This window comes from Geotrypetes seraphini, chromosome 2 (genome assembly GCF_902459505.1).
Source record: "Geotrypetes seraphini chromosome 2, aGeoSer1.1, whole genome shotgun sequence".
Lineage (NCBI taxonomy): Eukaryota > Metazoa > Chordata > Amphibia > Gymnophiona > Dermophiidae > Geotrypetes > Geotrypetes seraphini.
The window spans coordinates 190496505-190640683 of record NC_047085.1 but is presented as its reverse complement, the minus strand read 5'-3'; the positions used below and the strand labels follow the sequence as shown (position 1 = coordinate 190640683).

The 144179-nt window shown below is 41.7% G+C and overlaps 1 protein-coding gene across 1 annotated transcript; it reads left to right on the top strand.

The window, feature by feature from the left end:
- The first annotated feature begins 53284 nt into the window (after nucleotides 1-53284).
- On the top strand, nucleotides 53285-125963 carry LOC117354845. Its single transcript, XM_033932812.1, has 5 exons — nucleotides 53285-53383; nucleotides 54097-54376; nucleotides 57860-58266; nucleotides 85560-85628; nucleotides 125877-125963. Exons 1-5 carry the CDS (start codon nucleotides 53285-53287, stop codon nucleotides 125961-125963), a joined length of 942 nt encoding a protein of 313 aa, XP_033788703.1.
- The last annotated feature ends 18216 nt before the right edge of the window (nucleotides 125964-144179 follow it).

The window sequence follows — 144179 nt, the reverse complement described above, 5'->3', positions numbered from 1 at the left end:
TCTCCATTCCTCCCTTTCCCCTCTCTCCCTTCCTTCCCGATGGTCTGTCATCTCAGTCTCCTTCCCTTCCCTCCCCATGGTCTAGCATCTCTTTTTTCTCCTCTCCCTTCCCTGGTCTACTTTCTCCTTCCCTCTCTCTCCCTAATTGGGTACAGCATTTCTCTCCCTCCCTCCTTCTCTCTCTCCCTCTTTGTCACTCCCCAGTCAGAAGTGCAGCATTCACAACTCGCTGCTCTTGCCAGCATCGGGACTTCTTATCTGCCAGGTTCTGCCTACTTCATGTTTTTGCGAAGGCAGGACCCGGTAGAGAGGAAGGCCTGACACCGGCAAAGCAGTGAATTCTGAATGCTCCCAGAAGAAGTTCCCAGACTTGGACCATGATACCGGCCCTCGCTCGGAGCAGCCTCTTATGGACTGCACCTGAGGCAAACTGCCACCGGGGGGGGGGCCCTTGGTATGCCACCGGTTTGCAGTTATGCACCAAATTTTAGGTACAACCACTTACACCAGGGTTGTCCAACGTCGGTCCTCGAGGGCTGCAATCCAGTAGGGTTTTCAGGATTTCCTCAGTGAATTTGCATGAGATCTATTTGCATGCACTGCTTCCTTTGTATGCAAATAGATCTCATGAATATTCATTTGGGAAATCCTGGTAAGGGCTGAAGTTGGTCATCGCTAACTTATGCCATATCTATGACATTGCATGAATGCCGGTGTCTAAAATAAGCAGTTGGGCGTGCACAGGAATGGTCGAAATACCCCTTACATGCCCATGATACTGCCATGTTATCACCTCCTTTGCAGTGTGGGTGAGAGAAATTAGGTGCTCAGTTTACAAAATAAGGGTTAGAGTTTGAGCCCACCGGGACAAATAGGGACATATGATAAAGTACCTGAATGTAAACCACTTAGGATATAAGTGGTATATAAGTAATTAAATAAATAAAAACAATTATGCACACAACTGTTAATTGGTGCCAATTATTGCTTGTTGATGCCAATTATTGATACTTATCTCCAATTAAGTGCCAATTTAAGGTCAATTAACTAATTAGGCCTATTCTATAACTAATCACCTGATCAGGAGTAGTTAGTTCTGAAGAAAGACTAGGTGCAGAAGAGACAAAGAGTGAAGAGCGGAGCATGAGAATCTTATAAGCGAAGAAAGTAGACAGTTGAAAATGGATACCGTGATAAATAATAGTGAGGTGGTTGTGAAGTTTGTAAAATCTTTGATGAACTAGTATTTTTTTCTATCAAAGACAGTAGAGTAATAAGATTCTTGTAGCCGTGACAATGTTCAGTCTACAGTCCGTTCTTGTTATTCATGTATTTCATGTTATTTCATGTATCCGCAGTTGCATGCATTGTGACTATTTGCCGTTCGTGATGCTGTTGGCATAGTCACGGACCTGCAAACTTAAAAATCAGCTTTCTCCACTTTCACTTCGTGGTTTTGGTGTTTGCTTCCAGACATGGCCACCAAGTGTCAAGAGAGTGACTTACAAGCATCTGGTACCTGTCCTCCAAAAAGAAAGAAGCCATGTCATGTGCCTGAGTGACAAAATATGTGTTTTTCAACAGGCTTTATTCTGGCAAGTCTGTTTCTGCTATCAGCTGTGAGTTTAGTGTAAATGAATCAACAATCTGGCAAAAAGAAGAAGATATTTGTTGGTCTGTTTGCAAAGCAGTTTGCAACATTTTAAATGTTCTACTATGGTTTTTGTCAAGTGCTGTAGGAGAAAAATAGTGACCAGACCAGGGAACAGGAATTATACAAATAGACTAGACTAGCAACATGGATAGTGGAGTGGAGTGGAAGAGTTGAATAAGGTCAGCATCTTGCAGTTAGGATAGAAACTCCTGGCTACTGGATCATGAGGATCTGTAATATGAGTAATAAAGTGACTCATGATTAGAGAAACAAGGTGAGCCAAGAAATCATACCGTAAAGAACTTGCATTGAAGAAAGAGAAACAGGTGATGAGAAATTGTTATGAACATGGTCAGTTTAAGATAATAGTCCAAAGATTAATAATTATCCAGCTGAACTATTCTAATTTGTCCAACATTTCCTCATAACTTTACATCAAGAGCAGGTGGAGGGGTATAATCAAAAGTGTGCCTAAGTCTGAAGTTGGACGTTTTGTGCAAGACATCCACAAACCCAGAAGGAAAAATGCCAATTTTCAAAGCTGTCAAACGTCTAGCGTTTATTTTTGAAAATGAGCTAGGTATAAGTTTTGATCTTTAGGACGTCTACCTTTTTTGCCCATTTTCAAAAATAAAAATGTTCATGTGAAAAACGTACAAAAGCAAGTTTTGTAGATGTACCTTGTCTGATGGTGGCAGAAGGAATCCCCATCAGCTGAGCCAGTTTCGGAGATTCCTGGCAGCTCAGCTGATTGGGATTCACCCTGCCAGGATCAATTGAGCCGTGGAGCCCTACACCCCTCCTTGACATGCCCCTGACATCTCCCACATCTCCCTGACATCCCCTACCTCCCCCGTTAACTCCTGATATCTCCCTGACATCTCTGCCCCCCACATCCCCCCATTATTCCTGCACACCTTCCCACATCCCCAGAACCCCCCCCCCCCGCTCACCATACCTTTGGTAGAGCAAATAGCAGGAGGGAAGCTCACGCCCTCCTGTCTACAGGGCTGCATGCTGCAAATGATTGAGCTTCCCCCTCCAAATGCATATTGGGATGCAGTGGGAGGGGCCGAAGGCCCTGAATGGTTCAAAATGGTGAGGTAACAACAGAAAAATCACTTAGTAACTATTCTGGACTCGTTTCAAGTAGGATTAACTGCACCTAATGTCCCTCTGATTCTATATAATTGCTGCTTTATTTAAAAGAAGGTTGACAGAGTGAAATTATAAATTATTTTATTAGATATCAAAAATACATAGACATCTGCCAAGCAAGTTATAAAAATAGTTACAAATTCTTCTAAGGATTATTCACAAATATATTTCTGAAATACTAAAGTAAATACAAGAATATGTACAAAACCTAACTTTATATGATGATTTAGAAAAATGTATTGATAAGAACTATAAAACAGCCACTATCTCTTGAGCTAAATTAATACTTGTCCCAGAATTAACCAACCCTTAGTAAAGAAAATATCTGTGACTAACTAATCCCAGAATTGAAGGAGATTTCACATCCTCACCCTTTCTCCAGCTGTTTAGGCAATGTTATGTGGGTAAAAATCTTCAGGCTTCAAACTTGATTGTGAGCCAACTCTGAGCCTAGATCAAGCCAGGTTATTTCAGTGCACACAGCAGGTCTCTTGTCTGGTAACAGTCCAAAAGATATTCAGCTGCAGAGTTCTTCCTTACTTTGGCTTAGTATATAAATCAGTCCTTCAGCATAACTTATAAATTAGTCCTTTTTTTCAGAGATGTGCTAGCTATCCAGGAAATCTTTTCCTTCCTTCTCTTTCCTTCGTCTTCAGCCCCCAATTCCTTCTTCTTAATTTCTGACTCTGATCCACATCCCTCCCATGCTCAGGTGACCACATGGCCAATCAGGAGGTATCCCGATCAGAGATGGAACCCAAGGAGGGTGAATAGGCTTCTTCATATACTTTCTGCCAAGGTTAATATACTATGTCTAGCCAAGATGATAAAGAAGCAGGGCAGACATCATTACCATGCTTATAACTTGCTTCTACATACTTTTTCAACCTGAACTCTGTAGCACAGCAAAATCTATAGTCTCTGTTCAAAAGAGCTGATTCATCATAGCTCCTTGTGGCTCAGCAAAGATGGATTCAATAAAATATTATCAGGCCTATCCATGCCTTAAGCCTTTGAAAGGACAATGATGGAGTACTCCTACAAGATACATGTCTTTTAGACCAGGCACATGTGTTATAGTAATGCAACTTGGTCAATGCCATGGCCTGAACTACCATCCAAAAATCAAGTCTAGAATAAAAATAGACTTCAATTTACTTAACTGGTGGAGCTTAAAATAAGAATTTTTAACAATTGGGATTTAAACTTCAACAAAGAGCCCAAAGTGGCCCTTAGATTTTGTACTTGGCAAGAAATCACCACATCACCAGAGTGTACAAGTTGTAATGGAACAGCTATGTTGGCATCATGACTTACCAATGTGTCTGATTTCAAGAAAATCTGGGATAGGCACATGGGATCTCTTAGAAAGAGGAAGAGATAATGGTTACTGCGGATGGGCAGACTGGATGGGCCATTTGGCCTTTATCTGCCATCATGTTTCTATGTTTCTAAATATTCAGAGTAAGTTTATTGTCACTCAATCAGCCTGAAATAATGTTTGCAAAAATATAGTGACTAATGAAGCTGAAGAATCCAAAGGAAGAAGAAATTGCAAGTCATCTGCTAATACTTAGTAAACAACCCCAAGATCCTTTGACAACTGACATAATGGTATCAGATACAAATTAAATAGAATAGCTTACAAGGCAGAGCCTCATGGCACATCAGTTTTCAGTGGCCAAAGATTAGAAAGCAGGGTTCCAACATGGAGCTCTTGTCTATGGTCCTCTGGGAACAACTAGAACCATTGTAAAATGTTCTCTGCAGTCCCAAAGGCAGTGAAGGGCTCCACCAAACTATATCAAAGGCTAAGTGAGATCCAACAATACAAGAAAACAACTTTCCTTGATCTAAACCACACCTCAACATATCTAACATAGCTAATACAGGAAAAGAAGACATCAAGTGAAAACTAGTCCAAGCATTTGAATCTAGAACACTAACTGGGAACCTCCAACATTCCTCCCTCTTGCATTCCTTTCAATCTGTCCCACTGTTTCTTCTCCACCACCATATCCAACATTTCTCCCTTTCATCTTTCTCTTTCCCATGTGTCTGTACCTCATTCCTCTCCTTCCCTATGCCTCCAAATTCTCCTCTTTCTTCCATTTCCCGTGTGCTCCATTTCTCTTTCACTCTCACACACTCTCACACACTCATGCCCAACAATTCTCCCTATTTCTACCCCCATTTCAGCATCTTTCCCTCCTTCCCTCTGTCCTATAACCAAGTTTGTGCCCCCTTCCTCTCGCCCTTTTTTGTCTGAAGCTCATGCCCCCTCCTTTCTTTCTGTGTCCCAAGTTTGTGTCCCCCTCCCTCCTTCCAGCCTTTGTCCCGAGTTCGTGCTCCTCCCATGTCCCAATGTGCACCCTTCTCTATCTCAAGTTTGTGACCCCTCTCTCTCCTTTCCTTGGTCCAATGCGTGTGAGCGTTCTGTGACCCAACTACTTCAGTACCCTCCTCCCGCAAGACTGTATCAGAGCCATCCAGGTCAGCTGGCTCCTTCCTGTCTTCCAGACGCACTTCTTCATAGGACCACAGGCCCTGCACGCTGCATGTGGCTGACCCAAAAGCTTTCTCTCTGATGTTAGCTCTGACGTCAGAGGGAAGGCTTCCAGGTTAGCTATGGACGGTATGCTTGACGCACTGCACGCTGCTTGGTGGAGGGGCGAATGTGGCTGGAGGGCAGGAAAAGGAGACACACAGGTATTGGAGCTCCTTGAGGTGACTCCACCCCTGCTGGCTCCTACCTTCTCTGAGATTCTCAGAGGGGGCAGGAGCCGTCAGGCCTTGAGCATGGCCCTGCATTGGCACAGGCTCAAGGCCCTGCATTGGCCCAGGCAGAGCATTGATATTGGTGGAGAGATGCCTTAGCTGAACAGCTACTAGAGGTCTTTATTCAGCATTGGAGCTGGTAAGGAGAAAGCTGTGATGGCAGCAGGGTAGAATGGAGGATATTGCAGCAGCGCCGGTCATTGGGAAGCATACAGAAGGAGATTGCAGGAGAGCAGCTCCAGTCACTGGGGGGTATGCAGAAGAACAGCGCCAGTCATTATAAAGGGAGTACAAAAGCATCAGCTTTCTGGTGGATTTGAATATAAACCGAATCCCCCATTTTTGGCCCAAAAATCTCAGTTTATATTCAAGTATATAAGGTAAACGTCTTGGGGAACTTTACAGTATAGAAAATTGTTGCAATCTATGTTTTATCTAAAAAGTGATGTAATAAACTGAGTACCAATATAAGTAATGGTAATATGTATAAAAGAAACTTAAGTGACAATTCAAAGTAGTGGTAAACTATAAATTATTTCCTCTCAGGTGAGTAGTGAAAAAATAGAAGACAGGGATCTACAACTGCTCAGGTAGCAAAGATTCAGAGCAGACCACACAAACCAGATAGAAGAGTAATGAACAATTTATTGGAGCAGAAAGTCTTAAATAAACAATGCCCTTGCAACTATTATAATGTACAATATTTTATTTATATCTGTGGTCTGCTCTATATTGTTGTTAACCGTAAATTCATGTCACTCATGCTCAGCCAATGTAAAAATTGAACAAATCTCTGATCGATATAGAGTTTCCAGACCAAAACATCCACTGCATAAATCAAGGTGTACAGGAAAGGACTTGAACAGCAACAAACAAAATGTGATCTACCTCATTTCTATTTTATTAATTTCACCGGAGATGTGTCCACATTATGAAATATCTACTATGTTAAGGCATGCATGGCTAACATGATCTGCTTTTCACAGATAGCAAATTAAATTATCTACAAAAAAATATAGAGTTGGTTGCCAAATGCTTAAATACCATCTGCCAAAGATACTCTTGGCAAGATTCAGCAGAAAAATCTTCCATCGACATCATAATAGCATTTTCATTGACATTATAAAGAAGTGTAAGTGTACAGTCTCTAAGGTGCTTGTTGGCATTGTATCAGCTCTTCATACTATTATACACTGTGTTAAATACCCTTCACTGACACTGCATTAGTTTATTACACATCTTCATTCTGTAGAAGACCTTTTCTCAAGAGTGCTTGAGTGAGTTTTGACATCGTTCAATGAATGATGACATTATGATGCATGTGATTCTAATGCAGCATCCAAATCAAGAAGAGCTTTGTTTACACATGTCATTCTTGAGGTGAAAGGATCCATCTGAGCCACTACAGTGGATGTTGTTAAAAAGTAATAAATGGCATCTGATCAATTGATAGGAAAGTTGCAATATGTGTGGGTGAATTCACTATGAAGGTTGATACAACGGAGGAGAAGTTTTTAGAGATTTGGATTATAGTGTAAGTCACTTTCACAAATCAGCCCACAGATGTCTCCCATCATGTTCTCATTATATTGGATTGGACTGGATTTATTACATTTGCTATACTGTTAGTACGTGAGTATTAAGCGATTTACAATACTACTACAATAGAAGAGGAGGTTTAAAAAAAAACAAAACAAAAACAAACCATCAGAGGGTAGAAGAAAGGCAATAGGATTGATAGAGGGCATGAAAGCATAGGAGATGAGAAAGTGGGCAGGGTTAATGAAGATACGAGAATCAGAGACACAAAAATCAGTAAGAATTGAAGTAATGATTGCAAATGCTAATCGCTCATACGCAATCGCATAGGGTTCCATAGTGTTGGTAGAACAGAGTTGATTTCAATTGTTTACATAAGGAAAGGTAGGGGATTTCTTCAATGAATCCTTGAAGTATGGAATTCCATAGATTAGGACCAGCATATGAAAAGGCTCTCTTTCTAGCTGATTGTACAGTAGTTTTATGTCTCTCAGGCCTTGGGTTCTAAATCAGTCATGTTGAGATGATCTTAGAGCTCTATTAGGTTGATATCTGGCCAGTTTCTTGTACAGATATTCTGGAAGATTAAGATGCCAAGCTTTGAAGGCTAGACAAAGCAGCTTAAATTCAATTTGTTTGGTTATCGGTAGCTAGTGCGATGTTCGAAGTCCAGTATGTCCTGATGGAAGTGCTCACCTTGAACCTTTGAGTATGCCCCCATGTTCTCTTTGAATGTCTCAAGATGAGTATTAAGCACATGGACTTTGAGAGATATCCTACAATCTATTTACTATAATTCTTCACCAAATTATCAAACAACTCCACATATTTTTTGGCCTTGTGATTACCCAGGAAGCCTTGAACAAAGGTATTCTAATCTGCTTTCTCCTTCCTATTTAGCTTCTTGAGAAATTCTTTGCACTCCAGGATCTTCTTTATCTGTGGTCCGACAAAGACACCAACTTTAACCTTTGCCTCAATCAGATTAGAGAAGATGTCTTGAAGATACTTGAAGGCTGCCAACTCCTTATCTAGAGTTCTGACAAATTGTTTCATTAAGACCAATTTGATGTACAGTGGTGGCATCAACACTTTCTGTGGGTCCACCAGTGGTTCCCATTTGACATTGTTTCTCCCCACAAAGAACTCAGTCCACTGTGGCCAGTCCTGCTTTTGGTAGTGCGCCTTTGTGTACTTGCTGTACCAAAGGCAGAGATAGCAGGGAAACTTGATAAAACCACCTTGAAGATCTATTAGGAATGCCTAAGCTACTGATGACCTCCGAGCTGTACTCATCATACTTCGCTCAGTAAGGTCTTGATGTTGTAATCCTCTATGAGGTGCACTGAGTGAGTCAGTAGAAGAGATGGAAACTTATTCCCATTATGGAGCAGCATGGCTTTGCTCCTGGATACCACCAGGAAATCAATTTTCTCCATAATTGCTCCAACGCAATGGAACAACATGCCATCACATCTCCACAAAGATTCCTCTGTTTCTAAATTTACATCTTACTTAAAAACATTTTTGTTTAAGGACGCTTTTGAATTGTTAATCTCACTAGAAAGGTCTCTAATTCCTTCCCTCTTGTGTTTCCCTTTTTAAGTCTTACTTTCCTATCTAATATTATATTTCATTCCTCTCCTCTCCTGTGTGTCCACGTAATTGTGATATCCCAAGTAATTTTATACTTTTTTTTTGTTAAACTTTTTAACTATGTACACCGCTTAGAAATTTATATAAGTGGTATATAAAATTTTAATATACTTGAAACTTGGGGCTCCTTTTACTAAGGTGCGCTAGCGTTTTTAGCGTGTGCTGCATTGCTCCACGCGCTAACCCTGCGCCACTTGGCAAGAACTAATGCCGGCTCAATGCTGGTATTAGCGTCTAGCGCACGCGGCAATGCAGCACACGCTAAGCACGCACTAAAACCGCTAGCACAGCTTAGTAAAAGGAGCCCTTGATGAGCTGTCAATGAAGAGACGCTACTCTTTTGGGTTACAGGTGATTCCAATTGCCTCAAACAGACTTATCACACTGGCAGAAGCAAAGCCCACCTTGATGTATGAAGGTGGAAGAAGCTTGGTGATGTTTCCTCTGATCTGTGATTTGCTCACTTTCATCCAGCAAGTTCCACTGCATCAAAAGCTTGGCATTGCTCTTGGTGACACCAAGATCTTTAATCAAGTTGTTGAGGTCTTTTTTGGTTTGGATAGTATGGGTTTCTCTCATCAGCTGCACCACTGAAATTGTAAACTGGATTTACAACATTATTTATTTATTCAATTTTCTGTACTGTTCTCTCAGGGGAACTCAGAATGGTTTACATGAATTTATTCAGGTACTCAAGCATTTTTCCCTGTCTGTCCTGGTGGGCTCACAATCTATCTAATGTACCTGGGGCAATGGGGAGATTAAGTGACTTGTTCAGGGTCACAAGGAGCACAACCTCAGGGTGCTGAAGCTGTAGCTTTAATCACACATCTCCTTTGCTCTCTGATTTGCTGCTCACTTCTTAAGACAGCTACTCTTTCTCTGGGGGAGTGGTTATGGGGAGCTCAGGGCAATGTGGCACCGGGGAGATGGGTGAAGGAATGTCCGGATATGTGATTGCAGATGCATGCTTGCTAGTTTTATATTTGGAAGGGTCTACCATGCAGAAGTAACAGTTGATTAAGTGGTCTGTGAGTTCCCACCAAATTCTTGGAACAGAAAACTTCATGGCTCTCTTTTTCCTTCTATACCATCCAGTAGAAAAACAAAATGAAATTGTGGTAATGAAAACAATACATTTATTTCACCTATGATTAATGTGTATGAGATTCTTGCAACATATTTCATATATGATATATTTTCAAATAAACATTAAGGGGCTCATAATCAAAACAAAAAAATGTCTAAAAAGTGGCCTAAATCGGTACTTGGACGATCAAAAAGCCAGATTGTCCAAGTACCGATAATCAAAGCTGGTTTTAGATGTATCTAAAACCAGCTTAGGCCTTTCCTCTGCCTCTAAACGCATAGAGCGAAAAGAGGCGTTTTTAGAGGAGGGGAAAGGGCGAGAGGTGGACGGGAGGTGGGCCAACCTAGACATAGTCGTACAGCAGATATAACCAAAAGTTTAAACAGATTGCCTAGTTGGCACTTATACATTTTGGACTTAGACCAAGTCAAAACAGGTATAAGTGCCAAAAAAGGGATCGCAGATCTGATCGTGGCTGCTGCAATCAGCTCAGCGGCCCCGGCAACCTGCCCACCCCCCACCGCAACGATCAAGGCAGGAGAGATGGATCATCTCCCCTGCCACGATGGCGATTGCTCAACCCCCCCCCCCTCCGAACCACAGCACTTCGGGGTGAGGATCGTGGCAGGGGAGATGAGGGCAGGAGAGATCTCAGACCCTCTTGTTAGAAAATGGATACACCTATTTACCCCATCCTTTACTGAAACCTGCATATGCAAAGCCAGCACCTACCATTGATCATTTCCTGGTCGGAATCTGATGACCACTGGATAGATTTTTTTCAAATATACAGTACAAAGCGTCCTACGCTATCTACCAGTTTAATGCAATCATTTTATTTTTCAATAAAGCGTATTGGACTAGCAGACTGCAGATTGCATAGGGCTCATCTAACGGATTCTAATGTATGTTGGCATTGTAATGGCAACTTAAGTGACCTTAAACATATGATTTATGATTGTCCAATTGTTCATCTATTTTGGAGATCTGTCTGGAATATTATATGTACCATACTTCCTATTTCCTTTCAACTATCTTTTGATGTTATTCTCTTTTGATCTCTTGCTTTGCCTGATACTCTAGATAAATGGCATTCCAAGTTATTTGACGTTCTAACAGCTATAATTTTACAAATTATTTTATCACACTGGAAATCTGCCCAACTATTAAATACATCTTTTTGGTGGGCTACGGTCCTGATGATTCATAATTATGAATGCAAAGCTAATTCCCTCATTAATAAGAGCTTTAAAACTAATAAAATATGGTCACCAATAACAAATGTTTCTTCTCAGGCCTGAATTTTGGATACATTTCAACTGGTTTATACATTGGTACAATATTGAACTCTAATGTTTTTCATATTGTTAGATTAGTTATACCTTAATATCTTGGTCTCCATAGGAATTGTTTTTATAAGGCTTCAATTTTATATTAGATTAGTTTACATGGATGCTTGTTTATCCTTTATGCATCTGTGTTTAATATGTATGTATTATCTGTACTGTAAAATATCCTTTCTATTATATTTATTTAATTAATGTTATATTTCATATCTTAAAATTCCAATATAAAAAATTTAAAAATGAAAATGCATATGCAATGTTTGACATCCACATTTATTTTCTTCCATTTTGGAAGAGGAACATGTGGAAAATTAATATTTAGGGGGCACAGTCCCTGCCACTTCCATGTGCCTTCCTGCACTGCCTTAGGGTATGGCACAGCAAGACATGCAGAGCTGGGATGATGTGTTTCTGGTCCTGCAGAATACAATGGTCTCAGTAGGAGGACCTGGTCAGAAAGCATCAATATGGCTGCCAGGAGGGAGCTCAAAACTGGACAGACTCCTATACCTTCCTGGCTACAGTGTGGTCAGGTCTTCGACCACAGGACTGAAAGAGATTAGCTTTATGTTTTAGCATTTGCTCCTGGAGTGTGGCAGGTTGTATAGCGGGATATCAGAAAAGCTATGCTCATTTTACTCTAAGCATTGCAAAAGGAATGAAAGGCTTTTCTATTGTGATAGGTCCGCTCCCTTCCTTGGATAGGCCTGATGAACACATGTGCAGTCTATGCCCCCATTGTATAAAGATGGATCATTCTTTGCTATTTGTTCCGTGCTCTATAAGAAAAGACTATATACTCAGGTGTGTGGGTGATAAAAGACCTGAGGAATTTTGTGATGCACTGTGAGGTGGCAGATTAGCTAAGGCCTACTATGACAGCCAGTACAGACTGAAAGCTGCTAGTGGCAAAAAAAAAAAAAAAAAAAGGCAAAGTTATGATTACTTTTAGGTGGACTGGCATGGGTTGCATCTTCTGTGTGGTAGATTGGAGGAGATAAGATTTATAAGCATAACTTTTATGCTCTTCAATTAAGATAAATTTCAGCTGAAAATAGGGCATAGGTCTATGAGCTCATCTTTTTCTAAATATTTAGGTGAGGCTGGTCTCGGTTAGGGCCGCCGCGTGAGCGGACTGTTGGGTGCGATGGACAACTGGTCTGACCCAGCAGCGGCAATTCTTATGATATTTTTGAGCCCATGGGTTTTTAAATAGTCTGGTCCGCAGACACACCTGTAAAAAGGCTTATCAGGTTTGGAAGGTATGTTTAAGAAGCAGCTTTTCGAACTTCGTCCTTAAAGTCCACAAAGCTGTTCTGGTTTCAGAATGTCCTTGGTGACTGTACAGGGAAGATTTGCACACTGTTGTATCTAACAGTATTGCAGACCTGTTCAGCATGAATATCATGGCAAACCAGTCCTGGGTGAATCATGCAAGGTCTAGGATGAGGATACTTACTGTACCTAAAGAGTGAAGGACATAAGAAGCTAATGGAGCATCTGTTTATAAGATCAACTAATGAGCTGTATATTATGTATACTGGTATTAGATCCCTAGTATGTGTTGAGTTAGGATAAACAAATATGAAAAATATAATCATGAAAGAAGATGCTCATAGCACCACCCCCTGCCAGCCTACAGTTCAAAATAAAATATAATAAAAAAGGAACTTATCTCAAACTGATGTTCCGGAGACGATCTTCAATCAAGGTGCAGCTGAGGGTAATGACCCCACCCTTACCATGTTCTTCAATCCCCACACTCAATCCAGTGTTGTGATCCCAAAAACTAAGGGCTAGATTCACTAAGGGCACGGATCTGATCTGATCCATGAGGGATCCTATCCGATCCATGTCCAGGGGGCTGATTTACGAATCGCCCTCATGCAAATGAGGGCGATCGGAATCACGCCCCCAACAGACTGAATCGGATCTCTGAACAGTGATCCTTGAGCATACGCAGACCATCTGTAGATGATCTGTGCATGCGCTGGCCCTCTGTACTCAGCAGAGCAAGAAATTTTTTTTTTTTCTTCCCAAGCCCGTGGTTTTAACCCGCTTTAAGCCCACGGGTTAAAACCATGGGCTTTCACTACGGGGCAGACAGGAGATTGGGGTTGCAGGAATTCAGGGCAGGTAGGAGATCGGGGCGGCAGGAGATTGGGGCAGGCAGGAGATCGGGGCGGCAGGAGTTCAGGGCGGCAGGAGATCAGGGGCTGCAGGAGTTCAGGGCAGGCAGGAGATCGGGGCTAAGAGCAGGAGTTCGGGGCTAAGAGCAGGAGTTCAGGGCAGAGAGCTGAAAAACAGGACAGAGAGCAGGGCAGCAGAAGGCAGGGCAGTCGGAAAGGACCTGAGTGACTGGTCCTCACTCAGCAGTCACTTGTTTGTGATCGGCCAGCCCAGTCGGTATTGCAGGTTTTTTGTTAGTGAATCGCTGCCTGTCTGCCTGCCTGCCGTTCCCCCTCATTTGCATGCATGGATCAGAGGATGATTGGGACACAGGTTAGTGAATTGGGTTGGAGGGAAATCAGGTTGCAAAGGGGTTGCAAACCGCTCGGTACATGATCGGTTTGCTTAGTGAATCTAGCCCCAAGTGTCCAAAAAACTTAATCCAAAATAAATATAGAAACACAAAATCCAAGGAATAAAAAGCCCATCTTCCTCAACACAAAATCGTGTTTCACAGGCGCTTCTTCAGGAGGAAGAAAAAATATCCCAGCAATAAAATTGATGGACAGCTGCAGGGTTCTCATGGCTGGCTGCTCCTCATAGAGATTTTACTGCTGGGATAGCAAGTGGGATGGTCAGGGGCAGGTCAAGCGACAGTCCTGTTGAGGGGTCATGGCTTATGTGACTTCCAGTGATGTTCAGCTGGGGCCCACATAAGATGAGTGGGTGAATTTAGAACAGCTCATTTTATGCAGACCCTGTATGAATATTGGACTGGGATCTGCATAAATATTTTTTCTTTAAAAATAAAAAAAGAAGCCTACTGTGGCCTCTCTTGCCTCTCTTACCCGACAATACCTCTTCTCTAGTCCCTCCCCCTCCTCCTGCCTGTGTTAACGACCCTCCTCCTGCCCACCCCCTTCTAATCGTAGGGAGGCCCCCGGGATGTCCAGCCCCCCTCCCTTGCTCATTTCAATAGAATCTATTGGTCATCCCTTTCATGCAATATATCAAGACACTATGCCCTATTGTATTTTCTCAGTGGCTGGACCTACCCAACGGAATGCTCTCTCCTCCACCAGGAAAATTCTCAGAATTGATTTAAGGAAGCTTTGAAAACTATTCTTTTCCATGATGCTTTAAAAATGAACTCAGTGGCATACCAAGGGGGGGTGGTGGTGGTGGACCGGAACATCTTGCCCTACTGTGCAACAGGACCTGCACCTCAGCGCAGCTGCCGGTGCACCCCCTCCGATGTACTTGCTCTGGAGCAGAGTTGGCAGCTGCACTGAGGTGCAGGAAGGTCCCGCAATGACTACATCTGCCGGCTCTGCTCCGGAAGAAGTATGTTATGCTGGAGGGGTGGACCTGGCAGACACAGTCATAGCGGAACCTTGCTGCAACTCCCTAGGTCTGCCAGGTCCACCCCATCCAACGTAACTTACTTATTCTGGAGCAGAGATAGCAGACGTAGTCATCATGGGACCTTCCTGTACTTCAGTGCGGCTGCCAACTCTGCTCCTGAGCAAGTGCGTCAGAGTGGGGTGGACCGTCAGCTACAGTTATCGTGGGATCTTGCTGCATGAAGGGAGAGAAGGGAGCAGGACTGCTGGTATGGAAAAGTGGTAGAGAAAAAGGGGGCAAGGTGGTATAGAAGGATAGTACTGACGGAATTGGTATGCAGGGAAAGGGAAGAGAGACATAAGGGGGAAGGATACTGGAGGGAATTGGATTGGAGGGAAAGAAAAGGGGCAGATGCTGATGGAAGTGGGGGAAGAGAGAGACAAGGGGTAGATGCTAATTGAAGAGAGGTGGATGGAGAAAGAAAGGGCAGACATTGAATGGTAGTGGGGAGGGTAGAGGGGAGGAGCCTCTGCTGGATGGAAGTGTGGATGGGAGAGATAAGGGAGCAGATATAGGAAGGAAATGGGGAGGAGAGAAAGAGGGGAGTAGATGCTGAATGGAAGTGGACAGAGAGAGGAGAAGGTACTAGATGGAAGGAGTAGAGAAAGAGGGCACATAATGGAAGGAGGGGATAAATAAAAGGAGGGCAGATGGTGGGGGGAAAAGGATTGAAATACTGGAGGGTGTGAGGGAAAGAGATGGCAAGCTGCAAGTAGACAGTAAAATAGGAAATAATGACAGGGTAGTAAGAATGTAATCTAGATGGATGCAGAAAATAAACTGAAAAGGAAAATGAGGGGAAAAAGAGAAATGGATTTCAGAGGAGAGATGTGGGAGAGGGAAGGAGAGGCGAGAGATGCCAGACCAATGGGGGTGAAAGGAGAGATGGAAGGGGGAGGCATACAGTTTTTGGAAGGAGCATAGAAGGAGAGAAGATGCCATATAGTGGCAGAGCAACAGCAGACAGTGGATGGAAGGAAGAGAGTAACAAGAAGATGAGGAAAGCAGAAATCAGAGAAGACAAAGGTAGAAAAAAAATGTATATTTATTTATTTATTGCTTTAGGAGACATGTGTCAGCTTCTGTGGTGTTGCATTGTATGCAGAGTCCAGCTTCTTGCTGGTTCAGTTTAACCTTTGTCTATGTATTTCAATTTTATCCCCCCTTTTACAAAACTGTGGAGCGTATTTTAGCACCAGCCGTGGTGGTAGCAGCTCTGATGCTCAGAATTCTTTGAGCATTAGAGCTGTTACCACCATGGCTAAAAAACACACTATAGTTTTATAAAAGGGGGAGGGGTTAGTTTGTGATTACATATTCCACACTAGGCAAAGGTGTTTTCTGTGTGTTCGAAAGACACGGTTTTCTGTTAGGATTGACTGTGTAGGATTGATCTGTACTAGTCTGGCTTGGTTAGTTTTACAATGGGTGTATTGATGTTGTATTGCTCACTGCAGTATTTAAGATGCTGCCTTTTCCTAGGTACACTCTTGTGTGACATGTGTGGATTGTTACTAAAAATCATGTTTTTCATACAGATGTGGGGGGATGTCAAAAAATGATGGGCCCTGGGTGTCACATATGCTAGGTACGCCACTGAATGAACTTCCTCTGATCTGCTAAGATGTTACGCCCCCTTTCTTCTCCCTTTCATTCACTCTGAAACACTTGCATAAGTTGCCTGCAAGTATAGTGTTTGTATTTTGTTCCCTCAGCCCCTCTCTTATAAATTGCATTTTTCTTCTCCTGTTCCTTTTCTTTTACCCTTACCTATTTCGAGTTCTTTCTCTTTCTCTCCCCATTATTCAATTTATTGTACGCTGCTAAGATGTACTTCAATAGTATGAAGAGATTGCATTGGTTGCCCATAACATTTTGTATTAAATTTAAAGTTTTGAAACTCATACACCAGGGTGTTTATGATTTTCTGCCATATTATCTGGAAAAATGTTTGATGTTGTACATTTCACCACGGAAGTTGAGATCTGAGAATCATAGGTTGCTGGATACAAAGACAGAAAACAATACTCGCTATGTACGAACGAAGAGTTCTTGTTTCTCTATAGCCGGAACATTGATGTGGAATGCCTTGGCCGGAATGTTATGCCATTGTAGAAATCTCCAGCAATTCAGGAAGTTGCTTAAAATCCATCTGTTTGCTCAATCCTTCTTTAAGTGAATATAAAACATCTTTTAAGTTATGTTTTTATTGAAAAACGATGTACTAAATTGAAGAATGGTGATTACTTGGTAATTAGTTTGGATGAAGTCTTGTTGAGGACACAATGATAGAATATTGTGACTTTGTATTTTCCTCTAATTGATGTATGTCTCCTTTTAAAATGTTTATTTTATTAAGGAAAGGAAGTTTGTGAGCCACCTTGGATAAAGGCGGATTAAAAATGTTTTGGTTTTTTTTTTAATTCTTTATTGATTTCCTAAACTTCAAAAGTGCAATACACAAATATATATCATATAATAAGTTAATAAAAGCACATTCAACTTACAAATATGCATAACCATAACTTAAAACATGTTCTGAACTTCGTACTTAGGGGCTCTTTTCGGAACGTGTAGTAAGCAGTTTGCAAACACTGCTTGTGAATTAGTGCATAGTAACCTAGGGCTCCTTTTACTAAGCTGCGTTAGGGCTTTAACGCACGGAATAGCGCGTGCTTCAATGCCGCACGCGCTAGACACTAATGCCAGCAGATGTTAGTTCTAGCCGTGTAGCGCGGGGATAGCATGCACTAATCTGCTGCGTGCACTATAAACGCTAGCGTACCTTAGTAAAAGGAGCCCTTAGTGCATGGCCATGGTAACCATCCCTGCCCTAGAATGATGGTGTGTGCTAATTTGCACTCTAACTCAGTGTGTCACAAAACTTAAGTGGCACACTAATCTTGGGGCTGTGGCTGGAAGACATCCGAAATTGCGCTGACGTCGATGTAATGACATCATGCATTACTTCGACATCCAAGCATGCGTGGATGTCCTCCAGCCATAGTCCTGAGCCTCCTATTACCGCCAGTGGGGGATGCTGCAGAAGGAGAGGTGAGGAGAAGGAACAGAGGTGCCAGTGAAGAGGAGAGGCGCAGGTGCTGGCTGACTGATTACAGGACGTGCCTCTTGCTGCAAGAGTAACGTCCTGTAAGCAGTCAGCCGGCTCTGGTACCTGTCCTCCTCGCTGGCATCTCATGACACACCTGGAAATGGATAGTGAATGGGTGTGAACAGCAAGTTACAGGTAGCACACAATTTCTTACGATGCACTAACTTTATCAGTGAAGAACAGTGGTTCCCAAACCTGTCCTGGAGGACCTCCAGGCCAGTCGGGTTTTCAAGTTAGCCCTAATGAATATGCATGACAGAGATTTGCATATAATGGAGATGCCAGGAATGCAGATCTGCTCCATGCATATTCATTAGGGCTATCTTGAAAACCCGACTGGCCTGGGGGTCCTTCAGGACAGATTTGGGAACCACTGGTGTAGAAGCACAGATGCACTTACTGCAGGGGTGTCCAATGTCGGTCCTCGAGGGCCGCAGTCCAGTCGGATTTTCAGGATTTCCCCAATGAATATACATGAGGTCTATTTGCATGCACTGCTTTCATTGTATGCTAATAGATCTCATGCATATTCATTGGGGAAATCCTGAAAACCCGACTGGATTGCGGCCCTTGAGGACCGACATTGGACACCCCTGACTTACTGCTTTCTATCTGTAACTGCATTTACTGTGATAAATGGATGGGAAGTTTCAAGTTTCAAGAACTTAAGAATAGCCTTACTGGGTCAGACCAAAGGTGCATCAAGCCTAGCAGCCCGTTCTCACGGTGGCCAATCCAGGTCCCTAGTACCTGGCCAAAACCCAAGGAGTAGCAACATTCCATGTTACCAATCCAGGGTGAGCAGTGGCTTCCCCCATGTCCCTCTCAATAACAGATTATGGACTTTTTCTCCAGGAAATTGTCCAAATCTTTCTTAAAACCAGCTATGCTATACGCTCTTACCACAATCTCTGGCAATGCGATCCAGAGCTTAACTGTGCCCCCCACAGTTCCCACACAGGCTCTGCACATATTAAGTCCCTGCCCCCACCCCAGGATTTGAGCTCTGGAAGAGCTGTTCCATTCAAGCGATGTGTTATAGCATCAACCACTTCTGAACCCAATGAATCTTGCTCTCTAAGAAAAACACCAGTTACAGGTGAACAATGCTTTTGCGAATATGTGTGTGTACGTGTGTTTGTGTGCCTGCATGAATTTTCACATGCATTTTGCTATCTCAATTTTCCTTCTATTCATGAGCTTCAATACTTGTCAAACACCTAAAAGAGTATTAGTCCACATTTCAGCTTTCATTGCCAGCTTAGTGAAGAAAAAAAAATTGAAAATCCTCCATCTTCGAACCCCAAAGGCCTTATGATTTGTTAGGTTTAGTAGCTGAGAGGATTAGTTAAAGAAAAAATATTAGTTAAAACTAGCAAGTGTATTCACTGAAGCACAGCTAATGAGTTCCTGGGCTAAAGAAGAAAGTGTATACCACCTGAGTAAATCTTATTTATTCTGGTTCCTTTCATCTGAAAAACAGAAGTAATGATTTCAAGATATTTTTTTTATTTGCTATGCTAGTCACATTTTTCTAAACCTTCCATAGAAGGCTGTTCTGCATATGAATGGGCTGTAATTGAACTGTCACATTCATAAAGGTCAGTAACCTTTTATTAGCAAGAATGTGTCTCATTTGATAAATTGGAAAGTCCCTGTGGATTTTGAAAGCATAAAAAAGTATTCTCTCAAATATAACTTAAATATCTAACCCTGCTTTTATTTTGTCCCTTTTCATCTTGCTCAGACAAAGCCTTTTCTCCTGTGTCTTTTTGTCATAGGCAGGTTTACGCTAAATATTCATTCCCATACTTTACTAGTGACCTTATAAAAAGAAAATGCAGGTCAACAGCCCTTTCACTTTGATTTTCAAGTAGTCACATGCCTGGGCTTCTTTTATTGTTTTTATATTATTGTTGTTAGATACCACCATGTCTTGTAGGTAAAATGCTCAAATTGTAAGGTGGCAATTTTTTTATTAATAGTCAGGTATGGTAAAACCCTCACTCTAGTTTATTATCATACCATTAAATATTAAATTAAAAAAATCTACTGAACAAAAGAGCACCAAAGGGTCTTTGTATTGATTTCAGTAATTTTCCCACAAGGGGATTTGTCTATTAGAGACCATGAAAATGCTGGTAAAGGAACAAACTAGAGAGCTGCATGGGAATGGGGACAACAGGAATCCCGCGGGGTCACGGGGATCCCGTGGGGATGCCACCTCATGGTCTCAGTGATCCTGCAGGATTGGAGGCAGCTTGAGCTGAAAGGCTCATCTTCTTTTCCAGAGCCGACGTCGGAGGGAAGGCTTTGCATCAGACATGTGCTTGAGCTAACTCCAACCCCTGCTGTTATCTGGAGTCAATAATTGAACTGGAGCAGTGGAATCAGTGTGAAGGAAGAGGAGCCACATAAAAAGAAGTAGGGTGCCAAAGGGGACTCAAGACAAAAGCTAAACCTTAGCCACAGTGAAGGGAGAAGCAATGTGCAAATGAGAACCTAATTCCCATCAGCACAGGATAAAGAGCTGAGCTGTGACTGTAGCAAAGGGAGGAGTACAGATGATAGCGAAGAGAAAGATGAGAGGGAGAAATGTGATGGAAAGGGAACAGTGGGACAGATTGAAAGTGTTGAAGGGAATGTAGGGACAGATGTGGCATGGTGCTGGAGAGGGGTGATAGAAGGAGAAATGTTGGGCATGGGGTTGGTGGGCAGGGGCGAAAGATTTTGCAAATGGTCCAGGGGATGAGAGAGGGATAAATGCTGGATCATGGTAGGAGGAACCAATGGACAGCAACAGAAGAATTTACAGAAGACGGGAAAGCGAAAAAAGAAACTGATGGAAAAATAAGTCCACACAACAGATAAAAAACAGAATTTATTGACTAAAATATGTTAGCTTTGGGAAATGTATATAGCCGGTGTCTTTGTATTATGTTCAAAAGAAAAGGTAGGAGAAGAATATATCCTCTATAACCTCTCCCTTAGTCTCACACTTATCAACAAAGTAATAATAAGGTGTTTCAATGCTAACTGACCCTCAGAGGTACCACCATGATACTTAAAATACTTTCACTGTATCAGGCTTCACGTACCAAATCTTCACTGGGCCATAATAAATTAGCATTCTTAGTTTTTAAACTTTATCATGAGAATTATTTTATAATACTTAAAAGTACTTAGCTTTGTGTTAATTAAGTGGTCAAACTTGTAGGGACATTCGTGCCGACATGTTTCACCCAGTGGGTGTTTTCAAGGCTCATATCCCTAAATTATTATTACTTTGTTGATAAGTGTGAGACTAAGGGAGAGGTTATAGAGGATATATTCTTCTCCTACCTTTATATGTTCAACTCTTCTCTCACAAAAGACTACAGTACAAATTGATAGTACAGTTTACCAATTGATTTCTGTGTAAGGAGGCATCCAAAGTGAGGTCATATATAAAAGACTCTTCACATTCTCTACGCAAGCTGCACAGTTTTAAAGGAGATTTAGAACAAATATGGCTGGTTACACTAGATGTCACTTCACTTAACACCCTGATTCCCCAATCAAAGGCATTAGAAATAATATCTGAAGTACTCCAATTTAGAAGCCCTCCCCAATGTATTTCAACTGAATTTCTACTCCAACTTGCTAAATTGGTTATCCAATTCAATTATTTTGAGTCAGTGGCGTACCAAGGGGGGGGGGGGGGGGGGGGGGGGGGCGGTGCGCCCCGGGTGCCAGCCCTAAGGGGGTGTTCCCGGCCTTGCCGTTCAGTCCCCCGCCACCCCCGAAGGACCGCTCGCCCCACTGACCTTCCTGCACCACCTGTGAAGCAGCCCGCAGCAGGATCGCGAAGTCAGCGTCAGCGATCCCTGCGCTGCTTCCTGCGCCGCGATCCCGCCCCTCCTCTGACGTCAGAGGAGGGGCGGGACCGTGACGCAGGAAGCAGCGCAGGGATCGCTGACGCTGACTTCGCGATCCTGCTGCGGCTGCTTCATAGGTGGTGCGGGGAGGCTAGGGGGGCGAGCGGTGCTTCGGGGTGGGTCGGGGCATCAGGCCTTCAGGGTGGGGCGGGCGGGCAGGCAAGCAGGCTTTCAAGGGGGAGGGGGTGACAGGCAGGCAGGCAGGACTTCAAGGGGGGACAGGCCTTCGGTGGGGGGGTGCAGACCTTCAAGGGGTGCAGGCCTTCAAGGGGGGCAGGCAGGCCTTCAGGGGGGGTGCAGGCCTTCGGGGGGGGTGCAGGCCTTCGGGGGGGGTGTAGGCCTTTGAGGGGGGGGGTGCAGACCTTCAAGGGGGTGCAGGCCTTCAAGGGGGGAACAGGCCTTCAAGGGGGGGACAGGCCTTCAAGGGGGGGACAGGCCTACAAGGGGGTGGGACAGGCCTTCAAGGGGGGGTGCAGGCCTTCAAGGGGGGGTGCAGGCATTCAAGGGGGAGACAGGCCTTAAAGGACAGGCCTTAAAGGGGGGGAAAGGCAGGCAGGCAGGCCTTAAAGGGGGGACAGGCCTACAAGGGGGGGACAGGCCTACAAGGGGGTGGGACAGGCCTTCAAGGGGGGGACAGGCCTTCGGGGGGGGGGGTGCAGACCTTCAAGGGAGTGCAGGCCTTCGGGGGGGGTGCAGGCCTTCAAGGGGGTGCAGGCCTTCAAGGGGGGGAAAGGCAGGCAGGCAGGCAGGCCTTCAAGGGGGGGACAGGCCTACAAGGGGGGGTGCAGGCCTTCAAGGGGGGGTGCAGGCCTTCAAGGGGGAGACAGGCCTTAAAGGGGGGGAAAGGCAGGCAGGCAGGCCTTAAAGGGGGGACAGGCCTTCAAGTGGGGGACAGGCCTTCGGGGGGGTGCAGGCCTTCGGGGGGTGCAGACCTTCAAGGGGGGGACAGGCAGGCAGGCCTTCAACGGGGGGACAGGCCTACAAGGGGATGGGACAGGCCTTCAAGGGGGGTACAGGCCTTCAAAGGGGACAGGCAGACTTTTAAGGGGGGACAGGCCTTTGGGGGGGACCATGATTTAGAAGTACACGGAGGGAAGGGGGTGTTCAAAGAGACGTGCATATGCCAAACTTGGGGGGGGGGAAGAAATAATGGGTCTGAAAATAGAGGAGAGGGAGAGAGATGATGGACCATGGGATTTAGGGAGGGAAGGAACAGAAAGGGAGAGAAATTGGACACAAGGGATGGTGTGGAGGAGGGATATAGATACTGGATAGGAGGGTAATTAGGAAAAGAAAGGGAGAGATGGTGGACTCTGGGATGGTGGGGAAGGAGGGAGAGATGCCGGATGAAAGGGTATTTAAGAAAAGATGGATCTGTGGAGGGAGATGAAAAAAAGGAAAGATATCAGACTTCCTGGGAAGGGAAGGGAAATGGAAAGGGAGAACAGAGTTGGCAGATGGATGGTTAGCATGCAGAAAGGAGACCCTGGCAAGCAAGTTATCAGAAGAAAACCAGAGCCTTGGACCAACAAGATTTGAAATATAACCAGACAACAAAAGGTAGAAAAATTAATTTTATTTTCTGTTTTGTGAGTATAATATGTCAGATTTGAAATGTGTATCCTGCCAGAGCTGGTGTTGGACTGCAAACGTGAGCTAGGATTTAACAGAGAGAGGAAAAGTCCTTTTTGTTTCTTTATTTTATTTACACCACAGCGCCAGTGTGGTTAGGAGAAGCCAAAGGGGGTGAAAAAGCTATAAAACCCACCATGAGTTTTGAAAAAAATCACCCAACTGGGCAGGAAAATCGAATTGAAAAACCAATTCAATAGGGCTGAATCGAATCAAAAATTTTTTTCCTGTATCTGGCAGCATTAGTTTGCGCTACTGTCTTAGACTTTAGGACCTGGGATTGGGGAGAGATGGCATCCTCAGTACTTTATAATGCAAGTGAAACGAGGATTTGGTCAGACTTTTGAAGGGTCTGCAGAAAAAAAATATTGTATAGGCCGGGGACATGAGACAGCAGGAAATGGGAACTTTTCTTCCTTCTATTTTTGTGAATGGAAAGGCTGAGGATGTCAGAGAGTTCAGTTAAAATATGTGCTTTATAAGAAAATATAATAATGTGTTTTATAAAGTTTATAGCATAGCTGGCCTACCCAGTGAGGTGTTCCTAGTGGTGATGGTGGCAGCGTGTCAATGTGTTGAGAGGAAGAAGTGGTCTGGGAAATTCTGCTGAGCAAACTCCGGGCCCATTTCCACCCCCCAGTTAGTCCACTCCACTCAACTGGTTCACACACTGAGTGGGTCTTTGGATGTTGTTTTGGGATCTCTTCCAGTGGTTTATCTCCTTCTGGTCCAAGGAAGGAAACTTTGTTATCCTTAGCATTGACCTACAGAATATGTTTGTAACAGCACTGCTTGTGTGGCATTAGGCTATGTAGTGATCGAAAGAAAAAAACAGACCTTTGCACATTTTTGCACTATATGGTGGGTGTATGAGGAGATTCACATTTCCTGCACAGCTAAGTCCATGTGAAGTTACCTTGTGCTGTATTTGACATCTAGCAAGGTCTCTGTTTGAAAGGAAAGATCTAAACTTAAAAATGAAGTGGCCAGAAGTTATGGTAAAAGCAGATAGTGTAGCTGGTTTTAAGAAAGATTTGGACAAATTCCTTGAGGAAAAGTCCATAATCTGTTATTAAGACATGGGGGAAGTGTCTGCTTGCCCTGGATCGGTAGCATGGAATGTTGCTACTCTTTGGGTTTTGACCAGGTATTAGTGTCCTGGATTGGCTACCATGAGAATGGGCTACTGGGCATGATGGACCATTGGTCTGACCCAGTTAGGCTATTCTTATGTTATGTTCTCATCTGTAGGGGGCCTTTGTTTTCACTTCTTATTTTAATGTATTTTTTTTCTGGGAACTTATCAGTGTTTTTTATAATGGGAACAAAAATGGAAGAGAATTAATGTGTGTGGGATGAGGGGGTAACTAATTTCTTCAGCTAAATAATTCAATCCACCTCAACCAGACATAGGAGAACTCACGCACCATTCACACACCCTCCAACCAAAAACGTCAAAAGAAAAAAACTGTTCGACAACCTCCTAGCCATTCGAGCTGCAACACTCGACCCCCAACTCTACAACCAATTGACATCGACCACAGACTGCAAAACCTTCAAAAAGAAATAAAAACCCTTCTATTCAAAAAACACATAAAACCGAACTAACACAATCAGAACTGTCCCAAGCATCACCTGCAACTACTCCATATGTACTTCTGATGTCATGACAATTCAGACATAATTTATGTTATGTTTGGAATATAAGAAAATTTTCACTGCCTGTTTCTATTCTGACCATTTATTCCGTTTCATGGTCATTACAAAAAATATTTTTTTACATGGGGGGGGGGTGTCAAAAAATGATGGGCCCCGGGTGCCACATACCCTAGGTACGCCACTGTTTTGAGTATAAAGGGGATGTTTATAAAAAGATTAAAGGGGTAGATATGGGGGCAACCTGGGCTCCCTTGGTAGCCACCCTGTACATAGCAAGATTCAAAGAGCTTTTTGTATATGAAGTCCCCCAATTTATCAACATACAATTTTACAATCAGTTTTTGGAAGTCGATATGGGGACAGATTAATGTAATACTTCAGTCATCATTTCCGTTAACATATAAGATAGTCATATATGGTACATTATTACATAGTAAACCCCCATAGCTCGTTATAAATGTCTTTTCATAATTATGACTGGGATAGCAATGCAGATGATAACACATAATTGGAAGAATTATGATCGTCTTAACTTCTCTTTTTGGTGGGCAAATTTATGCTCCACACATAAGAATGAGAAAATAAATGTGGATATATTAGGGCATAGTAATATATTTAAATTGGTTTGGGGCCCGTTGACATCTTATATTTCATCAGGATAGATATTTTTGGTCTTTAATTTGGTTAGTTCTATGCACATTCAGGGTGGGTTAAAGTGTTTATTATTTATAATGATTATGATTATTTATTGGAAGGGGGGTGGGATAAAATGATTTTGGATGGATACTTGTAAGTTATATGTGCTTTCATGCTTTGTCTGTTTATTATTATGTACATTGCACTGTTAATATTTTGAAACTTAATAAAATATATATATATTTTTTTAAAACATACAATTTTGGACCCGTTTCTTGGATGACATTTTTTTCTTGTGGCTTAGACCACATGAGGAACTTGAAGGTTTTGTCCAGTATCTGAATTCAGTGGATCAACAGATAAAATTTACGATGTCCTGCCATCAGACACAGAATTTTTGGATTTGTATATACAGGTACAAAATGGGAATTTCACCACCACACTATTTAGAAAACTGGCGTAATAATTTTCTCCATTTTCCAAGTTACCACCCCTACAAACTAAAATTTAATTTGCCCATTAGCTAGGTCTTAAAAGTACAGCATATCTGCTCATCTTTGGAAGATTATAAATGCCAAGCAAAATTATTAGAACAGCGGTTTAAATCTAATAGATGCTGGCACTGTCATTTAGACATTGGGACACTGGATAATCTGTTGTTCTATTGTCCTTTGATACTTAACTTCTGGAAGTCAATATGGGGACAGATTAACCTCATACTGGAATCAATAAAGATGATACTTAAAAAAAAACAACAACAATCCCTTTGACGTATGAGGCAATTATATGTGGAACATTACTGCATATTAAGCCTCCCATGGATCACTACAAATGCAGGATTTTCCTAATTATGACAGGGATAGCTATGCAAATGATAACCTGCAATTGCAAAAATTGCGACCGCCTCAACTTTCCTTTTCGGTGGGCCAATTTAGGTTATAAATATGAAAAGATGAATGCTGATATATTGGGGCATAGCAATTTTTAAAATTTGGTTTGGGGCCCGTTGACATCTTTTGTTACTTCAACATAGTTGCCTTTTATTTTATTTTTGTTTATTTTTATACATATCTAGGACGGGGTGAGGGGGGATATCTTTTTGGTTTATTGCTTGATTACATTGTTGGATGGGAGGGGAGGGATATTTTTTTTCTGTATTGTTATTGATGGAATTTAAGTGCTTACATTGATTATTAATGTCTGTATAATTCCTGGCACTTTGTATTAGTTTTGAAAATTAATAAAGATAAAAAAAAAAAAAGAACAGCGATTTAAAGCAAGAGGATATTCTAAGAAATCCATTAGACAGGCCTTCTTGAGAACAAAATTTGCCAATAGAGAGCTTTTGCTAGAGGAAAAATCTGAATCTACTTACAAACAAGAGGATAGTAGTTTAGCATGTGTTCTTCCATATTCCCAAGCGACCAATAAATTGGTGGATATTATGAAGGGTTTATGGTACATCCTTAGATTGCATCCTCCCCTTCAACAGTATAACCATAGGAGAAAAATTTAATTTTCAGAAGTTTGGAGTTAAAGAAAAAATAGAGCTGGGGTACCATGGAAAATGTGGTAGGTGTCAATGATGTGAAAAATCTCTAGTAGGGGTGGATTGAATGGTTCCCAAGAAAAATTTGGTTTTACGGGCAAAAGGGAAGATTGATTGTAATAGTAGTCTAGTCATTTATGCGAATGTATGCCCATGTGATCTAGTATATATTGGGTGTACAGGTATGTCAATAAAAGTGAGATTAATGGAGCATAAATCCCGTATTATTACTCAAAAGCTACAAGCCTTGATGGTACGGCACTTTATTCAGATGAATCATTCAATGGAGGACTTACGATGGCACATCATAGATCAACTTAAACAAGGGAGGGCGAGAGGAAATTTAGAGAAGATTCTTAATTTTAAAGAACAACAATAGATCCACCATTTAGATACAGTAGAACCACTGGGACTAATTGCAGAGGTGGAATAGTTCTTGCTAATCTGACTGCTCGCCCAATGGGAGTGTAGGGACTCAGCTGTTTCCTAAACATGACATATTTAAATTAAACATTAGAATGCCACCACCATCTTACTCTAAGAAAATTAGTGATAAGTCTGATGCTGGCAGCTCTGGTAAAAAAGTTAATTGTTTCTACATATTTCAGCACAGTTTCTATAAGATTTAGATGGCGAGAGTATAATTAAAACAAATATATTACTGTATAATATTTCCTGCAGGGAGACCCTTGAGACAGTGTAAGCGAAATGTGTCAGGTCTAATGGTTCCCAAGCTGAGCTGAATGAGAGTGAAAAAATCAGATAAGTAAAGATTTATCATTATTGAAATTTCACCATATTTTGAAAAAGTTAAATAAGCTATTGAAGAATAAATTATTAGAAAAATTGGAATAAGTTACTATTGAGCCGATGGCGATTAGGCACGTAAATCTTGCCGTAATGAAAGCCTATTGAGTGGTGGAGCGGTGGCGATGAGGCTTTGAAGACTACATTTCATAAGGTGATACAAACCATTAGTGTTGTTGATTTATAAATTATTTGGAGACTCAACTATACTGGTATTACTGTAATATCTCTAAATCAAATTATTTAAGATATCCATCTATGATCGACCATTTTGAGGAGTGGCAGCCAGGACTGGTTTCATTTTGTGACTGAATTTTACCTTTCATCTCCTCCAGGATTTCTACCCTTCTAAGCTGAGCAGGTGTCCTCCAGCTGCATTGCTACCACTAGGGGGTGGAATATTTTCAGTCGCTAAGGACAGGTATGTTCCCTGGAGTCCTGCAGAACTTGCCTGTCCCTCACAATTGAAAAATGTGACAGTAAAACAGCACCCTCTATTGGTGAGACTGTGGGTGGAGGACTCCTGCTCAGCTTAGAGGGAACAGAAGTTTTCACTTCCTTGCTTCATGCTAGTATATTTTAGAGCAATAGACGCAGTACAGAGAACCTCAGTTGGAAATAGATTTTTGAGGGCAAAATCAAACTACCAAATACATTACTCTTTCTGCCAATTCAGGAAATGTAATCTCAGCAGATCACACATTTGGCCAACAGTTTTAAAAACTTAGTTGTCAGAATGAGCTTTTTTGTTTGGCTTCCTTTTGCTGACAGCACTTTTCACTATGACTTGTTTGCATCTGTACTACACATGAGAGCGATGAAAGAAGGTTGGCTTCGGTACAGAAATTCTGGCTTTCAAATAAATCTGTTCCCTGCAGTAAGCCACTTAGCTCCTTTTTTCATTCACAGGAGCAACTGAAACAATTTAGCTGCTTCTCATGGCTAGCATGACCTTTTCTCTTTCTTGTAAAATCAATTCAAGGTCAACGCCCTGGCTTCTCAAAATAAGAAAAAGGAAAAAAAAGTTTTAAGTCCTACAGTGGTGGAAGCAACAGAACTGAAATGGCATCCTTTAGTTCCTTCTGCTTTCCCTAGACTTGACAGGGGAAAATCCCTACCTCCCAGCTCACTTTTCTGATTAACTATGGACCAGATGGCTAGTTCCAGATCTCCCAGCGTGATTTTGACTGATGGAAGCCTTTGATAAACCTCAGAAGAATGAAGTCATCTCCAGGTCGCCTCCTCTGCCTTGCCTTTAACATCCCACACATCCCACCATTATCCACAGATTAAAAGACAAAGAAAATTAGCTCGCATTGCCTATCCTGCCCAGTATTCTCATGCTGTTTTAAACAAGGAAGCAATAAAAAGCCCTTTACTCTGAAGGGTATAAATGTCAGCTGAAAAATACAAACAAGAGAGTTTTCCTACATTACTAAAGGATACCAATCTAAGGAGGTGAAGTTTATAACTGCATTTAAAACAGAACTGAACATCTATTTAACATTTTTTTATAAGAGATGCATGTCTAGTACTTGCTTTAGAAAATCGATTTTTCAAATGGAGGCAAAAATTTGCTTTACATACAATCACATTTTCCTTGTCTATGATAGCATGAGTTTAACATGAAGCTGCTTTAGAAGTCTTTAGATGGCTAGATATTGAAAAAGGTTTAAGCAGACAGGAGATGCTCTTGCTACTTAAACCCCACTTAGCAGGCCATTCTTGAATATTCAGTGGCACTTGACTAGGGTTACCATATGGCTCCAGAAAAAGGAGGATAGATTGAGACACCTTGGTTTTACTTCCATTGAACGCTATGGAGTTAAAACCCAGATGTCTCAATCTGTCCTCCTTTTTCTGGAGCCATGTGGTAACCCTACACTTGACTGGGCAATGCAACTGAATATTCCCTCTGACCACCGCAGCACTGTTGGGGAGTTACTGTTGGGGAGGATCTGGTATTTTTGCGGGCATCAGCAATATTCAGTGTCAGTGCTCACGTCACTATCTGGGGCATTTCCCATCTCACTTCTTTCCCAGCCTCCTATTTCCTTCTATCTACTCCCTATTACCACATCTCTCCTCTTCTCTCCCCATGGTCCAAAATTTTGCTCCTTCTCTTTTCTATTATTCTTCTTCCCTCCCCCTTGATGCTGAACAATGAAATGGAAGGAAAAAAAGAGATGCTGCATCTCTCTCTCCCTTCCACCCCCAAGCCTACCATTTCTCCCTGCCTTCCATCCCCAGATCCAATTTCTCTCCATTTCTCTTCCCAACTGCCCCCATCCCATCTCTCCCCCTGCCTGCCCGCCTTCCTGCTTCCCCCCAGATCCACCATTTCTCCCTTTCTCTTCACAATAGTTTTCCCCATAAGCTCTCCCCCCCACACCCAATCTGGCACTGGGATATATTAATGCAAGATCGATTAGAAATAAGGTGGATATTATTTATGATTTGATAATTGAAGAAGGTTATGGAATTTTATGTGTGTCTGAATCATGGTTGTTGAAGACTGATATAGTGGTAGTGAGGCAGTGTTTCCCCCCGGGATATGAATGGTATTGGGCATGTCGTGAAAGGAAACAGGGTGGTGGTATTTTATAAGAAAGAATTAGATCTTAGAGAAATAGAGGGGAATAAACGAAAGGAACGTCTAAGTCCGTTTTTGTCTAAGTTGCAAGTCATCCAAGTCGCAAGTCATCCAAAGTAAAAAAACAGCCTAGGACACATTTTCAAAAAGTACGTCCAAAATTTTTTTTCTTTTGAAAATCGTCTAATTATACGTCCTGCCAACCTGATCGTCCAAGTCACGAAATTGTCTATCTTTATACCACATTTTCGTCCAACTTTTCGTCCAAGTCAAAAACGCCTAGAACAAGCCCTGTTGGGCGTAGGAGGGGTCTGCAAAGTGATGGACTGAACACCCAGACATGGCACCTAAATAGTGGGGTACCTTACAGGGCACTGCTGTGAACTTCACAAAAAGGGTGCCATGTCTTCTCCTCACTACAGCTCCCTTATAGGTTGTGATGAGCCTCCTAAACCACCTTCAGAATCCCCTAGACCCACTTACCTACCACCCTAATAGCCCTTATGGCTGCAGGAGCCACTTATATGCCAGTAAAAAAGGGTTTTGGGGTGAATAGGGGAGTGCACGTTTAAGTATCAATGCAGTGATTACAGGGGCTTATGGGCATGGGTCCTCCTCTCCATGAGTCCCTAACCCACCCCCAAGATGGCTTAAGCCGCCTCTGTGCTGGACGACTAGGCTTTCCTATGCCAGGCTGCAAGGTGATGGTGGTCTGGAGGCTGAATTTTAAAGGTATGATTACAATTTTGATGGGGTTGGGGGGGGGGCGGTGATCACTAGGGTAGTGTGTGGGGGTCTGTATTATGTGTTTGCAGTGCTTATTTGGTGACTTTAGGTGGGTTTTTGTGACTTAGACCATGTTTTAAATGGTCACAACGTCCATGCTGTACGTCCATGCTATGCGAATGGTCTAAGTCACAACGTACATGCTGTGCGACTAAGTCTAAGCCAGCCTACATTCCGTCCAACTCCCGCCCTCGACACTCCTCCTGAAAAGCCCCATTTAGCTTTGGTCGTTCAGCAGCACTATGAAGGCCTAGGTCATTTAGAAATACGTTCAAAACCCGTTTTTATTATCGGCACTTGGACTTATTTGGACAATGTTTGTCCAAGTGCCAACTTAGGCCAGTTTTTGGATGTTTTTCTCTTTCGATTATGAGCCCCATAGGGTCTATGGTATGTGAGTTGGGTGAATGTTTGGTGTTCAGAAATGTATGGATGGTGTTGTATGTGGTTTACTTGTCACCTGGTGTTGCAAGTTCCGATGGCTTTCCTTTTTTAGAATTTTTATTAGAGTTAAAAGTGAATTTGGAACATTTGTGTTTGGTTGGAGATTTTACTGTGCCTTTTCCCCCGGAGGAGATAAAAGATGATAACGTGAATAGCGATCTCTTCGACATAATGGGAGGTTTAGGTTTAATCAAAGTAAGAGACCTCAGAAATAGTCCATGACTAATGCAATAAATGGAGAGGAAAAGATCTCAGAAACCCTGCAATAACTCCGTTCAGGATAAATTTAGTCTGCATGTAGTTGGGTTTCAGTCTCTTTCATCGATCTAAAAACCTCTCCTTCTTACCACAACTTTCATACTTTTTTTCTTTTTAAGTATTCGTGGTCTTATATAAATAAACCAAATTTTTGTTATGGTCAAAAAATCAGACTTATCTTTAAACTCGCCAGTTTATAACTCCTGCAATTCAGTGAACCTGTTAACTTTTCACTGTATCGCCTACGGGACCCGTTTCGTCACTCAGAAGGACTTTGTCAAGGGTCTAATTGTCGTCGCAGGGAGTATCTATAAAACAACAATTCAAACAAACATTATTAACAGGCAGCAAAATTCAAATAAGCACCAATAAGCACACTGATTATGCGTTAGTTTAAGACTTACTATCTGTGAAAACCATCTACAGAACGCTGGTATACGCTCTCACAATAGAGGACTCAAAGTTTAAAAAGACGCCGGCGCATGCGTGAGCCAGACAGCCAGCACAGGAATCACTCTGGTAACTGCTGACTCTTTAGTGTAAACAAATGCATGAGTGTAGAAACCGTTCACAATGTCAGCTGTGAGAAAAGTTGTCAAAAAAGCAGGATCATCGAAAGCCTGAAGTCATAATGCTGTTGTACAGGGCCATGGTGAGACCTCATCTGGAGTACTGTGTGCAATTCTGGAGGCCACATTACAGTAAAGATGTGCGCAGAATTGAATCGGTTCAGCGGACGGCCACCAGGATGTTCTCGGGGCTCAAGGGTCTCTCGTACGAAGAGAGACTGAACAAATTGCAGCTCTATACTCTCGAGGAACGTAGGGAGAGGGGAGACATGATCGAAACATTTAAGTACCTCACGGGACGTGTCGAAGTGGAAGATGATATTTTCTTTCTCAAGGGACCCTCGGCCACAAGAGGGCACCCGCTCAAACTCAGGGGCGGAAAATTTCATGGCAACACCAGAAAGTATTTCTTCACAGAGAGAGTGGTTGATCATTGGAACAAGCTTCCAGTGCAGATGATCGAGGCAGACAGCGTGCCAGACTTTAAGAATAAATGGGATACCCATGTGGGATCCCTATGAGGGTCAAGATAAGAAAATTGGGTCATTAGGGCATAGACAGGAGGTGGGTAAGCAGTGTGGGCAGACTTGATGGGCTGTAGCCCTTTTCTGCCGTCATCTTCTATGTTTCTATGTTTCTATCGCCGACACTGCTGTTTATAACGCACACGCGTGCAATGGATGTAGGTAACAGCAATGAAAAAAAAAAATTGCTGGGAACAATAAAGAAAATTATGAGAAAAACAGGCATTTACAAGAGCCAATATTGTACAAAAGCCAATTTCAGAAAAAGCCAATTTTAGAAAAACACACTCCAGTTCATAGAATGATTTTTTTAAACCATTTGGATAAAGAGAACCAAGTCTGAAGATCCATCGTGCCTTTCTCTGCAGCAAACGTTTCTCCCGGTTACCCCCTCTTGTATTGCAGGGTTCTGTATCAATGAGAAACCAGAGGTTTCGATACTTTGTACAATTTGCACAATTGTCTTTAGTTTATAATCTTTTGTAAACCGCGTAGAACTTATGGTTATGCGGTTAAGAAGTACGATGTTATGTTATGTCTGTGATTAGATTTGTGCTCTGTCATTCCTTGTACATAGACACTTAGTGGACTTCCCAACATATAATTTGGGACATGGACACTGGACCACGTAGATAATGAAGGTGGTCTTGCAGTTTGTGAACTGACGTAATGCATAGTCTTTATCCCCAGATGAGATAAAAGATGATAATGTGAATAGCGACCTCTTTGACATAATGGGAGGTTTAGGTTTAACCCAATTTGTGGTTGATAGCACTCATAAAGCAGGTAATGTTTTAGATCTAGTGTTTTTGTCACATAATATGGCTGAAAAATTAGAAGGGACAGTGAGGGGTATTAGAAATAACAGTCTGATCACTGTTTGCTTACTTTCTTCTTCTGTTTTGTTTCTCAAATGAAAAAGGAAGATAAGAGAAGGGTAGTAAGACCAAGATTTGATGTAAATGATTTAGCAGAAATATGGAAAGAGAGTTTGGTAATAGATTTAGACAAATCTATGGATGAGGATTTGAACTTTGGTGCTCTTCTCTTTCTACTGCATTTGATGTAGTGGCACCTGAAAAATTGATTATTGAACTTAAAAACTTTGTTCCGTTTCCTTGGAGATCTGAGGTGATTGTTGGGGTAAGGAGGGAGGTTCGGATGGCCGAAAGGAAATGGAGAAAATCTGATGTTTTGGATGATAAAGAAAGATTTTCAATCAGATTGTTGGAATATAGGGCATTGTGTGATAACGAGAAGATTAGATATTTTCAGAAACATATTAAGGGTGCTCAGAGTAGTCCACGGGAATTATTTCAAATGGTTAAATATTTTTTGGATGGAAAGAGTGGAGTTAAGGATGATGAATTACCAGATGTTAGTAGATATGCAAATTTTTTAGCAGATTAAGCTTGGAGAGGTTGTCTAAGGTAAATTTGAGGAATTAGATTTTGTAAGGAGTGATACAGATTCTCAAGTGGTAGAGTGGAGATCTTTTCAGAGTGCAAGAGAGGAGGATGTGGGTAAAATTATCAGACATATGACACCAACCCATGTGGAGTTGAATCCTTGTAATATAATTCAAAAGATACCTCAGATAGTGAATGCTTTTGTGATGACAATTATGAATAAATCTTTGAATGAGGGAAAATTTTCATCAGGATGTAAGGAGTCTACAGTTACCCCAATCTTAAATAAAAAAGGATTGGATGTAGGAGATATGAAAAACTTTTGGCCGATTTCTATTGTCCCTTTTTTGGGTAAGGTGATTAAAAAAGTGGTATTGACATAATTGAATAAATATATATCTCAAAATGAGTGTCTTGATTCATTTCAATTTGGGTTCCGTCATGCCCTTAGTGTGGAGCTGTTGCTGTTATCAGTGATGGAGGAATTATGGAGTAGTATTGATGAAAGGAAGAAATATCTCTTGATATCGCTTGATGTATCGGGTGCTTTCAACATGGTGAATTTGGTTATTCTATTGTTGAAATTGAAGAAATTGGAAATAATCGATGAGGAATTGCAATGGCTTGCTTACTATCTAAGGGGTAGATCTCTGAGAGTTAGAAATGGGGTAAATGTTTCAAGTGTGGTTGAGGTTAAGAGGGGTGTTCCTCAAGGCTCAGCACTTTCAGCAATCCTTTTTAATATATACATGTCTGCTTTGGGGGCAATGTTTCAAGAGTTAGGGGTACAGAATCGTCTTTATGCTGATGATATTTCATTTTTTCCCCCAATTTGTGATGTTCAAAGTGCTGAGAGATGTTTGCAAGTATATATGGAGAGGATTGTGAAGTGGATGGATGATCATGATTTGAAATTAAATGTGAATAAGTCACAGGTGATGGTGAAAAATTGATGGGACAATTTTAAGATAGATAGTGTTTTTGTAATGGGAGAACGACTGGAGGTTAAAAAAAAAAAAGAGATGACCGATCTAGGAGTGTGTTTGTCTATGAAGAAACAAGTATTGAAAACAATACAGGTAGGATATATGCAGTTAAAGATGTTGTATAGATTGAAGCCTTTGTTGCCAAATTATGATTTTCGAACTGTGGTGCAGGCGTTGATCTTGAGCAGAGTGGATTATTGTGACTCACTATATCTGGGAGCTGCAAAAGTGAAAATGAGGGCATTGCAGATGTTGATTAACTCTGCAGCTAGATTGATCACAGGTACTTCTAGAATGACTTGTATAACACCAGTATTGAAGCAGTTGCACTGGTTACCAATACAACAAAGAGTCCAATTCAAAATTCTTTCCATAATTCATCAAACTTTGTACCAAGTATCTCCTGCAGTTTTTCAAGAGGTTTTTTTAAAAAATCTATCAGCCTAAAAGAAGTCTGAGATCAGAAAACAGTATGAAACTATGTTTGCAGGTAAGATGTTAATCTCCCACATTAAGATTGGTGCGACTATGTTGTCTGTAGCGAGTGTAAAGCTGTGGAATACCCTGCCAGGAATTTTGTGTACTGATAGACTGAATTTTAAGAAAATGTTAAAAACCCAACTGTGTGTGAATGCTTTTTTTGAGTTGAAATTTTATATTCAAACTGGATTTGAAGATTTCTGATGTTTATTGAACATTTTTAAGAGTGTTGATTTTTTAACAACTGAACTACGTATGTTTGTTTAACATTTTATGCTTGTTACTATGGAAACTGTATAGGTAATATAGAGAAGACAATTTTTTTTAAATAAATAAATAAATACCCTCCCCCTTCGCACTTTAAAAAACCCCAAAACAGTTAGTCCAGGAGGCTTCCTCGGCCCAGCATATCCTCCCCCTTCTCTCCGCGCCAGTCCGATGTCATCCTCACCTTCTCTCACACTGAAAAATCTGCTGACTTCGGCAGAAAAGTTGAGAACCCAGTATAATCTGGACTGTGCTGCAGTTTTCTGGTGGATATATGTTCTGAGCTCTCCTGGGAGAACAGTATAGAAAAATGAATGAATGAATATGTGTACTGACACTGTACTTTCAGCAGGTTAAAAGTACACACAATCAATCATGAGTACCTGCTTTTTCTGTGGGTAGAATTTTGTTGTAAAACTATGTTTGAAAACACCATTTACCAGTACATTCATAGCTTTTGTTTTCCTGACATTAACACCATTTCTCAATAAATCTTAAAGTACACACTTTGTAGATCAATGCATGAACTTTTAACCGCATAAGAACATAAGAACTGCAATCTCCGGATCAGACCTTCGGTCCATCAAGTCCGGCGATCCACAGACGCGGAGGCCCAGCAGGTGTACACCTGGCGTAATTTTAGTCACCCATATCCCTCTATGCCTCTCGTAAGGAGATGTGCATCTAGTTTGCTTTTAAATCCTAGAATGGTGGATTTCGCAATAACCTCCTCTGGGAGAGCATTCCAGGTGTCCACCACTCGTTGCGTGAAGCAGAACTTCCTGATATTTGTCCTGGACTTGTCCCCCCTTAGCTTCAGTCTATGTCCTCTTGTCCGTGTCACATTGGACATTGTAAATAATTTTTTTTTCTGCTCTATTTTGTCGATTCCTTTCAGTATTTTGAAAGTCTCAATCATGTCCCCTCGCAGTCTCCTCTTCTCAAGGGAGAACAGTCCCAGTCTCTTAAGTCGTTCCTCGTATTCCAAGTTCTCCATACCTTTTATTAGCTTCATTGCTCGTCTCTGCACCCTCTCCAGCAGTTTTATATCCTTCTTTAGGTAGGGGGACCAATGTTGGACACAGTATTCCAAGTGTGGTCTGACCATTGCCCTATAAAGCGGCATTATAACTTTCTCCGATCTACTCGTGATTCATTTCTTTATCATGCCTAACATTCTATTTGCTTTCTTTCATGGTATCCTTTTCTGCTCCTGCGTTGTCTCCCTTATTTGCTTTGTGGTTGTCCTCTCCCGTGTCTGAGTAGTTGTCCGTAGTTTCTTCTTCGGGGCATCCTGTCGCCCGGGCCATCGACTGGTGGTCGACTGTCGGCTTTCCCCTGTCCTTTAGTTTAAAGCCTTCTTGATGGCCCTCTTCATGTTGCCTGCCAATATTCTTGCTCCTTCCTTGTTGAGGTGCAGTCTGTCCTTTCTGTAGTACTTACTTTTTCCCCAGAACGACGTCCAGTTGCGCACGAAGTCAAAGCCTTCCTCTTTATATCATTGTCTTATCCAGGTGTTGATTGCTTGCAATTCCCCTTGTCTCTTTCCATCTACTCTTGGTACCGAGAGGATCTCGGAGAAAGCCACCTTTACCTCCCTGATCTTCAGTTTTCTTCTGAGTGAGCGGAGCTGGCCTTTCATTCTTCCCTGTCATACTTCCGTCCGCTCACATCGTTGGTTCCCATGTGGATAAGCACAGCAGTGTCCTCTCCCCCTGCGCTGTCTATGATCCTGGAGATTCTGTTGGCCACATCCTTCACTCTTGCTCCAGGCAGGCAGGTGATGATTCTATCCTCTCTCCCTCCTGCAGTGTGGCTGTCTACTTGACATATAATGGAGTCTCCTACGATGATCCCCATCTTCTTTATTCGGAGGTTCCGTGGGGGTCGTAAATCCACGCCCATGGTGTAGGGCCAATCTTCTTCCTCCTGCAATACGCTTGAAGTTGTTTTCGGCTCTTTGTGCGGGGGGACATCTTCATGCGTTCTCTCTCTTTCTCCTGGTGTGCAGTCGTCCCCTATCTCAGCTTCAGTCTTTTCTGAATTTGTAGGGTTGTCTTCTCTCCTCTCGTCCAGGCCATCTTCCTGGGTTGCTCGGGTACAGTTCTACAGCCCTGGGATCTCCACATGTTGCTGGTGAGCTTCCTCGATGAATCTTTCTAGCTCCTTGACCTCTTCGTTTTCACTGAACTCAACTAGAAACTTCTCCTGTTCGCGGATTCTATCTTCAAAGATGAGGAGTTCTTTTAGTTCCATCGCTGTCTCTTCTAGTAGCCGGACTTGCCGTTTCAAGCTATCCAGCTCCATGGACTGCAAATGTATGCCCGAATCCCCGAAGGGAGATAGTCATACATATTGCAGCCGGTACAGAAGACTGGAAAGCTCATCTTCTGACTTCCTTGGGCTTTCATTTCTTGCTTCCCTTCTGAGTTGTCTGAGTGATTTGTTGTGATTTGTCTCTGTCCACTGGATGATTTCTGACTTCCTGTCTGCTGTCTTCCTGTTTGTTGTGAGTCTGCTGGTGTTGCTGTGTTTGTACCTGTGAATCCTTGTTTCCCCTCTAGGTGTGTAGTATGTGATAATGTGTGCTCTGCTAAGTAGCTAGCTAAAACTAGGACTCGTAGCTTTTGTTCTAAGTTGCTCTGCTGGGTGACCGAGTTTCCCGGCTCTTACTTAAAGGTCCTTCGCAAAGGCGAGCTTGTGTGTGTGTTCTCTTCTGTGCTTGCTGCTTGCTACTTGCTACTTCCCTATTAGTAGGGGCACACTTTTCTGACAGCAGATTCACATGGGTAAAACATATTTTTCTTGCGTAGATTGCTTTAAAAAGACCTTATATTGTATTCCTTTCCAGGAATTGGTATAATACTGCTGTATTAATAACAAGCATGGTATACTCTGCTTGCAAGCTTCTAGAATGAAATTTCAGACTCAAATAACCTTCACCTTCTTTCTCTGTGTATTTAATTTGTTAAAAAATGTTACAGAGTTCTTTGTAACCAAGCATTTGGGGACGGATACAAGCCGTAGTTCTCATCCGTGAAATGAACGCCTTATCTCTTCTAAATGATTGTATGTTAAAATTCCAGAGGAAAAATTATGCAAGTTGAATGGAATTTTAAAGGCTGCATGGGAAGGCTTTTAAGGACTGGTTAAAAAATGTGACTACTTCTCGTGCTCAAAACAAATTTTAATGGTCAATGACCTACTTTTTATACTGCATAACATTCTTATTTCCATCCTTTTTGTTGACAAGTGTTAAAAAAATTGTAGCTAAAACTCACTTCTATCTTCCCTCTTCCTTCTTCCCTTGTTGATTTTGATTCCTGTTTTTCTCATAGAAACATAGAAAGATGACGGCAGATAAGGGCTATAGCCCATCAAGTCTGCCCACACTATTTACCCACCCTCTTTCCCTGAATTCTCTTCAGGGATTCAAGAAAAGGTTGGATAAGTTCCTACTGGAACAGAACATACGCAGGTAAGGTTAGACTCAAATAGGGCACTGGTCTTTGACCTAAGGGCTGCCGCGTGAGCGACTGCTGGACACGATGGACCACTGGTCTGACCCAGCAGTGGCAAATCTTATGTTCTTATGTTCTCTTCCCTTGTTTTCTTGGATATGGTAACCTATATACAGATGACTCCTCCCTATGGCGCACCTGCTGTCTACTGTTTACTATATTGGGGGAACAGTTCTTCACCTTGAACCAAAGAGGCTCTTCCACCTGCCTAGCAACTCCACTTAGCAGGGGCCAAGTAGGATCCATGCCCCTGATCCAGCAATACAGAAGCAGCCTGGGGCAAAATTAGACTCACAGCATCTAATGTTTCTTGTTGTGAAGAAAAGAGGGTCTTCACCTTGGGGGCAGGAAGAACCATCAGTACTCTCCCCTCTCCCCGGTTCAGTCATAACACAATTATGTAAAAAGAAAGATGACATTTTATTTTCTTGGTGCCAAAGCTATGGAGTTTTGCAGGGTTCCTTCCTGCCACCTACATTGTTCAACATCTATTGAATACTTTAGGATTTGACCTATCAGTTTTGGATGTCTCTGTATTTTCATATGCTGATGATATTTTCCTGATTTGTCCTATGATGGAGAATTTCTATGAAACTTTAGATTATCTTAAATATTTTATTTCTCAGGTTGATAAGTGGGCACAAATTAACTTTTTAAATTTAAACAAACTTAAAACTAAGGTCTTGTGGTTTGGTCAAATGGGCTCTTCGGAGTTACTGATGATTGAAAAAAAGGTCCAAAGAGTTGGGTCTTATGTCCTTTGAATCTCAAATATATGCTTTAATAAAGAAATTATTTTTTACATCGAGGCAGCTTAGAATAGATTGTTCATTACTTACACCTTCATGCTTTAGTAAGATAGCTCAGCCTATTCTGCTTCTATATTTTGATTATTGTAATTTGATCTATTTTGGTCTTACAGATAAACAATGTAGACAGCTTCAGTTTATGTAAAATACTGCAGCCAGACTTATTTTCTGAGCAGGAAAATGCATGAAGGATTCACCCCTGTTGAAGAGATTACACTGCTTTGCCAGTTAGAGCATGGATCAGATTTAAAATGGCCTGTTTTGTTTTTAACTCTTTATATGATTTGACAGCTGAGAATTTGACACCTAGCTTAAATATTCCTAAAACATTTTTTAACTTCTTGTAGCTTTAATTGTTTTAAACTTAGTTTTCGTTCAGTGCAATATGTGTACAGAAAGTGTTTCTGTGTGTCTACTTTTGCTTATTGTCAAGCAGCTTCTGTTTGGAATGGCCTACCACTGCAAAATTGGGCAAACTAATTAGGGTCCCTTTTATCAAGCCGTGCTAGAGATTTTTCACGTATGCCAGTGCGGTAAATAGCCTGATGCTCGTAGAATTCCTATGAGCATTGGAGCACTTACCTTGCTGGCCCGCACTAAAAACCTCTAGCACAGCTTGATAAAAGAGGGGCTAATTAATTACCCCGCCCCCCCCTCCCTTTCACAAAAGTCTAACACAGTTTTTAGTGACGGCCATGGTGGTAACAGCTATGTTGCTCATAGAATTCCTATGAGTGTCGGAGCTGTTACTGCAGCAGCCGGCATTCCAAACCATGGTATGCTTATGTAAAAAAAAAAAAAATGGGGGGGGAGGAGTTAGTTTCAAAAATATCTGAAAACATTTCTATGCTCATCTAATGATACCTCATTTTATTTTGGTGTTAGTAAGATTTGGTTAATTAATTTTTGTTATTATCCCACTTTTATGAAGCTGCATTGGGCTTTTTTATTGGGCGGTGGTATTACTGTAGCTCCGACGCTCATAGGAATTCAATGAGGATTAGGGCTAATACCTAATGTGGCGTCATAAAAGGGGGGAAATATTGTTTTTACAATTCCCTTGTATTGACGCCTTAACTAGGTGATCAGCACTGAACCTAGTGAAAATTGTGGAATGGAAGTACTAATAATAAAATAGAGTAGAATAATATTAAAAGATATGGAGTAAAGAATGACACGGGGACAAATTTTTCCCCGTCCCCGTGGGAACTCATTTTCTTGCCCCATCTCAGAAAGTTCTTTTCCTGTCCCTGCCCCTTTCCTGCAAGCTCCGTCCTCATCTGCACAAGCCTCAAACACTTTAAGATCATAAGTGTTCGAGGCTTGTGTGGTTAAGGCAGAGCTTACAGGAACGGGGCAGGGACAGGGACAGTGACAAAACTCGCAAGGACGGGACGGGAAAATTGAATTCCTGCGGGGATGGGAACAAATTTGTCCCCGTGTCATTCTCTAATATGGAGCTCCTTTTAGCAGTTTTTACAAAGACACCATCTTGCGGTCCTATATTCATCTCACAATGCGAGAGGGTGCTGAAAAGTTCTCAGCCCAACCGAGAAGAGAATGATGTGGATATGATTTAATCAATGATCTGAAACAATGTCAAAACACAGAATTTTGTTTCTGCAAACTGGCACTTAACGAAATAAGAAATCACTCTTTTCTGCTACAGTGGCAAAATAACGCTCAGAATTCAGGATATTAGTTGGTTGGGTTGAGAATTTTTCAGCACCTGCTTGTGCTATAGTTTTTTTCGACCTTAGATTCTTTTGCCCCACTCTTCCCCCATCATGTAAGGTGAGTCAAATGTTAATTCTAGCTCATCTGAGGGTTTGCGTTCTTCCACCCATTCTGCAGAGCTTCTCTGGATGAAATCCCACTTCTTGTCGATTTCATGAATGTCAAAATCATTATCTTCTTTCCATCTGCTATTATACTCACCAAACTTGAGCCTGGTAATATGATAAGGGCTATTTAAGAACATAAGAACATAAGAAGCGCCATCTCCGGATCAGACCTTCGGTCCATCAAGTCCGGTGATCCGCACACGCGGAGGCCTTGCCAGGTATACACCTGGCTTACCCTATAGCCAACCATATCTCTATATGCCTCTCTCAAGGAGATATGCATCTAGTTTGCCCTTGAAGCCTAGGACTGTCGATTCTGCAATAATCTCCCCTGGGAGAGTATTCCAGATGTCAACCACTCTCTGTGTGAAGCAGAACTTCCTGATATTAGTCCTGAACTTGCCCCCCCTTAGCTTCATTTTATGTCCTCTTGTCCGTGTCAAATTGTACAATATAAATAATCTTCTCTGCTCTATTTTGTCGATTCCTTTCAGTATTTTGAAGGTCTCGATCATATCCCCACGCAGTCTCCTTTTCTCAAGGGAGAACAATCCCAGTGTTTTAAGTCGTTCCTCATATTCCAGTTTCTCCATACCCTTCACTAGTTTAGTTGCTCGCCTCTGCACCCTCTCCAGCAGTTTTATATTTTGCAAGGAAACGCTGTTTTTCATGTGGAATGTGTTTTAAAAATTAGACTTGCATCTAAATACTGTATGTGCGAGGACAAGATGGCATGTAATTATGTACACTTCTCCCAACCCTGTTCTGGAGTACCACCAGCCAGTTGGGTTTTTGGGATAACCCTAATGAATATGCATGAGAGAGATTTGCATATAATGGAGGTGACAGGCATGCAAATCTGCTCCATGCATATTCATTAGGGCTATCCTGGAAACCTGACTGGCTGGTGGTCCTCTAGGACAGGGTTAGGAACCACTGATCTAACTGATTCACTGTTTAGTTTTGGAGGCATGCCTTCCGGTATCAAGGGACCTTTCCACGCCTTCCTCTATTACCTTTATGTGTCCTCAGTCATACCTTGGATGTTGATGTATGGCTATAATTGTCCAGTGTATAGGACTGCTTTGATATTCTCCCCAAAACACATCACTTGGCATGCCTCCACCTTTAGAGGCCCTGTGCTGCTCATTGTATATCTTGAATTCCTTCTCAGACTCTTGTGACCTCACTATGCTTGGGTATAAGAACATAAGAACATCAGAAGTTACCTCCGCTGGGTCAGACCAAAAAGGTCCATCGCACCCAACAGTCCGCTCCCGCGGCGGCCCATCAGGTCCATGACCTGTAAGGTGATTCTTGTCTAAACCCTTCACTCCCCTTTCATAACTTATCTCTACCTCTATCTGTATCCCTCAACCCTCGTATCTTTCAGGAATTTGTCCAATCCTTCTTTGAAACCCCGTAGTATACTCTGTCCTATCACGTCCTCCAGAAGCGCATTCCAGGTGTCATAGAAACATAGAAACATAGAAATAGACGGCAGATAAGGGCCACAGCCCATCTAGTCTGCCCACCCCAATGACCCTCCCCTACCTTTCTCTGTGAATAGATCCCACGTGTCTATCCCATTTGGCCTTAAAATCAGGCACGCTGCTGGCCTCAATCACCTGAAGTGGAAGACTATTCCAGCGATCAACCACCCTTTCAGTGAAAAAGAATTTCCTGGTGTCCCCGTGCAGTTTCCCACCCCTGATTTTCCACGAATGCCCCCTTGTTGCCGCGGGACCCTTTAAAAAGAAGATATCTTCTTCCACCTCGATGCGGCCCATGAGATACTTGAATGTCTCGATCATGTCATCCCTCTCTCCGCGTTCCTCGAGTGAGTACAGCTGCAACTTATCCAGCCGTTCGTACGGGAGATCCTTGAGTCCCGAGACCATCCGGGTGGCCATTCTCTGGACCGACTCCAGTCTCAGCACATCCTTACGGTAATGTGGCCTCTGAGTGAAAAATAATTTCCTAGTATTGGTTCTAAACCTGTCCCCTTTCAATTTCTCCGAGTGTCCCCTTGTTCTTGTGGTTCCCAGCAGGCTGAAGAATCTGTCCCTTTCTACCTTCTCTATGCCCTTCATGATCTTGAAAGTCTCTATCATGTCTCCTCTGAGTCTCCGCTTTTCCAGGGAGAATAGCCCCAGCCTTTCCAACCTGGAGGACTAACTTTGATGTCTAGGGACAAGTATATGTCATATATCTGACACGATTTGCATTGCATACATGCAATCAGTTGTCTGAGGGTTAGAGCAAAATTCATGTTAGACAGCTACATCATCCTGAATGCTGCAGCACAACTGATAGAGCACTGCAAGTGGTGTGACTCTATCATACTCTTCCTGCAAAAACTACACTGTACCTTACAACAGTGTTACTGAACTCATTCCTGGAGTACCCCCTTGCCAGTCAGGTTTTCAGGATATCCACACTGAATTTGTATAAACTTGATTAGCATACACTGCCTCCATTATATGGAAATGTCTTTCATGCATAGTCATTGTGGATACCTTGAAAACCTGACTGGCAAGGGGGTACTCCAGGACCGGGTTGAGAAACACTGCCTTACAAGGCCAGATTTTAAACTTATCTTTGAATTTCAAGATCTTCAAACAAAAATGGGCCACAGTACCAAAAGAACGAATTAGCCTTCTTCACATCTTGGAGGCCTCTTAGGGCCTCTCTAGGAGCATCACTATCTGTACCGTCAGCAAAAGAAATTGCATGATGTGATACCCACCAGCGAGCCTTCTCAGTAGTAGCCCCCACACTCTGGAACTTAAGCCTGGCTCTACTTCCAAGTGTTTAATACATGTGGAAACTTGACTATCTCTGCATCTGGATTAATTTGCCACATTGATGGAGTGGAATGGGTAGATGTGAATCGCTTGTTTACCCTTTCCAAAAATATTAGGACTAGGTGGCTTGTGATGAAGCTACTAAATAACGGATTTTAAAACCAGAGAAAATATTTCTTTACTCAATGTGTAATTAGACTCTGGAATTCATTGCCGGAGAGTGTGGTGAAAGCAGTTAGCTTAGCAGGGTTTACAATCTGTTCTACTCCTTGGGAACTTGCCAGGTACTTGTGACTTGGGTTGGCCACTGCTGGAAGCAGGATACTGTGCTTGATGGACCTTCGGTCTGTCCCAATATGGCAGCTCTTTTGTTCTTATGTTGACCCTATAACTTAGACTAGTTTCTTATTTTAAGTGCACATATAATTTGCCTTCACTTTAGCTACCCATCTATTTATCCCAATTACTTTGTTCTACATATCTTATCCTGTCTATGTCCCTTACTATAGAAGCTCTGTGTTTCCTAATTCAAACGGGTGTATTATAACAAAGGAGAGTCTATAAGAAAGCAAACATGCAGTCATTTTCTGTGTAGATAACTATGATAATGAGGTATTGTTGATGGACTTTGAATCTGCACACAAGAGCACATTGACAGGGCGGATGCCTTGATTAGAGAAGACCGATGGATAATGGTGTTTCAACTGGCTGCGAGTTTGGATATCAGCTATGGATCTGCTTTTTTTGCCATAACACATGATGACTTGGGGCACAGGAAAGTCTGCGCGATGGGTTCCCAAACAGCTTACTGATCTGCACAAGCAACAGCACGTGGAGGTTGCGATCCAGTTCCAGAGATGGTATGAAGAAGATCCGAGTAATCTGGAGAGATTTGTCGCCAGCAGCGGAACATGGGTGCATCACTGCGACCCGGAGAGCAAAAGACAAAGAATGATGAAGTAAAGGAAGTGCTGCTCCCCTGGCTTCGGGAGCGGCCAAAAAACGAAGTCTATGCAGGAATGCAGGAGCTAGTTTGTTTTATTTTATTTATAACTAGTCTTTCCCAAGGCAGCTCATAATATAAACATACATAAAAAAAACATAAAATACATATATAAAAACAAGCAATGCAAGCGTACATAAATGCAATTCTTGATGCCCATATTTCATATTGCAAAATAAATGTCCCTTCAGTAATTTCTTAAAAGCCTCAAGATTGCTTTGCTTTCTAATGTACAAAGGTCGCCGATTCCATTCCTGAGGCCCCAACAGGAAAAGCATAAACTCTCTTCTACAAAGCCGCGCGGTAATGGCCCCAAAGCCCATAAAGATTTAAAGGGCTACGGGGCTGTTTCCGCGTGTCAGCCACTAGCGCGGCTTTGTAGAAGAGGGGGATAATTACATGTGAGGTATTCAATCTCAGTTCCCTTACAGATGGCACAAACAAGTCGCCATGATGGACAGAGTGCGATTTGGATAAAGGGACATAAGCTCGAATAATACCCACCATACAACCGTACAACAAATGTGTCATCTTGCATGGGAACTATGCGAAAAAGTGATGTGTTCAATTGCTCACAGTTACTTCTGTTAAAGCTGTTAAGGGCTCCTTTTACTAAGGTGCGCTAGCAGTTTTAGCGCATGCTTAGTGCGCGCTACTCTGCCGCACGCGCTAAATGCTAATGCCTCCGTAGAGCTCGCGTTAGTATTTTTTGTTTAGCGCGTGGCTTGCGCTCGCTAATTCTTTTGTGCACGCTAAAAATGCTAGCGCACCTTAGGAAAAGGAGCCCTAAATGTATTTTGCCTTTACGTTTTGATTTACTCTCGTATTGGGAAGAAAAAGACTGCTCCAAGGAAAGGAGAAGAATGCCATTTATTTATTACATGCATACAAGTCATGGAAAAAAAATTTCAGTCCTCACTGGCAATAGTTGCGCCTGTCTGATACCCAGATGTGAATTTTCAAGTCTACACAACAAGTTCCCTTTCCCTACAGACTCGGTGAAGACTGGATCATCTGCCTTTGAGCTCATGAGTCTAAGTTTATATCCAGACATTAAAACCAATATATTTTTCATAATTATATAAGGAAAGGGGATAATATTATATTTTATAAGAGTTATTTATAAGTTGTCAAGTGTATTTGAAAGTGAAATTGATATTTGTATTTATTGTACTTGATTTAAGAATAAAGTATTTAACAAACAAACCAACAATTCCTTCTGGTCTCTTAAGCCTCTCTTTTATTAGTCTTCATTTATTTAAAGTTACAAAAAAAGTGTCACAGAACCTAAACAGTATGCAAAATTAAAAAAAAAAACCAATAACAGAACAAGCTAACAAGGCTGTTGAAATATAACTATATATCTCATCATCTAACAGTATATATAATTGAATAACTTCATATAAAACAATATGGAAGGAAGATAAAAATGATATAAATCAGAATTGACACTGAACCCCTTTTACAAAGCCACGGTAGCAATGCTGCCAGGTTAAATTCAGTTAAGCTGGGCTTCGGTGCATTTACTGTGGCCGTGCCAAATAACCCTGGTGGAGGAACCTACACTATAGAACTGAATAGCCCTCCTGAGTCAACAATTCAAAATGATAAAAGGTTTTGTGAACGTATCCTCAGTGTGAAGACATAAGCATAAGGAAACGGAATACACCGTACCAGCGCTTGACTTTTAAGCCGAGAGAGCAGAACGCTCGCTTACAGCTGCACACCATCACGGGAAACATTACGTGCGCCTAAGGGCTCCTTTTACTAAGCTGCGCTAACGGTTTTAGCGCATGCGCTAGACGCTAATGCCTCCATTGAGCTGGCGTTAGTATTTCCACGTAACACGGGGGGGGGGCAGCGTGCGCTAATCTTCAGCACGCGCTAAAAACGCTACCGCAACTTAGTAAAAGGAGCCCTAAATGAAATGTGAGTTAAGTGCACTAAAATATATTAACTTATCGAATACAGATTACAACACCTGGTGGAATACGCTGTGTATAACTGCAAAATATGAAAAGGCTAAGACAGAGAAGTGCCATACACTCAACTCCTACCAACAAATGTGGTCGCCTTTACTCTCCCATTGTAATATGCCATATCACACTTGACCTGTGGTATTGTTAGATCTCCAATCAATTGTTTATTTGTTATCTACTCAGCCCTCTCTCCTCTTGCAGACTGTTATATGCAGCTAGATTTACCTATAATAATTGTATGTGGTTCTTCCCATATTGAGATGTACATATTTCATGCTTCTCTGCTGTGCAATTTATAACATTGGGACTCATACATCAGCCATTCTAAACTACATCACCATTTCCAATAATAACTCTTACAATGTTCTATTGGGCAAATATTGGCCGCAGCTTTATTTCATATTATTTAAACATTAATTTTCAAACTTTTGAAAATATACCAAACTTAACTCTTAACAATTTATGATTTCCTTCCAAGAGCTATTCGGTATCGACTCTAGCTCTCTTATCCAAACTTTCCCTAATCTCTCGGTGACTTACGGTGTCGTCAAGTCACCTCACCTCGTGGCGGTGTCGCACACGAGGACATATTTACTATTCATAGTACTTCAAATTTAATCTGCCTATCATAAGGCTCAGGTCATAGGCCCACCAACATATTAGCTGCGACCTCCCCACTCCCCCCCAATTCCCTACCTTCATCCCCATCATTCACCCTTCACTCTCTTAATACACCCAAAGCGGTGGGAGGGAGGGAAACTAAAAACCCTTTCCTCTCCTCCCTAGCTCTTTCCTCCGTGTTTCCAATTTAGCCCGCCAATTTCTTTCCTACTCTCCTCATCCCCAGCTACACCCTTTTTCCTTTTTCCTCCAATCCCCTGCTTTTATCACCCACCAATCAAAATTATCTTCCTTGTTGCTAACCCTTTGCTCTTCATTCCAACCCCTAATCCACCCTTTTCTTTAACTGTTTAGGCCTTTGATATCGCCCACTGTTATTGGCCACCCAGATTAACTGTGTGGCCTTTTTTATTTGTACTTGTAAACTGGTTATTTATATTAAATAAAACTTTTTGAACTGAAAAAAACAACAACCCCCAAAAACAAACTTGTTGAACTCATTAGGAGCTATTTAGTAATCCATATCAATAATTCAGTTATTATTATAGTGAGGAACTCAGGAACGGTAAACCTCCTTGTGATCAAATTGTAAGCATTAGAAAAAAAACACGTGAGCTGGTATTAGCAGTTCAGCGTAGTAGTAGTAGACGGTACACTACTTTTGTGTCTTTCAAGGACACGCAGCTCCTAATTGGTGAGGCCCAACTTTAGTACAGGAAGAGGCAGTCGGAGCATACCGCGAGTGATTTCCTTCACTCGCCAGCGCTCTGGCTGCCCTCTCCTGCCCGATCATTCTCGGTCAGAAAATACCATGAATGACTGGGACCGCGAATCTCGGACTGCGAATTCACGGGGGAGCACTGTGTAAATGTTCCCTTGACATATGCTGGATTGATCTTTAACCCCTTTGCTTCTGTTGACATCACTGATATTCATAAAAGACTGGTAGCTATACTTACTGCTGTAGCAATCCAAATCGTTTTGAAAACCTGGAAAAAATGCATCCTTGTTGTCTTTCCAATTTTGGTGGAATTCAGTGTGTTTAGTTGGGAAATATGAGGTGGTCATAATGGAGAAGAGAGCTAAAGGGGCCAAATTTACGGTAGATCATTTTGGGCACCCATACAAGTGTTTGCAGATAATAGTTGAATTATAGTGAAAGAATGGAGATGTATGCATGTAAATATATATGGATGTCGTTTTTTTCACCCTCTGCAAATGGGATGGGTGGGGGGGGGAGGGAGTTTCATTTCAAGGATTTCATCTTTTAATAGCCTATGTTTTGTGTTAATAGTGTTATGAGCAATTTGTTTAATATGTTTCTCCTGCTTTATTGTATGTTACTATATAAAATTTTGGAACTGAAAATAATGAATCTAAACCCTCTGAATTATAAACAGGGTACCAGAAAACAGCCTATTTGCATGCATTCAATCAAACAGCTCCAGAAAATAAATGAAGGAACAATAAAATTACTGTTGTAGCAGCAAGATTGATAATGGGATTGGCAAAATAGGATCACATTTCACCATATCTTCAACAACTGCATTGGCTACCAGTTGCCTTCAGAATACAATATAAAGCAGCAATGATTTGCCGTCAATTTTTGTATGGTAACATACCAAAATTGTTTAGAAACAATATGCTTAGCTATACACTAAACAGATTACTACATTCTGAGAATTTAGCTCTTCTGAAGACAAATGTTAACCCAATGCTTGTTGAGACTGGCAAAATGACTTTATGCTGTGCAGGAGTTAAAATATAGAACTCCCTTGTAGGCCAAATATGAAACTGTAGTGAAAAAGGCATGCTTAGAAAATTACTCAGGACACAATTATTTGTAGATGCCATTTTTAGCCAATAATTTTCCCGCTCTCTACAGTTGATGAATTATTCATGATTCTCATTATATAAGCAAAGGTATTAGTTTGTAGATATGATTCCTGATGATTGTTTGTGTGTCTGTTTTATCATGTTTTTATAAAATTATGCATGTAAATTATGTAAACCGTTAGTTTTAAATGGTATAGAAATTTTTAAAATAAAAATAAATACTAGAGAGACCATGGAAGGGAAAGAAAATGGTTTCCAAAATTCTTTACAGAAGGCCATAATGCAGTAATATAATAAAATAGACACAATGTGGATATAATAACAGTGTTACTGTCCAAGGCTAAACACCCATTTTTATATTTCACGGAGTGTGGGAAGGGGGGGTCATGTAGCCTGCAATCTATGAATCACTGGCTAGAACATCTAAAAGCCCTTGGCAAAGTAACTGTGATATTATACAATTTGTACTTTAACTATAAATCTTCCAGGGCATTTCCCCTGCAGCCAATGGCAAACATTTTTAATAAGCAGTAGGGGAAACCATTCAATCTTGGCACAGGTTGCTTATCTCACCAATTCACACAAGGAGCCATTGTGAATGAAAACCTGCAGGTGTACCCCAGAGCACTAAACACATTTCACATTCAAATGTGCATTTTACATCTGAGAAAACCTGACATGTCAATGATAGACACAGCACACAACAGGCTCCACTCCACATGCATTGGCTATTCTCATCTAGTTTGTCTTGGTTTGAAAATACGAGGGACCTTTGGTTCTCTGCTCAACCAAGAAGAGAATAATGTGGAGCCATGAAACTTACAATGATATGAAATGAAAAGTGTAAAGAAAAGTGTGGAATAGCTTGTAAGTTTCATGGCGCCACATCATTCTCTTGGGCTGAGAACTTTTCATCTGTCTCATGTATTGTGATGTCATAATGCCTCATTCCACCAATGCCTGAGAGCCAACTTCACTGGTGATATCATAATGGCTTGGTTTCCCTATACTTGTGCCCAATTACTAGATGCATTTGCCTCATTGAAATAAAAATGTGTCAAGGGAAGTATGGAATAAATTGTGAGTTTCATGACTCCACATCATTCTCTTCTGAGAACTTTTCAGCAGCCCCTCGTAGAAAAGCAGCTCCTAAGTGCACTATTTAAGTCATGAACTTGTCTGTTTCTTTGTTGTTTCCTAAAACTTATTCATAATTCCTTTTATTCTGATATCGTGACATCACTTCCTCCCAAAACTCAAAAAGTAAAATTTTATTGAGAAAACAAAAATTGCGAAACTATGGGTGTAGTGTATGCAATAGTGTGCCCGTGTGATCTTTGCTATATAGAGCATACTATGAGATGTTTAAAAACTAGGTTGTTTGAACACCGGTCAAACACTACCCATAGAAGACAATATGATGTACTGACTCGTCATTGTGCTGAAAAAGAACACTCATTTGAGGACTTCAAATGCTTTGTACTTGATTATATCCTAGCAACAGCACGTAGAAGAGATGTAAAAACTAAATTATACCAGAGTGAGCAAAGATCAGTTTACTTCTTGAACACCATTTGGCTCAACGGTTTAAATATGTGTTTTATTAAGTTATGAGCCTTTGCATTTTTGTTCTTTCAATAAAGTTCTGCATTTTTGTTTTTTCAATAAAGTTTTACTTTTTGAGTTTCAGGAGGAAGTGATGCCACGATATCAGGAGCTATAAGTCAGGCATCATTGTGGAGCCAAATTGTGGACGGAATAGGAGGGAATTCCCTGAAGCAGCCATTCGTTGGTGAAACAAGTGCCTTGTTGGATTTGGACATCGGTTCCTTGTCTTCACTTCAATGCCAGAAATGTGACTGTAGGAAGATCATTCCGTTTTTGGATCACGGTCCTGGCTTACATCAACAGCTGTGAAGATAAGTGTAACCTTCCTGAAGGTTCTTTTTCCTGTTCCCTGTGCACAGTGGTGAAATATTTTCCTATTTTGAAAGATTACATTTAGAGAAGTAGTGGAGTATTTTTGCCTATGATACAGATTAAGAATGGCTAAAAAACTCATTGGGTTGCCGTCTGCATATAAAACTATTTGAGGCTTTTTTCTCCACTTTACTTAAAAAGTAGCCCGAGAGCCCGTCTCGAAGGGCGAAAGATAACACGGGGCTGGGAGCCCTAGGTGCCCATGGGTAGGCTAGTTAGGGGAAGAGAAATAGGAAGTCAGAGCCATAGGGGAAGTCGGTTCGCGTTAAGAAAGGAGCGCGATTGGTTGTTGCTAGGGGGCGTGGCTGGAGGAAAGTTTTAAAAGCCGGGACCTTGGAGGACTTATTTTTTCCGAGTCCTCCAGGGCGGCTTTTTGCGGCGGTTGCTGGGAGCTGGTGCTGGGTCTGTGTCGGCAGTTGCTGGTGTGGTTGCTAGGTCTTTATCGGCAGTTGCGGGTGCGTCATGGAGTCCTGCGGCTTGATGGGTGACGGCGCTGAGGGAGACGTGGCGGAGATTTCCCTTCTAGCAGGCGATTCATTTTCTGAGGAGCCGGCGCAGCAGGTAGGTCGGGGCACTGGGGATGAGAGGGTTCGGCCGGTGCGCCGTTCTAAGACTGTCGCGTTGTTGGTTATGGGAGGGACTCGGGGGAGCATTATGTCAGCGGGGGTTTCTGTGGGTAAGGCTCGGCTTCAGGCGGTTTCGTCGTCCAGCTCGAGTGGGGCTGTTTCGGCCGGCCGCAGCTCGTCTGTTTCGCGCGTGGGCGGGGCTTCAGCAACGGCTTTTTTGCCTGCGGCTACATGTGTTGTCTCTGTGCTGTTGGAGACAAGCGGGAGGGTTTCTGTGACCGCGGATGCTGCTTCTTTGGCTCACCCAGGGGTAGATGGGGGTTTGGGACCACTTCGAGAAGGGGCTGCTGCTAGTGTGCTTCGTGGGATGGGTAATTTAGAGCCTTGTGGGTCTCCTCACGTTTTTAGTGTTGGCAGGGGGATGGATTGCTTCGGCCAGGGGGCTGCTCCTGTCGGGGGAGCGTCTACGTCTTGGGCTGGCGTTTTTCCTGGGGGTTGGGGTCCTGGTTGGGGTTCTCCTTCCTGGGGTCCAAGGTCTTCTGTTAGCGGAGTGGGGCCCTCGGTTTCCCACTGGGGGGGAGCTCTGTTGGCCCTATGGCTATGGGTATTATGCCCAGTAGCAGTTATGGTGCTAGGTGGGGTGTCCCTATGGGTATGGCTGGGGGTATTTTGCCTGGTCCTGCCTCTTTGTTTTCTTGGTCTCCACAGGTGCCTGCCTTTATTCCTGGTGGTCGTGATCCTGGAGTGTCAGACGTGGGAGCTGCGGGGACATCTGAGAGGCCTGGCTGTTCCGGATCGGAGCGCAGTTTGGCGCTCGGTGGTGTGGTAGCTGCTGGCGGTGGCGCTGCGGGACCTTCTCATCTCTCGTCTTCCTTGCCTGGGGTTGCTGTTCGGGGCATCTCGGCTTCAGGACCTGTTTCTTCGAGTGGGACTGCTGTCAGCGGCATCTCTACAGGAGGAGTTGTGGACCAAGGATCTTCTTCACAGGGTAATGTGGCGCCTGCTCAGGTTGCTTTTGTGGGAAAAGCACGCGGGAAAAAGGGTAAGCGTAGACGGCGGCGGGGCGAGTCGTCTTCATCGTCAACGGGGTCTTCCTCATCGTCTTCGTCTGCTTCGTCGTCATCGTCAAAGGGGCCTGCAGGCAGGGTCGAGCTTTCTGCGGGAGGTGATCTTGTGGTTTCTTCGGGTGGTGTACATGGGGCTCCTGCGTTAGTTGCTTTGTCGGAGCTTTGGGAACGGGTGCTTCGCTCTTTGCGTCGTAAAATTTGCCGGCGGTCTTGTGTGGATATTTTTCGCTTGTTAGAGGGCAGGGCTCACAGACGGAGTACTAAAAAATCCAAAAAAGATCGGAAGGAGATTAAACCTTTCCCGGTGGCACGGTCAATTCTTAATTGCGGGCTTTCTTGCAGCTGGCCAGCGTCTGGGGGCGCGCTAACCCACAGGACTACGGTTTATTGCTGTCCTATGCAGATTCTGTTTTAGATTCGTATCAGAGGTTTGGCGGTTGGGCCTGGTTAAATTATGTCGAGGCTTTTCGAGACAAAATGGAGGAGAACAGGTTTATGTCTTGGGGCACCCAGGATGTGAATTTGTGGCTTACTCACATGGCGTCTAAGTCTCTGTCCAATCAGGTTGGTAAGGTTGCTCCCGGCTCTGCAGGCGGTGGGCGGCCTTTTCGAGGGGGGGTCGGTGGAGGTTCCGCTGCTGGGTCGGACGTGTGTTGGAAATTTAATAAGTCCAGCTGCCCCTTCACCGACTGTAAATTTAGACATGCCTGCTCGGTCTGTGGCCAGGCGCATGCAGCCCTCAAGTGTCCCAAGCGGAGTGGCGGTGTTGCAGGAGGGGCAGGGAAGTGATTTTTTGGTGAAGTTACCGACTCCTATCCGAATTGGGGCGATGCGTCCTTGGCTTCGGAAGTATAGGCCGCGGGATGCGGCCTATACTTCTGGTTTTGTTATACCTTTTCAGGGGTCTTTGGTTAGGGGCCGGGTTCAGAATGCCTCCTCGGTTTTCCAGTTGCGGGGCATTGTTCGAACCAAGTTATCGGAGGAATTGCGGTTGGGGCATATTGCCGGTCCTTTTCGGGAGCCTCCTTTTCCACAGATGATTATATCACCTTTGGCGGTGATTCCTAAAAAGGTTCCAGGGCAGTTTCGTCTCATTCATAACTTGTCTCGACCTTTGGATCATTCGGTTAATGAAGGCATTCCGCGAGATTTGTGTTCTGTACGGTATGCATTCTTTGACTGTGCTTTGTGGCTTATAGTGGAGGCAGGACAGGGAGCCCTTTTGGCTAAAGTTGATATCGAATCGGCGTTTCGGTTGTTGCCGATTCATCCACAGTCCTTTCCGTTGTTGGGTTTTCGATTTGACGGTTCTTACTTTTACGATCGTTGTCTGCCGATGGGATGTTCCATTTCGTGTGCTTATTTTGAAAAGTTCAGTTCGTTCCTGCATTGGGTATTGGTGCAGCGGGAGGGGATTGCTTCTGTAGTGCACTATTTGGACGACTTCTTATTTGTTGGTGCAGGTGGCAGCATGGTCTGTGCGAGTTTAAAGAGGGCTTTTGAGGAACTGTCAGCTGAATTTGGTGTTCCGTTAGCTGGGAACAAGTCCGAGGGTCCGGTTACCTCTTTGGTGTTTTTGGGGATAGAGCTCGATACGGGTGCTATGGTTACTCGTCTTCCTGAGAAGAAAGTTCGACAGTTGTTAGGGCTCATTGAGCGGGTGCTTGTGGCACCTAAATCGACTTTGCATACTGTTCAGTCCTTGTTGGGATCACTTAATTTCGCTTGTAGAGTGTTGCCTATAGGTCGTGCGTTTTCCCGTAGGCTGGCTGCGGCTACTTCTGGGGTGCGTGATCATAGACATTTCTTACATATTTCGGCTGGAGTACGTGCTGACCTTCGTATGTGGGCGCGTTTCTTGCATGATTTTAATGGGACGGTGCCTATTCAGGCGCCTGCTGTGTCTAGTTTGGATTTGGAGTTGTACTCTGATGCCGCAGGTGGTGTAGGTTTTGGTCCATTTTGTCGCGGTGCCTGGTGTGCTGAACGGTGGCCGGAAGAATGGGTTAGTTCGGGTATTACTAGAAATATAACATTATTGGAGTTGTTTCCCCTTGTTGTGGCCTGTGAGTTGTGGGCGGATGTGTTGCGTAATCGGCGGGTGGTTTTTTGGTGTGATAATTTGGGAGTGGTTGCTGTAGTTAATAAGCAAGCTGCGTGTTGTCTGGCGGTAAATGCGTTGATGCGAGAGCTCGTTTTGCGGTGTTTGCGGTTGAAATTGTATATACGGGCGCGTCATGTTCCAGGTTTGCAGAATGGAATTGCTGATGCCTTGTCTTGTTTCAATTTTTTGCAGTTTCGACAGTTGGCGCCGGATGCTCGGGTGGACGGTTCGCCGATGCCAGCACATTTATGGAACCTGGTCAGGAAGGAATCTGGGAAATGCTCCGCTTGTCTGTAGCGGATTCTACGTGGTCGCATTATGCTGTGGGCTTTCGATTGGTGGCGACTTTTCTGGCAGAGCGTGGCTGGTGCCCGGGTGATGTGGCCGAATCTTGTTGGCGGATTTCGTGCTGTCGTCTTTTCGGGCTCATACATCCCGGGGTGTGGTTCGCAGTCGCCTAGCAAGCTTCTCATTCTTTTGCAGGGCGTTAGGTTGGGCTTGCCCTGTTTCCGGATTCTTGGTACAGCGCCTGCTTCGAATGATGGGGCGTGTGCGCCCGTGTCCTCGGGACACGCGGTTGCCCATCACACATGAGTTACTCCTTCGATTGATGAATGCGTTGGTGGAAGTGGCTAGTTCGCCTTATGAAGTATGTTTGTTTCAGGCTGCTTTTGCCATCGCGTTTTTTGGGGCATTGCGGGTAAGCGAGTTGTTGGTAGGTCCTTTGGCTCGCTTAGGCTCGCGTGGCCTGTTGGTTCAGCATGTTCGACTTCAGACGTCGACGGTGCGGCTACTTATCGTTAGCTCCAAGACGGATCAGAGTGCACGGGGGCAATGGGTGGTTTTACATTCGGTAGCTGCTTGTCGTTCGTGTCCGGTTACTCGGTTGCGAGCTTTTCTGGAGATTCGTCCAGTTGGGGGTTCCGCATTGTTTGTTCACACTCAGGGTGCTCCGCTTACGCGTTATCAGTTTCAGGCGGTTTTACGTTTGGCCTTGGACCGCTGTGGGGAGAACCCGGCTGCTTACGGGACTCATTCCTTTAGAATTGGAGCGGCTACGAGTGCGAGCATGGCCGGCATGTCTAGGAAGGGCATACAGCGGTTGGGGCGTTGGGCTTCTGATGCTTTCAGGGGGTACATTCGTCGGGAAGGGTCTTCCTGTGTGTCGAATTTGGGGCGGGGCGCTCCGTAGGGACTTGGGGTGTGCAGGTTTGTTGTATCTGTCATGCTAATGCTCCCAATTATACTCACCTTGGGGTTGTCTTTGTTGTTGGTTAGCTGTTCTTGTTTTTTCTTTCAGGTTCCAGTGGTCGTTCTTATTCCCTGTGGATCGTTGGCCACTCCTTTATACACTGGGCGGCGGTGCGAGCAGCTATTCGTCCTGGCGGTCGCCATTTGGGACTGGGTCATCAGGGCCTCCGTGTATCCTGGTGGGGTCAACGTGGGATGCGCTGGAGTCAATTGCTGCTGTTGCTTGAGCGCCTTCGTTCGTGGCCTCGTCATCCTGATTTACTGTTGGTGCACCTTGGGGGGAACGATGTGGATGCGTGTTCCGGGAAGGACTTAGTGAATCTCATCAAGGATGACCTCAGGGTTGTATTGGATTGGTTTCCTGGGGTCTTATTGATTTGGTCTGATATTGTGCCCCGCCCTCGTTGTTTAGCGTCTCGGCATTGGACCCGTGGGTTGGCGAAATTAAATAGGCAGGTGGGTAAGTGGGTTGTTAGTCAAGGGGGTATGCAATTATTGCATGAGTGGGTGGATGTATCTTGCGTTGGTTTGTTTCACACGGACGGGGTTCATTTGTCGGCGGTGGGTTGGGATCTTCTCCTCGATGATTTTGCATCGGGTTGTGAGAGGGTCCTTGCCTTACGTTGACAGCCGCAGCTCCCTTTATTGGGGGGGGGGGCCTGTATGTTTACAGTCCTGTGGCGGGTCTCCCGAGCTACTGGGTGCTGGGGCTCATCCAGCGATGAGCGGTGGGCCGGCAGGGAGCCGTGCCTGGGTTAGTGGAGTTATTCGTCAATGGTGAAAACTTGGGACAAATCTCACATAGCCGAAGAATGTTTTTTTCCAGTCTTTAATTATACTTGACATGATCTATTAATGTTGCTTCAAAATTGAGCTTAGGGAAAATCTCCGTTAGTTGTCAGAAGGCATAGTAAGATTTGCTGTTTCACAGTGCTCTACTCATTTCCAGAGGTGATTTGGGTGATTTGCGAGAGTACAGGCCAACAGATGACACAATCCGTTTCCCTACAAGAACAGATCTAAAAGAGAAAAGGAAGGGAACTTTTAGGTGAGCAAATCCTTTTTCTTTTTTCAGAATGAAAGGGAGTTTCCCTTCTTGAAAGGGAGCTGACTCAGTTAATGGGGCATGAGGTCATGCCACCCTTCAGACTCTTGCTGTTCATGGCGGGGTCGGGGGAAATTTTGTTGATGGTTACACCGGGTAGCTCGGGAGGAGCTGCTGATTTTTTATATGGAAGTTAATGCTTGTGGATGTTAATTTATGCAAATTATTTCCTGTTTTGTTAATAAATTGAGCTGTGGCTATTTATACCAAATATGTGTGTGGTCTATTAGTTATTGGGGGGGGGGATGCTGGGAAGGGGTGTCTGGGAGGTAGTAGGAGCTATCCAGATCCCGTTGTTAATGGTTTTTCAAAGGATATTTTCACCACTTGGCTTATAACATTGTTGCAACATTTTTTGCTGCAGTTATTTATCTATTTAGATTGTTATTGCTAGTATTGTTTCTAGAGACATTTAAAATACCTACATGGAATAAATGTGTACGAGGTGAGTATTTTTCAGTAGAAAGGAAACGCTGGAATGAGGGGGAAAGGATAAAGACTAAAAAGTAACCTTAGAAAATACTTTTTCATGGAAAGGGTGGTGAATTTGTTGAATGTCTTCCCATTGGAAGTAGTGGAGACAAAAAATGTATCTGAATTCAAGAAATCTTGGGACAACTGCATTTGTTCAACTACATTGGTTCTCTGGGTTAGAAGAAGGAATAGCAAATGGCATGGATAGGAAGGAGCAGGGGGGTTGGAGAGGAGGGGGCTGGGGGGCGCCACGGCCCCAGGCACCTCCTATCCTTGAATCGACACTGACAGTATATACTAGCCCAGGGGTAGGTAATTCTGGTCCTTGAGAGCCGGATCCAGGTCAGGTTTTCAGGATATCCACAATAAATATGCATGAGATAGATTTGCATCTCAAGGAGGCAGTGCATGCAAATCCATCTCATACATATTCATTGTGGATATCCTGAAAACCTGACCTGGCTCCGGCTCTCAAGGACTGGAATTGCCTATCCCTGTACTAGTCCAGGGGTGGGCAACTCCGGTCCTTGAGGGCTAGAATCCAGTCGGGATTTCCTCAATGAATATGCATGAGATCTATTTGCATTCACTGCTTTCAATGCATATTCATTGGGGAAATCCTGAAAACCCGACTGGCTTCCGGCCCTCAAGGACTGGAGTTGTCCACCCCTCTACTAGCCTATATGACAGCTTCAGATGTTATGGCCAGTCCTATCTGAGCAACAAGCAGGTTCCTTGAGTAGCCTAGTGGACTGCAGAGACGGAGATCCAGGCCCATATCCAACTCCAGTACACTTGTAGTGGAAAGTGTGAGCCCACCACAACCCAACATAAACCTATAGTACTGACATAGGTGACACCTAAATCATAAGGTCTGTTGGGGAGGTAAGGTGAGTTTTCTAAGGCTCACCTTACAATGTAAAACAGGTTATGGTGAGATGTGTACCTTTTATGTGACATTCACTGCAGTGCCCCCTAGGGTGCCCCACTGCTCTGCAGGGGTGTCTGTGTGTCCAGTCTACTAAGAATGCTGGTCCTTCCTATGTTCAAATGGCTGGGTTTCATGTGTCTTTCATTTGGATGGGTTTTTTCAAAAAAATGCTACATAAAGATAGACACTCTGAGGACAAACACATCTAACAAATGGCCATTTTCAAAACAAAAAGATAAATGTTTTCTTGTTTTGGAAATGGTCATTTTCCCTACTGGATTTTTGGCTGTTTTTTTTGCAAAATATCTGAACATGGGTTTAGAGTTCATATTTAAAAAATTCCCCTTCACATTATATACATAATCATAATCAAAATACAAATAATACATTTACATTTGCATGAAATAGTACCATCACTCCTAAGGTAGAGAATGATCGGGGCCAAATTTTTCCTCGTCCCCGCAGGAACTCAATCTCCCTGTCCTGTCCCCACGAGTAGTGTCACTATCCCTGTCCCTGCCCCATTCCTGTAAGCTCTGCCTTGACCGCACAAGCTTTGAGCACTTATGATTTTAAAGTGTTTGAAGCTTGTGCAGTTGAGACCAGAGCTTGGGGCAGGAATGGGGCAGGGATAGAGCTTGGGGCAGGAATGGGGCAGGGACAGAAAAGAACTTGCAGGGATGGGATAGGAAAATGAGTCCCTGCAGGGACAGGGAAAAATTGGTCTCCATATCATTTTCTGAAATAATATAATAAGGTTTAAAACATATACTTTAGGTGTAGAAATAGTTAATCTATGCAAATATAACTTGTGGCAATTTTTCAGCTTTAATCATATGAAGTAGTGTGACAAAATAAATAAGGCATGATGAATATTGCATGATGTAGAGAAGACATGATATTTTTCACAACTACAGTATTTAGAAGTGATACATTCCACGGTTACATGTAAACATACCCAGTCTGAAAAATATTCCCATTAGGCACATACCCATATGAAAAATTTGAAAAGCAAACTTCTACAGAGCAGAAATTGTCAGTACTGTGAGGATAGTGGCAAGTTTGGACCTAGATATTAGAGGATCTAGATTCTTTTTTGGGGGGTATAATTATCTTGCATTTCCTGACTGTCTCTTGTGTTTTATCTTTTTCCTTCCTAGCTCTCATCCCTTTGATTGTATTCTTATGTTTGATTGTGAAAGAAATAATGAGTGTAACAGGCACTAGCTTTCAGTCTTAGTATGTGTATGTGGTTTAGGATTTTATTTCCATGGTAGCGTCGGTTTATAAATGGCAAATAAAAAAGGACTAGGAGAGAGCAGGTAACTGACAATGACTGTGGAAGAGTGACTGAGAGGAGTTATAATAGAAACAGAGGGAAAAATGAAGAACGAGGAGAAAGAAAACACTCAGGGTAACCCGCTGAAATGGTGGTGGGGTTGCGTCAGAGGAGAAGCTTCCGCCCACACAAACGCGACTGCAGGCAGGCTCTGCCGGCTTCAGCGAGTTACTTTACTAACATGCCGCGAAGGTAAGGGGGAGGGAGATCCTTAGCCCGCGCGAGGGGTGCTGAAGGGCAGTGAGGTGGTGAGAGGGAAGGGTGGTGGTGGGAGGAAGACGCTGAAGGGAAAAAAATGAGGAAGGCAGAGTGGGCAGAAGACGCTGAAGGGAAATGGGGATTGGGGAAGACAGAGTGGGGAGAAGATGCAGAAGGGAAAAAATGAGGAAGGCAGAGTGTGGAGATGACGCTGAAAGGAAAAAATGAAGAAGGCAGAGTGGGCAGAAGACGCTGAAGGGAAATGGGGATTGGAGAAGACATAGTAGGGAGAAGAATCTGAAGGGAAAAAATGGGGAAGGCAGAGTGGGCAGAAGACGCTGAAGGGAAATAGGGATTGGGGAAGACAGAGTGGGGAGAAGACACTGAAGGGAAATGGGGATGACAGAGTGGGGAGAAGACACTGAAGGGAATTGGGGAAGACAGAGTGGGGAGAAAATGCTGAAGGGAATTGGGGAAGACAGAGTGGGGAGAAGACGCTGAAGGGAATTGGGGAACACAGAGTGGGGAGAAGACACTAGAAGGGAAGAAGACAGAGATGCCAGACTATGGGGGCAGTGGAGGGAAGAAGATAGATGCCAGACCAATTGAGGGGGGGGGGTGAAGGGAGTGGCACAGTAATAGAGCAAATGGAAGATGCTGAGAGAAGACAGACAGTGGATGGAATGAATTGAATATGAAGATGAGGAAAGCAGAAACTAGACAACAAAGGTAGAAAAAAATTCTATTTATTTATTTCCTTTTTTTTTTTAAGGATCAAGTAGTATATTAGTTGTGTTGATAAAAATTTATAAACAAAGCCCTGCCAGCTGATCATCTCTTTCTCTAATTCAGCAGCCAGAACTTTGATTTATAAGGAAAAAATAAGCTAAATATTGTAGTACTGAGGCTTGTAAGGATACTGCATGGATAGTAGTCGCGGGAATGGGGTGGGGACAGTGGTCACGGGGACAAGGATGGGTGGGGGCAGTGGTTGCGGGAATGGGGACGGGGCGGGACAGTGGTTATGGGGACGGGGCAGTGATAGGGACGGTGGTCGCAGGGATGGGGCAGTAACGGGGACAAATTTTTCCTCGTGTCATTCTCTAATTAGAACACTTTATAGCTTAGATAGCAGAGACAGGTTGCATCTTATAGACTAACCAGGATGGACTGACTACTTTGACAAAAGTGTAGTGCCCAAGGGCCCACAACAATAGGAGGCCATTACTCCTCTAGCCTCCATTAAATTTAATCACTTTTGGTAGGTGGTTAGGAGGCCATGAATCTTATTGCTTGGGCGCCCAGATCACAGTTAATCTGCCCCTGAGACTTACCAGTTCATTGAGGCATGAGCTCTGGGGAAAGCACCATTTTGAATTATTTATTATTTCATTTGGACCTCTGGACCCCACAGATGTGATAAGATAGATCTGTGGTAGAGGAAGTACAACATAGTAAATGATGGCAGATACCTGTGTGGTCCATCTAGATAATAAACCAGTAATTATTCATTTTACTTACTAAGTTTCAGTATGCCGCCCCCCCCCACCACCACCTGAAATAGGTAAGACCTGTACTCAGACAATTTGAACATGGTATAAAATACTTATAATTGCTCTTGATATGGTAGATGTGTGGAACAGATGGTAAGACATGAGAAAAGCCATTGCTTACCCTGGATTGGTGGCATGGACTGCTGCTACTATTTGGGTTTTTGCCAGGTACTTGTGACTTGGATTGGTCTCCATGAAGACAGGATACTGGGCTAGGTGGACCACTGGTCTGATCTAGTAAGGCTATTCTTATGTTCTTATGCGTGAAATAGTCTCCCATAAGAAGTGGAGGAAACGGAGACTGTGTCTGAATTCAAGAGAGCGTGGGATAGGCACATGGGATAGGCACATGGGATCTCTTAGAGAGAGGAAGAGATAATGGTTACCATGGATAGGCCATTTGGCCTTTATCTGTAATAATGTTTCTATGTTTCTTTTCTTTTTTTTTTTAATTTATAACTTTATTAATATGTTTCTAAATTTTAAAATTTTGGCATTGCTGCTTTTTTTCAGCAGGAGGAGTTCAGGGTCTGGTAGCTACATTATTGAAGAGGAAATGAGTGAATTATTTTTCTTTTGTTCTATTTTCTAATTAAAATGAGAAAGCTTAGCTGACTGTAACCAGAAAACCTGAAAAATGAAAACCAAGTACAGGTGTGCCAAACCATCTTTGTGTATTGTTTTATCCCATTTGCAGCACTGCATAATTACATTGCTTCTCCTTCGTGACCCTCAAGCTGTGCTCATCAGAATAAAACTGTTGGTTCATGGGGCTTTCAATTGATTTATAGTTAAACTAAAACTGGGGTTATCATAGCCCCTCATCCTCCAGATGTGATGATGTGCTTAGTGTGGCGCAGTGGTTAAAGCTACAGCCTCAGCACCCTGGGGTTGTGGGTTCAAACCCACGCTGCTCCTTGTGACCCTAGGCAAGTCACTTAATCCCCCATTGCCCCAGGTACATTAGGTAGATTGAGAGCCTGCCAGGACAGACAGGGAAAATGAATAAATTAATGTAAACCGTTCTGAGCTCCCCTAGGAGAACGATATAGAAAATTGAATAAATAAATAAATAAATGAGCACAGGTAGCAAAAACAGAGTCTAACCTACTGCCTTCTTTCAGGGCTTCCTCCAAGCAAGGAATACATTCAAACATCACACTATGAAGGGCATAATCGAATCATCCAAATGTCCAAAAACCTGCCTAAATCAGCACTTGGACGTCCTAATCACCAGGACATCTGATAATCAAAACAGTCTTTCTGTATGTCTAGCAAGGTGTTCCAGCCTCTGTACGTTCAGAGCACGAGATGGGCGTGGTGGAGGCATGCTATGGGCGGGCTTTGGGCGGTCTCAAGGGCGGGTTAGACATGGTCGTCTTGCAGTGATAATCAAACATTTTGCAAGACATCCTGGACAGAACTTATACGTTTGGAACTAGACCTGTTTTAGAAGGGTCTAAGTGCCACATAGGTGCCCAAACTGATTAGATGACCACTGCATGTATCAAGGTAAGACATCCCCATATTCCTCCAGTACTCATGGACCCCCTTACACCCACAATGATCAGAATACAAACATAAATACCTGCCCCCAGAACATCAGCACCTGGTATAGGAAAGCCTAGTAAAGCAAGTGTCTTAAATAGCTGGGGGAGGAGGGGGGGGTAGTGATCCATAGAGAGGAGTAACAAGTCCCATAAGCCACTCTAACCAATACGTTCATGGTGGAAAATGTGAGCCCACCAAAACCCTCAAAGCCCTACACTACTGCCATATACCCTAGGTGCTACCTGCGGCCATAAGGGCTATTGGGGTTATAGACAGGTAGGTGTTAATCACCATGTATGGGGGCTCACCATAACCTATATGGTGATATGTTTATCTGGCACCCTTTTTGTTAAGTTCACAGCAGTGACCTCTAAGGTGCCCCACTGTTCTGTTGCCATGTCTATATATAAAGTTATATATATATATATATATATATATATATATATATATATATATATATATACTAGTCTTATAGCCCGTTACATTAACGGGTGCTAGAATATATGTGTGTGTGTCTGTCTTTATTTCTTTCTTTCTCTCTCTCTCTCTCTCTCTCTCTCCTTCTTTTCCTCTTCTTCTGTCTTTCTGTCTTTCTTTCTGTCTTTCCTTTTCCTCGGCTGTCCACCCATTCTCCCTTCCTTTTACCTTCCCTGTGTCTGCCAGCACCCCTTCACTGCTCCCCTTATCCAGCAGCAGCCCTTCTCTCTTTTTTAAAATCTCTCCCCTGTCCATCAGCACCTCTTTCCTGCTCCCCCGTCCAGCAGTAGGCCTCCCTTCCTTTTTCTTCCCCCCTAGCACCTCTTTCCTGCTCCCCCATCCAGCAGTAAGCCTCCCTTCCTTTTTCTACCCCCCCCTGTCTCTTTCCCTTACTTCACGTCTGCCCTCCGCCGACAGCCGTGGCGGCCTGCAGCCGCCGACAGCTGCAACGGCCTGCAGGCGCCGACAGCCACCGCGGTCTGCAGAAGCTGACAGCCGCCGTGGCCTGCAGCTGCCAACAGTCGCAGCGGCAGACAGCCTCCACGCCGCCCGAAGCCGACATCTGTCTTGGGAGAGAGAGATGCGTGGAAGCGTGCATGCGCTCTCCTACCTGCAGGGACCTACAGCGCACGGAAAACGGGAGCACGCAGGTAAGAGTGCGAATGTGCGGCTTAGGCTTAGGCCCCTCTCGCACACGAAACGCCCACCTATTCACCTTTCCCTCCCTAAAAGGCTGCCTCTACAAGAGATTCACTGATAGAACCCTAGCATTCCAAGCGGGCAAATGGAACAATTGCCTTACCGCCCTCATCTCCAACTCTCCACCCTACCACCTGTTCAGGAAGTCACTAAAAACCTACCTCCAGTGGCGTACCTAGGGTATGTGGCACCCGGGGCCCATCATTTTTTGACACCCCCCCCCCCCCCCTCATGTAAAATTTTTTTTTTTTTTTTTTTGCAATAACCATGAAATGGAATAAATGGTCAGAATAGAAACAGGCAGTGAAAATTTTCTTTTTTTTTTTTTTTTTTTTTTCCAAAGTATTTTTATTGAGAATGGCAAAAGGTCCAGACAAGCAACCATGGTCTGTACAGAAACTTATACATTATCAAAAAGAACACAGAATGAGAGTAACAGCAACAACAAGCATGAACAAGCCTCTCCCAAGAGAAAATTGCCAATGAGAGGCATAGCAATACACAACAAAAGGCCAAAACTTGGGGCAAGCAAACAAATCCCACCCCAGAACCCACAAGAATAATAAGCCGGACTAGACCCTCAGCCATATTTTATAATGAAAAAAACCCCCACAAGCAACAACACCCAGACCGCTCACCAGACACACCAATCCGCACAACAAGCACCCAAGAAACACCCAGCCACCACCCAGACAAAACTACCAGACACACCTACCCCACCAAGCCCAGACCCAACCCCCCCTCCCCAGAGAGTGCAAGCGCAAAGTGGACCGTGAAAAGGGCAGCTGCAGAAGTGGAAAGCCCCAGATAAGTAGGTTAGCTAAAGAAAGCCCACAGATAGAAGAAATCAGGATAACAGAAGTTCCAACAAATGCTCCCACAGAAAATTTTCTTTTATTGAACCTCATTTATGTAACCATTATTCCAAACATAACATAACATAAATTATGTCTGAATTGTCATGACATCAGAAGTACATATGGAGTAGTTGCAGGTGATGCTTGGGACAGTTCTGATTATGTTAGTTTGGTTTTATGTGTTTTTTTAATAGAAGGGTTTTTATTTCTTTTTTTAAGGTTTTGTAGTTTGTGGTCGAGGTCAATAGGTTGTAGAGTTGGGGGTCAAGTGTTGCAGCTCGAATGGCTAGGAGGTTGTCGAACAGTTTTTTTCTTTTGACGTTTTTGGTTGGAGGGTGTGTGAATGGTGCGTGAGTTCTCCTATGTCTGTTTGAAGTGGATTGAATTATTTAGCTGAAGAAATTAGTTACCCCCCCCCATTCCACACACATTAATTCTCTTCCATTTTTGTTCCCATTATAAAAAAACACTGATAAGTTCCCAGGAAAAAAATAAGAAGTGAAAACAAAGGCCCCTACAGATGAGAACATAACATAAGAATAGCCTAACTGGGTCACACCAATGGTCCATCATGCCCAGTAGCCCATTCTCATGGTAGCCAATAGTGCTGCCCGATTCAGAGAAAAATATTTCATTCGATCCGATTCACCCTGTTGAATCGATTTTTCGATTAGATTCACTGTTAATGACACCGCTTTTTAAGTTTAAACAAAGTATAACAATAAATTTCACAACAACAATAAATTTCACAAAGTACTTAAAAAAAAAAAAATCACATTTTTCCATTAAAGCAGTTCTGGAGACATTTGCTTGAACAGTCTTTTTTCCCAGTCCATAAGCAAGCAATATGAAAAAGATTTCCTTAATTATCTACTCAAACATTTTTGCTATTTACTTTCATTGTACCTATACTATTATTCAGTAGAAAAAATGGACTTAACTGTGCAGGAAATGAATCTCCTCATACACCCACCATATAGTGCAAAAATGTGCAAAGGTCTGTTTTTTTCTTTCGATCACTACATAGCCTAATGCCACACAAGCAGCGCTGTTACAAACATATTCTGAAGGTCAATGCTAAGGTTGACAAAGTTTCCTTCCTTGGACCAGAAGGAGATACTGACAAACCACTGGAAGAGATTCTAAAACAACTACCCAGAAATAACACCCAAAGACCCACTCAGTGTGTGAACCAGTTGAGTGGAGTGGACTAACTGGGGGTGGAAATGGGCCCAGAGTTTGCTCAGCAGAATTTCCCAGACTACCTCTTCCTCTCAACACACTGACATGCTACCACCACCACCAACACTAGGAACACCTCACCGAGTATGCCAGCAATGCTTATAAACTTTATAAAACACATTATTATATTTTCTTATAAAGCATATATTTTAACTGAACTCAGCCTTGCCATTCACAAAAATAGAAAAGTTCCCATTTCAAGCTGTCTCATGTACACTTTTCAAATCTAACATATTGTAATCACAAAACAGAAAATAAAATTATTTTTTCTACCTTTTGTTCTCTGATCAATATTCAAATCTTGTTGGTCCCAGGCTCTTGTTGTCTTGCTTGCCAGGGTCTCCTTTCTCCGTGCTAACCATCCGTCTGCCATCTCTGTTCTCCCCTTCCGTTTCCCTTCCCTCTCCCGGAGATCTGGCATCTTTCCTTTTTTTTGTCTCCATCCACAGATTCACCTTTTCTCAACTCCCCACCACCCCAGGATCCACCATCTCTCCCTTTCTGTTCCCAACTATCCTCCTATCCAGTATCTCTATCCCCCCTCCACACCATCCCCTGTTTCCAAGTTCTCTCCCTTTCTGTTCCTTCCCTCCCTAAATCCCATTATGCACCATCTCTCTCCCACTCCTCTGTTTTTAGACCCATTATTTCTAACCCCCAAAGTCTGGCATATGCATGTATCTTTGAACCCCCCCCTTCCCTCTCTCCCTCTGTGTACTTTTACACCAGGACCCCCCTCCCCCGAAGGTCTGTCCCCCCTCCGAAGGGCTACACCCCACCCCTGAAGACCTGCACCCCCCCGAAGGACTTTACCTCCCACCCGAAGGTCTGTCCCCCTCTGAAGGCCTAAACCCCACCCCTGAAGGACTGCACCCCCCCCCGAAGGCCTGCACTCCCTTGAAGGTCTGCACCCCCCCCAAAGGCCTGTCCCCCCCCTTGAAGGCCTGTCCCACCCCCTTGTAGGCCTGTCCCCCCTTTAAGGCCTGCCTGCCTGCCTTTCCCCCCCTTGAAGGCCTGTCTCCCCCTTGAAGGCCTGCACCCCCCCTTGAAGGCCTGCACCCCCCCTTGAAGGCCTGCACCCCCCCTTGAAGGCCTGTCCCCCCCTTGTAGGCCTGTCCCCCCCTTGAAGGCCTGCCTGCCTTTCCCCCCTTGAAGGCCTGCACCCCCTTGAAGGTCTGCACCCCCCCAAAGGCCTACACCCCCCCTCCGAAGGTCTGCACCCCCCTGAAGGCCTGCCTGCCCCCCTTGAAGGCCTGCACCCCTTGAATGTCTGCACCCCCCCCCGAAGGCCTGTCCCCCCTTGAAGGCCTGCCTGCCTGCCTGTCACCCCCTCCCCCTTGAAAGCCTGCTTGCCTGCCCGCCCGCCCCACCCTGAAGGCCTGATGCCCCGACCCACCCCGAAGGACCGCTCGCCCCCCTGGCCTCCCCGCACCACCTATGAACAGCCGCAGCAGGATCGCGAAGTCAGCGTCGGGTACCAGCCCTAAGGGGGTGTTCCCGGCCTTGCCGTTCAGTCCCCCGCCACCCCCGAAGGACCGCTCGCCCCCCTGGCCTCCCCGCACCACCTATGAACAGCCGCAGCAGGATCGCGAAGTCAGCGTCAGCGATCCCTGCTGCTTCCTGCGCCACGGTCCCGCCCCTCCTCTGACGTCAGAGGAGGGGCGGGATCGCGTCGTAGGAAGCAGCGCAGGGATGCTGACGCTGACTTCGCGATCCTGCTGCGGCTGTTCATAGGTGGTGCGGGGAGGCCAGGGGGGCGAGCGGTCCTTCGGGGGTGGCGGGGGACTGAACGGCAAGGCCGGGAACACCCCCTTAGGGCTGGTACCCGGGGCGGCCCGCCCCCCCCCCCCCCCCCCCCCTAGGTACGCCACTGCCTACCTCTTCGACAAATTCCGCTAACGCTGCCTTCCCCCCTTCCCTGCACCCTCCTGACCTCGACATGCCTCCATTCCCTCTGACTACGCCCCCCTCCCAAGCCACTATGGCCTCTCTTTCTCAAGCTCTGTTTTATCTAATTGCCCTGCCTTTTCATAGCCTCATATTTAACATCACTGTAAATGTACCACCGCTTTAACATGGAACATCGCTGTATACGTACAGTCTCTTCTTTAGTATATGCCTTTTTATTACTGCTATTTATGTAACATCTTTGTAAATGTAATAACACTGTAATATGTATCATCGCTGTAAATGTACAGTCTCTTCTATTGTTAACCGCATTGAACTTCCATGGTATTGCGGGATACAAGAATAAAGTTATTATTATTATTATTATATTAGATATATTGCTAAATTTATGGTGATTTGCCATATGTCCAAATTGGACTTAGAAGTATGTTTTGAAAATGCCCCTCCATATGTTCAATAACACGCCAGATGCTTTCCTGTAGTGCTTCTTTTAAATGTTGTGGACTTTTCAATAGAGGACTTAAGAATTCAATTCAAAAGTTTAGTGATACAACGCAGGTGACAGAAAGTTTTCCAGTGAGAAGGTAAGACAAAAGAAAGTTGCAGTTGATGCAAAATACAGGTATGATTCAGTGGCATAGCGAGGGTAGCAAGTGCCTGGGGCAGTGGTGCCCCCACGTGCCCTCTTCTTTGCCCCCTGCACCTTCTGCGCCAACCCCCCATGTCCTGCTCTCTGACCCCTCACTCCTTCCACACCACACTCAAGCCCTTTCTTCCCACCCCGTACATCTTAAAATCTTTGCCAACGTGAGAGCATGAGCAACTTCTTCAGTCTGCTGCTCATGCTGGCTTTCCCTCTGATGTCACTTCCTGGCCCTGTGACCCAGAAGTGATTTCAGAGGGAGACAGGCCGGCATGAGCAGCAGGCTAGAAGTAGTTCCTTGTGCTTGTGAAGATTTTAAATAGGTACTGGAGAGCGGGGGAAGGAGGGCACGAGCATGGTGTGTGTGTGTGGGGGGGGGGGCGAATGGTGCTGGCGCCTCCACCAATATGGTGCCTGGGGCGGGTCCCCCTCCCCTTACTATGCCACTGGTGAGATTAATTATTGGGGCAAAAAAATCTGAGAGGACTACACCTCTCCTTCATTGGTTGATGTCACACTTCAGATTAAAGGTCAATCCCCCTCTTCTGTTAGTAAACATTGTTTGATTTTACAAAATTGAGGAGGTTTGGAAGAAATAATATACTATCTTTTCCAACCTTAAAAAATGTTAAATATAAAATTTATCATCAACTGACCTTTGCTTATCTTGGAGCAAGGATTTGGAATGATCTTCCTGTCCAAATTAGATTAGAGTTGTCATTTGTTTATTCCGTAAAATGTTGAAAACCAGTTTGAGAGCTGGGTTTCTTAGATTTTTTGACATCTTATTCTAGAATAAATTTCTTCTAATTTTCTTTTTTTTAATTAATTAATTTATTTTGTCATGTCATCTTAAGGATAGTAGCCTGAAAGACTCTCTCACCTGCATTTTGTTCTACATACATACCCCTAAGGAGCTGGATAACCGCTTAACATAATTTCCTGGATTTTATCCTCAGAAATTCCTTTCCTACCCCTTATTGCCTCCTAGCAGGAGACTTTTTTTTTTTTTTAATTCTTTATTCATTTTCAAATGTATAATAAGTGCATCAATATAATAAAACAAATAAATCATAAATATATCACTTAATAATCATCAAGAGTACACAAAAAATGCAATTAACCCCCACCCTCCCCATCCCTTCTTGTTATATAATCAAATACATTGTACAATATACAATAATAAAATAATTCCCCCTCCTCCTCATAATTGAACCTGTAAATCAAGGGAAAAAAATCATTTAATCATTGCAATAATTTGTTAATGGCTCCCACACATCTTGAAATTTTCTAAAACACCCTCGCTGTATTGCAATAAATCTTTCCATTTTATATATATGACATAGGGAATTCCACCAAAAATTATAGTTTAGTTTACTCCAGTTTTTCCAATTGTACGTAATTTGTTGAACGGCAACCCCAGTCATTATAAGTAATAATTTATTATTATTTGAAGAAATTTGACTTTTTGCTCTCATTGCCATACCAAACAACACAGTATCATATGACAATGCCACTGGATTGTCTAATAAACAATTAATTTGGTCCCAAACTGATTTTCCAAAAGGTCATAATAAATGGACAATATTTTCTTCTAATTTTCAATGTAGGATTTTTCTTGCTGTAATCCGCACTGAATCCATTGAAGAAATTGCAGAATATAAGACATTTTAGCATTATAGCATAGCATTTTGAATGTGTTCATTGCTTGGAGGAAGCCCTGAGAGAAGAGAATAGGTTAAGAATTCTAATTTTGCTACCTGTGCTGTACTTATAAGCACATAATTAATTCTGGGAAAACGAGGGGCTATGATAACCCTAGTTTTAGTTTAACTATGAGTCGTTCCAAATGTACCTTAACAGTTGTGTTGACTGCATCACTGGAAGGAATGCACTCACAGGTCAGATTGGATGAGAACTTTCTCCTTGCCTGGTCTTCCAGTTGCTTTGTCCAGCAATGGCCTTGGCTTTCAAATTAAAGTCCCCCCCCTCCCCATGACTCCTGATCTAAAAATAGTAAAGATCATTGCTCTATTTCATGTTCCTAGACTTTTCAATCAGCAAAAACTGCATCAGAGAAGTCCTGGATCTCTCACTCCATGGACTGTACTCCCAAGGGGTTTTTGCTCTGACTTACTTTCACACATCTTCGAAGAGGAAAATTACCAGCTGCATGCTTCATAATTTACAAGGTGCAGAGTTTTCATAGTGGATTCCTATCTTAGTATTTAGCACATGCTAATCGTTAGCACATGCTTGGGACGTAACTTACCTTTATATGGTATATAAACCTCCACTCTATCTTGCATCATCTATTAATCACCCGCAACTGAAACCTCACTCCTATGAATGTTCTATGTTCTAAGTATGTAATCTTGTAACCCGTTCTGAGCTCTCCTGGGAGGACGGGCTATAAAACTAAATAAATAAATAATACCCTCTTTTTACAAAACCACGCAAGAGGGTTATTGCGCCGGCCGGTGCACTACTCTGACGGTCATAGAGTTCCTATGAGCATCAGAGCAGCGCAGAGCATTCAGCGTGTCTGCCGGCACTAAAAACCTCTAGTGTGGTTTTATAAAGGATGGGGGGGGGGGGGGAAATAAATAAATATATTAGCGCACGCTAAATCAGTTAGCTCGCCTTGATGAATTCCCCCCAAATCTATCTCTATCACCTTGGCATTTTGATGTGCATGCCACTTGTTTTAGCTCATGCATCCTAACCTTGTTCAGTGCAAGTTTTATTGCATAGGCTCCTTAATCATTAATGTAATTTTATGTTTAAAAACACAATAGGACAGAGGTTTTTTTTTTTTTTTTTTTAAAAAAAACACCTAAGAGCTTTGCAGTTTTTATTCAAGGTCCAAAGCAGAATCCCAGCCCCACAGTTCTGTTTGTTTTTTTTTTTTTTTTTTCTTTTCCAAAACAGTTTACTAAATGATAAAGACCAAACAGATCAAGTACAATAACATTTTTCCAGCTACAGAATACAGGAACCAAACAACAACAGCAGCAAACCACCCAACAGGCAGAGCTCGGTAGGGTCCAGGCTGTGTTCTTAAACCCAGACTCGGCCAAATCCCACCCAACAAGAAAAGCTACCCCATCCCTTCCCCCAATCCAACCCCCCGCCCCCACCCGTTTATGCAAACAAGCAAAATGAAATAATATCAGACATTTGCTTTTGTGACGAAATTAGAAGCAAATTAAGATAAACACAGAGGTTTGCCCAGGCTTGTATAATTTTTTGACTCTTCTTCGCAAATAATGTGGTGTCAGCCCTAGTCACAGATTCTGAGGTGATAAAAATATCAGAGCAAACATACTTCTTGAACTGTTCTCAGATTTTAGCAGTGCATAAATCAAGGCAGCAGAAAAAATCGTTATGGAACATGAAATTCTTCTCTTTAATGTTCAAATGCTTTTAGGAGCAAGAAATTGAAAATCAAGCTTTGGAGTTCGCCTGTATGGCATGATGTAGTGGACTAGAAGTAGCAGTGATTACAACTGGCTTTGAGTACATTGGAAGAATTTTAGGCAATTCTCGTTTCCTTGCTGAAATTGCAGTTCATTATCTTTCTTACCGATTGATATTTACAGCCTTTCAAGGCAATGAATTTTCTTTGCTGTGTTTATGACTGACTTGCGGTTTTGATTCCGAAGATCCTTGAGTGCACAATTGTTCCCAATGCATTTCTCTGTGTGTATGACATCATGTGACCTGACCAGAGACGGCGGAAGGACACAGGATTAATTAGCACGTGCTAACAGCACAGTGCCATATTAAGAGTTAATCACTGTGTTAAACATCAATTGAGAAAAATACCAATTTGGGGCATGGAATGGGTGAGGAATGGGCAAGTTAATGCAGAGATCATTTCCTAGCATTAATAGCTAAAAGGGACAGATAACATAGCAGAAATGCCTGCTAACAAACTGTTCTGCATTACCTGCACAGCAGACTTTCCAAAAGGTTTGTGGAAGTCTCTAATAAATACCACAGAGGTTTTGCACCTTAGTAGAATGGGCCTCAGACTCGGAGTGAATTTTTTTTTTTGTTTGAAATAATTTTTATTCGGAGTGAATTAATTCCCTATATAGACAGCTAATGCAGCTTGAAAATAGACCTATTATTTTTAGCTTTCAAAGCATTGTTTATTTAAAATAGCCATAAATGTCCCAAATTAATTAAACAGGAAAACATAATAAAATCAAACAAGCTACAGTATATTGAGCTCGCATGAAAAACAGAACAGAAACTTTCCCTCCAATCCCCTCAGCACTTCAGTTACACCACCCATAGTCCCCACAGCAAATATTTTTATCTCATTCAGAAAGAAATTTCTACAGCTGCATAGGATCCAGTAAAACATATGTAGTTTTTTGACAAGTAATCAGGCACGTGCCAAAGAAACTATAACAATCAAACAATTACAGACTGTATAAAATACAGTTGAACGGCTATTTTTTTTCTCTGACTAAATTTGATCATATATCATTTTTCTATGTGAAGTTGCAATGGCTCCCCATCCAAGCATGAGTTTTATTTAGATTTTATAGCGTACTTTATAAAGTATTGTTTAGATTGGCTATCTGGTCTCTTGATTTGTATTGATGGAGGTAGCGCAGTCTTGGATAATTCAGAACCTTTTTGCTTACCCCCTTGTCAAAGGAAGAGGAGAATGAAATTGTTGGGGGGCTTATTAGCTTATAAGACAGCCAGATGGGATAAAGAGGTTCCTGTGTTGTTAGTAAGTGCATCTGGCTAAAGACATTTTTGGAATGGGCTTAAGACATTCGTATTCCGGAAATATGTATTCTGTATAATCAGTAGTTGATTATGTGAGAAATGGTTTTAATTTGCACAATTCCTGGAAATGTCTAATTTTTTTTTTATATTGTGTTCCATCTAGAACTGTGAAGTTAAGGCAGAATATAAATCAATAAATGTAATGTATTGTGAAAAGGTTGCCCTTAAAGTAAGAATCTAAGCTTTCGAAAGAAGAAAAGGCCTCCTATGTGCTTGAGTACAATGTGACACATCAGGAAAAATTTGTACCTTTTACTCACAATACATAAAATGGAAAGAATATGATTAAGAGAGTGGCTATTGTATAAACTGTATCTTGTGAACTTTGAAACACCGCTGGTTAAATCAAAGTTCCTTCTGAAGCCAAAACATCAAAAGCACCCTCAGCCTCATTCTGTACCCCAGCCTTCTCTGGAATATAGCAGCATTTAGAGATCATAGTTTCTTAATAATTGAGAATATTTAAGACTTCCTTGAGCTATATCTTAAGGATAAATTTTGCAGATAACGAATAAGTATGTGGCAAATTAAGACACCAAAGGTTTCTCATTCTAGCATGTTCTCCATAGTCTCCAATTATTTATTTATTTATTTTTAAATTTTATATACTATTTTGTTCCAAAAGCGGTTTACATAAGATATTGTGCATTATAATGGATGTTGAACCTATCTTAATGACATACATTGTGAACCGAACCCCCCCCCCCCCCACCACCAAAATGTTGTCGTATCTTCCACGGAACTCAATTGATTCACTAGAGGTAGGTCTTGGATTCACTAGAGGTAGATCTTGTCAGACAAATCTGATCAATTTCTTTGACTGGGTGACCAGACAATTGGCTAGAGAATGTGGGCTGGATGTGGTGTATTTAGATTTTAGCAAAGCCTTTGAAAGTGTTCCACACAGATAAAGAGGTTCCACACTGATTCCTGAGTGCCCTGATCCCAAAGTGACAGGCTGGGTCAAGAACTGGTTGAGTGGAAGGCGACAGAGGGTAGTGATCAATAGAGATCACTCTGAGGAAAGGGATGTTACCAGTGGTGTGCCTCAAGGTTCTGTTCTTGGGCCTGTTCTTTTTAACATTTTTATAAACTATATTGCTGAAGGGTTGTCGGGTAAGATTTGCTTCTTTGCAGATGATACAAAAATCTGCAATAGAGTAGACACGCCGGATGGTGTGAATAACATGAAAAAAGACCTGGCAAAGCTTGAAGAAAGGTCTGAAATTTGGCAGTTAACATTTAATGCTAAGAAATGCAAGGTCATGAATTTGGGCTGCAAAAACCCAAGGGGACAGTATAGATTAGGGAGTGAAGAGCTTATGTGCACGACAGAAGAGCGGGACTTGGGTGTGATTGTATGTGATGATCTTAAGGTGACCAAACAGGTTGAAAAAGTGATGGCGAAAGCTAGAAGGATGCTAGATTGCACAGGGAGAGGTATGGGTAGTAGGAAAAAGGAGGTATTGATGCCTCTGTATAAGACTTTGGTGAGATCTCATTTAGAATATTGTGTACTATTCTGGAGGCTGCACCTTCAAATAGATATAAAAAGTATGGAGTTGGTCCAGAGGAAGGCTACTAAAATGGTATGTGGTCTTCATCATAAGGCGTATAGGGACAGACTTAAAGATCTCAATCTGTATACTTTGGAGGAAAGGCAGAGAGGGGAGATATGATAGAGATGCTTAAATACCTACGTAATGTAAATGCACGTGAGTTGAGTCTCTTTAATTTGAAAGGAAACTCTGCAATGAGAGGGCATAGGATGAAGTTAAGAGGTGACAGGCTCTGGAGTAATCTAAGGAAATACTTTTTTACAGAAAGGGTGGTAACTGCATGAAACAGTCTCCCAGAAGAGGTGGTGGAGACAGAGACTGTGTCTGAATTCAAAAGGACCTGGGATAGGCACATGGGATCTCTCGGAGAGAGAAAGAGATAATGGTTACTGTGGATGGGCAGACTAGATGGGCCATTTGGCCTTTATCTGCCATCATGTTTCTATGATTCTTATGAAATTTAGTGCATCGTGTCTTGAATGAAGTTGATATAAAATGTTGTAAATAGTTCCCACCGTATCACAACATTACTTTGTGAAATTGAATTGTTAACCAGATAAAAACACATCAAAAAGTTTTATGGTGCACCTTGCAGAAAAATGTAAAGTCAAAAAGTAATGTTTCAATTAAGCAGATATTCAAAGTGCGCTCTCTTTGCATGAAGGCACGCCCTCAAACTTGGCCACCACTGATCTATGGACTTGTCAACAATGCTTTGCTTCAGCTCAGCCCAAACAGAGATGAAGCACTGTTTAAGGTCTTTGACATCATCAGATATTGTTGTCTGGTAGACACATTCCTGTTTCAGCCTCCAGATCCGGTAGTCAACTAGGTTTAGGTCTGGTGAATTCACAGGCCAGGGGTCTGTACCAATTAAGTCTGGGGTCTCCCAATGTAGCAGTTCTACATTGTCTTGTGCCTGATGTCCTGGGGCATTGTCCTGTTGGAAGATAAAGTAGTCTCCCGACAAGCAACGGATCACTGGCAAGAGCTTCTGCATCAAAAGAACATCCTGGTAGTATGCGCTGTTGATCTTAACCCCAGGATAGACAAAAAACAGATCCTGTGAACAAAACTAAAGTGATGCATTTGGGGTGCAGAAATTCAAAGGCGCTGGATTTAATAGGAGACAAAAGGCTAATGTAGAGGCCAAGAGACCTTAGTGTGATAGTGTTTGAGGATATCAAGGTGGCAAAACAATGAGATAAGACAGGCACATAACCAGAAGAAAGAAGGAGGTAGCAATGCCCCTGTGTAAATATTTGTTGAGGCCACAGTTGAAATACTGTGTTCAGTTTTGGAGACCTGCCATTTCCGGTTGGCAAGGATATAAAAAGACTAAAAGTGGAAAATGAGCAAAATGTCATGGGGTCTCTGCCAGAAGATATTTAAGAAAAAACTCAAAGACTTAAATACATATACTGTACACTGGAACAGAAGAAATATAGGGGAGACATGATATAGGCATTTTAAATGTTAGAAAGGTATAAATGAATAAACTCCCTATTAAAAAAATGGAGAGACCATTGAATCAGAGGACATGAAATGAAGCTGCAAGGAGGGAAACTGAAAAGCAGTAGCAGGAAATACTTTGCACAGAGAGGGTGGTAGATGCCTGGAATGCTCTTCCATGGGATGTGGTGAGGATGGAAATGGTGACAGAATTTTAAAAGCCATGGGATCTTTATAAGGGAAGAGGATGATATATATTTTATAGAGTATTTCCTTTCAAAGCAAATCATAAAAGAACATACAGAACATAAAGGGGGTACTGAGTGGCAGGTAGAACCCAGACAACAAAGGAGAGAGATCATAGAGGGAATAACCCTGGCCACCTTTCTGGGCAGATTGAATAGACCATATTGATCTTTATCTGCAGTCATTTATTATATTGCCATGTTAGGTGTTATTAGAAAAGAAATGGAAAAAATAAAACGGCGAATATCATAATACCTCTCTAATCACTCTATGGTGTGCCTTTCTGGTCATCCTGTTTAAAAAAAAGACCTAGTGAGACCAGACAAAATACAAACAGGGGTAACAAAACAATAAAGATGGAACAACTTCCCTATTATGGAAGGTTAAGGAGGTTAGGATTCTTTAGTTTGGAGAAGACACAGCTGAGAGACGTGATAGAAATGTATAAATCATATGTGGGATGAAGCTGGCAAGTAGGAAACAGTTATTTACCTGTTCAAACAGTTCTAAGATGAGGAAGCACTGCATGCAGTCTCTTTGTTAGAATAACACAAGCTGTATACTGCACATTTCAACATCTTAACCATTGTACTGTAAAGCAGTCATACTTCCATTCACAAATGTTTGATGCTCAAAGTTTCTTTCTATGGTGACTTACAGGATCTTCAAGTTTTTGATAATTGCTCTTTTGGAGACTGTGAACCCTGGCTGGGAGATGCTGGGAAGGCAAAAGGTTACCAATGAAGAATGCCTTTGGCAGCAATATAGATAGTGCTATGCTCAGGAACTGGATGCAGATCTGTGACAGATTTATTTTGAAGATTCCTGGAAGGGCTCCTATGGTGGCTGTCATTTTGCCCCTCCTCCTCCTCCTTTTCCTGTTCTGCTTCTTTTTCTGGGTTGCATGCAAGAAAAACATAACAATTTCACTTATATACCGTGGTAACCTCTCAGTTCAACGCAGCTAACAACAATCAAGAGACTGTGCAAGCACAGTGTATTATAATCACATTCAGAAGAATTTGTCAAATAAGTAGGTCTTTAGCATTTTTCGAAAGGAAAGATAGGAGCTATCAGGACAGAAAAGGGTTTATCCCATAATCCAGCTTGAAAAGATAAAATTCTATGGAAAAATCTTTTATATGTTACCTTTTACAGTAGGAAAAATAAATAGAAGAAAGAGCTATTTTTATTATACAGAATAAAAATGTTTTTATTTTCCTTGATAAATGCATACCATTTACTCTACTGAGCTATATATGTTGAACTTTCTATGGAATGGGGAGAAAGTTTCTATTTTGTAAATTTTGCTGGTTTCCCAGTAAGTTCTAAACAAGCAAACACGCCATACTTGAAAATTATTTTACTGGGTGCCTCAAAGGGCTGAGTCATAAGCACTGGTTCCAAATATGAGACTGAAGAATTTATTGTATGATGTTAAATTTGTAAATCTGAAATTTAATCCCTCTGAAAATATCTATACATCAATAATAAGCATAAATATTGCTGTGTTTTTTCACGGTGATATTTTCAAACTCTATTGTTGAAAATGGTATGGATATTGATTAGGGCTTGTGTAACTGCCCACACTCTCTCTGAAGATTTTATACTGTAGTAATCTTAGGAAATGTTCCTCCAGTAATCATTCAAAATCTGTTTGAAATTTTGATACCATATGAGAAATGTGTATCTTTTGGTCACTTCATAAAGCAGACGGCAGGGATAAACAATGGAATTAGATTCTGTTTTTCAGAAGACAGGTATACATGAGTTACATTCACTGTGGGGCTTGGTGTATCAAGTATAAGATACTTTTTAGCTGAAATAAGATGTTTATATTGTGATGATCTGGTGCATATAAAACAAAGACAGTTCTGTTATTACAGGACAAAATTAAGGTGAAAAGCTGTCAGCAGTAGCAACTATACTGGTCTTTAAAGAAATGACTTCTATATCATCTAAAGCTCCTGAAAATGAGATATCGGAGCAAAACAACTCAGGGCACAACACAAGTGTCTACCTTGATGGAGGGAAATGGAAATTGAAATACAGTAGTTAAGAATAAAAAAAAAATAATATTAAACTGAAAATGAAGACAAATTGTCATATTCCAGCATGGCAGGTGTTGGTAATAATACTGAGGCCAATTCATCTGTTCTGAGGTCTGAAAAAGAATGTGAGAAATACCTGGTGAAAAACCCCCCAACATATTTTCCATGCAGAATTGGAGCTTAGAATGTGCACAGCTGAATAGCCTTTGAAATGCTAAATACCACTACAACCAGCCTCATAGCTTCACTCAACAGATGAAACAACACGTTAGAACAGGGATCTCAAAGTCCCTCCTTGAGGGCCGCGATCCAGTCGGGTTTTCAGGATTTCCCCAATGAATATTCATGAGATCTATGTGCATGCTCTGCTTTCAATGCATATTCATTGGGGAAATCCTGAAAACCCGACTGGATTGCGGCCCTCAAGGAGGGACTTTGAGACCCCTGCGTTAGAACAATCCCTCAACTCCATTACATCATTATATTGCAAAAGCAGAAAATCAACCAAATCCTTGCCTTGATTCATGGATACCCTAAAAGCAGAAAAACAGTCTTGTAGAAGACTTGAAAGACAGTGGGGAAAAGGCCAATCTCCCAGAAGACAAACTAGTGTGGAAATCAGCTATCAACAAATACTAATTCCATATTGCTAAGGCCAAACCCCCCTCCCCCCAACTACACTCTTGAAATTTAAAGCAATAACTTTGACATGTAAGTTATTCCACATAATGCGTAACATGACCTCACTCTCGGTTATAGGTCAATCAGATATTGACTCCCAATCTAATGCGCAGATCTTAATAGACTTTTCTAAAACAAGATTTTAAAAGTACAATCAGAAGTCAGTAAAACTACTGTCACTGCCCATATATCTATCCAAACAAATCATACACCTCCAGAATTGAACCTAGTAAACCGAATCTGGAGCACCTTCCAGCCTTTATCCCAAATAACCACTACTACTCTCCTGAAAAAAACAATCCATCTGCAACAGCAAACTACTTGCTTAAGTCCCTGACCATATTTATTTATTTATTTAGCCCGTCCTCCTAAAAGAGCCTAGAATGGCTAACAAAACTCTTAATCTTCTTCATCACAGCCAACTACCATCCCAAATGGGGCAAATTGCCCTTACATCAATCCCCAAAGCCCAAAATGTTGACCTTTCCAGCCCCTCAAATTACAGACCCATAGCTGGAATCCCAATACTAACCAAACTTCTTGAAACGCATGTCAGCAAACAACTCTCCACTGTGTTGAAGAACACTCTTGCCTCCATCCCACTCAATTTGGATTCCAGTCAAATCATAGCACAGAGGTCCTTCTATTGACCTTAAACACCAAAATCAAGCAATACTTGAGCATTGGCCACCAGGCAATCCTCTTTCAATTTGACATATCCACTGCCTTTGACACGGTCAACCACCAACTATTACTAGCAAAACTCAAAGAAATAGACATCATAGGAACAGTCCTGAATTGGCTCAAAGACTTCCTACAAAACAGACAATATCTTGTACACAAAGATTAAGCATTTTCAAAAAAACTGGCAAGCATTCTGTGGTGTACCGCAAGGATCACCATTATCCCTGATCTTCTATAACCTTTTGAAGAGCTCACTAGGCCATATCAAATTCAACAACAATGAATGCATATTCTCATATGCAGATGACATTCTTCTACTCATCCCAAATAATCATGACACTAGCAATATAATGCTGATAATATGAAAGACAAAATATAGACATGGGCGGCATCCAACAAATGCAAACAAAACCAAAGTTCTATGGTTTCATAACACTGTACACACACTTCCTTCCACCGTAACTCTAACCTCAGGATCCACACTGGATATCAACAAGACATCCAAGGCCCTTGGAGTTATACTTGACTCCACCCTATCATTGAATTTCAAATATCCAACTTAAGGAAGAAAACCTTCTACAATATGAGAAGTCTAAGACTAAACAAACTCTTTTTTCAAGAATACCCCTTTGCTGTACTAACACAAATACTTATACTGTCACAGTTGGATTACTTTAACCCTTTCTATGTGGGTCTAAACTCCACTCTCCTGAGCAAACTAAAGATGACACAAAACATGGTAATCAGACTAACATTCAAACTCAAAAAATTTACAAGGCATTAGTTTTTTGGCTTGCCGCGGGGGTTAGCGCATGATGAAATGTCCAACGCGCTAACCCCGCTAGCGCACCTTGATAAAAGGAGCCCATAATGTGACTCAGAAATACAGGATTAGATTAGACATAAATGAGCAAAAAATTAAGGATGTTGGACTTTTTGTCAAAATATCATATGCACCACTTTCAGATTTATTAAACAGAGTCATTCAATTCCTCCTTTTCCATGGTAGAAATCTATAGAGAAAACACCAGAGAAATCATGTATTGTACTCACAATAGTAAGAGTTTAATGCACTAAAGCAGGGGTGGGGAACTCCGGTCCTCGAGGGCCGTAATCCAGTCGGGTTTTCAGGATTTCCCCAATGAATATGCATTGAAAGCAGTGCATGCAAATAGATCTCATGCATATTCATTGGGGAAATCCTGAAAACTCGACTGGATTACGGCCCTCAAGGACCGGAGTTCCCCACCCCTGCACTAAAGTATTTTATTCTTTTTTTGTGGATCATTTTATAAAGGAATATCTGCACTAAAATTATGTCTTACACAGGGGATATAGGTAATATGAAATTAGGGTTGAATAGATTGCATGTTCTAACAGGGACCTTCTCCTACATGTATTTAGAGCATATACTATACTGCACACATCTAAAAGCATTATAGAAATGCTACATAGAAGTATTGTTGCATATATATTGGTGCATATATATTTGCACATACAATTACACATGCAACCCAAAAAAAACTTGAGTAGCATAGTTTGGGTGGAGCAAAGGTGGAGTTGTAAAGGAGATATAAGTACATAAGTGATAATTGTATAACAGGGTATCCCATTTTAGGTGTCCAAATGCAATGTGGAGAGGACCTATTCTTTAACATCAGCTGGGTACACCAATTCTGTTATAAATATGAGTTTAAATCTGTTCTTAGATTTTTTTCTTATGGATTGAATTCTAGTTTGTTTTCTTTAAAATATTTTCCATTTTATAGTAAATGTCATTTGGACTTTTATAATGTGAGCTACAGTACAACATTTATGATTTTGAGATGGTATTTGTAAACCGTGCCGAGCTCCACAACATCCGTGGAGATGATGCGGTATATAAACTTAAGGTTTAGTTTAGAATAGCACTCAGTGTATATGTGTGTATGTGGGAGGGGGTGCGCCAATATTTTTAAATGCTATATATAGAATCTAGTCCATTATGACTGCACATGTTTTCAAATCTCTAATTTAAAAGTACAGGGGTCTCATTCATGGCACACTACTCTTTTGTTTTGCTTTAAAGAGGGGTAGGGTTAGGGATTGACCTCCCTTTAATCGCTTCTGTAGAGCATCGGCTAAATTAGGATTTTTACAAAACCTAAAGGTATCAAGGAGCAGTTGTAAACCCCAAAGCAGATCTTTATAATCATAGAAATGCATTCCCCCCAGATATATATTTTGTGATCCTGCCCCACTCGCGCCCAAACCATGTTCCCTTGCCATTTGCATGTTGTTCTGATTTACAAGTGCAAATCCTAGTTTTCTAAATGTGTGTTTTCCACATTTCTTTGAGGTATGTGGGAGAGAGTGTGGCACATTGGTTAAAGCTACAACCTCAGCACCCTGGGGTTGTGAGTTCAAACCCACACTGCTCCTTGTAACCCTGGGCAAGTCACTTAATCCCCCCCCCCTCATTCCCCCAGGTACATTAAATAGATTGTGGGCTCACTGGGACAGACAGGAGAAAATGCTTAAATACCTGAATAAATTCATGTAAACCAATCTGAGCTCTCCTGGGAGAACGGTATAAATAAATAAAACGGACCACATTTTAAAATGTGCATCACCTCTAAACTAAGGTTCATAATATTGCTCACTGCTTTCTAAAAGGACTAGAGCAGGGCTTCCCAAACCTGTCCTGGGTCCCCACAGCCACTCATGTTTACAGGATCTACACAAATGGGCATGCATGAGAAAACTCTGCATGCACTGAAGCCCCAGCACATGTACATTTATCACAGGCATATTAATTGCAGATATCCTGAAAATCTAACTGGCTATGGGTTCCCCAGGACAGATTTGGGAAACCCTGAACTGCAAGCTTACAGTGGAGGGCAGCTGACTGATTTACATTAGCTAAGGATAATATTAGGAAATAGTGAACAAATGCCAAAGATTTGTGTACATTTTGTAAAGAGAGAGATGTTTTGTGTGTGTTTTTTGCACTCCTTTGCCATCTTTGCTTGACCCCATTATCTTTTGTGTTCATTTTGTTATAACATCACAATTTTGTATCCAAGTTTCTAGCTGAGAAGACAAAATGAAAACGTAATTGTCTTATCCAAGTTTTTCATTGGACAAGAAAAATTACCTGCCTTAAAGTCAAGGAGCCAGAAACGGAAACAAAGTAATTCACCCAGTGTACTGAGGCTGTTCAAAATTCTGGCAAATGCTCAAAACAAGGCAATTTCTCTTACTACAGACAAAAGAATAACTTTAAGGTTTTGTTTTTTTTCTTGTAGATAAATGGTGCTACAAGAGAATTCTTTGTAGAAAACTGTGAAATAAGCACCTTGCAAAATGATTATATGGTATTCTAATGTATTACATTTTATATTGATTTTTTTCAGTTCACAAACTTTTTGTTAATGCTTCAAGTTATGTTTGGCTAAACAGCTCATCTAATATAATAAAACACTAAGCCGCGCATGCGCACTCCCTCTGCGTGAGCCGGTTTTCCGTGAGTTGTAGGGACCCGCAGGTAGGAGTGCGCATGCGTGGCTCAGGGTTCTGTTTTTCGGTCTGGTCTGCTCCCTGCTGCTCCTTGCTGTTTTTCGGTCTGGCCTGCTCCTTGCCGTATTGTATTTTTTAGTTTAAAGATGCAGCGGTGGCTCCTCTCATGATCCCTGCCTGCGTTGGACTTCCGACGCAGGTGGGGATCATGAGAGGAGCCGCCGCCGCGTCTTTCAACTAAAAAAATACAATAAGCCAAGGCGAGCAGGGAGCAGGCCAGACCGAAGCTCCGACTTCAACTGCCAGTTGGCCGGCTCCCTTGCCAGAGTTATTTTTTCAGTTTAAAGGTGCCGCCGCGGCTCCTGTCACCTGCCGCACCTGCTTCAGAGAAGACTTCTAATGCAGGCGGGGATCGTTAGAGGAGCCGCCGTGACACCTTTAAACTGAAAAATAACTCCGGCAAGGGAGTCAGCAAGATCACCACGGCAGCCACTTTCCCCCACCCCCTCCCGCCCTCTCTCTTGGGCTACTTGGGCTACTGGGAGCAGGCGAGTGAAGCCCGGTACTGCCGGGTAGCTAAGGGGAAGAGCGCGGCGCGTGCCTAGGGTCCGGGTGGAGAAGCCGGTGCTGGAGCCGCTCGCGCACATTACCGCTGGTTAACACGCCCCGGGAAAGGCCTGAAAGCGACAGGGAGGAGCCACCCCCAACACAAAGATGCCAGCAGAAATGGAATAGGGCTGGATTTTCAAGGTCTGCTTGACTTGAAGCATTTATTTCTTGAAAACAATGTTCTCAGTTCTCAGCTTTTTTGAAGTTCAAAAATGTAACTATTGCAGACTGCTTGGGGGGGGGAAAGGAAGGGAGGCCTACTGCTGGACAGGGGGAGCAGGAAAAGGTGCTGATGGGCAGGGGGGGAAAAAAGGAAGGGAGGCCTACTCCTGGACAGGGGGAGCAGGAAGAGGTGCTGATGGACAGGGGGGAGGTAAAACAAAGGGAGAAGGGCTGCTGCTGGATAAGAGGAGCAGTGAAGTGGTGGTGGTGGTGGACACAGGGGAGGTAAAAGGAAGGGAGAATGGACAGTGGGAGCATGCAAGGGGTGGTGGTGGACAGCCAAAAGAAAGACAGAAAAAAAAGACAGAAAAACAGAAAGCGGCTAAGGAGACAGAGAGAGAAAGAAATAAAGACAGACACACATATATATTCTAGCACCCGTTAATATAACGGGCTACTCAGTGGAGGTCTGGACAGGGAGAGCGACAGAAAAAAAGAAATAAAGATAGACAGCGGGAGGGAGAAAGAAAGATAGAAAGAAAGAAATAAAGAAAGATAGACAGGGCAGGGAGAGAGACAGAAAGAAAAAAGATAGACGGGGCAGTAAGAGACAGGGGGGCAGGAGAAAGACAGAGACATCTATTCTAGCACCCGTTAATGTAACGGGCTTAAACACTAGTAAAAACATAATAGTTGCCATACTGGGACAAACTTAAGGTTCTTCAAGACCAGCATCCTGTTTTCCAAGAGTGGCCAGCCCATATTGAGTGAAGAAATATTTCTCCACTTTGCTTTAAATCTACTACTTAGTCGCATCAACACATGCCCCCAAGTCCTAATATATTTGGAAAGAGTAAACAAGCGATTCACATCTACCTGTTCCATTCTAGTCACTATTTTATAGACCTCTATCATATCTCCCCTGAACCGTCTCTTCTCCAGGCTGAAGAGCCCCCCAGCTGCTTCAGCCTTTCCTCATAGGACAGTTCAAATCCCAATAAGCATTCATCCCATCCTACACCACCCCAGGACTAGCTGACCAATACAATCATGTATGTACGCAACTTTGCACATTTTTATAATTACTTCTCTTAGAAATGAGGCTTGGGCATTAATACTCTCAGTGAGCCTCTCTCAGGCCTTCCTGTATCTTACATAGAGTTCTTGGAGGATAAAATACTTCCACTCCTTCTTCATAAAGAGCCCTGCAAGCAGCAAGATATCTCCATAGGAAAAATTTGGCTGACCTGGATAGCATTTTTCTCTATGTCCCCATGCACATGATGACTTGATGTCATTACATGTTGATGTCACACCGGTGCTATACTTCGGTGCGATTCTGTAAATAGCACACAGGGTCTATGCATATTGTATAGTCCAGGGGTAGGCAATTCCGGTCCTCGAGAGCCGGAGCCAGGTCAGGTTTTCAGGATATCCACAATAAATCTGCATGAGATAGATTTGCATCTCAAGGAGGCAGTGCATGCAAATCCATCTCATAATAATAATAATAACAACAGTTTATATACCGCAGGACCGTGAAGTTCTATGTGGTTTACAATGAATTAGGAAGATTCTATGAATTAGAATGAATTACAATGAATTACAATGAATTAGAAAGATTCAATGCGGTTTACAATGAATTAGAAGATTCTACAAATTGAATGGAACATTCATAGTTAGAGATTAGTGGTTAACAGTTTACGGGATCAGATTTGGGGGGTGAGATTGTGATGGAGTCGATTGTACAGATTTGTTACCTAGGTACTTCAAGAACAGGTATGTTTTTGATGTTTCCTAAATTCACCCTAGTTATTTGCGTGTATAATTAGTTTTTCCAGGTCTTTGCCCCATGTGGCTGCTTGATACGATAGAAGTTGTTGATGGTGGATATTCTGAAAACCTGACCTGGCTCCAGCTCTCGAGGACCGGAATTGCCTACCCCTGGAATAGCAGAAGAACTCTATGGGTGTGCATAATCATGCTGTGTACAGCTGCTTAGTGTGATTCAATATATAGGGCTCCTTTTACGAAGCCGCATTGGCGGTTTAACGCGTGTAATAGCGCGCTCTAATTTGCCGGCCACGCTAGCCGCTACCGCCTCCTCTTGAGCAGGCGGTAGTTTTTCGGCTAGCGCAGGGGTTAGCATGTGCTAAAAAGGTGCATGCAATAAAGACGCTAATGCGGCTTCGTAAAAGGAGCCCATAGTGTATATCTTTTGTAGATTCGTGCTGAGTGCCATTCTGTTTGGTGCAGATATTTTTGGCACCATATAAAGAGTTTGGGGATAAGTGTGCTATTATGTATACTGTCTAGTACAGGGGTAGGGAACTCCGGTCCTCGAAAGCCGTATTTCCAGTCGGGTTTTCAGGATTTCCCCAATGAATATGCATTGAAAGCAGTGCATGCAAATAGATCTCATGCATATTCATTAGGGAAATCCTGAAAACCCGATTGGAATACGGCTCTCGAGGACCGGAGTTCCCTACCCCTGGTCTAGTACAATGAATAGTGCAGTATAAAAATTGTGCAATGAATAAATAAATAAAATTGTCTTTGAGATAATTAAACCCCCTCCTTTACAAAGCCACCCTAGCATTTTTAGTGCTGGCTGCCACAGTAACAGCTCTGACACTCATAGGAATTCCTATGAGCGTCGGAGCTGTTACCGCAGCAACTGAAGCTAAAAACGCTAGCGTTGCCTTGTAAAAGATTGGGGTTAAATGTTGCTTAATAGTTGCATGTAAGTACAGTGACTCAGTAAGTACACAATATTTCTCAGTGAAATTCAAAATGGTTGCTGAGAAAACAGCAAAAAAATTATAGGGGGTTACTTTTTATGCCTCACCCTGTATATCTATATTTATCTATCTATTAGCCAATGAAATGAAATATCTTTCATTTTATAAATAAACACAAATATGTATCAATTTCTAAATATAGGGCTCCTTTTACGAAGCTGCGTTAGGGCATTAACGCATAGGCTAGCCATGCTAAATTGCCACGCGCGCTAGATGCTAACGCCTGGTGTTATTTTTGGCCACATAACGCACGGTAATATCCTTCGTGCACTAAAAACGCTAGCGCACCTTAGTAAAAGGAGGCCATAGATATAGACACAATTATTAAGTTTTATTTTTTTCTTAATAATTTAGATTCCGCATATCCTACAATTCTATGCGGATTATAAATTATTCATGTACTCAAGCATTTTTCCCACACTGTCCCGGCAGGCTCCCACTCTATCTAAATTCATTTCATATGGCTGATCTGTAGGGATGTGTGACTTTTCTCATGTTATTTCATTATTAACCAAAAACCTTGTTTGCAGAAGTTTCCTTATCTAGAAAATATACTGGTTTAATAAAATGTTTTCCAAAAGGATTTCTTCGTATATATTTTTTCAAAGGAAAATTCAGTACAGGGAACTTACCTCAAGGTTAAGTATCCCTGCAGAACCTTGTAGTCGTGCCCTTACGCATAGTTTATAACGGGTCCACCATTACATCACTACATCATATTTTCCCCTTACTTCATGTCATTTTCAAATGAAAACAAGAAAAAAAAATGTAAAATTTGAAAAGAATGCAAACACTTTCAGAAGAGTATGCATTTTTTCCCAGTGTGCACTTTCTGAAAGACTGCACATTCTTAATGACGTTACTCCCATAAAGAAAACATGTCAACCCCCTTCCTCATATAATTAGCATTCCCACAAACGACATGGGAAATGACATGATGTCAATTTTTAGGTTGCACATCCCTGTTAATCCGTAGTGTGTTGATCAGTGATAAAATAAGCTTAAGCAATTTGTAATGAACTAGAGTGGATTAATTTTTTTGTGTTAAAAATATATATCTATGTGCAGAATAAGACATAGGATCTTTGTTTCACTTATAGATCAGATGAAGTGTTTTTGTTCATGTTGAAGAAATAACTAGAGCAGGATGATTTCCCTGCTTAAGAATGTCATGAAACTTGCATTCTAGGGCCCTAAGAAGTCACTGACTTTGACCCAACAGGATTTGAATGTATGTATAAGTTTTCAAAAATGCTTATCCTCGTCACTAATTGCTTGGTGGAGTTTTCCTTTGCCACAAGTGAAATGAGGACCTTCTCGCTATTGTGATGCGCTAAGTGATTTCCTGAAATGAGATGGGGAGGTAATGCTAAGCGGGATTTAGTGAGGCTAGCAGGAGAGTTAAAGGGGAGGGGGCATAAATCACCAATTCGTCAGTGGAAAGGGTGAGGAGGGGGAGAGTTGGAAACTAATGTAGAGCTGGAGAAGGTCAATAAATCACCACCCTTATCTAGCAGACAGAGCTTGTGACTTCAAAAATTAGCTCATTTATTCTGCACAATTAAATTTATTGAAGTGTGACAGAAAAGTTTAGCAGCTGCTGAAGCAGAAAGTCGGCAACAACGGAGGCAAGCAACTGAGTAAATGGCACAATTAGTTCGTTTTCATTTTATTTATCAATGGAATTATTGAATTGCATTTATCCCATTTCACAGATTTTTTTTTTTTTTTGTCATTATTGCTGCATTATGTCTCAAGAGGAGAGAATTAGTGGAAATTTTCATTTCGACTTAATGTGATTACAGAGCCACTAATAAAAGAAAGTTCTTAGAAGTATTACTGGATTTTGTGTTCAGTGTCACCCCATCATCCAGCGCTAAAACCCATTTTCATCTTTAGTGAAGGCAGTAAATTGAATCTGTATTGTGAATTTAATGACTTCCCTAAACAGAGATTATGCCATACGACTTAAATCCAGATTTGGTTTGCATTACTGAAACATCGTAGACAAATTATTTGAAGAATTTGTGAAAGACTTCAGTCGTCCCTGTTTAAAGTGAAATGTTGAGGTAGCTGTGTTAGACCACTGTTTAAAGATAATACATTTATTTATTATTTATTTCTATATATTACCCTGCTTAAAGGAAAGCTTGTTTGCAGAAGAGTGCTGGATTTCTGGGTACGACATAAATTACTAAACTGAATATGAGAAGAGAAAAGTATCAGGGTTTATTTCAGTTTATTTAAATTCCCTAGTAAAGTATCATAAATTTGTTCGCAATGACACAAAAATATTAAAAGAGATGATAATCTCAAAAAGACAAGACTCCCTGATTCCAATAAGTAGGAAAACAGCCACTTGCTGTCAGATTGATCTAATAGCTGATATAATTATTGCAGCTGTCCAGGTGGTGCCACTTCTGAATTTGCTTGATTGGCATTTCAGCCCTCTTTCTGTAGCTTTCTTCAAGGTGATGCATCTCTGTTACATGGAAGGATAACCTCTAGCGGTAGTACAACAAGACTATCATTATGGTTCATTGGTGCCATTTTGGATTCTAGAGCTTACCCCTGTAGCAGCAAAGCAGGAATGCTATTGCTTGGGGATATAATTGGTCACCAAGGAGGACACCCAGGATGAGTCTGGAGGTGGGGGATGAGGGGCAAATAGGTTGGGGGGGGGGGGGGTTGATAGTGAGAGACACTGTTTGTCTGGAGGGGTGGAATTTGTGTGTCCTAGGTCCTAGCTTGTTGGGAGAGCGATTTTAGATTTGGATCAGGTGTGTGTGTGTGGGGGGGGGGGGAGGGCTTCCAAGTATGACTAGGGAGTGAAATGAGCTACTGAGTGGTATCATGGGTTTGGAGTGAGCTAATGAAGGGGAAGGGTTTTTTTTGGGGGGGGAGAGAAGAGCACCACCTCACCAGACCTGTTGATGTTCTACTTCCAGCTGGCTCTGTGTTGCATTACATGCAAGGGCAGGTGGCACAGTTGCTCACACACTATCGGCAACTGCATGTAATGCCATGCCATGTGGGGGCGGTGTCGATCCTTTTTAGGAAATTCAGAGCAGATGCTGATCTCACCACCTGCATTTACCACTAAAGCTTTATAGTAACCACATGTTAATTTTTATGTTAAATGTGTGGTGACTTCAAAACTTAGTACACTTTATTAACCCTTTATTTAGCATATGGTGAAATGGCTGCTTTATGCAACTTGATGTTGAACGAGAGCAACAGTGCCAAGTAATAGGCATTTGGAGGTGCAGATCTCCTATAAGAGCCATAGAAAACACATGTTGCTTCTGTGCATGATAAAATATGAAGTAAATAATAAAAGACATAAGTGATGAGGTTATAATGTGATAACTTAAAGATAAAACCTATAAAAATATAGGGCCCCCCCTTTACTAAACCGCGCTAGTGTTTTTTTAGTGCCGGGAGCCGTGCTGAATGCCCCATGTAGCTCCCAACGCTCATAGGAACTCTATGAGCATTGGGAGTAGCATGCTGCATTCGGTGCAGCTCCTGGCACTAAAAACCGCTAGCATGGTTTAATAATAATAACAGTATATATAATAATAATAACAGTTTATATACCGCAATACCGTTAAGTTCTATGCGATTTACAATAGATTAAGCGAGGTACAAATTGATTGAATTTAAGAGGGGGGAAGAGAAGAATTAATAGGACCAGAAATGCGTTGTTGAGGAGAAAGAGATTAATAGGACAGAGGAATTACTATGGAGGAGAAAGAAGATGAGTGGGTCAGTTGTCTAGATACTTTAGGAACAGTTGAGTTTTTAGACGTTTTCTGAATTCCTCATAAGTAGTGGGCGAAAGCAGTTGATCTAGGTCTTTACCCCACAATGCTGCTTGATGTGAAAGAAGGTGTTCATGGTGTTTTTTCAGTTTACAACCTCTAACTGGGGGGGGAAACGAAGTAGGAATGAGAGCTTCTCTTGTGTCTGTTGGCAGAGAAGGAGAAAAGGTCAATTATGTATTTAGGGGCAAGTCCGTTTAGCGCTTTAAAGCAGAAGCAGGCGAATTTAAACTTTATGCGTGCTTCCATCGGTAGTCAATGTAACTGCCGGTAGTAGGGTGATGCATGATCGAATTTCTTTAGTCCGAAGATTAATCTGACCGCTGCATTTTGCATTAGTTGTACACGTCGCATAATTTTTGGGGAAATAGCTAAGTAGGCGATGTTACAGGGATGTTAGTATGAGGGATGTTAGTACGAGGGATTGGACCAGGGTTCTGAATGCCGACGTATCGAAATAAGCTTTAATGGATCTGAGTTTCCAGAGAGTGAAGAAACCCTTTCTGATTAAGGAGTCCACCTGGTCTTTCATGGTTAGGCATTGATCTAGAGTTACGCCTAGTATCTTTATGGTGGGCTGGATGGGGTGATTAAGTTCACTGATGCATAGAGGTGTTTTGGTGTCAAACGGATGTGGTGAAGCAATGAAGAATTTTGATTTTTCTGAATTAAGTTTGAGCTTGAAGTTTGTCATCCATTGCTCCATCATGTTTATGGCTTCTGAAGCCTTGGGAATAGTTTCCGAGATAGAGTCAGCAAATGGAATTATAATCTTGAAGTCATCTGCATAACTGAATAGTTTTATCCCCAGCTGAGTTAATTGCAAGCTCAGTGAGGACATATAGGCCCTGATTCTCCAAAAGTGCGTCCCGATTTTAGGCAGCTTTAGACGTCCTACAGCTGTCTAATCAGCCAATCGGGATGCACGTTTTTGTTTTTTTTAAATGCTCCCCAGGCAGGCCGCCCGGGAGAGGCGTCCTATTCAGAATCGGCCTATACTAAACGCCGATTCTGTAACCGGCGTCTTTAGAGAATCGGGTTAAATTAGACGCGGCCGCTATACTTATGGCAGCAAGGGATCTCCCTGCTGCAATATGTATAGCGGCCGCGGTTGTTGCGGCCGCCTGTCCCATCACTGACAGGAGAATGCCTAACTCCTCCTGTCGGAACCCCGAGCCCCCTCCCCCCCAAACTCGTAATCGCCGACAGGAGGATGCCCAACTCCTCCTGCCGGAAACCCCAACGACCCCCCGCCCCAACTAATCTCCCTCCCCCAACTAACCTTTCAATGTTGGTCAGCTGGACGGGTCTTGCTGCGGTCCAGCCGACGGGTCTGCCTCGTGGAAATGAGACGGCACGCCCCTTCCCGGCCCATCCCCGCTAAATATAAGGCCTGATTGGTCCAGGCTTCTACAGCCTGGGCCAATCAGGCCTTAGGATTAGTGGGGATGGGCGGACCCGCTATGCCTAAGGCCTGATTGGTCCAGGCTTCTACAGCCTGGGCCAATCAGGCCTTAGATTTAGCGGGGATGGGCCGGGAAGGGGTGTGTCATCTCATTTCCACGAGGCAGACCCGTCCAGCTGACCAACATTGAAAGGTTAGTTGGGGGAGGGAGATTAGTTGGGGGGGGTCGTTGGGCTTTCCGGCAGGAGAAGTTGGGCATCCTCCTGTCGGCGATTACGAGTTTGGGGGGGAGGGGGTTCCGGGGTTCTGACAGGAGGAGTTGGGCATCCTCTTGTCGGCGATTACGAGTTTGGGGGGAGGGGGTTCCGGGGTTCCAACAGGAGGAGTTGGGCAGCCTCCTGTCGGCGATTACAAGTTTGGGGGGGGAGGGGGTTCCGGGGTTCTGACAGGAGGAGTTGGGCATCCACCTGTCGGCGATTACGAGTTTGGGGGGGAGGGGGTTCCGGGATTCCGACAGGAGGAGTTGGGCATCCTCCTGTCGGCGATTACGAGTTTGGGGGGAGGGGGTTCCGGGGTTCCGACAGGAGGAGTTGGGCATCCTCCTGTCGGCGATTACGAGTTTGGGGGGGAGGGGGTTCCGGGGTTCGGGGTTCCGACAGGAGGAGTTAGGCATCCTCCTGTCGGTGATGGGACAGGCGGGCCGCGGCCGCTATACTTTATTGCAGCAGGGAGATCCCTTGCCGCGAACAGTATAGCGGCCGCGTCTACTTACAATGTAGACCAGCATTTTGCTGGCCTACATTTTAAGCGTCTCTTCCTCTACTAGGGAGACGCGTAGGGCCGCCTAAGTTCGCCTAAGGCCTGTAGGCGAGCTTAGGCATCTTGCGGGTCTCCCTAGGCTACCGGAGGCGCCTTCAGGCCTGCCTGGGGAGCATTTTTTAAAAAATAACGTGCATCCCGATTGGCTGATTAAACAGCTGTAGGACGTCTACAGCTGCCTAAAATCGGGACGCACTTTTGGAGAATCAGGGCCATAGACTTTAAATAGCAATGGAGACAATGGTGACCCTTGTGACACACCGGATGGATTGCTCCAGGTATCGGTAAGCTCATAATTGAAGCGTACCTGATAGGTGCGGGATGTAAGGAAGCCATGAAACCAGTTCAGCATCTCGTCTTTGATACTAATGGTGTCTAGGTATTGTAGCATTTTCCTGTGGTCTACCAGGTCAAAGGCTGAACTCATATCGAATTGCAAAACCAATGCATTGAGGCCCCTGCTAAACAGTAGGCGCAGGTTGTCTAAAATAGCTGCAATTACTGTCTCCGTACTGAATAAAGGTCTGAAACCGGATTGGGTTTCGTGTAGAAGAGAGAACTGATTAAGATAGTCCATCAGCTGGGTATGTACTAGTCCCTCCATGATTTTTACAATAAACGGAATGGATGCTACCGGTCTGTAGTTGGTTATTAGGGCTGAGGATTCTTTGTGATTTTTTAGAATTGGGGTTATTATTATGTGACCGTTATTAGAGAGGAACTTCCCATTTTTTAAGTTGTGGGCCAGGTATTGTAGCAGCGATAGTTTGAATTGTAATGGTGCCGCTTTCATAATTTCTGGGGGGCATGAATCCAGAACGCAATAAGTTTTAGAGTATTTGTTGAATAGTTTGGTGTAATCACTCCATTTTATGTCTTGAAAGAAGCTCCAGATCATGTCTGCTGGTATGTCATTTCCTTGGGTGTTAGCTATTTGATGATCATTAGGGTCATTTGTTGAGCAGTGGTTTCTAAGGTTTTTAATTTTTGAATCGAAGTGCAGCGCTAAGTTATTTGCAGAGGGTAACTTAGTGTTGTGTGTGGGTATGGTGTATTGAGTGGTGTTGAATAAATTCGTGACCAGGTTGAATAGCTCTTTTGTATTGATTCCTTACAAATCATTGCAAGATGAGTTAATTTTAGTGGAGTAGAATGCTTTACATTTGTCTTATCATTTGTTTGTATATTTTTATAATAGCTCTCCATTTGTTACGGTCTGCTGAGTCTCCTGTTTTTTTTCCAGGTTCTTTCCAATCGTCTGGCTAGTTGTTTCGTTTTTAGAAGTTCGATGTCGAACCATTTGATATATTTGTTTGCATTGCTTTTGTTGTTACGTTTGGGGGCAATTTTATCTAGAATGGATGTGCTGGTTATCATCCAGTGATCCCAGAAATCGATTCCTTCTATCTCCGTTTGCAGTTTGTAGTGCGACCAGTATTCTTCTGGATTAATATAGCCTCTTGTGTGGTATTCTCTTTTTATCATTGGACGTGTTTTAGTTTTACTATAAGACCAAATTAACTTGAAATAATAAGTAAAATGGTCAGACCAGATATCATGGCACCAGGAGCCTTGCAGTAGAGAGATGACAGGATCTGGGATTTCCTTTATGGACATGGCTACCACATCTAAAAGATGACCTTTTTCATGTGTTTGTGTGGGTAAAGGGAGGTTGTAGTTGAGTAGGGATAGAAAGTGTTTAAAATATTTCGCGTTTGTGTTGTCCTCTTCATCTAAGTGTATGTTTATATCTCCTGCAATGATATTGTAGGAAGGACCAATTGAATTATGTAGGACAAATTCACATAAGTCTTTTTTGGCTTTTGGCCAGCTTTTTGGTGGGACATAGAATAATTTTTTTATTTTTTATTTTTTTTTGTAAGTTCTTGTTGTAATATATCTTGGATAATTCTTTTGTAATCCGCCTTGAACTGCAAGGTAATGGCGTAATAGAAATCCCTAATGTAATGTAATATGCAGGATAGGGATTCTTCTAACTGGCAGTTGCTAATTTTGCAGGCTAAAATTTCTAGTTGGTCGGTCACTTTGGAATCTAGTAATTCGAACTCAAAATCTTCTTTAAGAATAATTGCTAATCCTCCTCCTTTTTTTCCCCGGGCGGTTTAGCGTAAGGATTTTGAAATTGTCTGGTAGGAGGTCAATTATTATTGGATCATCTTCCGATAGTAGCCATGTTTCGGTTAGAAAAAGACAGGCTATTTGCTTGCTAATGATCCAATCATTAATTAGGAAGGCTTTATTCCTGACAGATCTAGTATTGAGATATGCACAGGGAATAGATGCGGATGTGATAGGTTCGGTAGAGGTAGTGGTTTTGATGGGTTTTATTTGCCTTATTCTTTTTTTGAGGGTTCGTTGATGTCTTCTTTTATTTGAGATGACATTAATGTGATTTGTGTTTTCTTGTGGGTTAGTGATGTGTAAAATAGATGGATCAGGGTAGTTGATTGATTGCAATTGTGGGTGGAGTGAATTAACGTCTTCGATGTTGCCACTTAACAGGCAGATTATTAAAATCAGTAGGAGATTCATGTTTGCAGTGTAGAGTATTTCTTCCTGATTCAGAAATTGTGTTGGTTTCCCTGCAGATTCTTGATTTATAGTTTGTATGGTTGTTTAGTGGATTGGTGTAGTTCTTGAAGGTGATCCAAGTGGCTATAGTGCTTAAGCAGTCCTACTGCGGTCACTAGTAATTATACATGCATCTAACCATTACACATGCATCTAACAATTACACATGCATCTAACAATTATATATGTCTCTGGCAGTAACACATTACATTACATTACAGATTTCTATTCCGCCTGAACCTTGCAGTTCAAGGCGGATTACAAAAGATTTGACTGGATATTTTCCAGTGAAGATACAATTTTTTTTTTTTTTTTAATTTTTATTATGACAGCGGAGAGATAGCTGGGTAGATTCCGAGGGGAACTTACGAGTTGGATAGTAAATTGACATTGCAGGACTGTGTGATATAGACAGATAGATTACAGTTAGAGTAGGTAAGGTTACAAAACATTTCAGGGATCTGTTTATTTAGTTGGTGTTTTGGGGAGGATTTTTTAGGGGAGAATTATCTGGAGGTAAGGTGAAGGGGGGTTAAGATGTTTGGATTAATTTTTTGAAGAGCAGGGTTTTGATTTCTTTTCGAAATGTTTTGAAGTCGTCCGTTGTCGTCAGTAGGTTGGAGATGATATGGTTGAGTTTTGCTGTTTGTGTTGCCAGAAGGTTGTCATACATTTTCTTGCGCTGTATGCCTTTGAGTGGGAGGAAGGCAAAAGGGTTCGGGGTTCTTCTGTGTCTTGAGGTAAAGATCTGGTTTAAGCGGTTATTTAGGTAGGAGGGGGAAGAGCCGTTTAACACTTTGAATAATAGGCAGTAGAATTTGAATTGAATTCATGCTTGTATGGGTAGCCAGTGAGAGTCTAAAAAGGCAGTTGTAATGTGATCATGTTTTCTCAGGGAGTATATCAGTCTGAAGGCGGTGTTTTGTATGGTCTGAAGTTGTTTTATCATAAAGGCTGTACAAGGTAGATAGAGGGAGTTGCAATAGTCCAGCAAACCTAAGACTAGGGATTGGACAATTAGTCTGAATTGTGCTGGGTTGAAAAATTTTCTGATTTTACATAGATTTCTCATGGTTAGAAATGCTTTCTGGGTTGTCTTGTTGATTTGGGACTGCATTGTGCAACATCTGTCTATCGTTACTCCTAGGATTTTGAGTTCGGGTTGTATCGGGTATTTGGTATTTTTGATTTTCAGTTCTGTGATGGTAGGAGTTTTGGCCTTTTCTAGCAAAAGGAATTTTGTTTTTTCTGAGTTTAGTTTCAGTTTGTGGTCCATCATCCATTTTTCTACTATATCTAGGGTTGTTTCTAGCTTTGCTGTGGTGGTGGTTTCTGATGAGTCGAAGGGGAGGAGTATGGTGATGTCGTTTGCGTAGCTGAAGGCTGTGACATTAAGGTTGTCTAAAGTGGCTCCTAGGGAGGAAATAAAGAGGTTGAAGAGCGTAGGTGAGAGAGGTGATCCTTGTGGAACTCCGCAGGGATTGGACCATGGTTCTGATTTGGTATCATTGGACTTTACCCTATAGGTTCTTGATTTGAGGAATCCTTGAAACCAATTGTAGACCTTGCCTGAGATCCCTATGGCGTCAAGTATCTGTAGTAATAAGGAGTGGTCAACTAGGTCAAATGCTGCGGAGAGGTCAAGTTGTATTAACATCATCTTTTTTTCCTTTACTGATGTGTTGTCGGGCTGTATCTAGTAGTGATACAAGTAATGTTTCTGTACTGTGGTTGGTTCGAAAACCTGATTGTGAGGGGTGAAGTAGGTTATGGTTTTCCAGGTAGTTGGTGAGGTATTGTGCAATTAGGCCTTCTATTATTTTTACGTATATTGGTATTAAAGCGATAGGTCTGTAGTTGGAGGGGCTATCTATTGGGCCTTTGTGATCTTTCATGATTGGGGTGATTAAGATCTCTCCTTGGTCCTGTGGGAATTGGCCGTCTGTCAATGTGGTTTGAATCCATAGCATGAAGTTGGTTTTGAATGTGGTGGAGGCGTTTGATAAGAGGTAGGTGGGGCAATAATTTAGGTTGCTGGTTGCATGGCTGTATTTATTGTAGAGTCGGTTCAAATCTGACCAAAGTATGATTGGGAAGTTGGACCAGCTTCTGTCTGCTACGATGGCTTCAGCTGTTGAGGGATTTGTTGTTATCTTTTCGAGATGTGTGTGTGTGTTGATGAATGCAGTTCTGTTATTGGTGATCTTGTTTTTGAAATGGTCAGCTAGTTGGATGGCTGTCGATGGGTGGTTTCCTTGCATAGCTAGGTAAGGTTTGGTGTCAGTGAGGTTCTTTACTAGGTTGAATAGCTTTTTTGTGTCTGGGATTTTTGTGCCTATCATTTTGGAGTAGTAGGCTTTCCGTTTTTCCTTAAGTTTGGTCTTGTATTGGTTAATTTGATTTCTCCATGCTGTTTTGGTGTGTTCTAAGCTCTTATTTTTTTTTCCATTCTCTTTCTAGTTGTCTGCAGAGCTTTTTTGATTGGAGAAGTTCGGAGTCGAACCATTTGTCTGATGATTTTAAATTTTGATTTTTCTGGGGCTAGCTCATTCAGGATGGTTTCGCTTATGTTTCGCCATTGGGATATGAATTCGTTAGGGGCTATAGTGGCGATAGCGGGGTCTGCTTTGTTCCAGAATGTGGAGGGTTCGAATTTTTGTCGTGCTTTGAAGGAGGTTTTGGGTGGAGGTTGCTTTTTATTGTGTTGAGACCAGTTGATGTTAAAGGTGTATTTATAGTGATCCGACCAGAGGGAGGGGTGCCAGGTCCCATTTGAGATATGGATTTCGGGTTTGTAAGGGTGTTGGGTCATGTGAGCAGCGACATCTAGTTGGTGGCCTTTTTCGTGTGTGGGTTGGAGGTTGAGGATCTGGTAGTTCAGTGCTTTGAGGTATGATAGTAAATTTATTACATGTTTAGAGGTGTGATCTTCTAGATGGAGGTTTATGTCTCCTAGGAGTAGGTTATAAGATGATGTTAGGGAGTTCTGGTAAATGAATTCTTCGAGAGCTTGTTTGTTATCATTCCATTTTCCTGGTGTTGAGTAACAGAGGATGCATGTTAGTGTTCCTATGAGAGAATCGTCGGATAGTTGACAGGCTAGGAGATCTAGGTGCCTCTAACAATTGTGTCAAGTTTATCAAGTTTATTATGCAATTTGATTAATCGCCTATTCTACATTCTAGGCGATGTACAAACAATAATGAATAAATAAAAACTTGGGGTAATTATTACATAGACAAATAATATTACATAATTACAAAAACTTACAATCATGAAACACTAGGAAAACTATATTTAAAGGGTTACATTCTGTATCAAATTCTATATTTCAGGATTATAACAATAGGGAGGGAATAAAAGCACAAATAAGAAAATAAAAGGTTAAGAAGGAATGTAAAGTTATTTATTAACTAAAAACGTCATTGAAAAGGAAACTGCATGCCTCTACAGTTCTTAAGCAGTCCTAATGCAAATCACTAACGGTTACATATGCCTCTAACAGTTGCGCATGCCTCTACAGTTCTTAAGCAGTCCTAGTGCCAATCGCTAAAAGTTATACATGCATTTAAAGCCCGGCCTGGTAAGGGGGGGGAGGGATTGAGAATCCTGGAAATTTTTGGACTTGAGGGATGCTGGGAAACTGTGGGGCAGGGAGGGGGGTCTGCTGGAGAGGGGCTCCTGATCGGTGAGCCATTAGCACCGCTTCTTTTAAAGTGTTCTCCCCTGCTGGATTGGTGGAGGGGTGTAACTGTGATCAGGTGCCCTGCTGGAGAGGGGCTCCCGATACTGCTGCTGGTCTCAATGAGCCGTTAGCACTGGTTTAGTAAAAGGGGGGACATAGTAATTGCATTGACAAAGGAATGGCAAAAGTCATATATGACAAACAGATACATAACAAAACAAAAAAGCATTGACTTTTATAAAATATTTATAGTGAACCTACAATTATAATCATAATGCCATCGCATTTACAAAGCCATATAGAAAAATGACAAACCAATGACATATAGAAACAATTGTGCAGGATATTGAGAAAAATTTTTTTTTAGTTATATAAAAAATTAATCTAAGAAAAAGCCTCTGCATAAAGAATATGTTCAGAGGCTGTAAGTGTGATATAAGGAGGAGCATTCCAGACAAAAGTAGATCTGTTCCGTTTTACATGAAAATTACAGATTATTCACTCTTTCTCCAATACACCTTTTTCTTATACTGACTGATCCGTAGTAAAGAAACCATCAAAATGGATTCCTCCGGGTCAGAGAGATCCACTTATAGAGGCATTTTCCACATGTGTTTTAAGTAACATCACAAAATTAGAAAGCAAAAAGAAATATATACATCACAACTTCACAAAAGAGTTCAAATCATAGGGTCTCTCTCAAATAATCCACATATCTTATGGAGTTGGCTTTCTCACTAAGAAAGAAAGAGATTTTCTTAAGATCCTATGAGCTACATGTTACTGAAGATCCATAAATCCTCAGTACATCCTCCTGGCAGACCCATCATCTCAGGGAATGGATCAGTTCTGGAACCGTTGTTCATTTTTGTTGACCATTTCATCAGACCATATACAGTATACCTAAAGACAATCATATGTAAGAGATTCGGCACATCTGATCACAATTCTTGACTCTTTTGATGGTGATTTGTCAGATATTCTCATCACAATGGACATCAATGCTTTGTACATGAATATTCCATAAGCATCAGCATTGGCTATTATTGTGAATACAATGGATGGGAGGGAATTTGACCAAAATAGGTTTATTCTAGCACTTGCCACAATCGCATTAACTGAAAATTATTTTGAATTTCAAGATAAGTTTTACCAAAAGATAACAGATATGGCATTTATATGTAGCTAATTTGTAATCCATCTATCTGCAGGAGCACTCTTTTAAAGACAACATTCACCTATACAAATGTTACACTGATGTCATCTTATGGCATGGCAATAAAAGCCAACCAGGATAATTGCCATGCAGCAGGAAAATTTAAAAAAATTTCAGGTTATTTGGGAGCCATTAACAAGATGCTGTAAAGATTGAAATTATTGCATAGAATAAATATTAATTTTTTCCCTTTTGTTCATACACGTCCAGGGTGGGGTGGGGGGTGGGAATATTTTATGATTTCTTTTGCTTATGAATAACTGTTGGGTATAAGGGAAGGGGGTTATTTGATGCAAGGTAGAATTTGATTATATAAGTGATGTTAAAGTATAAATGATTGTATTATATGTTATACTTATTGTGAGCTTTAAAAATGAATAAAGATTAATTTAAAAAAAAAGCCAACCAGATTTGTTTTTTGAATGGTTTAACACCAGAGATCCTCATTTAACATTCAAGATGAAGTCTAATGATAAAGAATTAATTTTCTTGACCTTCTAATATGCAAGGATGAATATCATCTCACCACTACTTTATACAGAAAACCAACAGACACTAATGCATTCCTTCATCACTCTAGTAATCATAATTCATCAAAGAAAAATTTACCATTCTCTCAATTTCTCAGATTAAAAATTATTTGTACAAATGTCAAAGACTATCAAGCTAATGCATCTAACAGGGCTGAAAGATTTAGGACTCCTTTTACAAAAGCGCACTTAGGTGAGAACTCTGTGATTGGCCTGCTCAGACAGGCAAGGACAATTTTGTGGGGGGGTTTTGTTATAATTTGCTGGGTCAAGATATGACCGGTTTTGATTTCCTAGCAATTCTGAGTGGGAAATAAATGAACATATTGAAAGCTTACCTGTTTTCTTTTTTATGCCATTCTGACCTTTGCATATTACATAACATAACATAACATCATGCGTATAGACCGCATAACCAGAAGTTCAACGCGGTTAACAAAAAATTAATAATAAAATGACATTAAAAATGCCTAGAACTATTTGGCCAAATACTTTGAGAAAAGATAGGTTTTCAACAGGGTTCTAAAGTATTTGTAAGAACAGGCTCTATGTAACAGCGGTCAAAATTTTTTATCGTAGGAAGCTGCCTGAAATGCTAATATATGATCCATGTATTTCTTACTTTTATAACCTTGAAACGATGGAAAAATAAACAGGGCATGAGATTTTCTACTATATTTATAAGATGCTATAAGAAATCTATCAGTCATATAGATAGGAGCAGTGCCATTCACAACCTTATAGCAAAGACAACCCAACTTAAACAATACACGAGATTCCATCGGGAGCCAGTGTAACTCGAGATAGAATGGTGTCACATGATCATACTTCTTCAAACTATATAGATCAATCTTACTGCCGTATTCTGAATTAATCTAAGTCTAGCCATATTGTGGTAAGCCCACCTGTACAGGGACTTCCTCCCATTTAGGGAAGCACGCCAGGTGTATCCTAGTGACATGAGTCGGTCCCTGCCATTCTTCAAGGGACAGCCATGCTGCAACACTTACACCCTGTTTATGTCAGTGAGGGCTCCATACCTGTCAGCCAGGCTGCCACAGTAACTTTCCTTTATAATGTTTGTCCAGTTCATTGAGTTCTTCACATTTCTTTCTACAATTTCGGGGGAAAATCTCTACTGATTTCCTTTCATGTTCTCATTATGCAACCATTAAAAATTCTTCTTCATTGACATTTATTATTATTTCACTGGTTATGCATTTTTTTTTTCATTTCTTTTACTTGCCCCTCCCCGCCCAACACACTTTTTTCTATCTTCAAGGCATTCCAATTATGTCCTCTCCATTAGGATTAATTTTTCTATTTTTCTTATGAACACATGATCAAATACTTTACAAGAACTTGCAAGACTGCTAAAGCTATCGGCCTTTATCTGACGATCATGAACAAAATTTGATTTTTCTAGAGATCCATGATTTAACATTTTCAGCTCCTCTTCATGTTTGATTGCTCTTGATAATTAATTATGAGAAATTATGGTATGTTTGGCTGGCATTAACTGGAATTACTTTTGGTTTTCTACATTTTCATGCTCTCTACATTTATCAAATGGTTTAGGCCCTCTTTTATCAAGCTGCATTAGTTGCTTATTTTTTTTTTTTTTTTAAATCACCGGCTGCTGTGGTAAAAGCTCCGATGCTCGTAGTAAACCTAATGCATCTTGATTAAAAAAAAGGGGGGGGGAGGGGGTAATTTGGTTTTCTTTGCCCTAAAAACTTGAGTGCTTACACAGAAACACCAGAATTTTACTATAGAAGCTGAAACATCCAAGAGTTCTAATATAAGTAAAATGTTAGCATTATTTTTAAAAAATGTATGGAATAAAAATCATAATGGCACTATTAGCTATGATGCAAACACCTAATATTTTCTTATATCATAACATCCTCAAATAAAGACACTTTTCTTTTATTGAAGTATATATTTAAAAAAAAAATTACAATCTATTCTGATATGCATTGTTTCCCTTGTTCCTTTATTGCTTCTTTTTGTTTGAGAAACTGAAGAGTAACAGGAGCCAGAAAGTTTGGCAGCCTTCCCATAGCCCTCAGCATGTGGGAATAACAAGCAACAAAGTGGTAACACCTGCCAACTGGTGGTTAGGTGTAAATGTCTCTGTTAACATCAAACACTGCTGGTAGCAGTCATCAGAGCAAAACAGCAAATCTGTTCCCCTCTTCCACATTCAGAACATCAAAAGTAATCTAATTACTTGATTAAGACATAAGAATGATTGAAAACGTGTTATCTACAGTTTCCGTCCTCTAGAATTTAATTTGCTCTTGTTGATGTCAGTATCACCGAACAAGTTTATTCTTTTATACACTAGATTCTAAAGTTTGCATGCAACAGAATTCTGTATTCAATAACATCCAATAGACCCAAATTAAAATGTGAAACTTCTTCATTAGAGGCATAGAGGACTTTGGAGCAGAGGGTGATCTGAGGTGATGGACAGCACTTCACCCAGATCCCAGGGATAATCCTATCCTACCACCCCTAGAGATGATCCTCTCATCCTTTCATTGCTCTAGTGTACCAAGGGTGGGGCAGGTAGTGGGGGACTGCATGGAGCAGCCACTGGACCGCAGTCTGCATGCACGCAGTCATCGGCTCCACCAATCCCCGTTTATTCTGATGTCAATTTCCTGTTCTGGGGCAAGGGACCAGCAGCAGAGCCAATGGCCACGTGCATATGGATTATGGTCCTGCGAATGCTCCACACACCACTTCCTTCAACTGCCTGGAGGATAGGGTGTTCCGGTCAGAGGAGGAATGCTCTACCCAGGGGGTTGCCAAGCCAGATATGCCATTCCAGGTTGGTCCAGTGGACCCCCTCCTCTCTTTTCTCCTGATATCCAAACTAAAAAGTCTCTACTGATCTAATAGAAGCCAATTCCCCTCCCCAACCCCTCATTACTTCTCATGAACTTAGAAGGTAGAAGGCACCAAACTTCTACACCAAAATCTTGCAAAATAGTGGTGCCTGACCTTGTGCAGATCATCCTGGGGCATACCATATGAGGTATGTCTTCCAAATAAGGGAGTTTATGACTATTTATCTATGGCCTTAAGATAATGTTTTGTTAACCGATTCGAGTCCCTCTGGGAATGATCCGGTATATAAGACTAAAGATTAGATTAGTCTGCAAAACATAGCAAAAATTCCCTTATTTGGCAGACTGACATGATGTAGTATATCCTAAAATGAATCATATAGGGTTGGGCTCTTCCATTTTACAAGATGATAATTTGGAAGCAGGAGCACGAAGGCATCATTTCTGCCCCTTACCTCTCAGGTGTGTGGGATGGTATGGTGTGGGGGTGGGGGGGGTCCAATCAGCTACCAAGGAGTTTTTAGATTGGGTGTCAGGGATGGGTTTGGGAGTCATCTCTAGGGGGGTCATCTCTAGGGTCAGGGGTGTCAACAGGTCTTTGACTAGTACAGCCACTCTAATTGGAGAGGCAGTGAGCAGGGAACAGTATAGAGCCTGTAAAGCTGCTGGAATGAGGAACCACATGAAAAATCTTGGAAACTATTTGAACTGTAGATCTATATTGCTTTTTCCATGTGTATGTTATCATCTTTTTTAATCACTGCTGTTTATATACTGTATATAAATGTCATACAAGCCTTCTAAAATTATCTCTGTGGAAGGCCATTTTTGAAAAGGACATCTAAATCCGACTTGGATGTTTTCCATAAGATGTCCAAATTCAGGGTTAGAGAAACAGCCATTTTTGAAACTGCTGTATGTCCAAAAGTTTTTTGTTTTTGTTTTTTTAATGTATTGGCTCCCAGGACATACCCAACTTTAGGACACCTAACTTTATTCCCCATGTTCAACTACAGAAACATCCAAGCTGAAAATGTCAAAATCTAGACCATTTGGATGTGAGAGGGCCAGCATTGTAATGGACTGGCAAATAGAACAGTGGGGTACCTTAGAGAGCACTTCTCTGAACTTCATAGATAGGATGCCAGGTGTATTGTATATATCACCATAACCCCCATATAATTTATGGTGAGCCCTCCAAAACTCCCCTACCAACCTGTCTACCACCAATTAGCCCTTATGGCTGCAGATGGCATCTATATGGCAGTATAGTAGGATTTTAGTGGGCTTACACTTTCCACCATAAATGTACAGGTTTGAGGGGCTTAAGGGCCGGGTCCTCCTCTCTATGGCTCATTAGCTCATCCACCAGGCTCCTGTAAACACCTGTGTGATGCTCTACTAACCTTTCCCATACCAGGTACTTCTGTTCTAGAGACAGGTATGTACTATTTCAGTCATTTTGGTTTTTTTGGGGGGGAGAGGGTTAGTGATCACTGGGGGAGTATAAGGAGCGGGTCATAACTTAATCACTTCAGTGGTCATCTGGTCAGTGTGGGTATCTTTTTGGCACTTAGACGCTTTGAAAACAGATCTAGCTCAGAACATCTAAGTTCCATCCAGGACATCTTGGGAAACATTAGATCTTAGGTGCAGACATTTTGAGCATTGAGATAAAGCAGTATATTTTTGCATCTCAATGGCCACGAATTTGGACTTGGAGGATGAAATGTACAGCATCGGCATCTATGAGACAAACATGTTTTTTTCTGTTACATAGATCTTTTTGGACCCCTGTTAGGTTACATAAGTTAGATAGTTCTAAATCTAAAAGATGCTGGCACTGTCATCTGGACATAGGGACACTGGATCATCTGTTGTTTTATTGTCCTTCGATACTCAGCTTCTGGAAGTCGATATGGGGACAGATTAACCTCATACTGGAATCAATAATCCCTTTGACGTATTAGGCAATTATATTTGGAACTTTGCTGCATATCAAGCCTCCTATGGATCATTACAAATGCAAGGGTCAGCGATGCAAATGATTACACGCAACTGGAAAAATTGTGACCGCTTCAATTTTTCGTTTTGGTGAGCTAGTTTATGTTTAGGCTATAAATATGAAAAGATAAGTGCGGATATGTTGGGGCAAAGCAAAGTATTTAAATTGGTCTGGGGCCCGTTGATTCAACATAATTGTCTTCATTTAATTTTCTGTTTATTTTTATGCATATCCAGGACAGGGTGGGTGGGTGGGGGGATATCTTTTTGTTTTATTTCTTGATTGAATTGCTGGAAGGAACGTGTGGGTTATTTTTCTTCTGTATTGTTATTGATAGAATTTAAGTGCTTATGTTGATTATTAATGTTTGTATAATTTATGACACTTTGTATTAGTTTTGAAAATTAATAAAGATTAAAAAATAAAAATAAAAAAAAATCATAGTTGCAGGATGTCTAAGTCTAAGCCCGCCCAAAGCCCGCCTTCCAACATGCCCCTGAATCTTTGGTTGCATATTGGCTAGAATGCCTCACAAGACATCCAGAAAGATGGTTTTGAAAATTGGCACGTAAATGTCCTAGGGATTAGGACGTCCAAGTGCCGACTTATGATGGTTTTGGACATCTTAATTTTTGTATTATGAGCCCCATAGTTCATGGCTGAAGGTAAGGTTGCAAAAAGTTAAATGAAAGAGACAGGGAGCCCAGCTTGTAAGTTAAAGCAAGAACTTTGCCAGTGCAGCACACTAAATTCAAATTCAAGCTTTCTGCTCTCAGGAACTGGCTGGGATCAGGTGTGTCAAGTTTATTAAAAATTTGTTATACGGCCTAATCAGGCTTCGAGGTGGTTTACATATATTTTTAAAAAAAGGGAAACATAAAAGTATACATAATCAATAGGACAGGACACGTATTGTAATTGCACAAAATAAACCACAGACAAGACTGAGACATTAAGGATAATGGGGAAGAACTACATTATTTAAAGAGAAAAGAGGAAGTAGGGAAAAGCAAGGGGGGAGGGAAAACAGTTGCATTGTGTTTGGACCTCTTGGATGAAAGACAGGTGGCTGCAGCTTCTGTCTCCTGCAACTCAAAGGCAAGGAGCATGGATGGAGAATGGGCAGGACCAATATTTATGCATGTAACTTATAGAATGCTGTAAGTTATGCACCAAGGCCAGATTCTATATATGGTGCCAAATTCGGCAAGCACCTAGCAAAACGGTTTCTACTGCATGTCAGTTAGTTGCTATTTATAGAATCATGCTTAGCAGAGCCTAAATTGACTTAGGTGCCGGTAGACTTCATAATGTTAGGTGCTTGTATATAGGGTTACCAGATTTTACCACTGTAAAATCCGGACCCATGGTCCCGCCCCCCCCAGTTCCACCCTGCCCCGCCCTATTCTGCCCAAGTCACGCCATGTTCCACCCCAGTCGGCAACTGCGCATGCGCAGGTGTGATGTGATGATTTCGCAGGCGCACATTCACTTGATGTCATCGCACATGCGCAGATGCCCTCCCGATGTTGTCCCGAGCTGGACGTTTTTCAAAACCCGTACAAAGTGCCAGGTTTTGAAATGCCGTCCAGATGCCCAGACATGTCCTCTTAAAAAGACCATGCCTACTTTCTGGGTAGGTACCTCAATGTAGATACCTACATAGCATCTATTGAGTTAGGCTCCTACTGGCAAATTAATTTTTTAAAATTGTTTTTAATGGTCCTGTTCAATTAACAGTGTCAATTGAACCAATAAAAAATATATATATATATATAAGTTAGGCACCTAGATCAGCTAGGCACGCTGATCTAGGCGCCTAACCATAGGTGCTTTTTATAGAATTAGGGCCTAAAGTGACATACTTAGGTGCACACATTTATGCCTCCTACAGCATAAGTTGGCATGCTTAAATGGAGGTACACTGATGCTGATTTATGCTAGCATTCTATAGTGGAATCTTGGCATCCAGTGCCGATATAGAATTAGCACTGCATGTAGGAAACTAAATCACGGTGCCCAGTTCTACACTTGTCCTAATATTGCATAAAAGTAGGCAATGCTTACTGATTTCTTTATTTGTTAAAACTTATATGCCACTGGCTTTAATCATTCAAGGTGACAACCATCATAAAAATAAAATAATCTAATCAGCATCTCTATTCTACTTAACCTGACCACATGGCTCAAGGTGGAGTATAAGTTTAAAATTAAAAAAATGAACAGAACCCACTTGATTACAAATCATTGAGATATTACTCATCCTACAGTTCTTCAATTATCTGTGAAATATAGCCCACGCAAATAAGTTTTAACAGCTTTCCTAAATATGAGTACATTCCTAAATATTAGCATTATATGAATAGGGGAGGCAGAGGCAATTTTTATTCCTCTTGATGGTCCTGCCAATATTACACAGGTACCTCCACTTAGAGATCTTATCAGGGTTCCAGACAGAGATTTGGCAGCTCCAGAAGCCAGCAACCCTTGGGGTCGCGCATCAGCCCTGCCTCCAAGGAGACACAATGACGCCAAGGCAGCAGCAACACTTTCTGCACATTTGCAGGTGGCTGTCTGTGTTCTTGAGAGCATGAAAGCATATTTTCTCAGACCGCTGGGTTCTAGATCTTATTCAGGAGGTCACAAGATTGAGTTCTATTGTTCTCTCCCAGATCTGTTTATGGTTTCTTCAGCTGGATAGTCGAACAAGAAGACCAGGGTCAGTGCGACAGTATAAAGGCTGCTAGATATTCACACTATAGAACCAGTCCCCAATGAAGAATTGGCTCTGGCAGATACTCCATATACTTCATAGTGCCCAAGAAAAGACATTGAGGACTGGAGACCGATTCTGGATCTCAAGTCTGTAAATGTGGCCCTAAAAGTATCACTGGTTCGGTCCCGGGGGAATTCCTAGCCTCCCTAAATCTGACAGTTAGTCCTACCATTCAGGATGACGATGGCTCCACGCACCTTCACCAAGGTGATGGTGACTGCAGCTCACCTCTGCAGGGTGGGAGTAGAGGCACACCCATACTTGGACGATTAGCTGATTAAAGCCCTGTCAGAAGTAAGAGGGTGAGCTAGCTGTGCAGCAAGTGCTAATTTTCCTACAAGATTTGGGTTGAATAGTCAACTTCAAGAAGAGTTATCTAGAGCCAAACCATAGCTTGGAGTATTTGGGGGTATGCTTTGACATCTTTATTCCTAAGCCACACAAACAGAAGCAGATTGCAGATCTCCTAGCAATGCAAGATCCCACTGCCTGGCATTATCTTCAGGTTCTGGGCTTGATGGCAGCCACTCTAGAAGTGGTTCTCTGAACAAAGGCACATAAGCGTTCCCTATAAGATTCTCTTCTCTCCCAATGGTCCCTGTAGAGTCATTCATAAGAACATAAGAAATAGCTTCGCCGGATCAGACTCTAGGTCCATCCAGTCCGGCGACCCACACCCGCGGAGGCCAAGCTAGGTGTTCTCTGCTGAGAAACCTTGTTTACTCGTATCCCCCCAATGTGATTTGCAAGAAGGTGTGCATCCAACTTGCTCTTGAATCCCAGAATGTTGGTCTCCATCACGACCTCCTCAGGGAGAGCGTTCCAAGCGTCCACCACTCATTGTGCGAAACAGAACTTCCTAATATTTGTCCTGGGCCTTGTGCCCCTCAGTTTCAGCCCATGACCTCTTGTCCGGGTCACATTTGACAACGTGAATAACGATGTTTCTTGCTCTATTTTGTCAAATCCTTTTAGTATTTTAAAAGTCTATATCATGTCTCCTCGCAGTCTTCTCTTCTCGAGGGTGAACAATCCCAGTTTTCCGAGGCGTTCTTTGTAGCTCAAATTCTCGATACCTTTAACTAGCTTCGTGGCTCGCCTTTTCACCCTCTCCAGTAGGGTTATATCCTTCTTTAGGTAGGGAGACCAGTGTTGGACACAGTACTCCAAGTGTGGTCTGACCATTGCTCTGTAAAGCGGCATTATGATGTCCGCCGATCTACTAGTGATTCCCTTCTTTATCATACCCAACATCCTGTTTGCCTTCTTTGCTGCCGCTGTGCATTGAGCCGACGGCTTCAGGGTCCTGTCTATTAGTACCCCAGGTCCCTTTCTTGTTCGGTCTTGCCCAGTGTCACACCTAACATTTTATATTCATGTTCCTTGTTTTTCTTAAACAGGTGCATCACTTTGCATTTTTCTATGTTAAACTTCATCTGCCACTTTTCCGCCCATTTCTCTAGCTGGTTCAAATCTCTCTGAAGTTCTTCTCTGTCCTTTTGTGACCCAACTACCCGACATAGTTTTGTGTCGTCTGCAAACTTGATTAAATTACTTGTTGTTTCATCTTCTAGGTCGTTTATGAAGATATTGAACAAGATGGGCCCAAGAACCGATCCCTGGGGTACACCGCTTGTCACCGCATTCCCTCCAAATGCAGCTTCTCTGAATAGTGGAAGTAAGAAACAGCTTGTGTTGGTAGCTCCAGGTAGTCTGGCAATGGACTTGATAGTTTCAGCAAAAACAAAAAGGCAAATCACTTATTCAGTCAAAGAAACGAACCAGGAAGTGCAGGGTCATACACATTGGTTCAGTCCTGCCTTTATGTGTTTCCACTGTGGCCAATGATGGGCTGGGTTATTCACAGAATTATGACTCACTCAGGATTTGTGATCCTTATAGCCCCAGATTAGCCTCACTGGCCATGGTATGCAGATCTAGTAAGGCTCCAATGGGACAGTTGTATCAAGCTACTGGTTCATATGGAGCTACTCAATCAGGCTCCAATCCACATGGAAAAACCAGATTGCTTTGATCTTATGGCATGACTATTGATTCCTCAACCGTAGTACACAAAGGATATTCAGAGGTAGTCATTTCTCCAGTCTAAAAAGCTCTGGTGTGCCAAGGATAAGGTGGAGCCCTTCAAGGCTTTGATCCTGGTGATTCTTGCATTTATCCAGGACAAGCTAGAGAAAGGCCTGGTGGTGGCATCTCTCAAAGTACAGATGGCAGACCTCTCATGCTTCCAAGCATGAGTGGAAAAGGTCTTATTGGCATCTCATCTGGATGTGACCAGAATTTTGAAGGGGGTGCTCAGATTGTGATCTCTGATATGCCAGCCCTTTCCAATGTGGAATCTTAAAATTGTAGTGAAAGGACTAAGCCCCCATTCTAGCCTCTTCAAGAGGTATCTTTGCTGGATTTCATAGTGAAGGCAGTGTTTTTGATGGCAATAGTCCCAGTGAGAAGGGTCTTAGAATTGCAGGCACTCTCATGCAGAGAACCATTCCTCAGGATCATGGGAGCAGGAATAGTACTCTGCATAGTACCTTCCTTTCTACCGAAGGTTGTTTTAGCATTTCAAACGCGAGTTCCATATGTATTTGTTGCACACAGCAGGGTGATTCATTGTTACACCTATGTTATTAGTTCATGCTAACTATTGTTCTTTTTCATGAGTTACAGAGCAGAAGGGAAATGTGCTATTATTTTGGAAAGTTCCCCATGCCCCTCCTTCTGCTTTCTTCTGTTATAGTGGATATTTATTGCTTTGGTACAAACTGAAGAAGGCACTAAGCTGCACTGGTGAAGGAGGAGCTGAAAGTTGTGATTGACATCCTTCTGCAACAGTTTGCAACCAAAGGATATTCACCCACAGTACAGACTCCTATGTTTATAAACAGAAAAAAGATTATCCAGGTAAGAATCTAATTTTCCACAGTATATTGGCAAATGGCTTAAAGAAAATTGTGCATACCCTTGGAGGCCGAAGAAGTGTAGGCTGCTTGCCAATGTTCTTTGTCACAAATCACAGTAAAGCAGTTGCAAACATAGTCATGTCCTTTGCAACAGAAACAAGCTGCTATGTACACTTTGGCGTTTTGTGGACCATATGCTGTAAAGTGGTTTCCAAGATATTTGCTAGAAGGATTTTTAAATGCCGTTTTTTTGTCACTTAAGAAGCTGAACAGCCTCCTATGTGACAAATGTCCCCATTCATGGATGGCATGGAATAGTGAATGTATTAAAGAAAATATACTAAGTTTCTCAGGACAGGTTGATATTTAGGCTGGTTGGAATTGAACTTGTGAACTCAAAGTAAGGGCACCTTTTACAAAGCTGTGGTAGTGAATACTATTTTGGCAAAAGCAACGCAGCCCATAGGAATTGAATGGGCTGTGTCGTATTTGCTGCGTGGGACTCACTACTGCTGCTTTGTAAAAGGGCCCTAAATTAGCAAAACTATGAATAAAGCATAACTAAAAATATTTCACAGCCATATTGGAAATATTTAATCCATCTAAAACATACAACTTTGTTCTTACAAATAATTATTTTTGTCTTCTCCAGGGAGTAATTGCATTTCAGAGGAATGATAATTATCTGTTTCATAGTAATATGCTTTAAAAGGTAATTATAAATTACTTGCTTAGGCATTAAGGACAAGTAGCCTCTTTATAGAAGGCTTCATTATGGATTATTATTAATTCAAACTTTGATAGATATATATATTGAGAAACTTACTATATAAAACAATCTTTAAGGGAAAGGAAATCAAATTTATGTGATGTGGCTGTCTTACTAAAGTAAATGTTTCTTTTATGATAGAAAACAGAACAATCGGCATTTAAAATACAGAGGAGATATCATCAGTGTAACCTTTACTGCTGGCCATTAATTGAGAGTTTCTAAACTACACCAAGCAGGCTGGCTCAACAGGTACAACCGGGGGTTGCTCTGCATACAGGAGATCATACATGTGGAGCTGCCCCAAATTGGGGACCTCTAGGCATCCTGAAATGGATAAAAAAAATTATCCAAAAATAATAACTGAACCAAGCAGATCAGAACACACCTTCTCAATTCGCTTGCAGAAGGAAAAACTGAAGAGGGCACTATGCTCCACTGGTAAAGGAAGATGAGCTGAAAGATGTGATTGACATCCTTCTGCAACAATTTGCAACCAGAGGATATTTATCTACACTACAGACTTCTATGTTCATGTAACAGAACTTATATTATCTGAGGCATTTATTCAACAGAATAAACTAGCCAAGGATTTTCTTCGAGCAAAGATATGAACTCAAACTCAGGGGCGGGAAATTCATGGCGACACGAGGAAATATTTCTTCACCGAGAGAGTGGCTGATCCTTGGAACGAGCTCCCGGTGCAGGTGATCGAGGCAAACAGTGTGCAAGAATTTAACAGCAAATGGGATGCCCAAGTGGGATCCCTTAGAGGGTTAAGCCAAGGGAACCTGTCACCAGGAGTAGGATCTCTAGGATAGATTTGGGGGTGGGTCAGTAGAGTGGGCAGACCTGATGGGCTATGGCCATTATCTGCCATCATCTTGTATGTTTCTATGTTTCTAAACACAAATTTTCTGCATTCAAAAATAAGGGCTCATATTAAAAAAAATTGTTTACCATATATTTTTTAAATTTAAGGATGATATGAACCATTTATGAGGGAGTGTCAAGAGTATAAGAACATAAGAATTTATCGCTCTAGGTCAGACCAATGGCCCATCTAGCCCAGTATCTTGCTTCCAATAGTGGCCAATCCAGATCACAGGTACAGGCAGAATCCCAAAGAATAGAAGATTATGGACTTTTCTCCAGGTCCTTGTCCAAACCTTTTTTTTAAAACCCAGATACATTATTGCTACTAAAGGGAACATAGGTCTCCAGCCATGCTCTAAATGAGCTCTTCTGCATACGAGAAAAGAGTGTGCATAAAATATCTCGATGATCAAGACCAAGACACTGTACACACCACTTGTATGACTCAGTGCCTGAAATGGTCCTACTGCACTGAATACATGGTTTGAAGCCACTGGGTGCCTTGGATATCGAGGGGAAAACCACCAACTCAAATTCAAAGGTCTCAATAATAATAATAACTTTATTCTTATATACCGCCACACCACATAGTTCTAGGTGGTTCACAACAAAGAGGACTGTACAATCAGTGAAAAAAATACAATTAATATGAAAATACATTCAGGAAAGGTCAAAATTATAACTTTACATTAAGATAAATATCAATTTATAAATTTGCCAAATAAATCAGTTTTCAACAACTTCCTAAAAGACAAATAAGACTGAGCCTGAGAAATGGCCTGAGTAGGGTTCAACATTTCCAGCAAGGAAAAGGGCTGAAAAATGCCTATAGATTGTGAGCCTGCCGGGAAAGCCAGGGAAAAATGCCTCTATCACATCTCCCCTGAGCTGTCTCTTATCCAAGCTGAAGAGCCCTAGCCACTTTAGCCTTTCCTCATAGGGAAGTCATCCCATTCCTTTTATCATTTTCATCGTCTTTTATGAGATCCAGTGACCAGAACTGTACACATTATTCGAGGTGCAGCTGCACCATAGAGTGTTACAAAGGCATGATAACATTGTCATCTTTGATTTCCATTCCTTTCTTGTTAATTCCTAACATTCTATTTGCTTTCCTGGCTGCCACCACACACTGAGCCGAGGGCTTCAATGTGTCCTCAACGATGACACCTAGATCCTTTTCCTGGGCGGTGACTCCTAACATGGAATCCTCCTGGCTTTCTTTCACCATTATTGAAACCTCTCTACCGGGACTCCCTAAATATCCTGTTTCAACAGTATCCTTCAAGGATACCTCACACCGAACCATCTGCTTCTGGGCGACTGTCAGTTTTCTCCCGCATTTCAGTTTAAAAGCTTCTCTATCTCCTTTTTAAATGTTAGCGCCAGCAGCCTGGTTCCATCCCAGTTAAGGTGGAGTCCATCCTTTTGGAACAAGCTCCCCCTTTCCCAGAAGGTTGCCCAGTTTCTAACAAATCTAAATCCCTCATCCCTGCACCATCTCAACCATGTATTGAGACTTCAGAGCTCTGCCTGCCTTTTGGGTCCTGTGCGTGGAATTGGGAGCATTTCTGAAAATGCTATCCTGGAGAATCTAGATTTCAACTTTCTACTTAAATTTGGCTTCCAAACATCCCCCCCCCCCCCCCACACACACACCACATTTCCCTGTATCATTGGTACTTACATGCACCAAGACATCTGGCTCCTCCCCAGCACTATCTAGAATCCTATCTAAGTGACATGTGAAGTCAGCCACCTTCACAACAGGCAGGCAAGTGTTTAACTTTGCTTATTAAATATACTTTTCTGTTTTTCTTATTACCCTCTTGTGAAAATATCATTTGATAATGAAAAAGGAAACATTCTTCCTGGTGATGCCCCCTGACTTATTTGGATTTCTACTGCTACAGACCCTAGACTGGCAATCGTTTCTGTAGTAAAAAGATTTTTGCTTGAATTGTGTCCAGAAGAGCTCCTAAGAATTCCAGTTGTGATGATGAGCTTAGCTGAGACTTGGGGTAATTTATGATAAACCCCAATAAGTTGTACATACTGATCCTCTAAGTTCTTCTAAAGAAGTATTTTTGACGGGCTAATAATCCATATAGGGAAATATATTCACCCCAGTCTGTGTAGATATGACTGCAAAAAGAACAAAAAAAACCCTTCTGTAATGCAAAGAGGCTATCGTAGCTGTTCTATCACACACTCGTGCACTTATTGATACATATAACAACTAATAAATAAATAAAATAATTCAAAATATCGTAAAGTGTGAGCATGAGTCCTCAGTTCGCAGTGCCAGTTCAACCACCTGCACCCTCAATAAAGGATTTTTTTTTATGAACCTCAACCCAAATGGGTATGGTCACTTGGAACAGATGGGATTTTTGTTCTTTCTGCATTGTGGCATTTCCTTGTTGTGGGTTTTTGTTGTGTGAAAATAGGTGTGACTGCAAAGCATTTTGGCCCCAGTTCTATAAAAGGCACCTAAAACATAGGTGCCAAGGAATGTGTTGCATAGCACATGTCAATCACGAATGAGCACCATTTATCGAATTATGCATAATCAAAAAAAGCGTCTAAGTCCCTTTTTGGCCTAAGTCCTTAAACGTTCAATGCAGAAGCAGGGAAAGTGTCCATAACCAAACCAAACATCCTTGTTTTGATTATGGCCTTCCTCTGCCTAAACGTCCAATTACCACTACGTCTAAAAGTACACCCACACCATGTCTACACTTTTCAGCTATAATGAAACAAAAAAACGCCTAAGCCCCAAACGTCCAACAGAAGGGCTTTTAGGTGAAGGAGGAGCCAGTCCTTCGCCTAAAAGCTGGATTCTGTAACCGGTGTCTGTCAAAAACAACACCGGTTACAGAATCCCCCCCCCCACAACAAATAAACCTCAAAAAATCTTGTGAAACACACTAAATATTAGCTAAATTGGCTAAAACACAAGAGAAAATATCCAAACTGGATATAATGAAGAAATACTTAAGGATCTCAAGCGCTCACAGCTAAAAGCCCGATGTATTTTACAAGCTAATAACTATAGGGTGAGTTATCATTGGTCCTGTATATTCTCCTATTTACTCAATTTTTTATCAAAACATTCTTTTTATATTTTGTTATTTTAAATATGTTAAATTTAAATATGTTAAAAAATATGTTAAATTTAAATATGTTAAAAAAAAAAAAAAAAAAAAAAATACTGCAAGTCCTCATGCGACCTGAACAACTGCCCATCATACCTACTAGCAACAGCTTCCACCAACTTCAAAGCTAGCTACACGTTGTGGTTGCAAACCACACTCAGGGAAGGCCAGTTCCCACCAGACCTTGGAGAAATCATAATAACCCCTATACTAAAAGACCCCAAAGGTCTAATAAATAATCCGTCAAATTACAGGCCAATCGCTTCTATCCCTACATACGTCAAAATAATAGAAGGTCTAGTGGCACAACAACTATCCACGTACCTAGAAGCCCACAACATCCTACACCCATCCCAATCTGGATTCAGAACTAACCACAGTACAGAAACTCTTCTGGTATCTTTACTAGACATAACCCGAAGACACCTCAGCCAAGGAAACAGATTGCTAATCATCCAACTTGATCTCTCAGCGGCTTTCGATCTAGTGGACCATCCCATACTTCTCCAGATTCTAGACGCAATAGGAATCTCAGGTAAAGTGCACAACTGGTTCCAAGGCTTCCTTAAAACAAGAACATATAGAGTCAAGTCAAAAGAAATTCTATCAGAACCATGGTCTAACCCCTGCGGAGTGCCACAAGGCTCTCCCCTCTCTCCCACACTTTTCAACCTATTCATTGCTTCCCTAGGCAGCACCCTAGATGCCCTAAACATAACTTCATTCAGCTATGCGGATGACATAACCATCCTCCTTCCATTCGACATCCACGACCCCATCTCCACAGGACGCCTGAAAACTATAATGGAAACAGTAGAAAAATGGATGACAAATCATAAGTTGAAGCTGAACACGGACAAAACTAAATTCCTACTACTAGAGAAGGACAAAAAACCATCCCTAACAGAACTGGAAATAAACTCAATCAAGTACCCAATACAGAGTTCCCTCAAAATCCTGGGAATACAACTAGACAGATGCTGCACTATGCAAACACAAATCCATAAAATCATCCAAAAAGCATTCTTCACAATGCGTAATCTGAGAAAAATAAGAAAATTCTTTAATAAAGACCAATTCAGGATCATTGTCCAATCCCTCGTACTAAGTATGGTAGACTACTGCAACAGCCTTTATCTACCGTGCCCAATCAACACAATAAAAAAACTACAGACCGTCCAGAACACAGCCCTCAGACTCATATACTCACTCAGCAAATACGACCATATTACCAAAGCATACTTAGAATCTCACTGGCTACCAATAAAAGCAAGAACACAATTCAAATTCTACTGTCTCCTATTCAAAGTAACCCACGGCACGGCACCCAGCTACCTAAACAACCGATTTCACTACTATCTCTTATCCAGAAGAAGGAGAACACAGAACATTTTCACCTACCCTCCTCTCAATGGTACTCGACGTAAGAAACTTTATGACAACCTACTTGGGACACAGGCAGCTAATATTGACTCCGACATCTCAAAATTACTGATCGAAATTACAGACATAAAAGAGTTCCGAAAAGAAATAAAAACACTACTGTTCAAAAAATATCTCCCATCAATCTAAACCGCCACCTAATGAGTTCTCAATCAACTCCTTGGGAAAAGAATCTCTTTACCCAATCCAAACTAAACACCACTACTGTCCATATCATCAACATTAATTAACCAACATCATGCAATCATCAAAACAATAAATACACCCCGCTTATAGGCATATGATGCTACTCAACATCCTAAGAAACTTGACTCAGATCATGTAACAACTTCTGTAATCTAGAACATATTGTAATTCCTTATTCTCCACCAGTAGTAAATTGACTCAGCTCATGTAACATCTTCTGTAATCTAGAACATATTGTAATTCCTTATTCTCCACCAGTAGTAAATTGACTCAGTTGCTATTAACATCTCCTGCGATATTGAATGTACTATAATTCTGCAATATAAACTGTAATTATCTCTTCCTATAATGTAATTCTACTGGAAACGCCCAGATATTTTCTGTATTGTAATCCGTGGCTATGTTACATCTGCTGCGATATTGAATGTATTGTAACTCTTCACTGTTACTTGTAATCTACTCTTCTCCTGTAATGTAATTCTACTGGAAATGTCCAGATATCATCTTTATTGTAATCCGCCTAGAACCGCAAGGCACAGGCGGAATAGAAATCCCTAATGTAATGTAATGTAATGTAATGTAATGTAATGTAAATATTATACAAAACTTATTTTGCTTCATATGAATACTTGCAGATCTTTTTTTGATTCATATACTAGTTTTCATTTACTAAATAGTACTCTCCCATTTCAGAATATATAGGTTATGAAGTACTTAGCTTCATGACGACGGAAGATCTCCGTTTCGCTCATACTACATTTAGAAGAGCTTCATCAGGAAAAGCGCCAGCAATAACACTGTTTGTGCCAACCGATTGTAAAGTTAGTGTTAAATAGTGGGAGACTACATGTTGCCACGACACAATATGTCTGAATTATCGATCTTGCAAAGACGGCGATCGATAATTCAGACATATTGTGTCGTGGCAACATGTAGTCTCCCACTATTTAACACTAACTTTACAATCGGTTGGCACAAACAGTGTTATTGCTGGCGCTTTTCCTGATGAAGCTCTTCTAAATGTAGTATGAGCGAAACGGAGATCTTCCGTCGTCATGAAGCTAAGTACTTCATAACCTATATATTCTGAAATGGGAGAGTACTATTTAGTAAATGAAAACTAGTATATGAATCAAAAAAAGATCTGCAAGTATTCATATGAAGCAAAATAAGTTTTGTATAATATTTAACATATTTAAAATAACAAAATATAAAAAGAATGTTTTGATAAAAAATTGAGTAAATAGGAGAATATACAGGACCAATGATAACTCACCCTATAGTTATTAGCTTGTAAAATACATCGGGCTTTTAGCTGTGAGCGCTTGAGATCCTTAAGTATTTCTCCATTATATCCAGTTTGGATATTTTCTCTTGTGTTTTAGCCAATTTAGCTAATATTTTGTGTGTTTCGCAAGATTTTTTGAGGTTTATTTGTTGTACAACAATAAAAAAAGATTTACACTAAAAATGAGTGAAGACCACTGGTAGATGGGAACTGTGAGATATGCATAATGCTCAAAGGCTTCTAGTAATTATTGAGCTAGAGAAGCTTTCCTGCACGGGTTCTGTCGGAGCTATCACCCATGCTGTGAGGTCTTGTATTCTGATTGACTTCAGAAAATCTATGGGCATATTTCAAAGAGGTGTAGTTATTTTTTTATATAAAAATGGACTTCTGACATCTTTTCTACTTGCCTGCTTTCATATAAATCAACATTAATCAGTTGCTTTCCATGATTTTATATTGCACCAGCATATATAGCGGACTACACACAGACATTTTCTACAAACTGTCCATTTCATGCAGGTGTTTCAAGGTGGAGTTACCATATACTAAACATATAGAAAACATCAAAAACACTGACGCTGCTGTGAATTCTGGCCAGTTTGTGTATTTTCTTGTGAATAGAGATCCCAATGCAAAAATAAACTGTAGCTTAGTAACTCTGGGGGTCATATTCAAGAGATTTAACCAGCCAAAAAATGGTTCCTGACTGCTTAATTCAACCTGTTTGGGACAGTTAATTTTCAGATGCACTAAACTAGAGGATTGGGGGGTGGAAGAGGGGGCGGGCGGCAGAGTCAACACTTGGCTGGTTAAGTCCTGATATTCAGCACTTAATTGGCCAGGATAACCACAAAAATAGGGCCATATAAAGTCAGTCCCATCTTTAGGCAGTAACCTACAACTGCTTAATTGCTGAAGATTGCACTTAACCAGTTGGCCGGGTTTAGCACTGACGGCAGTCAACAAGTTGCTGCCAACTGAATATTGAGCACTCCATTTATTGTGCAATTGCTGGCTTTAGAGCTCAGTGGTATAAATTATTATCTGGATCTTTGAATAAGAAACCCAAGACTGGTCTTCGTGACATTTGGAGCATCGAGATAAAGCATCAGATTACCGTGTCTCAATGACCACGAATATGGACTTGGAGGATGAAATGTACGGTGTCGGCATCTATGAGACAAACATGGTTTTTCTTGTTACACAGAGCATTTTGGACCCCAGTTCGTTTACATAAAGTAGATAGTTCCAAGTCTAATAGATGCTGGCACTGTCATTTTGAAGCTGGTACTATGGATCATTTATTATACTATTGTCCCTTGATACTGAAATTCTGGAGATCTATTTGAGATCAAGTTAATAATTTATTAGAGAATCCAGTGGCATTATCGTATGATACCATTTTATTTGGTACATCTATGAGAGCGAAGAGTCAACTTTCTGCGAGAAATAACAAACTTCTTTTTATAATGACAGGGGTTGCCATGCAGCTTATTTTAAAAAATTGGAAAAATTGGGATAGATTAAATTACACATTCTGGTGGGAGTCCCTCTGTTATATTTTTAAAATAGAGAGGTTCGTGGCTATTCAGCAGGGAAGTTACAAGAAATTTATGGATGCTTGGGAACCATTAACTAAATACTGTAAGGATTGACCTCTTTAGATGTCCCTTTAAACATACACATCCAAGGCAGGAGGCTGTGTGTGTGGGGGGGGGGAGGGGGGGGTACATTTTGGAATTGGTTTAGGGGGTAGGTTTAGATTGTTCTTGTAGGTAGGGGGAAATAATTTAATTTAATGTGCTTTAATTTTAATATTCTATGTAAGTGTATTAATTATTGTGCACAATTGTAGTTTAAAAATCAAATAAAGAATACAAATAAATAAATTTTTTTAAAAAAGAGCTCTGCTTGGAAGTTTTGGAAGCAACTGTTGAGACAATGAAGATTTACATGGCATTCTTTTCATTATACTGTACCTGTGACTCAGCATTTGGATATTTCCTTTTCTGGTTCTAACATGTGGAATTCTAAGATAACATAACTAGTAATCGCTCTTCCATATTCCTTCATCAAATATTCTCAGCAAATGAATTGGCCAAGTATTTGCTACTTGTATTAACTCTCCCAAATCTGCTTCAAAATCTATGTGAAATGGCAATCACTACACATTCCTCAACTGTTTGCTGTACTTGTTTTGCACAAAAGCATCTTGTCTTTTATAAATGTATTTATTTTGATCAGCCCAAAGAACTTGAAACATAGTTACCAAATACACTGTACTCCTATTCCTTAGTTTTCACTCTTTTAGGACACTTTAGACCAGTGGTCTCAAACTCAAACCCTTTGCAGGGCCACATTTTGGATTTGTAGGTACTTGGAGGGCCGCAGAAAAAAATAGTTAATGTCTTATTAAAGAAATGACAATTTTGCATGAGGTAAAACTCTTTATAGTTTATAAATCTTTCCTTTTGGCTAAGTCATAATAATAATATTGTAATTTATAGCTAAAGAGACATACGGTATGATCAAGAAACTGTTTTATTTTACTTTTGTGATTATGATAAACATACCGAGGGCCTCAAAATAGTACCTGGTGGGCCGCATGTGGCCCCTGGGCCACGAGTTTGAGACCACTGCTTTAGACTAAAGGACTCAAATTTGTCCTAGGTGTCCACAGGCCAGTCAGGTTTTCAAGTTATCCCTAATGAATTACTATACGATGGGAGGGATATTATTGAATGAGAGCAACCAAGAAAGGGACTTGGGGGTAATGGTGGACATGACAATGAAGCCGACGGCACAGTGCGCAACAGCCGCTAAGAAAGCAAATAGAATGCTAGGCATAATCAAGAAAGGTATTACAACAAGGACAAAAGAAGTTATCCTGCCATTGTATCGGGCGATGGTGCGCCCGCATCTGGAATACTGCGTCCAATATTAGTCTCCGTACCTTAAGAAGGATATGGCGTTACTCGAGAGGGTTCAGAGGAGAGCGACACGCTTGATAAAAGGGATGGAAAACCTCTCATACGCTGAGAGATTGGAGAAACTGGGTCTCTTTTCCCTGGAGAAGAGGAGACTTAGAGGGGATATGATAGAGACTTATAAGATCATGAAGGGCATAGAGAGAGTAGAGAAGGACAGATTCTTCAAACTTTCGAAAAATAAAAGAACAAGAGGACACTTGGAAAAGTTGAAAGGGGACATATTTAAAACGAATGCTAGGAAGTTCTTCTTTACCCAACGGATGGTAGACACCTGGAATGCGCTTCCAGAGGGAGTAATAGGGCAGAGTACAGTACAGGGGTTTAAGAAAGGATTGGACAATTTCCTGCTGGAAAAGGGGATTGAGGGGTATAAATAGAGGATTACTGCACAGGTCCTGGACCTGTTGGGCCGCCGCGTGAGCGGACTGCTGGGCATGATGGACCTCAGGTCTGACCCAGCAGAGGCATTGCTTATGTTCTTATGTTCTTATGAATTTACATAAGAGAGATTTGCATACTTGTCATCTTCATCTCTCATGCATATTCGTTAACTCAAATTCTTAAAACCAGCTATTAAATATTTATCTTAATCAATTCAATTTTAATATTATCTCCCTCAATTCATTTCATTACAGTACAACTTATCAATACTTAATTTATTAATAAATATCAGAATAACTTAGGGCTCTTTTTACTAAGGTGCGCTAGCGATTTTAGCGCACACTGCATTGCAGCGCACACTAACCCCGCGCTACGCACCAAGAACTAAAACCAGCTCAATGCTGGCGTTAGCATCTAAGGTACGCTGCAATTCTATGCGCGCTAAAGCACGTGCTAAAACCGCTATCGCAGCTTAGTAAAAGGAGCCCTTAGTCAGTGAACCTAATCCCCATCAACTCACGCTCACTTTCCAACTTTCACAAACATACTACAGTCATTGTGATTACTTTTATCCAAAACTGGATCTTAGTTAGTTCCTTAGTCCAGAATCATCTAGTCAGAGAGGCTTCACACTGAGAGCTGCACAACAGTCTAGCACACGAGATTCACAGTTTCTTAAACACAACCGGCAGGAAAAACTATGGAGAACAGGGAGGATCCGGTGATGACCAGGAGGAGCCTGGAGGCACCTGGTTATGTGTTTTAGAAGTGTATGAATGACATGTGTGTTGTGTTATTTTTTTTAACAGACGGACCTGGTGATAAAGCTAAGCCTGAAGAAAGACCAGGAAGTGCCTGGAGACAGATGCATCATGGGTGTTGACTGCTTGGCATGATCACACGATCACAAGCCGGCACTCTTGAGGGAGTGACGTCTTGCTGCCGGCGAGCCTGCATGCTGGTCAGCTCTCTATGCTGTTCTAATGTTTTCACCCTTCTCCCCCAATCATCATTTTCCGCATTCTACTCCCCCCCCACACACACCCGCATCTACCTGTAATTCTCTGTAAAAGTTACCGGGTGGTGGTAGCAGTTCCCTGCCACCAGTCCTGCCATCTTCTCTCCAATGTGGCCCACTCTTTCAGAGAACTTTCTCTTTTTGCTGAGGCAGGCTGCAAGTGAGACAAGACACCGGGACCAGTGGAAGAGAATCGCTACCACCCGCCAACTTTTTAGAAAATTAAAGGTGGATATGGGTGATGGGGGTTGAATGGGAAAAATGCTTATTGTTGGGAGAAGGGTGAAAGCATTAGATGCTGGGAAGGGGAGCAGCCGGCAGCAAGATGGCACTCCTTTAAGAGTCAATTAAGAACTCAATATGGGGACAAGCCCCTGTGGAGATTCTTATGGTATCTATCATTGCACCATTTTGTGGTTAAAGGTAGTTTAAAGTATTGTTAAAGCCTTGTTCATGATTGAATTAGTCCATAAAGAAGCGTAATGTCCAATAGTAAATAAACTTCAAATTGATAATCTCAAAAATAGACTTAGCTTGAAAAATATCAACAGCAAGTGTTCAGCTGGGTCCTGACGCGTTTCGCTGCTATGGCTTCCTCAGAGAACCCGCTAAATAGCTGGAAAAGTTCAATGCTGTGAATATCCTAAACATACAAAACACAGTGCATGAGGTTATAAAGCTGAAAATCCAAGTAAATAATCAATACCTATAAAACACTCACAGCACTACCGGCTGAGTACCTGATTCAAAAAGTATAAATATGGGGTGCTCAGCTGAGCACTTATGTCACAGGAAACAGAAAAAACTACTTTTTGAATCAGGTACTCAGCCGGTAGTGCTGTGAGTGTTTTATAGGTATTGATTATTTACTTGGATTTTCAGCTTTATAACCTCATGCACTGTGTTTTGTATGTTTAGGATATTCACAGCATTGAACTTTTCCAGCTATTTAGCGGGTTCTCTGAGGAAGCCATAGCGGCGAAACGCGTCAGGACCCAGCTGAACACTTGCTGTTGATATTTTTCAAGCTAAGTCTATTTTTGAGATTATCAATTTGAAGTTTATTTACTATTGGACATTACGCTTCTTTATGGACTAATTCAATCATGAACAAGGCTTTAACAATACTTTAAACTACCTTTAACCACAAAATGGTGCAATGATAGATACCATAAGAATCTCCACAGGGGCTTGTCCCCATATTGAGTTCTTACAATCCATCTTTGGAGTCTGAGCACTACTCTAGGTTAAAAGCATTTAAAGTAGCTTAATTGGTTCCTTTACCAGTGTCAGGATATCATTGACCTTTAGGAACTTCCTTCTTATATCTCCCCAGTCGTTTATATTGTGAACTCCTTTAAGAGTGCCACTTGAGGCTGTCGCCTCTGTCCAGTGGTCACTGATTCTCTTCCATCACCCACAAAAAAACTCTGAATGAAACAGTACAGCATCTGGTATGGGAAATCCTAGTACAACATCACACAGGTGTCTTAAGTTGCCAGGTGACTGGCTTAGTGAACCATAGAGAGGAAGATCCAGACCCATAATGCACTCTATGGTGTTAAGTATGAGCCCCCCAAAACCCACTATATTATACTACCATATAGGTGCCACCTGCAGCCATAAGGGCTATTGGGGTAGTAAACCCCAATGGATGTAGTAGGTTTGGGGGGAGTCTTGGAAGCTTCACCATAAATTATAAAGGGTATATGCTAAGATGTTTATCTGGCACCCTTTATGTGAAGTTCACAGTAGTGCTCTCTAAGGTGCCTCACAGCTATGTGGTCAGTCCATTAGAATGGTGGCCCCTCCCACATCTAAATAGTACTAATTTGGCCATTTCTAACTTGGACATTTTTGTGGTCAAAAACGGTGAATAAAGTTAGACGTCCAAGTAGGTGATTTGGGGAGAAAAAAAAAATTATTTGGACACCCCATTTGAAAAAGAACATTTTTGTGCTTCTGACTTTGGATGTTTAGCAGAAAATGTCCAGATTGGATTTAGATGTCCTTTTCAACAATGGCCCTCTACAACTAATTACAACTCAGACCAATACTGCTTTAAATCTTTAAGAATTATATTTTAATTACCACTGGCCACAATTTGAGCTCATGCATATGTACACACTTATCTTTAAGAGCTATATTTTAATTACCACTGGCCATAATGTAAGCTTGTACGTATGTATACACTTATCTTTCTACTATAGCAGTATGATCTGTTCTGTTGCTGGATCTGTGATGCTCTTGAATTTCTTTTCACCTGAAGTTTGGATGTCTGGATTCTGGCCTGTAGCATCACTTACTAGCCTGACATGAAATAAATCAATAAGAAAAAAACCCTGTCTTTTCTATTTTAAGCTGCTTTAGGGCTATAATAAACCTCAGTCAGGTTTTCTGTCACACTATATGCTATTCCTGTCTCATCAAAACACAGGATTTTCCCCCCTATCTGAATGAGATCAGAACAGCTTTCATTCACAATGCTTTATTCCACTCTTCACAAAATAGTTTCACAGTGCACAGCTAAGCATTATTCTTCACCATGACTTTATCAGGCCTTTGAATATTAATCTTTTGCCAATCTCTTTCTGCAGGCTCTTCATATAACACTCTGAGAATTTCACTAGTTTTATATATAGTGCAGAAGTACATTTCCTTTGAATATGAGAGAGAAGCTGCACACTGCATTATGAAATGGGCTTAGCAGATCCTTATGCAGGACTTTCCCATGCACTAAGCTCATTTCTAGCACAGTTGTCAAAAAAACGTTTTTGTCTATTTATTGAATATATCTGTTTATTTCTTTTTTTTTTTTTTTATAAATTCTTTATTCATTTTCAAAATTACATTAAATGTATATATATATTCAATCACATTAACAATAAATATATCATTTTACATTCTATCATTTGTACAGTACATAAATTTTTATCCCTCCCCCTTCCCACCCCTCCCTACCATATATTCCATAATCATATAAAAAACATTAATAAAATATCCCTCACCCTACCCAAATTAATTGATACATTAAAGGGAAACATTTTCAACTAATCCTTACAAAATTCTGCTAATGGTTTCCACACATCCTGAAATTTCTTGAAATACCTTCTTTGTACTGCAATAAATCTTTCCATTTTATATATAGATATATTTTATAGATTTTATTTCTAAGATTTCTAGACCGCCTAAAAACTAAGAGGTTAACAATTGAGAAACATTCATAATATGGCCATGCACTGTTAGCTTTAGCTCATGGCCATTGAAAAACACAAAAAAGCCCAAAGAGGGAGTACTTACCACCAGGGCTGGATTAACGGATAGGCCCAGTAGGCACATGCCTAGGGCCTGAAGTTGGCAGGGGGGCCCACTGAAGAAACAGACTACTCAAGTTGAATTTTTCTTTTTCAAACAGCAACGCGCTCCCCCCCCCCCCCCCCCACTCTCGGGTGAGATTGGCAACCCCAGGGCCTCCACCTCCCGCCCCCCCGGCATCAGCAGCAATCTTCTGTTGCAAGCGGTGCTCAGCCCAAAGCTTCCCCTCTGACGTAGCTTCCTCTTTCCGCCTGGGTGGTTTGCATCAGAGGGCAGCTTTGGCTGAGCAGGAGCCAGCAGCACCGCTTGCAGCAGAAGGGTTGTCAATCTTGGTCGATGCCGGTGGGCCGCGGGACCCATTTTCTTTTGGAAAAATTTTAAAAAACCACATCAGAAAGAAGGTGAATGAATACTTTGGCCATCTTCAGGTCCCAGATGGAATGACATCGGATGGCTGTTAGGATGGATGCATGCACCGGATGAGTGTGTGAGGCATGTGAGTTGGGTTACAATTATTAAAATGCAGAATTGAACTCGGGTTGGGGGGTCAGTTGAGTACTGTTCATATTTTTTATCAGATGATACCTTTTGTTATCTTTGTATTGAGCATCCTTGTTTTGTTTACTGATTGGCCTGCGCGTCAATTCACAATAAAGATAATTTTTAAAAAAAGAAAGAAAGAAGGTGTGTACTACTGTACTGGTGACTGACCTGCATTAAGGTGAGGGGGGAGGGAGATGGGCCTGAGGAGGAGCCTTGGTCTGGGCTGGTACTGAGAGTAGTAGCAAAGCGAAGTAAGTTGGGCCAGGGCCTGATTTGTGGTTTGAACCATGCTCAGAACACCTATAATTTCTGGGGGCTACCATTAGTTTCTTAGCAGACTTCACCAGTCATCTTTACTCCCAATCTAAGACTGAGAGAAGGGGGCAGGGCAGATGATAGAAGTGGGGACTGGAGAAGGGGCAGATGATGGAAGTGGGGAGAAGAGAGAGAGAAGGGGACAGATGATGGAAGTGGGGAGAACTTGTGCCATCAGCGTCAGGCACATATGGGAAAACAGCAGTGAGGAGGTGAGGGGCCCTCACCTCCTCACCACTGCTGCTGCTTTCCCACATGCTATATGGGGGGGTATATGCTAGATGGGGGGAAGAGGGCAGGATAACATGATGGAATTGCCTGGGGTGGAGAGAGAGAAGGGGGCGCATATGGGAAAGCAGCAGCAGTAGTGAGGAGGTGAGGGGCCTTCATCTCCTCACTGCTGCTTTCCCATATGTGCCATATGTGCTAGGGGGCCCAGTGTATTTGTGTGCCTAGGGGCCCTTAAAGAATTAAACCTTGCCTTGATTACTACCTCCTATTTAGGAGGTACTAAAGGCTCCTGCATTAAGGGCTAGATTCATTAACAATAGCCCTGAAGCCTCCTGTCACTGCTGTCAGGGCTTCTGCCCATTTTTTTTTAATGGCACAGACATTTTGCATGCAAAATATCTGCCCCTCCCAAAAAAATAGCCTCCCGACAGCGCCCCCCACCTCGACAAAGTGCCCCCTCCCTCCCTGAACCCAAAAAATGGCAGGAGGGATGCCCACTCTCTCCTGTCACCAGACACTCCCCATGACGCTCCCCTCCTCCCGTGCAAATATGGCAGGAGAGATGCCTACTCCCTCCTGCTACCATAAGCTCTCCCCCGATGCCACCCCCCCCCCCCACACACACACACAGAAGAACCTAAGTATGGGAGGAGGGATGCCCACTCCCTCCTGCCATTGGGCTCCACCACCCCCTGCCGCCCCACACTGTACCTTTAAGTCGGGAGCAGGAAGGATGCTCAGTCTCTCCTGCTCCTCCGCCGGCCTCTGTCAGCAATGAAGGCCTTAGGCCACTCCCTAGTGCATCATGTACTGTCATCTATATTTACTGTTAACAAATTTTATTTACTGTGATTGTCATTGTATGGGGCAAATGTTAAATCTTATTTAATTGTTTGCTATTGCCTCACATTATATAATTCTTTTACCTTAACATACTATGTTAAGGTCTGTTTATATTTGTAAATTATAATAATGTATTGAACTGAAAAAATAAAATAAAACTATATTTTTAGCTGTGGTGAGCCGTTTTTGAAGCACATATTTTAGATGATTTTCTATGCTCTTTGTCTGCAGTGCATCTACATCTCAAGGGGGCATGTTGGGGAGTGTTTTGGGTGGGATTAGGGCAGACTTATGATTTGGATTTTGTTCACAAATAATTAAGGCCGGAATACATAAAAGAATGCAAACCTAAGAAAGCGAATGTGAACATGCTATCAATTCATCACTTCAGTAGGTAAACCATTAAGATATTGTGTAAACAACAAAGTTTTTAGGGTTTTACAAAATTGTTGTAGCTGACCTATCAATCTTACAGAATCAGGGAGTTTGTTCCAAGTTTCTACCAATTTGAACGCAAGAGATTGGCTAAGCTTCCCAACAGATTTAATTCTTCTAAAAGAGGGGAACGATAGTTTATATTTCTGTGTAATCCTTGAGTGGCAAGATCTAGTAGTATTCCAATATAAAGGAACTAAAGGGTCAAATATTCCATAGAGAAGCTTAAAGATAACACATGCACACTTAAACTGGATTTTAAAATGAACTGGGAGCCAGTGAAACTTTCTCAACAAAGGAGAGACATGGTCGTACTTTCTTTTCCCGAAAATAAGTTTAGCTGCCGTGTTTTGTATTAACTGTAGTCGATTTAGACTGCCCTGCTTGATGCCCATATAAACAAAACTACAATAATCCAGCTGGGCAAGCACAATGGACTGTACCAACACTGAATAATGTTTCTTTCTTTGTACCTCGGTTTAATGGATTGCAAATTGATGATTTGATACTGTTTTGAATTATACTGCTGACAGAACCTGCCAAAGTGGATTACAAATTTTAAGGACTCAAAGCTTTTTGTGGAGCTGGTGTTTGGTGGCCAGGATCCAGAGGACCAGAAACTGGAGGCATTGCCTGCACAGTTGGATGGTGGAACCACAAGGGGTGGAGCCACAGCACAGTTTTCAGTGCGGAAAGAATCCAGGAGAGACAGAGCGGTAATCCAGGGTAGAAGGGGGCAGCAGTGATTGAGTGAGGAGGTGCCATTGGAGCAGAGAGGCTGACTGGCGTCGTCCAGAGTTGGGGGAGTTTAGTCAGAGAATACGTCCAATTGGCCATGCACAGTCACAATATGCATGAGGTAAATTTGCACATATTCCATTGTATGCAGATAGATCTCATATATATTCATCATGGAACTACTGAAAGCCCGACTTGGCGAAGATTGGACACCTCTGGTTTAGCACATCTACTGAATCTCCTGCTATAAATTTCACCTCACGACATCTGTTATCTCAAAATGTGCAGAATTAGAAAAAGTTCAAAGAAGAGTGACAAAAATGATAAATGCAAAGTAATGCACATTGGGAAGAATCATCCAAAACATAGTACTATTAGATGCTAGGGTCCACCTAGGGGGTCAGCGCTCAAGAAAAAGATCTGGGTGTCATCGTAGACAAAAAAGCAAGTGTCATTGTGTATGAGTAGGGGTAACTTTGCAAGAGAAACATGGGAATACTTTTCCTTAGAAGACCGGTATAACTTATGTTCATACCTGCTGCACATGTTAGAAAGTCTGTCATAATACTATCCTTTATGAGGGCCATTTTCTTTTCTTTTTTAAAAAAAACTTTATTGATTTCTCAAATCTAGAACAGTGCTTACAAAATATATGTATACAATTATCAACTGAGATAGCACTAACAATCAATCAGATATTAACACAAGATAATTATCCCCAGCCTCCCTCCCACCCTAGTTTGAGAACAAAAAGAAAAGCAGTAAATTATACATGAAATTAAAATCCCAGACAACATTTGTTAAGTATATAACCCCCTCTCCCTCTCTCCCACCCATCCTGGATATGGAATCTAAAAGGGAAAATAAAGGTATAATTCAATTTAATCAGAATGAACAAAATTAGTCAATGGACCCACGAGGGCCATTTTCAAAACCATTTCACTGGCAAATCAGTGCTTTAGCCATGGAAATGGTGTTTTGTATGTAGTCAAAAAGCATACATATACCTTCATTTGTCATGTTTTTCCCTCCTGCAATAGAAAGAGACATTCCTGATGGCAAGGCTGGGGCCGGTTTTGAAATTATATGCATGCTTTTGAATTTTCACAAGCAGCGCTATAGTAAGGACTGTGTGAGCAATACAACTGCATGCATAGAGTGCATTATGGAGACGCACAAAAATTGCCCTCGGCCTACTATGTCCCCTCATTGATCATGGCAAAGTAGATAGAGTGGGGAGGGGGAAGCAAGTTAGATGGGGTGTAATTACGGATTGGTATGGTGCTGTTCACAAGTTTGCCTATCTTTTGTAGTCAAAAAATAAGAATCATAGAAGTCACTTTTCCCTTGCCATTAATTTTACTTTGAGAATCCCACAAAGGATGTGCATATTTTTCATTATTTCAAGCAGTAATAAAAATTTCTTCCTAAATGCTTTTTACTAATAATTCTAATTTATCTCTAGGGCTTTCAGAACTGTATTTTTTAGTGCACAAAATTAGTATTTCCCTTCTCACCACTAATGGCGTGACCTTGATCAAGTCACTTCTTAATCTCTAGGTGCTCGCATATAGGGCTCCTTTAACGAAGTCGCATTCGTGGTTTAACGTACATAATAGCGTTCACTAATTTGCCGGCCATGCTAGCTGCTACCGTAAAAGGAGCCCATAGATTGTAAATTCTTTTTGAAAAGAGACCTTATAGCTAGGTACATTGACAGTATTTTATAAATAATACGTTTGATTTCCAGGCATGTAAACAGTAATATATAGCTTTGCTAATCAATATCCCGGTGACGGGACTAAGCGCGCTGGACAATCGCGCATGGACAAAGACACGAAGACAAATGTGCGCAGGACGTCAGTGCGCTGGATTAAAAGGTAACTTTAAGTGCTCCGAGGGGGTGTGTGGGGGAACATCCCCCCTACTTTACTTAGAAGTGTTGTCGCTGCCATTGGGAGATGGGTGGGGGACCCCCCCCCACACACACACACTTACAGAGGAAACTGTAATTTTTCACTAAAAGATTGGGAAAAATTACACTTGCCTCTCTAATGGGGGGGGGGGTTTCCCCCTCAACCCCGCAATGACAGTGCCAACACTTCTAAGTAAAATCTGAGCGATTTAAAGTTACCTTTTAATCCGGCGCACTGATGTCCTGAGCGCATATGTCTTGGCGGCTTTGACTCAGCGATTGTCCCGTGCACTTTTATCTATGAACCAATATCCCAGGTGCAGTTGATTATTTTTCCTCTTTATTCAACATATTCATTTTTTTATTTCCTCCCAGGTAGCGTGATAACTGTTTCCTTTTGATTATTATTATTTCTTTCCTCTCCTTTCATATTGCATTTCAGGCTCTAAAATGTGATATTAATATCTTTGTTTTATTTTGATGCATCTTCTTTTATATATAAAGGAAATACTAAGCTGGAACCATAAACTGGATGCAGACAGGCATCTCACAGGCAGGAAATGCCAAATCATATCATAATTTTTTCAAGCAGAAAAAGAGAAACAGCCATTAAAACAGCACTGATCTTTCTTCCTTTGCCCCTATTACTGCCTTGTCGCTTATGAAGAACTCCTGACATAATTAATGGCAATGCTACACATTATCATTTATATTAATTTTATTTGGCATTTGTGGACTGCTTTTCCAGGGAGATCTATGAGCAAGACAGAAAGTAAAAATTATTTATAGTTTCTCTACATGCATATTAAGGGGCCCTTTTATCAAATTGCGGTAAAAAAAAAAAGTGATTTTAGTGCGTGCTTGTGTGGGTCATTCCCATGCGATAAGGCCATTTTTTCTGCATGGATAAAATGGCCAAATTTCTGAGTTTTTCTATTAATGGCCTTGTGTTAATTTTCTCATTAGTGTGTGAGCCCCTACTGCTTCTTATAAGGTAGGCAGTAAAGCTAATTGGTTAGGGCTGGATTTTGTATAGGATGCCTACATTAGGTACAGCTAGGCACTCTAATTAAGGATGCCTAGCGATGCCTCTTTGGAATCTGCACACAACTTTTTTTAAAATTGGTATGCCAATCGACAGCACCAGTTTTCAGCCAATCAAAAAAAAAAAAAATTAAATTACCAATTAAGAGTTCCACATGGAAGTCTTAGGACACCTAGCAATGCCTAAGTCGAGGCGTCCTCCGGCATCTGGCACCTACCTGAAAAGTAGGCATTGTTAGGGGTGGAGAATAGGCATGGTTGACTTAGATGTCACTAGGCATTCGAGTTAGACACAGGTGAATTAGGCCAAGTAAAACAATGCCTATTATACTGATGCCTACCTCTAGGTTGCCTAGCAACACCTAAGCTTGCCTAGGCACCGCAAGGTGGGATTCTATAAAGGACACCTAGTGACTGACAACCGCGCAGAATGGCACCTACAATATAGTCAGGCATAGGCACCACTTATACAATCAGGCCCTTAGTGTGCAGCAATGTAGCTATTATAAACGATTAACACAGAACATGCCTGCTGTCTACCTCCAGATTTGCCCTAAAAGCTGTTTTTAAGCACGTAGTATATACCAATACCAAAATTATCATGGGATACCTGAGCGATCCCGGTATCAAGGCACTTTAAGCTGCAGTAAGCACATATTAATGCTTACTATAGCATGGTAAAAGGACCCATAAATAAACCCCAACCCAGTCCAAAACAAATCCCACAATGCATTCCATGTATACAGCAACATGAATTAACCTAACAAATAAGGGGAGGAATAGGTAAACATACTCCAGTCAATATTTAGCCGGTGGCAGTCAACATTTCTTTTTTTTAAATGTTAAGCATTACCGGCTAAATTAGCCCAGGCTATTCAATGCCAAACCAATTCTGTGCACCAAGGTTGAAAATCCAGGTTTGACTACATCTGGCCACCATAACTTATGTGAGTCCCAGACAATACTCAGCTTTTGGCAAGTTAGATACAAGCACTGGCAAGTTAAATGCAAAGCCTTGATAAAGAAAGCTAAAAATAGAACATGAAGAGAAACTTGCTAAAGAGGTAAACTCATTGTAACAATTGTTTTAGGTACATCAGAATGGAGAGACAGAAGGAATTATTACATCTGTACAGAAGATGTAAGAGATCTACCTGAACCGGAAATGGTTTTCAAGGGTGATGATACAGAGGAACTGAAAGAAATCTCGGTGAACCTGAAAGATGTACTAAGCGAAATTGACAAGTTAAAGAGTGATAAATCACCTGGACCAGATTGTATACATGCCAGGGTACTGAGATAAACATGAAATTGCTGATTTACTGTTAGTGATCTGTAACTTGTCGCTAAAATCGTCTGTAGTACTTGAAGATTGAAGGGTTGCAAATGTTACACCACTTTTTAAAAAGGGTTCCAAGGGAGATCCGAGAAATTATAGGCCAGTAAGCTTGACTTCCCTGCCGTGCAAAATAGTGGAAACTATTATAAAAAAATAAAATAATGGCACATGTACCCAACAAGGTTTAATAGGACAAAGTCCTCATGGGCTCAGCCAAGGGAGAATGTGATAACTTGCAGGCAAACCTTAGGAAATTGGAAGGCTGGGTGTCCAAACGGCAGATGAAATTGAACATGGACAAATGCAAAGTGATGCACATTGGGAAGAATAATAAATAATAATAATAACTTTATTCTTGTATACCGCCCAGTTCACAAAGAAGATCCGGGCACTTCACAAAGAAGAAGAACTAGACAATCAGTGAAATATACATATTAAACATAGTATAATTGAAGTTAAGAACAATTTTGTAATAAATTTATCAAACAAATTTATCCTTCTAAAAGCAGTATATGAAAACATTTGAAAGATCAAAGGACTCAACCAAGAATTCAGTTTTCCTAATTGAAAAGCAAATGTCTTATTTAAAAATCTCTTGAATCGACAGGCCTTAATAGAGGGATACATGAACATAAAATCATTATGGGTATTTTTTAATGCTCTGTAAAAAGTAAATTGGGAGGCTAAGGAGTCCTTTTATCAAGGCGCGGTAGGGGTTTAACGAGCGGAATACCACGTGCTATGGGCCCGGATAATCTACACCCCAGAATACTTCGGGATTTGAGAGATGTCCTGGCAGAACCGTTAGCTGAGCTTTTCAATCTTTCCCTACGCAAGGGAAAAGTCCCCTTGGACTGGAAAACTGCCAACGTTATTCCGCTCCACAAAAAGGGATGCAGGTCAGAGGCTGAAAATTACAGACCGGTGAGTCTCACATTAATAGTGTGTAAATTCATTGAAACATTGATAAAAAAAACAGATTGGACGCAATTCTAGATGATGAAAAATTAAAGGATCCACACCAGCATGGCTTTACGAAGGGAAGATCTTGTCAATCCAATCTGATAAGCTTCTTTGACTGGGTAACAAAAAAACTGTGTGGGGGAGAGTCCCTGGACATCATGTATTTGGACTTCAGCAAGGCCTTTGATAGTGTCCCACATCGTAGGTTATTGAACAAGATGAATGCAATGGGCCTAGGAGATACACTGACTGCATGGGTAGAAGACTGGCTTAGTGGCAGACTTCAAAGGGTGATGGTAAAGGGTATTCCCTCAAAAACCAGTGGAGTGCCGCAGGGCTCGGTTTTGGGCCTGATACTTTTTAATATCTTTGTAAGGGATCTGCCTCAGGGACTTCATGTCAAAATTACATTATTTGCCGATGATGCTAAACTATGCAACGTTGTGGGCAATGCGGCAGAACCAGATAGCGCAACCATGCCCGAACACTATGAAGCAGGACCTGCGTTTACTGGAACAATGGTCCAGTACTTGGCAACTGAATTTTAATGCCAAAAAATGTAAGGTGATGCACCTTGGTAGCGGAAATCCATGCAGAACATACACCCTGAATGGTGAAAACCTAACAAGAACTGTAGCAGAACGGGACTTTGGAGTAATCATCCGGGAAGATATGAAAGCTGCCAATCAGGTGGAGAAAGCTTCAACAAAGGCAAGACAAATGCTGGGTTGCATCAGGAGCTTTATCAGCCGAAAGCCTGAAGTCATACTGCCGTTATACAGATCCATGGTGAGACCTCACCTGGAGTACTGTGTTCAGTTTTGGAGGCCACATTATATAAACGTGAAGAGGATGGAGTCGATTCAGCGAATGGCCACTAGGATGGTCTCAGGACTTAAAGATCTCCCATATGAAGAACGTCTGAGCAGACTACGCTTATATTCTCTCGAAGAGCGCAGAGAAAGGGGGGACATGATAGAAACATTCAAATACATCACAGGCCGCATTGAGGTGGAGGATGAAATCTTTTTTCCTACAGATCCTACGGCGACAAGAGGGCATTCACTAAAATTCAATGGGGGGGGGGAGGTTTCATGGGGACACCAAGAAATACTTCTTCACTAAAAGGGTAATTGATCGATGGAATGGTCTTCCACGTCAGGTAGTCGAGGCCAGTAACACGCTCGACTTCAAGGGAAGATGGGACAGACAGGTGGGGTCACTCAAGAGGAATAGATGGATTCTCGAGAGAGGAAGGGTTCTTGAGTGGGCAGACTTGTTGGGCCGTCGGCCCTTTTCTGCCGTCATACTCTATGTTTCTATGTTAAACCGCCTGCCGCGCTAGTCGCTAACGCCTCCATTGACGAGGCGTTAGTTTTTGGGCTAGCCGCAGAGGTTAGTGCGTGATGAAATGTCTGACGCGCTAACCTCCGTAGCGCGCCCTGATAAAAGGAGCCCTATGTAACCTGGAGCCAGACTGAAAAGAGCTTTAAAATAGAGACAACTAAATTTAAAAAGAATATGTGTTTCAAAAGGCAACCAATGGAGTTCCTGATAAAAAGGACTGATATGATCATACTTTTTCAGACCAAAAATTAAACGCACTGTTGCATTTTGTATTAAACGAAAACGTTTTAAATTTTTCTTGTAAGATGCCAAATAGATAATATTACAATAGTCAAGAATTGATAAGATTAAAGATTGTACCAAAAGTCTTTTTTTTTTTTAAATTCTTTATTCATTTTCAAATTTACAATAAGTGTAACAATATATCCAAACAAATTAACAATAAATATAACACTTAATAATCATCAATGGTACAAATGATATGCTCTTATCTCCCACCCTTCCCACCCTCTTATCATATAATCATTACCTTATACAATATGTAACAATGAATTTACCCTCCCCCCCCCCCCACCTAATTGAACTTGTAAATTTAAGGGAAAAAAAAATAAAATAAAATGTCATCTAATTAGTACAAATACTTTGTAAATGGCTCCCACACATCTTGAAATTTCCTGAACCTCCCCCCCCCCCCCCACTGTATTGCAATAAATCTCTCCATTTTATAAACATGACATAAGGAATTCCACCAGAAGTTATAATTTAATCTGCTTCAATTTATCCAATTATACGTAATTTGTTGAATGGCAACCCCAGTCATTATAAGTAATAATTTGTTATTATTTGTAGAAATCTGACTTTTTGCTCTCATTGCCATACCAAATAGCACAGTATCATATGATAATGCCACTGGGTTATCTAATAAACAATTAATTTGGTCCCAAATTGATTTCCAGAAATTCATAATAAATGGACAATAGAATAATAAATGATCTAAAGTCCCTGCTTCAAGATGACAGTGCCAACATTTATTAGACTTAGAGCTATCCAATTTTTGTATCCGAACAGGGGTCCATAATGCTCTATGTAACAGAAAAAAACAAGTTTGTCTCATAGATGCCGACACTGTACATCTCATCCTCCAAGTCCAAATTTGTGGCCATTGAGACACAGTAATTTGGTGCTTAATCTCAATACTTCAAATGTCTCTCAGACCAGTATTTGGTTTCTTTTTAATAAATCCAGTCAGCAATTTATACCACTGGGCGGCCTGTTGTCCCAAGAAATTCACCAGAAAACATAAGAACTCCATACTAAATTGATTATTAAGGTTTTTCCAGTCAGGGAACCCCACCTCAAAAGCCTCCTTCAGTTGAAACCATCTAAAACTTTCTGATTCATTAAGGCCAAATTTATGTTGCAAATGAAAATTCAAGCATTTTACCATTAGAAATAACATCATCTAATAAACGTATTCCTGCTATCATCCAATGCTTCCAGGCAAGCCTTTCTCCGCCAATTTGAATCTTGGAGTTTAGCCATATAGATTGATTTGTAGATTTGTGAATTGGAATAGTTGTTAAATTACTTACATAACGCAATGTTTTCCATGTATCAGCTAATATTCTGTTATCTTTACTGTAGCTGGGCATTTTGATACTGAGTACATGGCAAAGGCGCATTGGAGACATGAGTTACCATTCTAACCACATCTAGTCTGGGAGTTTTTCCATGAGCTCTGGGAGGACCCAATACATACCCTGGCGCAAAATATAGGCTTGATGATACCTACAAAAATTAGGAAAATTTACCCCTCCCTCTGAAATTGGCCTTTGTAAAGATACCAAGGCCACTCTAGGAGTTTTACCTAGCCAAATAAATTTTATAAGAATACTATTTAATTTTTTATAAAAGGACCCTTGAAAATAAACCGGCAACATACCCATCTGATAACAAATCACAGGCAAGATCATCATCTTAATAGTTTGTACTCTTCCCCACCATGAAAGATGTAAAGGATTCCATTGCTCACACATTTCTGTGACCTTCTGTAATAACGATTTTTCATTTATTTTTATTGTTTCTTCCATTGTATTTTTAATCCAAATGCCTAAATACTTTATTCCATCCTCCCTCCATAGAAAGGGAAATGAATCAAACAAACCTTTTGTACAATGGACATTGAGTGGAAGAATTTCTGATTTAATCCAATTTATCTTGTAACCTGAAAATTTTCCAAATTTCTCAATCATTTCAAGTAAGTAAGGAATGGTTGTCTTAGGTTTTCTCAAATAGAGCAATATATCATCTGCGTAGGCCGAGACCTTATATTCCTGATCTCTACGAGGAATACCCTGAATCTCATCTGTTTGCTGAATAGCTAGTAACAAGGGTTCCAATACAATATCAAAAAGCAGAGAAGATAAGGGACAGCCTTGTCTAACCCCCCTCTGCAACCTAAAGTCATCTGAAAAATTATTATTAATATATAATTTAGCAACTGGGGAGCTATACAATGTTTGAACCATTTGTATAAATTCTGAACAAAAAACAAACCATTCCAACTCTTGATACATGAAGGTCCATTCAACACAATCAAAGGCCTTCTCTGGGTCAACAGCTGACCCAGATATTCAATGCTAGTGTCCGAACACGGATCCAGCGTTGACTATCCAGATTAGATTTTTCCCACAGCAGTCATCTGCTTTGATATTGATGGCCATCACGGGCTGAATATCCAGAGCTACTTTGTAATAACTTCTTAAATAGTCAGGTGCAGTGTCATAATAAGGGGGGAGGGGGGATTGCTCCGGGTGCCATCTTGGTGGGGGTCCCTGGCACTTCTCTGTCCTCCCACGCCATGCTCGTGCCTTCCCTTCCCCGCCTCTGTACCTCTTTTAATCATCACCAGCAAGAGCAACTTCTCCAGCCTGCTGTTGCGCCAGTCTGGCTCTCCTCTGAAATCATTTCCGGGTTGTGGAGTCAGGAAAGTGACATCAGAGGGAAAGCTAATGCCAGCACGAGCACCAGGCTGGAGACACTGCTCGCGCTGGTGAAGATTTAAAGAGGTATGGGGAGAAGGCAGGGCGCAAGAATAGTGTGGGAGGCCGGGAAGGAGCAGGGGAGTGAAGATGAGGGTGCGAGGGGGCACCACCATGCCGGGCACCACCTACCTTCGCTATACCACTGGTCAAGTGGGCCCATTCCAATTGATTAAAACCACTGCTAAATTATGGGCAGTGTATTGCACAAGATAATACGGTGAACCTCATGATAGTGGATCATTTTCCAAAGATAGCCAATTTTGTTGCCTGTTCACATCTATCTTCTGCTGAGGAAAATGCTCAGTCTTTCTTCTAAACAGCACAGCTCTCTGTTAAGGTTTTTAAAATCCACTTCAGGAATAGGCTTTGTAACTAACCTTTCTGTTAATGTTTGATTCCCACCAACCTCAGGCACATTCTTTGAAGTAGAAGCTATTAAGACAGTTCACAGGTTAGACAGGAAATTTTTCACCGTAAGGTTTAATTGAGAATTTTCATCAGCAACTGATTAACCCTTATCAAAAGATTAATTCTAGGTCCTTGGAGTTCAACTTCAAGCAAACATAAAATAAGGGACTTTCTGTTATTTTAACTCTTCCTACTGTCTTATCAACTTTCAGTAACCAAACAACTCATCAACAGTAAGGTATAGTCACTAGCAAAATGAATCTCTGGAGGATAAAGTAGTAGTCTTGGAGAAATATATAGAGAAATATATAAAGACCTTCAGGGACATAGTAGCAGCTACTGTACTACAACGAAGGAGAATAGTCACCCAGTCCTGCCATATTGATGTGGCAGGAACTGATTATGGAGCTAGGACCTGTCCTTTGGATGATATACAGTCAAACCTTGGTTTGCGAGCATAATTTGTTCCAGAAGCATGCTTGTAATCCAAAGCACTCGTATATCAAAGCAAATTTCCCCATAGAAAATAATGGAAACTCAGACAATTCGTTCCACAACCCCAAAACTAGAATACAAAATACTATACATACTTGTATTGCAAGACCTCACTCATTTAGAACAGTCACTACACTCCTGCAGCATCAGAGAGAGAAGAACCTTTGGCTCATTTGTGATGTGTATATACTGTATGTACTTGTATTGCAAGACTTTTGTATATTGAGTTAAAATTTAATAAAATGTTTTGCTTGTCTTTCAAAACACTTGCAAACCAAGTTACTTGCAATCCAAGGTTTTACTGTATATGCTTTAAGATACTCATAGAAAGTTGAAGTTCGGTACCTCTAAAGTAGAGCAGCATTCTTAAAAATACTGCCCATTCCTTTGTATCGCTCCGTGGTGCAACCTTAACATGAGTATTATGTTCAGTTCTGGTTGCTGTAATTCAAAAAAGATATATCAGAATTAGAAAAGGTTTAAAGAATAGTGACCAAAATGATAAAGGAATGGAACTCCTCTTGAATGAAGAAAGGCTAAAGAGGTTAGGGCTCTTCAGCTTGGAAAAGAGACAACTGAAGAGAAATTGAGATCTACAAAATCCTGAGTAGAATGGGCACAAGTGAATTGAATTTTTACTCTTTCAAATATTACAAAGACTAGGGGAAACTCAAAGTTGCATGGAAATACCTTTAAAACCAACAGGAGGAAATGTGTTATTGGGGGTTTTTTCCACTCAATTAATAGTTAAGCTCTGGCGCTCTTTGCCAGAGGATGTGGTAACAGTAGTTAGTGTAACAGATTTTTAAAAAGTTTGAACAAATTCCAGGAGGAAAAGTCCATAGTCTGCTATTGATACATGGGGGAAACCACTTCTTGCCCTAGGATAAGTAGCTTGGAATACTTGGGGTGTCTGTCTAAGTCTTGTCTATTTTATTTTGTGTATGTTACTTTTGTAATGCCGCCTAGAAATAGGTGGTTGATAAATGTTTTAAATAAAATATTGTGACCTGGATTGGCCACTGTTTGAAACAGGAAACTGGGCTAGATGGACCTTTGGTTATGTTCTTAACCCTCTTCATAACTCCTGACCAATAAACAATCCCCTCCCATCCCCTG

Coding starts and splice junctions, on each gene's coding strand:
- LOC117354845 (XM_033932812.1), top strand. CDS start 53,285: ATGGAGTCCTGCGGCTTGATGGGTGACGGCGCTGAGGGAGACGTGGCG. Junction 53,384..54,096: donor CTGAGGAGCCGGCGCAGCAG/GTAGGTCGGGGC, acceptor TGGTCTCCACAG/GTGCCTGCCTTTATTCCTGG. Junction 85,629..125,876: donor CCTTGCAAAATGATTATATG/GTATTCTAATGT, acceptor TTTTTTTAACAG/ACGGACCTGGTGATAAAGCT.